Below are 120,608 nucleotides of genomic sequence, written 5' to 3'. Positions count from 1 at the left end.
TGAAACTTACTTCTTATTATCACTGATCTGATAATTCTCACAAAAATGCTGTACTTTTTATATTTTGAAAAAAAAAAAAAAATATATATATATATATATATATATATATATGAGGAACATGCGTTCTGCCTGTATTTCTCTTAAAGGATGTTTAGATGTATCGAGCACTAAAACTGCTTTAAAAAGGAGTGTGGGCAACTAACAATGCCAAGGTTTCATTCATACATATATTATTGTGTGAATATATAAATAGTTTTGGGGATAAACGTTTTGCTTAAGCTTTCTTTATTCTTCTGCAACCCCAACTATGACGGGTGTGAACAAAATTAGCGTAGATGTACGCCTCATCGCCACCAGGTGGCGCCCAGTGTTCACAAATTAGCAGGAAGAGAGCCAAGCATCAGGAAGAACACATTTTTAAGCACTTATATTTTGACACTAATACGTCACCTCAGTATAACGGATGACATAAAGTGCGCGTGTCTCGTGTGGAGCATTTTGGGCCACGTTTTAAAACTTAAATCCACGTACTTTCATTCTTTTACCCTTTTGCTTCCCTTTTTGGAATTTTTGGAGAGCGTACTACCCCTTTCGTCCAGCGGTGGGCGACGGCGAGCGAATATCGGGAAGGAAAGCTGGTGATGTCAGACGTCATTAGCATATTTCTGCGTATATGAGAGGCTTGCGCAAAAGACGCCAGCACTACTGCTGCAACCCGCCGAGTAGAGAAGTCTCATCAGTGAGCCAGCACATCGGTAAGCGCCTCTTCTCGGCTTGTTTCTCACATCTTTGTCCCCCTTATGAGATTCCAGCAGCGTTTGTGGGGAACCAAGCAGTGGGATTAATGTTGGAATTTGATGAAGACGCAGAGGAAGGATTTTTTTTTTTTTTTTTTTTTAGACAATATACAACTGGATTAGGAACGAAACGTATTTAATTGGCTTCACTTGTACATTTTATTTCGGTAAAAATCATTTGGCATGATGTAACATCAAAGCTTAATTCGTGCTTTGTCTTGCGCACTCCCTCTGATTTTCTTTGTTGTTGCTCTGTGTGCGCGTGAGCTGCACGCGCTCAGTCCCGTTATCAACCCGCTGCTTTTATCTTGTGCAGCGGACTATTTCCTGTTTATAAATCCCTTTTCGTCCCTAGCTTTCTCTGTTAAAACCAAGACAGAAAGTGAAGCTGAAGTTTTTTTGTTTCATTTAAGAGGAAGCTGAATGAAAATCTGGGCGGTGGTTCCCTCAGACTGCGACCCCGACGCCAGAAGTACGTGATTGGTGAATTTGCGGATGTTGCACAGCTGCCATCCGCGCTCAAATTGAACACCAAGCTTCTGAATTTAAATTGAATTTTAAATAAAAGGCATACATTCCCTGCTTTTCATTATACTCCCCATCAGCCCCCCCAAAGTCTACGCAGCATGGGAACTCCCATTGTTATGTAAATGCCAGACTAAGACTGGCTTCGGTGTTATTGTGCGTCCCCACCCCCTCTTGGGTGCAACATCCCGGAGCTGTGTGCGCAGGGCAGCGGGGATGCATGCCGATGAAATCGGGCTCTGCTGAGCCGCAGGCGAACAAAAGGAGGCGGTCCATTGCCGTGCACATTACAAGGAGCGAGCTGAGAAAGTGATATTTGTTGGCTGAGATTTTTTTTTTTGAGGCAACGCCCTTTTTTCCCTCCCCCTCTTCCTGATAAAAAAACAAGACCGCATGCTTTAGGCGGATTTTAAAAATGCGTCATTAATATCCAACAAGCTCCTGTTTTCCATCCCTTCAGGTTTCTTGCACGTGCTGTAAATTAACTGAATTTTTTTTTCTTTTTGCTCCTCCTCTTAGACTAACTGCAACAATGAGTGACAAGCCCGACATCTCCGAGGTGACCAGCTTCGACAAGTCCAAGCTGAAGAAGACAGAGACGCAGGAGAAGAACCCCCTGCCTACAAAAGAGAGTAAGCCCTAGCTTTGGACTCTTGATTTCTATGATTTACCGTCAGGAAAGGTTTACTAAATCTCCTTATTTTTCTTTGACAGCCATTGAACAGGAGAAGCAAGCATCATGAAGCCCCTCCCTTCCCGTCATGCACTGTACACCCCCTTCTCCTCCTGCATTGCCTTGTTTTCAGTCACTTCTTTTAGCTGTATAACTCTGTAACCGAAATTATGAATCGACGACTATAACCAAGCTGCACAGCCATGTGGACGGATGATGCCTTTGTCAGTCTCATCCCCCTACCCGGTTCCCACCTTCGTGCTCCGTTCTGTTGGCCTGTAACAGAGGAGGAGGAGGGGGCTCTGATCTGGTCCAAACGCCACCGAGACTGCCGATGCTGACCTGTAGGTTGAGGGACCGTGGGGCGTGGTCTGCGCTCCAGGAAGCTCATCATCGTCGCACCTTCACCACCACCACCTTCACCACCACCCAGCATCCCGTGTGGCTGCTTTTGCGCCAAAGCTGAGGCGTCAGGCTCTTTTTGTCTTTTTCGTCTTCTAATTTTCGGAAATGCACAACTTTGTTTGTACGCTGGCCAAAATGTAAATGCCCAAAAATTGATACTGTCACAACCTTTTTTTTTTTTTTTTTTGTATGTATACACGGATTAAAATAACGGATTCCATCTTGATCTAGGAGAAGCTCAAATGGACCTATCTTGCGGTCCGATTGTAACACACTTGGGCCCTCTTTGTTTTTTTTTTTCTGAGCGATTCAGGGAAGCGCTTGTGTCGCAACCTCCCTGAGTTGTCTCTGTTGAGGAAATTGTTTGGGTAACTGGTTCTGTGTTTGCTTTGAACTGTTAATCAAACTTCTTTTGGAGTTTTGTAAATTTCCCAGCAGTCATGTTACTCTGCCACAAACCATTGCCAGAAAATGGAAAACCGTGAAATGTTGTAATAAAAAGAATTTGTTACTAAAATGAACTCTTGACTGCTCATTCTGGCTACGTCACACACTCGAGTGCTCCCTGCATTGTCAAAATGCTTGCATGACTTTCAAATTTACTGCTGAATGATTTGCTTGAGTAAACATCTGCAAAGCCTGCCTTGTTTCCTGTGATCAAGGAAGTGGACTGCCCCAAACAGTAATGCTAAACCAAAGTTCAATCCTCAAGGGCTAGCATTTTTGCAATTGCAGAGTTATCCCTTCAACACTTGAACCAAATGTCTACAATACCTTGGTTTTGTTGAGGCCTTGCAACAAGCATTCATTTGCTTTTGGTGTTGTGGAAGTAGAGTAGGTCTCAGGAACCTGGCCTTAAACCAACTCTGCATTGAACACCTGTTGGCCTGGTCGTTATATCCTGGCCTGACCCAGAATTGCAGGGTGTCTCCTGCAGGGGATTAACTCTGCCTTTGTCCCAAATTAGCTACTTGCTACAAGGTCTAATGACATTAGCATGGTATTGCTTTAAGACAGTGGTCTCAAACTTTTAGATGTCTCTCTGCTTCAGCACACCTGGCTCCAATATTGGCTCAGTAGTGGAGCTTGATTGCATGCCAGTGTAAGACGAGGGACTCTGGCCTTCGAGGACTGCAGGTTGAGACAGCTGCTTTAAGAGGTACTCGTACATCTGAAGGGAGTTACTGGGTGTTTTAACAGGACTGAGCAAATTGTTTTGTAATGAAACTGCCAATACTATCAAGGATATGTTGGTATTGAAGTCAAAATCTCACAAATGTACATAATAGCTTCAATCCCTTCAACTACATTTGATCTGGGAAAAACCAGCTAGTCAACGAATCTTGGTGTAAGTGGATTACTGTTAAATCAGATGCTCCTAATGAGGCATTAATCTCACTGGGGGAGGGAAGAGCGGCGAGCCGTGCAGGTCAGTGGGGAAGTGGCGAAGGGACGAGGCGGCCCGCTCCACGCTCCCAGATGGGATTAGCACCTCCCCTCTCCTCAGCCTTCCAGAGAAAGTGGATTTCAAAGGGGGGAGCAGCTGATAGGGTGGAGCCGCCGCAGGGAGGTGGTGGTTGGGGGAATGGGGGGTGAGATGTGTCAGCACTGAGCCGATCCCCACGCGTGTCCTGCCTGGTAACCCATAGCAACAGCTGCTGCTGAGTCACCGCCTTGCTGGGGTTGGGCGGTCGGACGCTCGGTCTCCCCAGCAAGCATCAAATCTGTTCAGCTGGTCGCGTTTCGAACACCCGGGAGATTACAAATGTTTTGTCTATATTTAGATGCATTTGTCCATCTGGCCCCTCCAGCATTGTTTCTCCAGTGAAGGCATTTCTTTGTTACTGGCATGATTTATCAACGGTCACTGAGAGGAAGTCTCCCACTAATGCAGCTCCATTACCAGGCAGCTAATGGATGTAGCGTCTTTGTCTTTCAGCTCTTATAAGGCGGAAGCGGACACTGAAAATACTTTCTTTTGACCACAAATGTGTCATTTTGTCCTAAAGAGGGGAACTTTTTTTTCTTCTTTTTGCTGGTTATACTAAAATATTCCAACATCTGCTGGATTGAATCACTTAGAAAGGACATGCTTAGAAATATATTTTCATGTCAATATCTCAAGATACATTATTTATCTCCTTATCCTGAAGTAATGGAGCTATTTATGTTGTTAAATCTAGAAAATATTTCAAAATAAGAGCTCAGAGATGAGACAGTTAACCCCAAAGGAGGCAATTATTTCAAGATTACTAGAAATCTGGATAGCTATTTGGAAAAAAAACAACTTCTTATGTAAAAATATTGGCATAAATTATGTTTTATTCTAAGATAGCTCTATGGAAATACATTTTAAAGCAAGACTGCCTTCTTCTGTCTAAAATATAGAGATTAACAAATCGTTATCTTGAGATGTTTATCTTTGACCTGTAAGGTCAACTTTGAATTGCAACCGCTAAGCTAGCAGCAAGTTTACCTCAGACAAAAAGAAATGTTATATTGAGAAATTAAGATAATAAAACCATAATAAAGGCTATAATATTAGGTATATTAGGTAATGATTTACTTTAACATAATATAAGAAAAATAAATTTCCAAACGTGACCGGTCTAACAAGTGTTGCTACGCCAAATTAGCGAAATACTATCTTGTGAAAATACCTGATAATTCTCTAAGATATGGGGCTTTGTCTTGAGATTAAGTAGTTACGATAAATAAAGGTTCTTTCACTTGAAAATTTGAGAAATTATTGATTTTTTAAAATCTTGAGATAACTTTGTGTAAAAGCCTCTTCTGTGCATGCTTTTACACATATACTGCTATTAAGTTGTACGGGGCTAAAATAGGTAAATCTTGGGGGAAAAAAAGTGTTTTTCAAGATAACAAGACAGGATTAAAAAAGATATTAAAGCTGGAATAAACCATAAAACTCCCGGTCATTTTGACATACTGACATTTGCTTTCCTTAGCTAATGATATAAAATTACTTTGGCCATCTTGAGATAATAAAAAATAGCTCCATGGAGAGGCCTTCATCCTTAAAAACAATCCCCTGACTCTTCCTCTTGTTTTCTCCAGGACTTAGCATTCAGTTTCATTATCCATCCCTCTCTGACAAAGACAAAACGCTGCGTCTGCTGTGGATTTCCATGGCAACCGCCCTGTCGGGAGCTGCGTTTGCTGTCTGACTGCATGCTAACACCTGGGCATTAGCATTAATAATATCCTCGCCTCTCTTTGTCTGCCAGTGTGGCGTACAGAGATGCAAACAGGAAATGGATGTTTGTGCCATTATTTTGACTTCCTGTCTGAAGCATATCTCCTTGTTCTGTCTGTTGTCTATGTTTTTTCTTCTTTCTTTCTTTTCTGTGTCTGTTGCTGTCTTTGGACGTCTAGAGTGACAAAGAGAGAGGCAACTGTGCAGCATTTGTCCGTTCTTCGCCCGGCTGCTGTGTTAGAGGTCAGTAGGCCCAGCTGCTCCCCCACTGCTGCCTCCTCTTCATTTTTAGACGACATATGGTAATGTCGGGTTTAGCCCGAGACGTCTGACCATCATTCGATATGATTCTCGAAGTGGACGGGGACTTCCACTGAAATTGGAGCTGGATGTAATGTTTCAATTAAAAAAACAAAACAAAAAAAAAACGTTAGAAAAACTAACTGTCCACAGTTTTTATTGTCTAAAATAATATTTTATTTAGACCAGCAGTGCTTTGCAATACTATTCCTGGAGTTAAGCACATTTAGTTCGACGTCAATCAAAAACCTCAATTTATTTGTTGCCATTTTCATAGGATAGACCAATACAATCTGATTAGTGTGGCATGTATTTGCTTAAGCTGAGTCAACAAGTTAGCTCCAGCTTTTCAGCAAATGTCTCCATGATCAAACTCAATCATATTGGACGACAAATAACTGTAAACATCAATTTTTAAAATTTTTACCACACATTATTGAGTTAGGTCTGAACTTTCACTAGGTCTTTCTAGCACTTGAATGTGCTTTGTTTTATACTATTCTGGTGTAGCTCTGGTGGTGTGTTTAGGTGAAAGGTGAGCGTTCACCCTGGTTTTAGGTTTTCTTCATGCAACAACACAGCATGATACTGCTGATGTTAAGGATAATCGTCCTCACCTTTGGTGAACTCAAACTTTTGGTTGTTTGTATTGGATTTTATTCAAGAGTACAAGGGGTAGAAGGCATTTTTCTTTCCACTCTAACTTTGAGGAACGACTTTGTGACCAAAATCCACCAAAGTTTCTGGTTGCCGCATGAGAGAATGGTTTCACCGAGAGAATTTATGGATTTCTGAAATCAGCCGTTTACGAAATGTTTCCTGCAACAACAATAAAAAAAAAAAAAAAAAAAAAAAAAACAGGTCTGCTCAACGTTTCGCCACATTTTTTCTTTTTTTTTGTGCAAGGTATTTACAGCAACCTGTCGTTCCGCATCCGGACTTTGCAGGAAAGCAGGAACTGCTCTTTTATTTATTATCTTTATTTTTTTTTTAAACCAGCGCATTCCTGAGCAAAGAGACAAATTGCTCTAACATGAAATAAAGGTGAGAAAAAAAAAACACTCAAAGAAAGCGTTTTTTCTTTTTTATCTGTGAGAAAGCAGACAGGAAGCAGAGAGGCAGAGAGAAATCCCCTCTCTCTGCAGCTTTAAACTGGAGCGCTGACTGCATACAGTTGCATAAATAGCAATTACATCAGATCTTTGTGGGTTTAGTTGAAAGCCTGATGCACAGTTCAACATGAAGCAGCTAAACTGCAGCCTGGTTATCAGGGTGAGAACGAAGCAGGTGTGACCCCCCCAGCCCCCATGTATCAGACTGAGCTGCTCTGCCAGTCTGGCCCCAGGTGGAGCTCTGATCGATGCTGTCTGAACAACATTCCCCTCCTCCATTTGCTTCTAAATGCATTAGCCAACGCAGGAATCGATGCAGCTGCAGAGACAGCAGAGCTCATCATGTGTCAGCCTGACTCACTCTGACTTGTTGAGAGGAAAATATCAACTCTCAGGAGTGACGATGAGCAGAAGGAGACGTTTTTTTTTTTTTTTTTTTCTTTTGCTTCTGGACTGAGCTGTGGGATGTGAAGGCGGGGGTCACATGAGTGCGCGTCACCTGGTTGGACCCGCCGGGTTCAGACTGGCCACCGGAGCTGAGCGACAGGCTCGGCGTTTCCATCTCCACGCCTCTTCCTCCTCCTCCTCCTCCTCCTCCCCCACAGCAGCCGCCGATTGGGGCCTTTCTACAGCTCCTCCGCTGGAGATGCTTTAGACTTTTGCTTTCTGCCTTCACCACACAGCACACAGGACATTTCTGCAAAAAATAAATAAATATATATATATGTACGTATGTATATATATATATATATATATATTATCTGGATGGACAATTTCTTTTGGTGGTTTTATTTTCAAACACTGTCAGTGTTGTGATGTATTTTTTTTGTCACATTTAAATGAGTCTTCTACATCCTTTTAGAGAAATTTGACCCACTGTTCTTTGCAGAATTGCTTTAACTTAGCCATGTTTTGGTGTCGTTTTTAGTCAGCCGATCTCTTTCTCTCTCTCTCTCACCCAGGAAGCCATTTCTGCCCCGTCTTTTTGCAGTCGTTGAATCATTAACTCCGACTCTGTGTGTGGGAAATGGTCATCATCATGCTTCACTGGTTCCCCAAAGCCTCAGGAATGACTTTGTAAACCTTTCCAGAATGACAAATGTCAAACGACTGCTCTTCGAGATCATTTCGCCTACTTCATGTTGTCGGGCAGGTTCTCTTTCAAAACTGATTCTGAAGAGAAACTGAGCCGACCTGTCCGTAAGCTGTTTTTAATCACAAACTGCATTTTCGTTAACCATAAAATTGACATTTTGAAAATGAATTTGCTGAATGGAAACAGGCCAATTTCGAGAGAAAAAAAAATTGCGTTTTTTCGATTAAAAAAATGTGGTTTTGTTGGCCGTACTGTATCGCAAAAGTGCAACGGAAACACTTAAGAGTCACGTGATCAACAACCGGATGTTGCCACTAGCACAAACCAATAGTATGATGACGCTGCATGTTTTTAATGACTCATTGTGTGAACAAACTTATTCACGTGTGATTTTAACCGCGTTTCTTATTCATGGAAACATCGCGATTGCGATTTTTTTTTTTTACGTTAGTGAAATATCGAGAAAGTTTTGCGCATATTTCTAATGGAAACGAAGCTACAGTTAACTTGTGAGCCAACCACCAGGAATTATATAATCAGGTTCATATTTATATTCATTTTTTATGCGCTTTGCTCATTTTAAGAACCCAAGACGTGTTTCAACTCTGCTGCCAAATGTCTCCTTTTCACGAGTTCAGGGTCCAGATCAAAACTGGGAGAAGTCTGCACATTAACAGGCTAACGCGCATTACAGGCCAAGCGTGAATCTTCCTGGCACTCTTCCTGTGTTTGTGAGCCACTTACCAGCAAAAAAATTAACACAAACAACACGGAAAAGCGCATGAGCTTTGTGAAAGTCCAGGCGGACAAAGCAGCTGGACTCCCCGGCTGCAGGAATGTTGATCGTGAGCGTTAATTATCTGAGTAATCCCGGGAGAGAGCTGCTTAATTACTGCCCGTCGGTAATAACAAGCTTTGCCAAGCCGTGACCTCCTTATTCAGGCTTTCCTACTCAGCGACGTGGAGCAGGAAGACACACATTCAGGTACCCACACAGCGTTTAGATGGAGAGATTTCCAGAGGGAGGCGAGGAGAGGAAGAGAGGATTTCCTCAAAAGTCCCCAGGCGTTTTCTGATGTAAGGCTACATTTTTAGCCCTCAGTTTTTTATGGATTACCTTTTACATCTTAAAGTTGGAAGGGACAGCCACAAAAATGTAAAGAAACTCTTTTCACAGTGCTGCATGTTAGCATTGTTATGAAAAGTTGAGTGGAAGGAATAACTGGTGTAAAAAAGTTGTAGAATCCTTGTTTTAAGGATCCTATGTAATATTTTTTCCCTGAAAAACAGATTTTTGACTTTCAATTAACTGTAAATTACAGTTATGAAATTACAGCCTGGAATACATATTGTCACTCCAAAAACACAAAATGTCACCAAGAATTTTTGGTCTTGTTTCTTTGTGCTAATATCTCAGTACTCTTTAAAAAGACAAAACTGACTTACAAGTGAATTTGTAGCAAGATACAGGAACTCGTTTTAAGTCAACAATTCCTTTATATTGATGAAAAAGTAGTAGCTAAATGATGGGAAATGATTTTACTTACAACATGAGAAAAATGTCTTGTTATAATATGGTATAGTACTTTGCTTTTTCTTGGCAAGTCTTGGCAAGCATTTGAATGTTCACACCGGAATAATGTGCCATAATGTGATGGATAATTTGGGGATTTTATAATTAACTACGCCTGATTAATTAACATAATTCTATGCCTTGTTCAAATTAAGGAATTAGAATCTGATTATAAGAACACTGGGCTGAGGTGAAATTAGATTTAAATGGAACATGTTTAGTAGATTTTGTGGTTTGGTGAACTGGATGGATGGATGGATGGATGGATGGATGGATGGATGGATGGATGGATGGATGGATGGATGGATGGATGGATGGATGGATGGATGGATGGATGGATGGATGGATGGATGGATGGATGGATGGATTATTGCAGAATCAGTGATTAATAACTCCGATCTTCCGTGTGGTCTTTGAAATTTGCAGGTGAATCACCTCGGGACACATTTTCATCTCGCAGTGTTGCTGTTTCACAATTGCTGATTGATGATTTGGGTTTGGAAAGGAGCCTGTATCTTTTATTTATTTATTTTTCTTATGCTGTCCTGATTTCAGCTGCACATTCTCGTGGTGTAATTACAGAAAACTGCTGCTGCTGCTGCTGCTGCTGCTGCTTACACATTAAACCAGGAATGAAGTTTGTTTCTCAGTAGAGTTGCCAGTTTATGTCTGCGTTATCAGGGTGGAGTTGCGCTGATAAATTGCTGCCAGCGCCTGCTGCTAGTTTCTAACAGCGCCTCTCTGTTCTCCTCTGTACACGGCCTAAAGGAGCGTTTATTACTGCAAACATAAAAAAAGCACAAATTATTGTCTGTCTGACACCCTGAGGTTAGTGTAACTCATACGCTTAGTGTTACTCTGGGTTAAACTTCCCCCTTTTGTTACATCATATGAAAATGACTCAATCATAGTTTCTCAAAGTGCCATTTCACAACACCTTCTTAGGCTGTTGTTGCTTTAGTGATTCATGCTAAATGCTAAAGGAAATGTGAACAGATCTTCGAAATGTGTTTGTGTGCAAAGATTGTTGGAGTTTGGGACGACAGCTCTCGCTCTCCACTTAACCTCCTGACTCACATTTGTTTAGTATTGTGTTTGTTGGCAAGGTTGGTTGTTTTTATGGCAATGAGTCACCCAAGGACAAGGGTAGCCGGACAAGATCATCAGAAACAACTATGTGGCATAAAGCAGGGCAACGAGCGACATGAGGAGCAATTCTCCTCATGTCATCGCCTGAAGCTTTTAGCGACGGTTTCTCTACGAAGTTCAATGAAAATATGACAAAGTTGTTTACAAAGATTATCCTCTTGTTCATCAAAACTCAATTCACACCTTAGTCCTAACTCTGACCCCTGACCCAAAAACAGGGTTTCCCCTCGTGGGGACCAGGCTCCGGTCCCCACAACATAGTATATGTCAGGAAAATCGTCCCCACAAGGTATTACAAACAAACGCGCGCACACACACACACACACACACACACAGACCTGATTTTTTTTCTCCCTGAAGACTCATATGCACATTCTTACAGCAGCCAAAAGATTTTAATAGTGTGACTTTTTTTCTTACTTGTAGGGGAATGTTTTACCTCATCATATATTATATATGTGAAGCTTTTTTTAATCACATCAAGATGGTAAAATGTGTGCAATGAAATACAGCCTTTGCCTAGACAGTGTGCTGCCTGATTGAGGGGGCGCAGAGCTTTGCATTGACAGTTGCAGACGTCGAATGAGACGGGTTTATTTTTGTGACGTAAAAGCAGATTTGCTCTGGGTTAAGCATCAAGGACAACCCAGACAACAGGAACCTCCATTCACCAGTTCCTCTGGCATTCGTGGAGTTTTGTTGTGTCTCGATGAGCTCAGCACAGATTATACAACTACTAAATATGTCTTTTTTTTTGTTTGTTTTGGAGAAGAAGTTGAAAAAGTGACTTCCATGCCCTGAGGAATCTCCAAAGAGCTTTTGAATTATTCAAACCTTCATTGGGTAACCTTTGACCTTTCTGTGCTTCCCAATAGAAATCAACATAACCATGAGATTCATTACCCTTATATGGGTTCAGAAAATTAATCTAGATTTTAAAAGTTGACTCCCATCAGCTTCGACAGCGGCTAAGTTTGAAGCCTGCCTTCTCCGGCCTCCTGAATGCCCCAGCAGGCCTTTTCAGCGCCGAGCATGTGGCTCATGAAAAGGCCTTTTGTGTTCTCGGTCGCCTCAAAAGGAGAAGGACTTCACTTCCCCTCACTTAATACTGCAGCCGCTGTTTTTGGAGGCAAGCGATCCGAGTCGGGGTTTGCTCTAAACAACAAACAACACCTGTTAATTTAGACATCGACAAGAAGTCGCACTAAAAATGGTTTTCAGAGCTGGCAACGAATGGGGAAGTTTAGACGTGATTTGACAACAAGCGCTAACAGGCCGTCCGAACAGCAATGAAACATGGCAGGGACGATGCTCAGGCTGTTTAAACAGCAAACGCCTCTTGGTTTTATGGGCTACGGCCTAGAGAGCGTTAATGCTCCCTCGTTAGGGGCCTGTGGTGAACATAAATGTCAGAGGGGAAGCTGATGTGGTGTGTTGAGCTTCAGTTTCTGTTTGCCGGAGCTTGTTGCATGTCTCAGGCCAACTGTTTACTGCTTCATCATTGTAAAAAATAACTGCCGCAGACACGTTGTCCTTTGTCCTGAATCATACATAACCCCAGACTGAGTCTCTGATAGTGTGTGAGCAATACAGGTCAACTCCCAATCAATAAAGATAAGAAGACCTGATTTTCTTCAAGCCAACAAACAGGATGAGTATTCATACTCCGAGACCTATTTTATGCTTTTTCATGTTCTCACCTCAACCTCATTGTATATTATAGGTTTTTTTTTTTTTAGCTCATACTCAATGATGTTGGATGGAGAACTAGCAACAGATCCTCGGTTGGATTTAGGTTTGGATTATGACTAGGTTTGATTTAGGTGAATGGTTTCCAACTCCAGTTGTCAAGAGATGCCTTTACCAACACACCTCAACCAAATGGCTGAATTACCACCTCCAACATGTCATCAAGTTCTGATGAGGCCTGGTAATCAGCAATTTGTTAGATTCGGTTGGTATACCTAAAAGATGCAGTACAGGATCTGGGTTTCCATTATGAATGTGCGCAAGACCTTGTCGATATTCCACTAATGTCGGAAAAACACAACTTTGAAATCACGCTGTTTCCATTAGGTAAGAATCACACATGAATACGTTTTTTTCCCGTGATGTCAGTACATGCAGTACCATCGTCTTCCATGTTGCTTAAAGTCAAATCATAATATAAGGAGAACTTTACAGTAGAACAGAAGGTTTCAACTCTGGTTCACATACCAATTCAGAAGGTGGCTGTAACGCACACTAAAAGCTGTTTGCCAACCATCAGTAAAATCAAAGAAGAAGGTCTCAAAGACTAAGGTTGGACACCCTTTGACTAACCATTCCTTTGCTACTTTTGTTTGTTTTCGTCCATTTATAGAGAGAACTGCTGCCTCTCTCCATTGTCTCTTCAGTAGAACTAGATTCTTACTGCACGATGTTGGCATCATCATGTTTCATAGTGGAAATATTGTGTTTGGGGTGTGATTTTTCTGCCATATCTAGCAAGTTTTCACCTTCTTCCATGCTCTAGCTGTGGGAGACGATGACTTTTGAAGGCAATTGGCAATTGGTTGCCCTTGGTTTTGTCCTGGGATGGCCTTTTTCATACAGCCTCAGTACATTTCAAAGAAGCGGCTGCGGTTAAGTTTGAAGGGTATAAATACTGAAAAGTCTCACTTGTGGAGCCTGAGACTGATCATGAAGTTGTAGTGAAGCTGGGTTTGAAAGGTTTTCTGCTGCCTTGAGCACACCAGGAAGCGAAGGAGGTGATTGCTCTTCCTGTTTTCGGGTGCGAGTCTTTGCCTCAGCTGCACTCCCCTTTGCCAAGTGAGTATCAAAGGTGAGAGCGCTTTGTTCTGAGCTCCGGGTTAATGAATTATGGAAGTTTGAGGGCGGCAGGCCTGCTTGGTGTAGCCGCGACTTCCTGTGAAAATAAGCAATCCGCAACGGGGGGAGATGGGGGGTTCTGTGCAGAAGTTACACATGATAGCAATCACAGAATGTAAAGAGGATCCATGATTTTATGATGCGGCTTCAGTTATACTTCCTGCAATATCATTACTTCCCCACTTTGCAACACTGAGCATTTGTGAAAAGAATGCCAGATGCCCCTCCAGAGAGCCAGCTGGCCGCTGTGTCTTTTTGTCCCTTGAGGCCCCCCACTTCTCGCATAAAAGCTATGGTCAGACGTGTGCCTACATTCTCTCCCACCCCTCTCGACAATCCTCTGCCGTCTCAAGTTGGACTGGACCCTTGCCCAGATGAGTACCGACTTGCCCTCTTTGTCTGCCGATCTGGCACACGAGTGGCTCTGGCAGCTTCGGCCAGTGGGCCCAGCTCCAGGCGGCACCCACGCCCCCATTGTTCCCTCTTGCCCTCCGTTGCCCCCTAAAAGAAATCTCCCCGCGTTTACGAGTCGGCACGCCGCCAAGCCGGGCACGACCACAATCACAGCGTCGGTGCTGCGCTGTAACTGCCTCGTTTGGCCCAGCTGTGCGTTGCCGTTTGTATCGAATGGCGGCTGAATTAAGAAACGAATCCACAGCGGGCAGCAGCGTCAAACACAAGCTTTGATTCCTTGAGGATTTTTTTTTCAATTATCTATTTAAATTTAAGCCTTGGACCCACAGTGATATTTGAATAAATGACATTTAGGAAGGCATGGTCTCTTCTTTTAGAAAATGTCAGGGAGTTTCTTTCCAAAACCCGAGATTAATGTGTGACTTGGATTTGGAGTTTTCTTGCCAACTCCAAAATAAAAATCCAATATGGCCGCCTAACTTTTGTTTTTATATCATTTTTTTTTTTACTTTTGACAATATTATCTAATTAACTTGTCATACATCAAAACACAACCTCCATGAGTGAACATAATGCTACATTGTTTAAAGTACAAAATGTTATTAGCTCTTAGCTTTTACAGCTAACCTGCTAGTTTGCTCACTGAGCAAATTGACAGACAAATCCTGGCGGTTTTCTAATTTTGGAACTTGTTGTTCAACTTGAGTGAGTTTTAACGTCTGACAGATCTTTTTAGATTGTAAAAGTTGTTCTATCTTGCTGATAATTAGATAATAATTAGATAATGTTCTGTCTTCTATCTTGCAGACAATTCTGCTAGATAACTTGAACACCACTAAACTTCACCAAAGTTTGGACATAAACCGCCGTATCTGATCCCCCCACAATGTTTAAAAAAGAGAGTTTCACATCCGACCTTTTAACTTTTTAAATGTACGAATTATGAAACCAAAACCACACAAAAGACAAATAGTCGTGCTTAGCCACAAGCCACATTTAATGATTAATCATTACATGTCAGCAGGAGAGCAAAAAGAACAGTGAAATACTGGAGAGATTTAGCTTTTATTAATATGTGGGTCTGTGTGTAATAAAAACGGAGAGGTCAAACACTCCAATAAAGAAGCGGACAAACAGATACAAGGCTGATCTTCTGAAAGAGCCCTCATCGGAATGTAAATGTTTGGATTGGCCCAGAAAAGCTGGAGTCAGAGTCCATCTGTTACGCCGTCGATTAGCGTAGCGACCAGGCCTGGACAGCGCTACAGCTAGGCTGGAAACATGATTATAAACGACTGTTTCTCCAGTGGGTCCTGTTTAAGAAGGAGGCAAGATCCTTTGGGATTCGGCCGATTTCCTTCAGAATTTCATTGGAATGAAGCAAACAAGTGAGGTTTAGCTAGGAGGAGTGTGTGTTTGACACGAAAGCTCCTGCCAAACCGAGTGAATCCCACTCAGTCCTGACCAAGTTTTCGTTTTATTAAGCTGGACTTTTCCTCCAATCCCGAGAGTCGATGGAAAGTTTCAAACAAAGCAGGCATAGATCGACATAAGAAACACAGGAGGGGACATTTTAGTGGGACAAGTGGATGTGAAAGACTCCTCTTCTTTCTCCGCCTTCGTTGATCCCTCCCCCAACCCGTCAGAGGTCAGAGTGAGGTTATTTCCCAGAAACAGGCCCTCCTTTTCCAAAACAAGTTCTCACAAAAAAGAAAGAAAGAAAGAAAGAAACACAAAAGTATCCATAGTCCCAAGAGCTAAAAAAAAAAAAACCCTCAGCTGATAGATGGGATTCCTGATGCTGCAGAAAGTCTAAAGCGTGTGTTTTCACCGTTGCACCGTCTTTTGTTGCCTTCTGGGAGTGACTCACACTGCCGTTCTGCCGTCATTGTGCGGCACGCTAATGGGGCTGCAACTAAATCCTCGGAAAGTGGCAAAAACAAGTGGACAGGGATTAGATTTAATGAGCCAGAGCGTTACTGTTACCGGTGAAACAGGTTTCTACGTTGCAGCAGAAAGAACAGGAAGCCATCGAGAAATCACTCCTCACTCTGTACTCGCTGGCCATTTTATTAGGTACATCGTACCAACTTGGATGCGTCAGAATCAACTTTCATCTTCTCAGTGCAAGACAAAAGTTTGTTGATGGAAGCATCTTTGGAAATCGAACCCACATTTGTTCAACGGATCTGACTTTTGTGCGGTCGGTTCTTGATAAATGTTGTTCAGACTCAAAATAAGAAATGGTTTAAATTCTGCCAGTTTGAACTTTTGAGCAGCAATTTTCAAATTTTGCAACCAACTCTCAGCTGGATCTTGGCCTGGACTTTGACTATGCCATTATGACTAATGAGTATAGTTTTCTTTTGTGTCCTCTAAGGCCTTCATGCAGGATTAACCCACATTTAGCTTCACAAGTGTAAATACTGAAGCTATAAAAACTGATTTCTCCTTTTGAATCTTCTGCCCAGCCCTTTTAGGTTATGATTCCAACACTTTATAAAAAGGTGACTGTATCATATTAAAACAGTCCTGAAGTACATCAGAAGCTAACTGTGTTCCGTTAGGTGCCGTCCATGTTTACATGTCCATGTTGTAAAAACCTGCCTCGTATTACATGCTGTGTTTTGGCATCTGATAGCCCTTAGAAAGCGTCCAGGATCTGCTGCATTTCTCCCAGCAAATTGCCCGGATTGTGTTTCATTGCTCCGCCAGAACCCGAGCCAGCAGGCCCTCCGCTCGTTGCTGAGACACTTTTTGTTTTCTCGTCCCAATGCCTCGTGGACACATTTTATATCACAGCTACATTCTTGTAATTAAGAATGCAGCAGTAGGAGAACTGAAGCATTTCTAGCCTTTCTCTCTAACAAATAAACTACTGTGAAAATGTGTTTTACCACTTACAAATTTATTCTGTTATTTGATGTTTTTACTTGTTCCAGATCATCACAAATTTTAATGTCAGGCAAAAGTAATCTGATCTTGTTTGCGAATGCCTGATGTCAGCTGTTGCCACCGACGGAGCGGCAACCAGTTATTATGATTGGGGGGATTTAATTTTAACATTTTCTGTCAATAAATGAAATTTATTTTAAAACTGTGCTTTTCCATTTACTCAGGTTATCGTCATGAGGAGCTGGACATTAAGGTTGCTATAGTTAACTAGAACAAACAAAATAACAAAAACTGAAATCAAGAAATTGTTTTTAACTGAAATGATTAAAAACGGTAATAATGGGGAACTATGTTGTGCATTTATAAAACTAACTAAGACATATTGAAATTATAGATATAACACCCTCAGATTTTGTTTATGATTCTGTTTATTACATTTCAAATTGGTGTGAAATTATTATTTTTTCCTCACATGAGCAGTTTATGTCAACAATAATTTAATACATTTTTGAAAACTGTGTCTTCTGTTGGGGATTCATTACCTAATTGATGTACGCATAATTAATTAACCAAAGCATGAAAAAACTACTTCTAAAACTAATAAAAACTAAGCTCAAACTCAACTAATAATTACTATTAAAAGCCAGCAAACACACTCTAAAAACAAATGAAAACAGACTGAACTAGACAAAAAAATCTCGGCGACATGATGAAAAGCCCAAATGTAATCGTTCTGAGTCTAATCTGTTTTTGAGGGATTTGTGTTACTAACACAATTTGTTTTCCCAAACTGGTTGAACCTGCTGGCAGAACAAATGTCACTGCGTAATCCTGCCTTCAGCAATCAACCTCTATTCAGAGTCCACCATTGTAAAGGCAATCTTTCGTTTCTGGGCTGCGTACATGTCAGTTTGAGAGCAGCGAATGTGTCGCTGTGTGGAGAAAACACGACAAAATGAGTCGACAATTATGTCGACACTGTTTTGAGTCGGTGAAGACGCGCCGATCAAGAGTTTCAAGCATTCTGCTGCGTTAGCAGCCTGATGGGACGAGATGCTGATCCAGCCCAAGGAAAAAAAGAAAAACCTCAAGTTTTTCCCAACAATGTAGCATCTGTCTTCGTCTCCGGCATCTGATAGGAAGACAATGAGAGACTGACGGCCTTGAACATTCCTGCGCCCCCTCACAGGCCGCTCACAAGCTAGTCGCTTCGCAAGAGGGCGTGAACACCACGAGTAAAACATAAAAATAAGCTGGTTGTCATTTTTCCACGTGTGTGTCATTTCAGGCCTGCACCACATTCATTGGGTGACAGAAGTGGCTATTAGCCTGTTAGCCAGAGGGGGCGGCACGAAGTCCTGCGTGTGTGTTGATAAGTAGAACAACTTGTGCTTGTAGTAACAATGAGGCTGTGTGACAGTAATGCCAAGAAATACACACACGAAAAAAAAATATCCACAAAGCTCACTTTTGAATATTGTTTGGGAGTAATGCAGTGGAGTTTTGGTTGAAAAGAGAAGAAAATCGGGAGAAGTGTTCCCTTACAAACCAGCACCCCACAGGTGTATTTAAAAGCCTCTTTTGTAGACCCAGTCTGCCTGTATTACAACTTATGGGAGAATGATCACTTGTGATGAAACGTATCATTCGAAACAATGAAATTCTGCCAGATATTCTGGTAGATATTATCATTCTTTGACTCCATGAAGTCTCTTTAAGCTAATGCTACATAAAAATATGCTGTTGTAGCTTAATTTTTGTTTTTATAAAAAAAATAATCTTTTTTTTTCACCTTAAATAAAATCTTAATCACCATGCTGGGCAGCAGTTTACGCTTGAACAACATGTCACAGCTTTCACACAAACTGTAAGTCATTCCTCGGTTTTCGCTCGTTCTCGTCTTTAAATTGAAAACTCTTAATAGTTACACAATCTTGTTTTCTGAATAACTAAAAATGCAGGAGTTGACTTAGATTTTATTATGTACGTTCTTTTTTTTTAAAGACTCTTAGTCTTTTTAGCGCTGAAATATGATGATAAAAGTTCTTTAAATGAAACCGTGTGCCATATGTAACAGATTGATCTTTTCAGTGGCATTCTGGGTTATTTGTGAATAAAAGGTGAATAATTCAACCCCTCCCACCCCCTTCACGGCCACTGTTAAGTATGGTGGAGGAAGTGTGATGGTTCTCTTTTGAAAGCCCGTAAAAAAAGACGATGCTACCCTGATAATATAGTTTATCTAAATTAAATTAATTGCGGAACCATTTGAGCAGGTTTTATCTTCACTGCTTGTGATTCCACAGACAACCACCAGCCTGTCAAGGGAGAAATAATATCACACCACAACAAACTGATCCAATCTGACAAGATGCTGATCACGCTGAGGAGACCGTAGCCGGATTCCCGACAGGCATGCATGTCCCGTCAGGTTTTTGCTGAGTTTTCTGTGATTGGATCTTACATAACCAACGACTGACAGACCTAGTGATGGGTGTTGAGATGCCCCAATGGCGTACAAAGCAACTTTTTGACAAAACTCAACCATATATATAGTCCTTTCTCTGGCTGATGAATAAACAGTGTATTGCCATGGTTCTCCGAGTGCACTGCTTACTTGAAATGTTTATACGAACACATTAGCTTAAAGTGTTTCAACTCCAAGGTGAAATCCTAAATATTACCAACACATGCTAACAGAAACGTATTTCTCTACATTTTTGTACTTTCGCTTTGCTATGTCCACTAAGGAAGTTGTGTAGCATTTGACTTGCTTAGCAACATGCTAACTGAAAGTACTGCAAATAAAAAGTATTTATAGCAAGGCAGCCATATTGGATTTTGAGGTCGGGGTCGGAGAGTGGTTTTCTTCAAGTGGTTTTCTCTTCTTTTTTTTTTTTTTTACTTGTTTTCATTGCATAAAATGATGAACTGAAACGTCTGCAAAGATTTATTTGCTGATGTGGTTCTTGAGTTAAAATATTTAAGATGCACATTGTGTAGTAAACAAAATAGTTTGATTAGTAAAAATGATTTAAGAAATGTCTTAAGAAAAGGTTTTATGTGATTAAGTGCATGACAAACATTTATCTTGTCAACAGCTTATCCCACCTGAGCTTTGGATCTTTGAATCTCTTACCGTGAGCTTCTTCTCTGACTTGTGGGTCATAAACTTTCCACTTATAGATAACTGACCTCCTTTCTGCTTGGACTCCATGATGCTGGTTCTAAAGAAAATCCATTACACCTGACTTTATTTAGCATATTGGAGTAAAAAGACGGGGCTACTGCTATCAAATTTAAAACTAACATTTCTGTTTTCGAAAAAGACACGCTAAAGTTTGAGTTTGTGACGTGACAAAGCGTGCCTCTAGTAGAAGATTAACTTAGCGTCTGGAAACCCTCAAGCATGGGTTTCTGTTAGAAGCATTAATAAAGTTTTTATAGCACATCGTATCTTAGAGTAACGCCAATGATAAAAGCCTTATGAAACTTTTGGACACTTCAGTACCTGTCATGTCTCCCGTTTTGGCCAGGAAACTACCACATTGTACCCCCTTTCCCGCCGTTCTCCCATATTAGTATTTTCTTCTTCTTCTTCTATGGCGTTTACTGGCAGTTTACAGTCTTGGTGTATTAATGCCATCAACTGGACGGAGACATAATCCAGAAATAAATTTTTTCCTGTATCTTTAAAACGTATTATTATTTTCCCGTAAATATCCCGTAATATACTCCCCTTACCCAGGCGCTCTATGCTCTTACGCTAGTTTTACCCCCTTGGCTCTTATGTTAGCTTTACGTCACGGTAACGTAACGCTCCCTTACGATGCTCTTACGTCAGTAAGTAGCAATGGATGGTGATATTTCAGCTTGCTCCTGAGGTTAGCATAAATGCTAACTTCTCGTCTTTCTGCAGCTATCATTTCGCTAATTGGATATTTGTCTAAAATTGCAGCTTTAGGGCTGAGAACAAGTTTGGACTGTTTGGTAGACACTGGAAGGTGCTGGATTTATATCTCCAATTACAAAGTGTAAACAAAAGCAAATTAAAGTGCAGAGGCCCACTATTAGCCGTGCTCACATTTGAAACAGGAGACCAGCCTCACCCCTGCTGCTCATTGTCTGTGCGGCTCTCGGCTAAATATGTGTTTCACACTCTTTTTCAGCAACAATGACACCTTATCTTTCACAAGTGGTCAGATGCTTTTTGTGCAACGGCGCGGTGTCTGCACGAAGCTCTGAGGAATTGAAAACTGGAGGTTAAAATGTGAGTGAAAAGGTCACAGGAAAGCGGATCTGGCTCGCAGAGAAGAGTTGAGAGGCTTGTTTTTATGGGAACGCGAGAGGCAGCGGGGATGTTTTGTTTTATTTGCTTGGCCTGGGTTTGCACATTCAAAACCTCTTGTGTCAACTTCCTCTATATCCAAATGACAGTAACGCGGTTCTCTTTATGAAACTTAATTTTTCTCATGCGTTTTGTTCTTCTTTCTGGTGGAAAATCGTTGATTATTTATTTATTTATTTATTTATTTATTTATTTATTTCACATCCACCGCGTGAGCAGAAGGCAGACTTGAACACGACTCTAATTTTTAACGCCGCGTTGTCATGGAAATGTTTGCCAGGGCCAAATCTGAGCAGATGGCTTGAGAAAATCAATGGCGACGAACCAAACGAGCTGATCCGCTGATTTGCCTCAGACCCAGGGGAAAAAGAGAGAGTTTGAGCTTGGGCTTGCGTTGCACCACAGACAGTGGGTGTGCGAGTCTCCACCATGCAAGTCAGGTCAAGCGTGCTTGGACCTGCCGCGCTGGTTGGTTGGTTGCCTCCTCCTGCTCGTGGCTCAGACTTGTCAGAAATTCCCTGTAAAGGTGCGACCGTTTCTTGGATTCGGAGCCATGGCCTGAAGCTTGGAAATAAAAAGTATGCTGAAATGCTGAAAAAAAGTGCTGAAATATCCCATTTCCTGGACTTTATATACATTACCTCGCAGAAATAATCATGCATGTTGAAGTTGAGTAAAAGTGTAACACAAAGTAGCATGTTTTGGCTGTTTTGCAAATTTTTGGTAACCAAAAAACATAAATCTGAAAGGTGCGGCGTGCATTTGTGTGCAGCCTCCTCTGACTCAGCCTCCAGTCAGGCTGGTTCTCTGAGGCCTTGCAAAGCGGTCTAGATTCGATTCACGTCAAATGGGGCTAAATAACAAAATGCATGCCACACTTTTCAGCTTCTCACGCTCACTTTTGTTGTGTGTGTTGCCGATGCATTGAAGTTTTGTGATTGTAACGTGGCAAAATGTATGGGAGGGGAAAAAACAAAAAAAATCAGACAATGAATGTTTTTGCAAGAAAGTGCGGTTGCATTTTATAGCTGTTTATTTTGTTTGGACTTTATGCCCCTTTACCCCCCCCACTCCCCCTCACCCAATCTGAATGTCCTTCTTGTTTAACCTTCTTTTTGCTTTCACTGTATTCATTTGAGAGAAATGTCAATGCGGCCCCCGAGAGACGGAGAAAGCACTCAGCCAGACGGACCGCCTGCCCTCAGCGCAGCTTTCCAATATTCTCCCCCCTAATCCACTGTGCTGCATCCATGGAGGCTACCATGCTTGGAAGCAGCCAATCAGACCTCATATTATGTAATCCCTGCATTCATATAGAGAGAGAGGCGCAGAAAAATCCCGCGCGGGTCCGTGCACAAACACAGACGCACTGCTTTAAAAAAAATAAAAATAAAATCCTTCTTCAGATCGGCCCTCAAGACGTCTTTTTCCTTTTTGTTCTTTCGGCTTTCTCAAAGTCCGGCCTGTGAACGTTCCTCCTCCTCCTTCTGGCCTCCCGCTGTACATTCCTCAGACGTTAGGCTGTTCCCGGGAAGCAGATGGGGAATTACTGCTGCCACTGTTGCACTTATGTCATCGCAACTCATTGTGTGGGTATTAAAGGTGATGTTTAAGTCTCTGGGCGCTCTGAATGAAGCGTTGTGTTGCAGTCGGCGTGCGCAGCCTCTGTTGAGCGGCGGGAGGGGTTTTATAGTAGTAAAGTGGTTTAATGGATTCTTCTCGGCCCGTTTTCGTCGTTCTTTTAACTGTGTTTACTTGCGTTTCGGAGGGAGGACAGTCTCTCGCTGCGGTTTATTTGCCTACATTTTCGCTGAGGCTGCGTCAGCTCTGTTTGGTCAGATTTTTGTGGCTGCAGTCCGTGAAAAAAAAAGTGGAGAAAAAAAAAGAGAAATATGTCAGATATGTTGGCAGTGAGAGCCTGCATCCTGTGTTTTATGACCTGTATAACATGCATGGATGCTAAGCGGTGCCAGACACCAGCTGCACACGTCCACCTGCAGCAGAAACAACAACCCGCCTGCATTGTTCAATGACAAAAGTCACCACCATGAAAATGACGGCAGCAACTGATATTTTCCAAAAGTACATAAACAGCTGTCAGAGTACAAGCAGCGGAGTAAAGTAAATAAGTAGTAGATAAAATAAATTATGAAAAATCGATTGTTTACGTAGGACGTCTGGATTAAAAATTGTTTTTGAAGGTTTTGAAAGTCAGGAATGATGTTAGCAATTCTTACCTGGCCAATGGCGACTCTCACCTTGGGCAAGCCCCTCCCTCTGCCACCATTCGACCAATAAAAGTGCAAGAAATTTTGTGGACTAAAATGCAGGCTTGCAAAAAGATGGTAGCATGGGTATAAAAGCAATAAAAATGCTTAAATCTTGGTTGATAAGTGGATTTTATTTGGCAATCTGTTGTTTTTACAACCCCATTTATAATGCTGCCCTGGGCAGCCGCCCATTTGACCTGAATCAAAAATGTATTATTTAGCATAAAATTCAGTTATTCATACATGCTGATGTAAAAGATTACCTCGTTCTTTGTCACTGTCCCTCATTGTACAGTATTAACTCACCCATGGCGGGAAAAGCCAGTCATGCTATTGTCTGATTAGCGGTGTGTATGTGTGTGTGTGTGTGTGTGTGTGTGTGGGGTACTGCTGGCTGCAGACAACAGCCAACCAATGGGATGGCTCCCTGCTGTGACATCTGCTGTCCTCTTTCACTGATCTGTGGACGTTGCTGCTCATTAGCGGCCCTGGCTTAGTGTGTGTCGGTCCGTGTAACAGTGTGTGTGTCAATATCTGGATGATGAATTAACTGTCAGGTAAATGAAGAGAGTAAAAATCCATATGCATGAGACTTCCCTGTCCTCCTGCATGAAGACAATCTTTGTGAGTGGGAACAAGCTGCGCAGCGGGTGCTCTGAACGCTTTTCAAAGTCCGAGCTGCCTGATCTCCATGAGCCCACCTGGGGTCAGAGGTCTTTTCTTGCGGGGCCGGTGGAAAACAGGAGAACATTCCTCAGTTGCTCACGCGGAACTGACGTGCGCGCGCGCACACACACACACACACACACACACACACACACACACACACACACACACACACACACACACACACACACACACACACACTCGCACACACGCGCGCACACACACCATCTCGAATCCACAGCTCCCACCTCGACTTTGCTTTCCCGCGACTTGCAGCGTACGGCCATATTTGGAGAAGGATGGACCGGCTGCTATTTGCAGAGCAGGAATTTCTTAATCTGGCCTCAACTCTCCGTTCCAGTGTGATAAGATAAGGTGAGCGTCTATCCCAGATGGTAGGCAGGGAACAAAATAAACACTAGTTTCACCAAAAAAAAAAAAAAAAAGAGCTCTACTGGTATCTTTTTGCAAAAAAATAGAACATCCTAATAAAAAATTCACTCTTTGGATAAGAAATGTCTGCATACTGAAATGTTTTTTACCAACCTCTGGGAAAAAAATGACATAACTTATGGATTAAGCAAAAATCTATCAACAAAGATGTCTTTGGCATTTGAGGAAGTACGTTTGAGATCACCATCTGGGCTTTGACTAGGCCCAGAACCTCTCATTTGGGATGGATTATCATGGGTTGTTTTAGTTCCAGTTCTACTTAAGCTTTCATGTTGTTTTCAGAGATGATATGAAGTCTGGCCTTTCCTTGAATGAAAAAGTTTCCTTCCTCGCACTTCAACGGTAGTAAGAGTTGCTAGTTTGGACACATTTTAAGTGGAAATAAAGGTTTGGGTGTCCACCAGAAATTACATGTTTTTCTAAAGACAATTTTAATAATTTTTTTTAACATATTTTCATGCTAAATTTCAGGTGAACAACGACCCAGTATCCACCTCAGATTTGGACTTTTTGGTGTACAAACAGGGCAAAAGCGGCCTTCACACATGATGTCAGCTGTGAAGAATGTGGGCTGTCTATTTCCTCTGTTACACTGAAGCCATCCAGATAACCTGCCCAGTCCAAGGACAGCGTGCTGCCACACCGGTCGGGGCTTTTTCTCCCCCCGCCCGCCATTCTGTCCATTAACCGTAGGATCACTGCATTGGGCAGAGAGGGCGGCCATTGTTTCAGGCGTCTATGAGGAATGTTGTGATTATTAAGACAAGGACGTTGGTGAAAATTCTGCCACACACACGTTGCTATTCGCCCTGCAGTGTGAGCTGCTTTTGTTTGGTGGGACCCAACAGAACGCCTGCTTGGTTCTGCTTTCGATGTTGCGGTTCTGTTTGTCTCATGGCAGCAGTTCAAAAGGTTCATGGAGAGGATGTCCAGAACTCTGTTCCTGGAATGGCTCCACAGTCACCCTCTCTCCTGCCCTCACTGTCCTCTGCAGGGCCAAGAGATTTAAATTAAACATTCGTCTTGTTCTGGGTCAAATTTATGAGTTTTACTGACATATGTGACATCTTGTTGGAATCATTTTTGCTCTTTTAGATGCCTAAAGATGATGGATTAAGCTCCCAAATTCAATTGGTATCCATGGTATCAAAGTATTAAGACAAAGATTTAACTTAGTGGCAGTTTTCAAGTGCTCATTGTGCAGATGTCAGTGGATTTCTCCTGTTTATATGTTAATATAAGTAAACTGAGGTTACGGTAGAAAAATAATTAGTCAGGCACTCTGCTGTTGGACTCAAAAAGAGCGTTGCCTGATCGACAGTAGTAAAAATATTTCCAAACAGCTCAATGAATCTTTATTGTAAGCCAAAAAATAAATAAAATGCAATGGATTTTTTCAGCCATCTGACCTGCAGTGTGCAGCAACATGTGGTGGGGAGGATTTTCTGGGTTTCTCTATGCGCCATATGTTCAAAGAAGAAAGAAAAATTTTATCGGTTTTACAACTGGAACTTTCTAAAAACTTTCGGGTGCTTTTAACAAGACAGTGTAGACAATTGAAAATCAATGCAAACTGGACCCTTTGGTGCCAAATGCCCACCGATAGTAGACCGTTTGGAGCAGATTTAGCATCTTCTACAAGGATGTTGCACCGAAGCTTCCTCAGTTTGCCGGAAGTATAAACTGTAATGTTTTTGCCACTTTTCACTTGGCAGTAAAATGGTCCTGCAGTTAATGTTTTCTCTTTCAAAGAGGAAGAGGACGAAGAGGAGCTGCAGATGGAGAACCGAGAGCGACCTTTCCCCCGAGGCAAAGACTCCACACTTCTGCATTTGCTCCTGAGTAAGGAGGAAGTGGGAGAGCTGACTTCCTGCTGCTGAAACAAGTGGGCGGGGCCAAAAAAAGACCAAAAAAAAAAAATAAATAAAAAATGGAGGAAGGCGGGGCTTATCGTAGCTTCATCATTCTATACCCAGCATCCTTCTGTGAGCAAATTCAAGTTTGCAGAAAGGCAGGAAGTGCGACCCCCTCAGGCTTGATAACAGCGGGGGCGGCTATTGCTGCAAAAAGTGCGGCGGAGACAAGGACGTGTCTGTTCGACTTCCTGTTGGTTGTTTTGTCAGATGTGAGCAGCTCAGTGTGCCTTTATGTGTCAAAATGAACTGTTTGTGTTTTGAGGTCCGCACACCAACTCTACACACACACACACACACACACCCAGGCCTTCTACGGGAAGAGAGACGGCTCAAAACTGGACTCCGACGGCTTTCGGACATCGTTGAGCTTTCAGGAATTTGAGTGGCTGCTGCTGACTCCGCGTCAGTCTTGGTTTGATAAAAACCTGATGTGGAATTTTGGTCCTCATCGCCTCCTTCCTTCCTCCAACCCCCAACCCTCCACCTCTCTTTCCTGGGATGCCAAATAAGGCAACGTGTGCTGAAATCTGAGGCCTAACATTTTCAGCTGTCGCTCTCCTCATCGCACCGAAAGAATGACAGAGGAGGAAAACAACGTGAAGCTCGCAGCCCCATTCTCCTTCTCTTACTATGAAACGCGTTACATCATCTTATTATTTTCCCTCCTTCACCCCTTCTCCCTTCCCTCACCTCTCTACCCCTCTTTTGCCTTTTTCTCTTCACATGTTCGCCGTTATGTAACTCAGTCAGAGCAGCCAGATTGTGAACCTTTGCACCACATGGACGAGATGCTTCTCCCCCCTTTTTTTTATTCACCCTTGGCCACAGCTGCTTTGCTTCACAGACCGTCAGTGTAGGACTTACGCACTTCTTTTGGTTTTGTGTTGACGACGGCCTAAAATGGGCATTTGGTCGAAGAATTAAAAAAAGGCCTGCAGCAACTCTTGAGTTGCTGGGTCGAGAACCAATAAATGTTTTTGATACTTTCAACCAATCGGGTGGACGATTGGTTTGGCTTAGCTAAAACTCCGGCTCTCGGTTCTCGTCGACTGAGAGGCTGCGCAGCAACTTCCTGTTCACTGCATACTTCCTCAAAAACTGTGAGGCGGCACAGAGTTGGGTATTTTTCTTGCTTTTTAAGTTCCCCATTTGAAATGAGACAACGTGTTGGCTCAATGACAGGAAGTGAGTTGCGGTTTACCTCAAATCAGCTAAAAAGGGTCTCAGTTCAAAGCACACAGCAGGGGGGCTCAAAGAGCAAGACCTGGCCTCTGTCGTCAGTGTGTAGGAAGGACTTTAATCCCCACAATACATCTGAGTGACCACTTCCACTTCCTACCACGCTGCAAAAGTTAGCCATCTGCAGTGACGCGGTGCTGTGTCCAATTTAGTCAGACCGGAAGCTTTTTTGAGGTTTATCCAAGGCATTTCAATCAGATTTAAGTCTAAACTTTGATTAGGCCACACCAAAAACCTTAATAAAATTTTTTTTTGTACATTTTCAAGCTCAAGCCATGTGGAGGGGAAGCTGCTGGTTTGCTTTGGGTCATTGACCTGCTTCTCGTTCAGCGTGATGATTCTGAAATCCTGTCAGTTTCTGCTGTAGATGGGAGGAGAGACACATCTTCCAAACAGCTCAGTTTTTGTCCCATCAGTCCAGAGGATATATTCCCAATGAGTTTGGAGATGATCAAGACACATTTTGATAAAAGTGAAATATAAGTATATATAAGTGAAAAATAAGCATATTGTTTGGCCTACTTCGTGTTGTCAGGCAGGTTCCAGTAAAGCAATTTTTCATGTCTGAGTCAGTCTGGTGGAATTGAATAAAAAAACAACAAAAAAAACCTACATTTGGTCACTGTTAAATTATAATTTGCCATGGTTGGTTTGAATCAATGAAATAATTTTTGAAATTCTGCATTTCGTTTTGATCTGATCTGAAGTAAAGTATAAATAAAAGCAAAATCAGCAGAAATCCAGAGGCGCGCATACATGATTAAATATGTTCAGGGGTATAAGCAACCCCTTATACCAACCTTTATAGGTTAAGCAACCTGTAAAGGTTACTTAAGTTGACGTGTTCCTTGACTTGGAACATTTCCTTGCGACTTGCTACAGAGAATTGAACTTGACAGTTAAACTCAAATTTAGAAAAATATGCAAAAGTCCCTCTGAGACGTGATGGTAAACATGCGCAGACTGGTTTTACTGGTTGTTCTCTGTCGGGGTAGCTCTGAGCCAAATGTAGAAAATCATGACCAAAATAGATCAACAAGTGTTGTTGACTGACTGTACATAAGTACATAATAGTTTGACACATAATGCCAAATGATTACATGCAAGATTGCCTCTTTGGTGCTTGTGCACACGTAGCTATTGGACAGTTTTTACCCGATCCAACTGCATAAACCATTCAGAAACAAATTGGTCCGGTGATACACAAAATCACCCAACATTGTCTGGGGTCAACGAGCATAATAGCACTCAAATAAGAATGTATCTTTTTTCTCCCAATTGTGTTTTTCTACATTATTATAACCATAACCCACCGTTACTTCAGGTTTAAACCCAACAGGAAGTGACAAAAATTTGGTTTTGGGTAATTAACTCACAATATGACGATACAAGACAGGGGCCACTACCACCTGCAAAGGGCTGAGATGCACAAATACTTCGCACCCTGCTCTAAAAATACCTTATAACTTGCTTGTTGTAATAGTTCAAACACCAAACATTCTGTAATATGGAATAATATACAAACTGTGAGCCATCGTAGGAGTAACAGAGAAGCTAATATCTTCAATCTTCCGTATTGCCGCTTTTTTGGGGTAAAGCCAATCAGTGCCAAGGAAAATGATTGTGTACCTGGATTGGCTAATTTGCAAACACTATCAAATAGCATACGAAGGAGCATAATTCCAGCTTCTCAAACTGCATTTTTTTTTTTTAGATTTGTTAAAGGAAACAAACAGGCAATTTCTCTGCAGACAATTTGGCGAAAAATCTACGAATAGATGGGGCTTCCCATCGCATATGTCTCGCACCTAATTTGATCATCCATTCGTGAAAAGGGTAACGAATAAAATCCAGATGTCCCAATAAACGGCTCAATCTGAAGAATTTAAACTACGAATCCAAAGTGAACGTAAAGCAACATCTCCATCATCTATTTCCACTTTATCTCCTCTTATGGTTGAAATACGTGAGGGAAACTAGAGAAACCCGAGGTATTGCATTCCTTTATTGATTACTCAGAGACCGGAGGAGACATGTGGTCCCTCCTGCTCTCTGTTGGGCTGTTGATGTTTTTGCCACATGACCAATCAGGAATTTGTAGGAGCACACACACGAACACAAGCGTGCGTTCCCTCTTCTTTCACGGCTTCGCCTCCCTCGTCTTTTCTCACCCTCTCAGCACCTTTAACTCGACTATTGAGATTAAGGCCGAGCTTCCATCGAAGACGGCTGAAACAGAGAGCAGGCGCCGAGAGGAGAAATGGAGGATGTAAGAAGAGGGGAGGGGAGGAATGCGTTTGGTAAATTGGCAAAGAGGGGAGGGGAGTGGGCGAGACGAGGCAGCAACGTGGGGGAGCCGAGAGAGACGAGGAGCAGGAAATGAAGGACAAAGGAAAGATGGAGGGAGAGGGGGGTGGAAAACAGAAAGGTAGTGGAGTTCTAAGGAGTCCTGTCCGTGCTCACCGCAGGCCCATGAATTTTAACTGTGGGATATCTGGAATTTGGACTCAATCAGTCAGTGGAAATTACCACAGAGGCAGAGGGCTTCAAATGGAAAGTACCTCTTCACTTTCGTTCTGCTTTGGGACAATAAAAAAAAAAAAAAACAACTCATACAAACTCTGTCTTCTTCTTATAAGGCAAAAAGCGTTGCGGCCTTTTCCTTACGTCAGCTTGGCATGATATCGAACATGGACAAAGATAACCTCACACCTTAGAAGTGGGTCATAGTGGATAAAACTAGTCATTTTACAAACCTGGCACCAGTCCTCCAGACAATCTACTCTTATCTTGGTACTCATTGATAACAGGGAGCTTGTGTTGGTACACAGTCCGGTGGAAAATGCCCTTCCTTCTGCTTTGTTGTTCCTACATCAGTGTTTCAGATTGTCAAGCAAATTATTATTATCAGACAATCTCAACCCACATGAATTTACTGCTAAATAACCTTTTTTTTTTTTTTTCTAAAGTTGAGTTCAGTTTCACTTGCCAAATGTAGAAATGGGAAATGCTGAAATGCTGCTTAGAGGTCAATTTGGCCTTGTCTATTTTTATGTTTATTTTAGTTTAAAGTTAACTTCTTATCGAGTGCAATAGAAGTATGAAGTATGAGACGTTGTTTTTACCTGGAGAAATGCACCCAAATTTTGTTGTACAATGTTTCATTGCTATAGTCAAAATAAAGATTCAAGTCTATTCCAAAAAGAAAAAAAAAAAAACTCCAAATAGGGCCAAGTTGGATTGGATAGTTTTTTCATTTACTACTTTTTTCATTGACTCAGGTTATCGTGGTTTGATGCAAAAATGTGCGAATGATGAAAAACTTTTACATTTGACTATAAGGGTACAGATACTTTTGCACAGAAGCCTACATGTCTAAAAAGAAACTGCATCTGGATCTCTATTTTCTGCATCTTACCATCACTCTCCAACACACACACACACACACACAAAACACACACATACACACGCACACACACACACACGCACGCACACACACACACACACACACGCACACACCCACACACACACACACACACACACACACACACACACACACACACACACACACACACACACACAGCTGCCCCACATCGCAGCACCAACAGTAAACACAGACAGGAAATGTCCTTCAACAGTTCTCGCTTATCAGCGGCCAACATGGAACCACATCGGGAGGCTTTCGAACAACAAAACCCATATTTGAGTCTGACCTTCTCGTTGCCGTTTTTGTTTACTTCCTTCTTTTTACGTCCCCCAACTGTTTTGACCGAACTGCTTCTTCCTTTTATCAGCGCTCGGTAGAAGCTAGGCTAACGTCACTTTTGGCTTTTTCACAAACACACGTCACTGCTAAAAGCTTCATCGAAGTTTCAAGATGGAAAGCCATGTTACTGTTTCTTTGCCACGTTTAGAAAATGTGTTTGAAATCTCCTCTTAAGGCAGCGAGCATGAAATCTGTCCAACAGTAGCAACTTTATTCCAGTTTGTCTCCACAACATAGAAGGCAAACCTATTAGTTCACAAGAGCATGATGCTACTACCTAAAGCTTGTGACCATAGACGATTGTAAGAACGTAAATCGACCAAAGACGTCGAGATCGTCACCTTTCGGTTCAATCCATAATCCACCTCCATTTTCTCTTCGTTCCTGAACAAAACCCTGAGATACCTGAACATCTACACTTTGCGTCGTTTAGCAGACGGAATTTGATCATGGCTTAAGCTAAAAGATGTTTTCCTCTTGATGCTGATAGAAGAAGTGAAATCAGATTACGCTTTCGTTCCGACCTGATTGATCCCTTTGTCTCTTTGTTGACCATGCAGTGGACTGTGTCCGTCACTGAAAGCCCAGCTCTGCTTTTTTGAATTTGGTCACACAGAGCCAGATCTCCTTTAGATACTGTGTAGGACTAATGATTTCTGTAAACTCTCTCTTCTGTTTTGATTTCTAACTCTCACCAAGAGGCACGTAGACGCTGTGCTTCTTTGAGCGTAATCGATCTCACAGTTTCCTCTTGAGGACTTCATCTCTGACTCCAGTGGAGCGATAAATGTCCTGCAGATGCGTCACAACTGTGAGCCAACGGATGATGTGATTATTTACCATGCGGCTGTGCTGGTGGTGGATTTCCCACAAGGCCGAGCAGTCGTCCGGTCGCTGTGTGTGTGAAAGGTTTCATGGGAAAACAAATCAGGAGAGACACTGATAACTCAGGAGGGAACATTTAAAGAAGTGCCACTTCTTTCAGAGCTTTATGTTCTGTTTCTTATGTTTCAGATAAGTTATTCTACAGAGAGATGCACAGGAAAACAACTTGTTTAAGTTCAGACACCTCTAGCTTGCAGAAGAAGGGCGGCATCACAGCGAACATTACTAACGGTGGCTGTTTTTTTGCGTTCTAGTGTTTTGGGGGATTCTTGTTTCCTGCCCGAAGCGCAGCAGGGTTGCTAATAAGTGCGAATCTGAAAAGCTCATGACACTTCGTCTCGCCTGCCACTGCCCAAAAATAGAAAAAAAACCAAAAAAAAAACAAAGGTCTCAGACTAAACAGGTGAATTCTGCAGAAAACCCCTTCCACTCTAGTCGTCTGCGATCACTGTCAAGGTCTTACAGGTCGGGGGCGGGCGGGTGTGACGGGAGGGCAACAGCCAACCAAGCAGCCCCACGACACACACGCTCACTTCTGAACACACACACCCTGTCAGAAGCATTTAAGTAACCAACTAAGGGGTTGATTTTGCATTTGCAGCTCTAAAAACCACAGGATTTTTTTCTTCTTCTCGTTTTTGTCATGTGCGCTTTTGAAAGGCCTGCACCGTCCTGCACCTCTGAGTAGATGGCATGACAAAAAATACTGACACTTTAAAAACATTTTTTTACAGCATTTGCATTAATAAAAACATTTCAGATCTTGCTACAATAAAATTTCACATGCAAAAAAAAAAAAAAAAAAAAAAATCTCACAAACCTTGAAATCTATTATAAATGTAAATGCAACTAATAGTTTGACTATCTTTAACCAGAAGTGAGATTGGTTACCATTGTGCTTTTGAAAGGTCAGGGACGTCACTTCAAAACAGACTTTTGGACGCTTGCACATAACAGTCGGGAAGCAGCTGCAGAACCTGCTCTACACATGTTAGCTAAAAACAAAAAACAAGTTTGTCTTGTTTTAAACTGTTGAAAGAACTTTGGTTGTTTGCAGTTTCATCCAACAAAGTTCCATCTTGAACACTAAACGCATGGATTTAAATGTATAAAAATGGCCTCAGCAAATCTTTTCACTGCTCTTTTGTGCACTTGGTATGTGTGTGTGTGTGTTTGTGTGTGTGTGATTGGGAGGTCGGGGGGTTGGGTTCAGGTTGGAGCGTAGGGGCAGCTGGCAGGGACTTGCCAAGATGTCATGATTGTCAACTCATAAAGGAGCTGATCTCTTTAACAAGAAAGCTTCCCTCCTCCCCTGGATTTCTCAAGCTCAGGGCGGGGTAATGTGTTTGTGTGTGTGTGTGCGTGTGTGCATGTGTGTGTGTGTGTGTTCATGCGTACATGCCATCATATGTGGCGTGGTCTAGCAAAGAGGTGGAGACAAAGGCAGGATGTGATACAGCACTTCCTCATTCATCTCTGCTGGATCCTTGGCAGTGCAGAGAGCGCCACCTCTTGGTGAGCTGTTGCCACGGCGGCGGCATGCTGGTAAAATTCCACTCCCCGAGATAAGGAAAGCACAAGTGCAAACAGGCCACAGTGAAATTACTCAATAAGATCCAAGGAGCCTCATGAGTGTTTTTTTTTTTTTTTTTTTTGAGAATTCCGGTCATGTCTGGCTTGGATGAAATTCTGCACAGGAACGTCGCGCTTACCAGCCGAATCGGTTTGCTTTAGTTTATCATACATACATGCGGTGCTGAAGAACCCCACCCATGTCAACTGTAAAGTTCAAGGCCCTCAGGCAAACTGAGAAGTTGACAAAATCCCCTTAAAGCCTCTAAGACGTAACGATGCACATTCCCAGCCTCGGCGTGCGCTCTCTGGTCTGGAAGTGTAAACATTAACGCTGCTAAAAGCTTCCTGGAAGTGCTGACTTCCATTTGGATCTCTGAGGGCTGCTGGGTGAAGACTTGAGAGGGCCGGAGCGATTAACCAAAGAGACGCTGGACTGGTTTTCCCCCCAAGGCCCTCCGCTGGCACTGGAAGGAGCTACAGGAATTCTTAAAACAAATGTTTTAATCTAAAGTTAACACGAGTGACGTCAGTCTGTTCATGTATTTTTATTGCAAGTGTGTCCTTTTTGGCATTTAGCTCATCTATGTTACATTGCAACCTTACATGCAAATTTCCAGATTTCTCAAATATTTTTTTTCTAACATTTTTCACCACTTGAGCGCAAAGCTTAGAGTTTCGGCGTCATCAAAAAATCGTAAAATGACACGGTGAAGAAGTTGCTTTCCTAAAATGTCTCTTTTGTGATATTTGATTTCTATCAGGACTGTCATTAGCCTTGAATGTGCGATTAATTCCAGACAAACAATGAGTCATCTATGCATTAGTGTCTGGAATGTAAAAAGCAGCCGAAAAATGTGGGAAGTTGTTAGCCTATTAGCGACAGAAGCAAATTTATGGTATTTAGTCTCTTATGCAAGAGGGAAAAAGAGCTTGTTATCTGAAGAGAAATAGATTGGCCGGAGTGAGACAGTGGTCAGGGTTGCATGGGGGAGTCAAGCCTCAATGACTAAATGAGAGCTGAACATCTCGACCGCAGCCAAGGAACAGTCAGCCAGAAGCTCAACTCAAGTCTTTCCTTACTTCAAATTAAACATTTTCCTTCTAAATATGCGTTAGCTTCTTGCAAACTGTTGGTATCCACGCTCAGAATGGCTTACTTTTGCAGATATGATGTGAAATGAGGTACACGAGTTGTGTTTTTTTACCCAGAAGGCTTTTGGGTTTGGGCCAACTTAATAAAACATGAATGTTTTGCAACTCTCGATTTTTATCTTCCACTCGTTTCCATGCAGTCCTTTACCTTCATATCACTGAAAACCTACCTTTTGGCCGTCTGACTCCTCTGCTTTATATAAGATTTCATTAAACTCAAAATCTTAAGAGTTTACGTACAAGTACATGCAAACGCTTCGCGCAGAAACATCTCAGGCCACAGAGGATCCTAAACACTCAATCATCTTTCTGTTTCATCACATATTATTGCGCCACGGCCTAAGGATGTGCCTCGTCTTGTTATGAGATACCTTTTTGAATTCCTATCTTGGGGCCTGTTTTCTGCTTGTGTAAGGCAGAAAGGCAGATGCGTGTTTCTACATGCTGGATTCAACCGTTTGGTCCAAGGTTCATGTAAATGTCTCCAACATGGTCATAGTTATTCAGAGTAAATGGGGTTATGCTCGTTTCCTTAAAGGTTATGGCACATTATCTCCTTTTTTTATTGGCCACTTTATTTTAGTTGATGTCTGCACACACCCCGCAGCATGACTAATCCTACCAAGTTTTTGCTAACACAGAAGGTAAACAGAAACCTTTGAGCCAGCTGTGGGAAGAACCTGAACACACACACGTAAATCCCTTTGGAAAAGCTCTAATCTCTCAGCACATATTTTGACAAATAACAAAAAGAAAACAAGGCATCAAGGTTTTGTTGGGATACAATTACAGTTCAAACAATGAAAAACTCCTTTATGACTGTGTACTTAATCCAAATTGGTCCATTGATCATAATATCCACATAACGAAGCATTTTACCAACTCATCCTACAACAACCTTTATTGCTAAAGTGAAGTGAACCTACGGCTCCATCTAGTGGTAAATTAATGTTATATGTTTTGGGTTTTTGTTTTTACAGACACAACATGGCTGCTCCCATACAGACGTTTTCTGGAAAACGGTTCACAGGAAAAAGCAGCAAACCATGAAAAAAGCCAGGTAATATAACCGAAACATTTGTTAGTTAGTATGTAAAAAAAAAACATAGAAATGCCTCCAAAGAGATTTATAGATTTAGTTTCTAGATTTTAAGACGCAATATTCAGCACATAAACATTGAATACATTCCTGAATTCAATGTTTACCTCTAAATAATAGAAGTAAATTCAATAGAGTTACATTAAAGAGAAGAAATAACTTCAGTAGGTAATAGTCAAATGTACACATTAGCTGAATAAGGGCAGTATTAAAATGTAAATGTAAAAGAAACCCATTTTTTTTGCTGTGCTTTACAGATAAACTGAAAGTTTAAGATCTTAGCTTTTACAAACAGGAAGGCATTCAAGGTGGATATGATCCATTTCCCTGCTTGGTGCTGGGACTCTGGCAGCAGCATTTCGGTCTAATTTTTACAGACACCTATAAAGACACCGCGACAACAAATCTAACCTACTGAAAATAAAAGCATCCGCCAGTTTCTCTGTATCCTGTTATGACACGAAAAGCCAAAATGGTGGCAACACCTTGTAGGATGATGGTTAATTTTATTATATTTTGGATACCTTTTACATCCTGGCACAGTTGTGAAAAGAGATGTTGTGTTCGTCTTTAATCATAGTTAGGGGGAGGCGAGAACTGAGCCTTGTAGTATTTGTGGTTTTATGCAGATATTACTGCCCGATCTGTTGAGATGAGCTGCTATGTAACGTTTGTATTGTTTCATTCTCAGTTTCGTCTGTCTACAGATGCAATGGAAACAAAGGAATTGATCCACTGTGCTCTTCAGCTAGAGAAGTTAGCTGCAGAGCAAAGCTTTGAGAGCATCTCAACTCTGCTTGATGATCTTGATAGACGTAATGTATCTCCAGAGCAGCTGGAAATGACGGACCTAGTCAAAGTCCTTTATAAACTCCTAAAAACCTGCGGGGAGAGCAGCGTGAGGAAAATGGCGAAGAGTCTGCTGTCGAGGTGGAAGAGACAGTACGGTAATGAAAGGCGGGGAAACTCAGGAAACTCCCAAGCTGTTTCTTCAGGACTAACAGAGGATGGGGGAGTTTCCAAAGATTCAGCACAAACGGGTGGAAATAAGGAGGAGAGAGCATCAGGACAGGAACGTGAGACTCCCACAGACGAGACAACGTCTCCCTCTTCTGACTCAGTGAGAACCAAATGTGTTCAGCTCCTGCTGGCTGCCCTCCTCCACCCTGAACCTCCCGATGGAGACAAGGCAGCAGAGCTGGCGGAAAGCATTGAGCGGCACATCCACCGTCTCCACAAAGCCAACCACCTCAAATACAAAGCCTGCGTGAGGAGCAAGGTGGCCAACCTGAGGAATCCCAAAAACGGTCATCTACGCCAGGGCCTCCTGAGCTGCTCGCTGGCGCCAGAGACCTTTGCCCGAATGTCTGCGGAGGAGATGGCCAATGCTGAGCTACGCCAGCTTCGGGAGGAGTACTCATCCCGGGGTGTGAGCGAGAGGCAGCTTCCCCAAGGGTTGGAGGGTACGCCGACGCAGAAGGTTCGCTGCAAACGATGCGGAGGATCAGACTGCAGGGTGACACAAGTGTCCAGAGGTGCCCTGTTTTTGCCCGCGTGGGTGAGGCGTGGCGGCCCTGACGAGGACGCAATGACCTTTGTTACCTGCGGCGGGTGTGGCCAGCAATGGTACCACAGCGGCTGGGTGTGCCTCTGAATCCAAAAAACCACGCTGACTATCTAGTGTTGACATGGTGAGGAAGTTCATGAAAGCAGAAATCAGTTGTTTTTCTTTTAACTTCTGTATAAAGTTTTAACAAGGTTGCCTGCTTGTTTAAAAGTCCAAAAAGTGCTACTTCATCTTTGCTAAAGCAGAGTCACTGCTAACTGGAACCAAGACAGAGTCAGTCATCATATCCTTACTGATTCATTTCCTGCCTCTTCCAGGCCTAATAGCCCTTCAGTGGTTTACATACTGAACAGTGGCTGCTATTGCTAACAGCTTCCTGGTAAGCTGTGTGAATTAAAACGCCTCGAGGAAATCTTCATACCTCTTTGAACTTTCCACATTTTGTCAAATTCTTCTATGAATGGCGCCCAAAGCAATTGATTATGTAACTTATCAAAAACATGAACAAGGAAATATTTTTGTATATTACTATATGACTAGTTAAAGATATATATTTTAACTATATTTTTGTGAACATTTTCAAACAGCAGTATCGATCTACAAAAAGTTATGACAGAATTTTTTGTTTGGCTATCTGACATCCCATAGTCCAGCACGCCCTGGGTAGAGAGCCAATAATCTACTTTATTCCACATTCTTAAGTGTATTTTGTTGTGATTTGATTTGACATGATTTTGAAGAGGAAGACAATTTTTTTTGTCAATACTTCTTTGAGTCTGGACTTTGACTGGGCCATTCTAACGTGTGATCTAAACTGTTCTCCTGGAAGGGGAACCTCCGGCCCAATCTTAAGTCTTTTAGCTGGTTTTTCTTCCCAGATTGTCATGTGCTTAGCTCCACCCATTTTCCCATCATGTCTTACCAGCTTCCCCATTCCCGCATCATGATGCTGCCACAAAAACGTATGCAAATTATGTCTCTGGGTCACAGTGGTTATGCGAATGCCTTATAAAAATGGAAGCAAAAAAATCTTCTGGCCTCTCACAATTGCCCTTTCATTTGTAGCACACTGAATCCAGTGAATGAGACATGTGATATTCGAGCCCCGAGGACAATCAGGACCGACTCGTGTCAGAGAATGCGCCGCCACTCCTGCCAGTTTTGGGGTTACTCTGCCCATTATCTCTGTTTCTTTTTGAATTATCTCTCAGTTATTTTGTTGAATAAAGGATTTCATCCTTTTAGTCACTCTGGATTGTCGTGTTATTGCTCCAAGAAGCATCAAATAGGGAATGATGGCCAAGATCTTTCAAAGATAACCATGCGGAAAACTAGTAGTAATAGCATTTAACACTTTACATTGGTTTGCAGTGATTCAGCTGATATTTTCCAAACTTTTAATGTGATGTACGAGTTGCGTCTCACGTTAAAGCCTAAATACATTTCACATTTATTTAATTATTTCTCTGAATATGTTTGCAAAGCTGCTGAAACATTATTGTTTTGAAAAGTACCGACAAATTTATGAGTTGATATTTGTTGTTCTCTTGTATTTTGAAAAATGAATCAGACAAATGAGCCTCCAAGAAAACATTTTTTCCCCTCCCTTAATAAATAAAATTGACATTTAAAAACTGCTTGGGTGAATTCTTTATTTCATCATTACACATATATTTAATGATAAACATGATGCTTATTGTTTAGAAATTGGTTTCATGCATTTGGAGCATTTAAAAGTGAATAGCAGTTGTTTTACCAGCTGTAAAAAATACATATGTGTATATTGAATACTCTTTGGTGAACTTAAAGAAAAAAATTTTTTTAGAATTCATATTACTTTGAATCTAGTAGGTTTGACCCTTGAAAGTGAGGTTATATTACAACTAATTGGAAGTAAACTTAAGTGTCTTGCGCTTCTAAATTATTGTAATTTTACTTCTGCTTTTATCATAACTGTGAAAAATTACGAGACTGTTACAGATTTTTTTTCCCCCCCCCACCACAAAATGTGAACCACGCCACGCATGTATCGGATTAAGTTCCCGCATCAGGGAGGAGGCGGGCGTGACCGTCAGCGGGTCATATGAGCGTCATTAGCCGCTCCTCCGCTTCACAGCAGCGGGGACACACGGAGCACCATGTCGGCGCTGGATAACTGCGCTCTGCCGGGGTAAACGGGAGGATGTAAGCCGCTGGAAGCCTGCGATAAGCCCCATAGGAACAGGTACGTCTACTGAGGAAGAAAATGTTGTGTGTTGTTGTTTAAATGGGACACTTCCTGAAGTTTTAATCTATGAAGTCGTAAACGTGACGAGCTTTTGATGAAGTTTCCATTGTCGGACGGACTCCAGTCTCTTTATTTTTATCATTTGTGGTAAAAATATGAACTCGCAATAACATGTTAGTTTTGACGTGATAATTTGTTTGTTTTGATTTAGTTTATTTTAGCACATAATTTGAACAAAAATGAATTAGCTTTCTGTACGCACAGCCGGTCTGAAGCAAAGCAAATTATGTCTCTGATTATGTCCCGCCAGGCCAGCTGGGGGCAGCCAAGAGCACTTAGATTTTTACGCAATACAGATTTCAGACCTTGTTTTGTTTCAAGTTGCTTTTCAGAGTGAGGCAACTTTTCATAACATTTTTATTATTTGTTTAAATTATTTCTAAATGGTTGTTAAATAAATTAATGCTTATACTGTGGTGAAATTGCCATGGTAATATTTTTTTAATCCACTCTCAATTTTAAAATAAATATAAAGAAGTATTTTTAATTAATAAACAAACTAATTGCGGTTTTAATCTTACAGCTAACTTCATCACAGGTTCACTGGTTAGCCATAAAACTGTATTTTTTTCTTTATTTAAATTCATCATTCAAGAAAGAATAAAAAATTGTGGTGCTGGTGGCTCTTAAATCAACATCCACTTAGGTCCCCATTTAACTTTGGGCTGACCTGTGCAAACAAACAAACAAACAAAAAAACAAAGCTTCAAGGGATTTCCAACCTCAAATACTTACCCAAGTTATTTAAAGTGTAAGCATTAACCAGCATTCTTGCTTCCTCATAAACAGTTCAAAACAATCACATGTCGAATCAGAGGCACTTCTCTTGAAACTGCAAGCTAAGCTTTAACCTTGACTCTGGTGGGTAAATCATTACTCTGGAGTTTCTGTGGGATTAAAAATGAAACCTGACTTGTTGCATTTTGAGGGTTTAACCAGGGTTTAATTACAGTCACGCGTCCAGTTTAGTAACCGCAGTCATGTCACACAGAAGCTGCTGAAAGAAGCACATGACTCCCGAGTGGGAGTCCGTGCACTTCTGCTTCTGCTGCTGTCTCTAGAGGAAAGGACAGAAGCAGCAGCAGGTTTCAAGGCTCCAAGACAAAGAGATCATTTACCCACTGGTATTCGTTCCGCTGCCAGTTCATGTGACGCTTCGTCTTTATGGGCCTTCAGTTTATCTCTTCGGTTGGGTTATATACAGACATCTTGATGATATGCTGCCACAGTCATTACCAACTGGAAGCTTCACACTGGACCTGTTAACCCCATGTAATAACACTTTTTCCTTCCATTCAACTTTCCATTAATATAGTTGGATAAAGCACTGTGTAAAATACCAGCTGTTTTAGTAATGATCTGTTATTGCAGCCTATCCAGGGTGTCGATGAGTGTTTGTTGGACAGCTGCCAAGTTAGCAGCATAGCATATGCTAGCACCTCAAATCTGACCTTTTACACAGATTTAGTTTTTCAAAATGTCTTCAGGGTTACTTTAGATTTGGTGTATATATCTTACTATCATAATATTAGAGTTTTATGGCCTTGTTGCACTGTTATGATAAAAAACTGCTGGTTTGAATTACTTAAATGCATCTTTATGTGATAATTAAAATCTTTAAATGCTAAAGGGCAAAGGATGTTTATTTTAGTTCTTTCTTTCACATTTTTTTCTATCTGGTTTAAACTGAATTAATCATGACAAGTTATCTGCTCCTCAGCTTGCCCATTGATTTTTATCCCGTCTTTGTCCTCACCCTTTAGTAATTAAACGGTTGCATAAAACCACTTTATTAGTTTTCCGCAGTTAATGCAGGCGTTTGTAAAATGTTTCGGTTCTGATCTGTCTTTTTTTTTGTAGAGGTTTCTGCTTGAATGGTTCTGCTCAGAGGAAAGAAGTAGTTTCCCACTGCTGAGTTTTTTTTTTTTTTTTAAATACTTGTGGCACGCACAAAGATCCTGTGATCAGCATTCATGTGATGCACCACACGGATTATTTCATGCCTAACCTATTACACATAGTGTATATGTGTGGCATAGTGTAAGATCTGGACTGTTAATAGGATTATCTGGTCTGGTTGAGTGAAAGGAAACATGTAAGCAGTTAATGTAACATGGTAGACAATAAAGTCAAAGCAGTTTGTCCTAATCTAAACTTTCTGTTGAAGGTCAAACAGCATTTTATTTATTTATTTATTTATTTATTTTTTCCAGATTAAATCAGTCAGAACAAACTAAGGAGTACTTCTGCTTTGGTTTCCAAACTGCTTTCCAGCTAGGAATATCTTATTATTGATACAGAAAGAAACAAAAAAAGCAATAATGGAAGTAAAATAATAAAATAAAAGAAGTAAATAGACATGTTGTTTTAAATCAATGCATTTTAGATAATGCCTTACTTCACTGTTGTATATATAAATTCCTACATGTTCATGTAAAATACAGTTGTATGTAGTAGAGCATAACATTTGGCTATTGGGTTGTACGTGAAGGTAATTTGATGCCTTGTTCCCCTATAGGTCCAACTCCTGGTTCTGGTTCTGGTGTCTTCAGAGCTCCTATCTGGCCTCTTGGTGTCCAACCCTACTGCAGCCATGATGTCCAAGTCCGCTCTGCTGAAGGTCATCCTCCTGGGTGACGGCGGCGTTGGCAAGTCGTCCCTCATGAACCGCTACGTCACCAACAAGTTCGACTCGCACCTCTTCCACACCATAGGCGTGGAGTTCCTCAACCGAGAGCTGGAGGTGGACGGGCGGCGGGTCACCCTACAGATCTGGGACACGGCGGGACAGGAGCGCTTCCGCAGCCTCCGCACGCCCTTCTACCGTGGCTCCGACTGCTGCCTCCTCACCTTTAGTCTGGACGACGGACAGAGCTTCCAGAACCTCTCCAACTGGAAGAAGGAGTTCGCCTACTACGCCGACGTCAAGGACCCCGACAGCTTCCCGTTCGTGGTGCTGGGCAACAAACTGGACGTCCCCGAGCGCCAGGTGTCCGGGGAGGAAGCCCGCAAGTGGTGCCGGGAAAACGGAGGGCACCCGTACTTCGAAACGAGCGCCAAAGACGCGACAAATGTAGCATCGGCCTTTGAGGAGGCAGTGCGTCGCATTCTGTCGTCTGAAGATAGAGACGATCACCTGATTCAGACCGACACAGTGAACCTGCAGAAGAAGCCTCGCCCTGAGCCCAGCTGCTGTTAATCTGAGGGACTCCGGGGGTTTTGGTTGGGCCTTTTCACTGATGCTACTGTACAGTTCTGCATGCTACTATTTATGCTTAAATCTGGATCAACATTTTAATGTCAAGTTTTAGCTCAACAATTAAAACTACACTACGTTTCGTTCACATATACTGAGGTTATCTGTTTTGTTTGTATCAAGGAAGTAATAAAGACCAAAAAAACTGTGATTAAAATATGCTGATGCCTACAAAAAACAGAAGTTGAGATTATTTTGTGTTCATAGTTGCAGAAGTAGTGCTCAGATTTATGTTAACACTTGAACACCCACTGGATTTAGTTTTATTCTCTCCTAAATTAATCATTCTTGTTTTGTATTGGTGGAAAAAAACTGCATAGAACCCCAGAATTCTCATTTCTGAATAACTCATAGTGAAATTATGTTTTAAAGAATGAGATTTTTGGCTACATTAGAGCCCAATATAAAGCGAACAACTTTCATATCTCTTAAGTATGAGAGTTTTAGCTACATTATACTCCAATATGAACCGAATAACTTAAGTTTTTACTCTAAATTTGCTGTGAAGTTGACAAATTTGTAGAATAATTCAGGTAACTTGCTTTCGTTTTATTTTTGTGCAGTACCCTTTTCGTCCACATGGTTCCGCCACTGTTTTACAAATTCATGTTCAAACCAAGTTAAAATCTGTTTAAAATCGGAAGATTTAAAGCGTTATCATTGCATTATCAGAAACACACAACGTTTTAGCTCTAAATGGTAAAGCTTCATTGTAGAATTAAAAGGAACCATGAAAACAATCGGGTCTTTTAATAAGTCTGACTAATACTAAAGATTAGTCAATAAAGAGCGGTAAATATGGCAGACGTGTCTTAAATTAAATTAAACATTCGGCAATTTCCTGACTTTTATGTCACAAAACCGTCCCCGTTTTACTGCAATAGGTGTTTCCTCGTAGCTTTTTTTGATATTTTAAATAAAATCCGCTGGACATCGACAGGTAGAAACAATGATTGGTCACAGGTGGCAGCAATTAGATTAAGTGACGTCACCTCTGACGTCATTGGAAAACTGAAAAAAAAAACAACGCCAGGATTAAAAAGTAAGTTTACTTTTGCTTTAGTAGATAAAGTTTTAAACAAAAGATTTTTACTTTATTGCAGTTGATAGATTTGGTCAAGTTGAGCCACAGATTTATCGGTAGGAAAGATTGTGAAAAGCGACAGAACCAAATGACTCGTTTTGGTTTTTTTTAAGCTAAAGGGCACCGGAAGAGTTGTTTGCTTTGATAAATACCAATTATTAAATAAAAATGAAAGCAGCAGGTGTAGCTATTTCTTTAGTCTATGCTAAAAATAGAATTAGACAACTATTCAAGATAAATGTATTAATTTTTAGCAATAAAGAGGAAGCAGAAAAATAAAACGATCTCGGTAAGTCTGTAAGGTTAATTTTAAAATGGCACTTTTCGATAAAGTCATAATTATGAACTTCCATTTACTTTTTAAAGATAATTTATGTCAAATCAGCCACATTTAATATCAGTAATTCCTTCTGTAAATATAATTTTGTGGCTAAAAGTTAAAATCTGCTCAGTAGAATGTGGGAATCTGCATAACTCATACATTCTTTAATGTAAACATTTTTCTTATACTGATTTGTACTAAGAAATTTACAATATTGATTGTTTATTTTTCTTTGGAAAATTTGACATTTAATGTGTATGTACGGAGAAGTTAGTAAATATATAGAATAATTTAAAAACAATATACTTGCTGCTAGTATACAATGTAAAGTATAATGCAATCAGAATCAATAATGAAATTCATAGATGTGCAACTTTTTTGTAAAATTTTAATTTTAATTTCTAAGTAAAAAAGTGACATTAATCTGTAACCCTAATCTGTAACTAATGACCATGTAAGACTTATCTGATGCCAAACAACAACAAAAATGGATTCAATAATTAAAACGAGTTGGCGTTCATTGTATATATTTTTCTATATTATTTGTGAATTCATAAATATATTATCAGAAATGTTATTTAATTTAATAATAAGCCTCTGACTACCTTTGTCTCCCGCTAATTTAAGGTTATAAGATGTATCCATTGAATCCAAAAGTGTTTACACTGTGAAACAGAGTTAAAGTAGCTGCCCTATATTTAATTCATATTTAGATTCTTGTAAGTCGGGCTTTTGCTTTTCTTTTTGCGGTGAACCTTAGACACATTTTGTAGCTCCCGACTGTTTTGACTTTGTTAACTTTCTGTAAAAGTCACAAATCGAAGAAAGAGGCAAAATACTCAGTCGTCACGATAATAAAAAATATCGGTTTTACTAGAGAAGGTTACAAAAATCACCATATAGGAGTCATAGAACTATTTTCAACTTAAAAAAAAAGGAAAAAAAAAAAAGAAAAACCCAGAATGAAACACCTACAGGGACTACAATGCCATCAAAGTACAATGGAGTTTTTCTTTAGAAAAGAGCAGGGGCAGAGAGAGGGGAGGGAGGAAGGGGGCAAAACACCGCCTACCATAGTTGTCAGTACAAATGACTACACATCACCTGAAAAAACTGCGAAGACACAGTCATGTCTCCTTCATGCAAATAACGAGGAAACAACAACACCCTGACACGCATCGTCGGCTTATAGGAAATTGAAGTTTTGCCTTTTACATCAACCTGGCGGCAAAGCACGGATATTTATTCAACATAACACACATGGCAATATAGTCCTTTTTTTTTATACAGAATAGACAGCTGCGCACATGGACGATACTGACATGCTTCATCTCATCAAAATTCATAAAATTTCTCTTGTCTACTTTTTTCTTTTTTTTTTAAGGGTTAACTAATCGGTCATGATTAATATAGAATATAGGCCATGATTATTGAAACACATCTGGTTATAAAATTAATGTATGAAAATTCCTGACTTGTTTTATTCAGTGTAAACATCCAAAACAGTCTTTGTGGCTTGTATGAGAGGCATGGCATTCAAAAGAAAAAGGAGAAAAGAGAAAAGAAAAGAAAATAGTGACTTTAGTCACGCATTTGGCTAAAAATAAGCACAAACATGTTCCATAAAATACTTAACCACGAGAACCCAGCTGCCTAAAATGGATAAAGAGAATAATAATAATAAAAAATAATAATTCCCATATTTTTTCTTCACATTTTAAGATGTATACGTCACAATCACCTCAAATCCATCATATAATCATGACTGAACTGTGTCCCTCTCACGACATATCATTGAAGATGTTACATTACAATTAGTATATCAAATGCAGAACTAGTATTCGAGTGCTAAACACATTTCTCAAAGGGTACGTTTACATATATTTTGTTAAAGAAAAATAATAATAAAAAAAGAGCATGTCAGAAATAAAACATGGATTGTGTTCTCCCCGTTTTGGGGGCGTGGGAAAGGGTGTGGATCGATCTTTTTTTTTTTTTTTTTTTTTTTTTTGGCGGGGTGATTCTGCTATTTACAGGTGAATTTAGTTCCCTGAAAGGAGGAACCGGTGGGTTGAGTTCACACAGGATAAGATCAGTAATCAGGTCGGAGTTTAAATGGTGAATGTTTTGGAAATAAAACACGAGTCGGATTTGGTTTGATACCTGAGGTGTGTGTCTTTTTGTTTTTTAAGACCTGGATGTGCAGCGCCCTCCACATTTAGAGACAGCCTTGCTAAGGTTGTAAAGAAATAAAAAATAAAACTCTTTAGTCGCAGGAAATTAGAAAAAGTCCATTTGAGCACCATTCATTCACTGCGTAGATGTAAAAAAATAAAAATAAAATTGCAAAATCATTGACCCGACAATTATCTCTAACGTTTCTAATAAAATAAATGAAAAAATAAAATAAAATTAAACTTAACTTCACTTTAAAGTGTCCAACATTTTTCCCACGCAGTCAAAAACTAACTTAAAATAAAAATTTACCTTCTGAATGATAAACTGAACATGTAGTATTTTCATAACATAAACAAAATAGTCTAGAAAAGGGCAAAAATAAAAACATAAAAATGGGTTTTGCATGCTTGCCTTAAAAAGGGCATCAAATTCTCTATTTTTAGGAGTCAATTAAACATTTCTTATTTAATGTTTAATAACACAGTGCCAAAAAGCAAGTGTCTGTTTGCTTCTCTGTTGGTGGACCGCAAACAAAAATGACACAAAGTGCCTAAAATGACCTACGACCCTCAGTTTGGTCTCCGTCCCATTTTGTCAAATGGGATTTGATAAAGATTCCTGTTTGCATTGGCTAAATTAGTCCTGAAATCGCCTAAACTTACCCACACGTACAGCCAAAGTAATAACTAAAAACGGCATCCCCATGGCATGATGCTGCCACCACCATACTACATAATAATAATAATAATAATAATAATAATAATAATAATAACATTTTTTGACATTTTAACCACTTGTGCCAGTAATTGTGGAGGGCGCCGCCTTTGACTTTTATTTCAGCTGGTGATGAATGTAACAAAAAAAAAAACCTCAAACGGTCCTAAAAAGAGACATTTGGCGAGCCTCCTTGCATTCTTTCACGGCCAGATGAGAGGACTGGTTCCATATTTATGACCTCTCAGCAAGAAAACTTAATCTTAATCCAGGACATGGAAGCAGATAAACTGTTAACGGATCCTATAAGAAAAGTAGCGCTTAAATATACTTACTCAAATGCACAGAAATCCTTGAGATACCACATGGTTTTTCATTCTTTTAGGGGTTTATTCCTGGAGGGGGGAAAGAAAGGGCTTGTCTTGCTCAAGAGATTTTATTCTCCCCCATTTTAATTTATTTTTAAATAGTGCAACAATGTTCGGAGCAATAGCAATAAAACGTCAAAGTGGTGGGGAAAGAAAAACTAAAAGAAGAAAAGAATCTATGAGCCCAAACTCAAAAAGATCATAACAATACCTGGCATACTTTTCAGAGTATTTAAAAAAAAAAAAGAACATTCACACACATTCGCACAATATATTCATATTCATATATATATATATATGCATATAAAACACCAAAAAACAGAGGAACTTGGTTGCTGTGGTGCTTCCCAGTGGCTGAAGCACACAGTGAACATTGTTTTTCGATTTTTATTCTGTTTTTTCTTTTTTCTTTTTTTGTTGTCGTTAGGAGCTATGTGTCGAGAGGCTGTGCTGGCTCAGGGCGCGAGGCCATCACAGCCGGGCCACGTTCACGAGCCGCCGCCCAAAAAGCACAGGGAGGGAGGAAGAGGAGGAGGCGCTTTGAAAACCAATGTACCGTACCTGAGCTCGACCCCTGATGGGGCGAGCCTTCACCGCTCTGAATCAGCCGCCTCCGTCCGGGGCCTGGCCGCTCTCCTCCCGACCCTCCAGCCTCTTCCCCTACCGGTGGTGAGAGCGCGCTGGCGCCTCGGAGCGGAAAGCGCTTCTGGGTAAACGGAAGAGGATGGAGAATCAGGAGACCGGGGGGCTGTCGAACATGACCGAGGTGGTTTTGTTTTGTCGGGGGGAGGAGGAAGAGGGAGTTTGGGAGTGATGGACGCTAGGTGTTGTGGGATGGGTTTAAGATTTGGGGGAGAAGATGAGCAATGGCAAGAGAGGACGCTTTGTCCTTATGAGTAGGAGGAGGAGTTCTGGCCGTCCTTGGAGCGCGCCTCGGCCTCTAGGTCCTGGTCATCCTTGGTCTTGATGTCCTGGTAGTCGTGCGTGGAGGCGGCGGTCTTCAGGTACGCCCAGTTAGCCGCTAAAATCATCAGGTAGTGGATCTGAGAGCACAGAGGGGGAAAAAAAAGTCGTTTTACATTTGACAACTCAAAAGTGCATTTTGGTCTCCATTAAAATGACTGTAGTTTGTTAAATAAAAGTATCGTTTGTAGGAAATGTGGGAAAGTTCAAGGTGTCTGAATATTTTTACGCATTTAACTAAATTAAAAACAACTACATTTTGTTGTAATTTTGTTTTAAACTTTTACTTTCTCTTATTGTCACCTTTCTAAAACAGCTTCAAGCCTCTCACAATAAATTCTCCTCCTCAATCAAAGAGTCCGATAATAAGTAACCTACTGATGTAACTACACTGTGTTTCAGGCAACGTCCTCACTGAGAGGCAAGGAATGAAGACTCTACAAAGATATCCCGATAAATCTTTTCGTAGAAATATCACCGCTTCAAGCGCTGACCTGATGTTTTTCAGGTAAGAAAAACTTTATTTTTTTCATTGTGTTTGCTTCTTGCATGTCCTGTCATCATAAAGCACCTGCCGATATCCGTGGATTTTCCTCCTACACTAAACACTAAAAAGAATTGGTTTGTTTGACAGGAAACATTAATATCATGTCATAAATAAGACCTAGCTAAAAAGCTAAGGCATGTTTATATCTTAGTGTCTGAGCCAAATGAACAAGAATGTCCTGGACTTAAAGGTACTAAAATATCTATTTGTTCTCCCTAATTATGTTGAGTGTCATTAGTAACTATAGTAAATACATTTATTAGGCTAAAGAAAAAAGCTATCCAAAACAACCTGATTAGATGTGAAAATGTAATTACCCTCCTCCTTAAATTAAGAGCTAAATAAGATTAACCACCTTTCTTAGTTTAATGACTCCCATGAATCCCATCCAAAGCTTATTACTGCACCTATAAAATCAAGAAATTTCTTGATTTTATAAACAGGAAGTGGGCCAAATGATCTAAAGAAAATAAAAGCAATAGCTATGAATTAAACGTCCTAATCTGAACAAAACTAATTCTAAGCAGCCACAGTGAGAACCATTATCCACTTACGGCTGAAGAAATATGTTAATGCTGCCAGGCCATTTTCATGACACTGTTTCTTTAAAAGATCAAAAAGCAAAAAGACATGCAGGTGACCCAGTGAAACGTGTGTTGAGATGTTTCATGACTTTTTTTTTTTTTTTTGCATCTCCATTTCCCTGGATGCAAAACACAAAAGTCCACCTCCACAGTGGAGTAAAACACAGACGCTCACACACACGCACACACACACACACACACACACACACACACACACAAACACGCTCACATAACAGGCTGCGGGGCAGGATTTCAGCTGATAGTACAACACATTTACGTGAGAGGCGCGGTTGCCACGGCAACAGATAAGCATGGCCATGGCAACGTGCATATTTTGAGCGGTGGGTTATCAGAGCAGCTCACCAGAGCGATGACGGTGGCTCCGGCACCGGCCAACGCCACGATGTAGAGGTGGTAGGACAGGTAGAACTAAGAGGGTGGGGGGTAAAAAAAAGAGTTTTAGGCAAGTTACACAAGAATAAACTGAAAAAAAGTGAAAAAAAAAAATCACCCACTCACCTCGCTGGTGCTGCAAATATCTGTCAGTGTGGTTCCACAAGCCTTCCCTGGTGTTGCGTTCAAGGGAATAACGCCTGCAGGATCAAAGAGACGAAACGTCACCAAACGACAAGAAGCTTTTTTTTTTTTGATTGAAAGTATTATGAATGAGGCTCAGAGAAAGATTAAAAGAAACAGGGCTGCTGCTGGAAAAATATGGGTCATCATTCTGAATGAATTTCCACCTCATTTCATCATAAAGGCTGAAAAATATCATTTATCAACGCTTTCTTGTTTCAGTCACAAAGAACTATGATCACTCTTCAGTTTTAGCAACTGCTGACAATAATTTGTCGCCTCCCACTACGTAATTGGGGTTAATATTATGAAGCATATCCTTATCCTACTTCATGGTTTGGCCAGCTGTCTTTCAGATATGGGTCAAATACTGTACATTGTTCCATCAAACGGTGAACCGTAGCACTACAAGATTGGATTCTCTGTACTTAAACTGCATTTTTTTCTTTTCTTTTCGTTTTTTTTTTACCATCCTGCTGGTTTGAAAATCAGAGGCTTTCACTTCAGATGCTTCTCGCTGAGCTCCTTGATCAAAGGGAGTCGCTCTTCATCATCTTTGAAGAAACGTAGCCGTGCATGTTTTGCATTCGCTCTCTGAAGCTGCAAATGCAATATTCAGAAAGGAGATGGGTATAACATCCCGTGCTGCTCGAGAGTATTCCTTCCCCTGAACTTTTCACAGATGCTATTTTATGGGTCAAAACAAAATGGCGCTGTGTTGACGATTTTCAACTCTTTAACCACCGGATATTGTATCTTTTGACTCATCGTTCGTTGTAAAATAATTTAAGCTCAGTCAAATTGGATGGGGAGTGTTTGTTTTTTTTTTAGCACCAAAACGGAGTGTTTGAGGCTAGCACTAGCATGTTTTGCTGTGGAGAAGGTGTCATCAAGGGGATGCGCAGTGTTAGCCTTCCTCCACATATTGTGTTTTGCAAGTTGGCTAAAAGGTTTGCACATGTTTGCAGTGCCCTTTATATGGTGCAAACAATGCTTTCTTTCTACAGTGGCTCCTCCAGAAATATTAAAAATCTTCCTATTTACTTCTCTGATTATCGCTTTCCTTGACTGCCTTGTTATTGTCGGAGGGCGGCCATATTTGCAGCCGTTCCATTCTCAGATGATGGGTTGACGATACTGGTTTTTTGTTAGTTGAATACGTTGGCAAGGTTCTGAGAGCCGAAGTTTAGGAGGTTAAAGCTACAAAGGCAGGATATTCAGTCTTAAATGGAAGCATTGTCCCTTTGTTTTTATTTCAAAAGAGTGCTTTCGTAACCCCGCTACCCCTCGGGTTTGGCTCCAGCCCACTTGATACTACGTAACTGTAATGAAAATCTGTCATCTTTAATTAGATCAAAAGGGCAAACCTCAGCTGGAGCATTAAGATTCTCTTAACCCCTTTATTTCATCCTGAAAGTCAGTTTTTACCTTCGAAATCTTGACAAAGACATGCAAATAAGCAACAAAAAAACTCCGTCAGGATGCAATCGAGGCATAAAAAGACTCTTGAATTCGCAGCTCTGCCCTCCTCCAAATGCCACCCTGGGGTGACCACCCATAACAACCAACCCTTCCAGAGAACCAGAGTGAGAATGAAAGCCTCAGTGACTCACCGTACTGCCTGACATCCACACAGATGGAGTCAGGATACGTGATGTTGGAGTCTGGAGATCTCATGGCGGCGCAGGTGTTCCACATGTTAAAGAAGAGGAAAACCGGGATCGCCGTGAAGCAGAAGATGGCGATAAACACCAGAGCGAAGATGTAGGTCAGGAACATGAACTGAACCGAAGGAAGGAAGAGGAGGCAGAAGATGGGATATTATTATTACGTTGTGATGCACTGAAGAATTAGGCTCATGATATTTACTTAAAGTCCTCACCATCCAACCACCCGTGCATCACATTTTGCTTCCATGCTAATGTAACTGGACATCTGCAGTAATTAACTTAATCAGACAAGGAAGGACAAACTGTGCCAAAGAAGCCCTGAAGGCTGAAGCGTGAATCAAGAATCTAGCTTAAGAGTGCACGATTAGAAACATCTCCACATCTTTGTGCCACCATAGCGACTTTGTATTCTAAAGAACAAAATGGAAGCAGCTACGTCTCATTTATTGGCTTTAACATACAAAGGCAGTGATGCAGCGTCCACAGATGGTCGTCTTAAAGTCACTCTGCAGCTCCTTCTTGATGGTGCTGGTGGTGTAGAAGCCCTCGCCCAGCAGGAGGATGGCGTAGACGAAGAAGAAGGAGGCAATGCCGTAGATGATGTACTGAAAGATCTGGATCCTGGACGCGGGAAACAAACGATAGCGCCAAGTTTATTTCTGCTTTGCACAAGTTTTAAGTCTTTGCTGATTGATATTATTATTGGTTATGCGGGTCTGGATGTTTGGGTACATGAAACATCATTTTTCAAAGCGGATTGTCTAAACAGGAAGTGAATACCATAAGGATGATGGACTTGTGTAAATCAGACAATAACAGGAAATTGTCAGTGGATCAGATGGATGAACTGAGAATATTTATGACAAAGATCATCTATGCAGGAAATGGGGATGATCTCCATGGAAGGAAAACGAAAAAAAAAAAAATTCTGCTACAGGATTATGGATTAGATTCTTGGTGTTAAAAGAAGGAAAAACCCAAAGCTGAGGGAAGAGGATGCATAGGACTCACACAGCGGCGAGGGTGGCGTGGTCACTGGTGATCCTGGAGAAGTGGTTCTCCAGCATGGTCAGGGTGCCGGTCAGCGCCACGTGGCCGCAGCCGCAGAACAGGGCCACGCCCGAGAAGCAGAGGATGGTGGCCACCAGCGAGGCGTAGGGTACCCCGCCCAGACACTTGATGCAGCACTCGAAGCATCCTGCAGAGGGAAACGAAGAGTGAGGTTGTTTCCACTTTTCCTGTTGCATTTAGCTACGAGAAAGCTCACAGCTAAGAAAGCATTAAAGAGGATCTGAGAACAAAGAATTTAGGTCAGATATGAAAGAAGGCAGATGGGGGCTGGGGGGTGGAGAAGAAGAAGCTCCACTGCAGCCATGTTTTTATAAGAAAGAACAAAGAGAGCAGGCTGACATCCCATAGTGACTTGCTTAGCTCTGCTGACGACACTCGCTGCAAAACTCAATGGCCTTTTTTATCCTCTGCATCAGGCATGTTGAGCATCTTTCACAGCGAGTTGGAGTGCTGAATTTTGCACCACCTACAAAAACTCTCTGTGTAACATTTTTTTTTTCTTTTCTCTTCAAGAATGCCTCATAATCTGAGCTAGAGTGATCAAATGCATGAACCACGCTCTGGTTTTCAGGTAAAAACAAAAACCAGAGCGTGGATGTTCTTCTTTTTTAAATCTTTTTATTTTTTAGATTGAAGTAAATGTGTGAATTTGCCAGTAGATCTTCCCAAAGGTTGATGAAAAATGAAAAAAAAAACCTCTCTTCTGTTTTGCGATGCTGAATAAGTACATTTAGTTTTCAGCTTCCTGCGTGAGGTCTACAGGTGCTGCAGATGCATCCTGCTCTAGAATCCCACCCCCTCCAAAAAAAGCTGGAACAAAAGGCACCGAATTACAAGAGCTGCATGTTATACAACATGATAAAAATAACTCCTGTGGCAAAGCAGGAAGTTACTCTGGGAGTAAAAAAGACAAAATGAACCGTCTTGTGTGGCTGCGTTGCTGTTTCCATGACAGCCTGCTCCAGTTGGCACCACTAGCTGATGTTCACAAGTCGGCACGGCTTTTGGTGCCGACTGAACCCACCGCGCGTCCTCTGTGTGGCTCTCCACGCACATTATGATCTGTTCTGACACGCTCCCCCCAATCGCCAGCGAATAACGCACTCGGTGGCAGTCGTGGCTCTTCGTGATGTCTACTCTACGCGACAGCTCGTCTCGTGAAAACATTGTGGTCATGCGCATGCGATGTTACGTTTCTTATAAATCCGCCATACCTGTAGAAGTTTCATTTTGTGTGTTTTATTTCTCAGAAGTTTACGGTAAATAAAAAAATAAAATAAAATAAAATAAAATAAGAAAAATCTAGTTATTTCCATGCAGTGTCCAGAAAGAGGTGTTGTTCTGCTTGTTGCCTAACACAGCTTTGGTCAGCATTCATGTGTTTTTTTTTTTTTTTTTTAGGACATACTCCGTGCAGTTTTCTAATGAAGTATTAAAATATTAAAAAGGTAGATTAGCTATAGGTACAAAATATCCCACGGGAGTCCAAATTTGTAGTCAAACAGTATTTGTAGTAAGTGACGCTAAATGGGAATGTCTTGTTTACAGTATGGTAACGATATTGGAAACAGCAAAAGTCATTTATGTTAACATGTTTGATTAACATAGCAGCTTAATTGAATAAAATTTACTGTAAACTTCTGAGAAATAAAACACACAAAATGAAACTTCTACAGGTATGACGGATTTATAAGAAATCTGCTGAGTAAGCAGTATGTGACGCAACATCGATGTGCGCATGCGCATTACCACAAGGTATGCTGGATTTACGGGTATGACAAACAGTCAGACCCGCTGATGGCTTTTATCAGCGTGGACCTTCATCGGTTCACTGACATCTGATGACAGAAGCGTGAAAAAAAATAAATAAAAGTACAACTTCAAGATTAGCTTTCAGCATCAAACGCAACAGAAATCGTCAGAGAAAGTCTGGATTTAAATGTTGAGCCGCGGTAGAGTTTACAGCCTGCAGGCGGTTGCTATTGATGGGTTTAAAAGAGCCAGTTGATTTAAGCATCCCCAAGGGAAACAATAGCAATCTATAACAACACTATACAAACTAAATGGAGATTTTTTTTTTCCACAGTTATTTTCACCCCTGCTAAAGACGGTAATTTGAATAAATGTATTAAATAGGGAATAAAATCTCTCTAATATTACTGATACTACAAATATTGAATATTAGAATTTTTTTTAATATTTTTTTTTACTTTAGTTGCTGATCTAAGACTTCCTGTTACTCCAGGGGGGAAATATTACGTCAATAATATTTCAATAATATGGTCAATTTACTACTTTATTTGTTTTTTCTAAAACAAAAAGTTGTTCCGGCTTCCACAGTGTAAGCGTAGTTTACATCAAACAGTTTTGATAAATTTTTTCCACATCCAGATAAGAAGTCTGGTCAAAGTTGATTCAAGAAGTTTGGGTCATGATAAAAGCTCATCCTTAAATCTGAAGAAGCATCATCTTCCTCCTGCCTTACGTAACCCAGCGGAGGCCCTTTACATAACAGACCCAAATCCTATTAATGTTAATGAAGGAAGCGCGCTGGTGTAGGAGTCCAGCTGATGAAGCTGGACGGCTGGACCGAGAAGTGGGCCGCGGCCTCTCTGGCTCACCGGTCAGCACAGTGACGGGTCCTCAATTCTGCTCTGAAACATCACCCCTCATCGAGTAAAATTTGAGTGTTTTATTTCGAAACAAGACGAAAACAAAAGGAAATCCTTCCTTTTGAATGCAAATGAAGAATTTCCAACTTTATCTTCCATCGTGGATGCGAGTAATCTGACAAGATGGGAGCCTTTTTGGGACAAATCCCACGCCTTCGTGGGAGCTATTTAAGGGCTTTATTGTTTCTGCTTTTAGCTCCGTCTTCTCTCCCCTGGTTCCACGCTGCTTCATGGATGAATTCACAGGTTCCTCTTGAACGACGGAGCTGACTCTCCCCTCTATCCGGTCCCTCCACCCCCCCGGCTACGACTGCCAGCCTCAGTTTAAAAGTGCGCTAATGGGAAGCAGACCGGCCGGAATGGTCAGCTCCAGCCGGCCCTAATGGAAATCAATGGGCTATTCATTAGAGCAGAATTTAGGTGACACACCAAGGCTGGCCTATCTGCCTTGTTTTATACCTCGCTGCCTCTGTCTTCGCTCTACTGTCTCCTTTTCTTTGAAATATGGCTGCTTGTTGCCGTCGTGCTCTATTAAGCCAGCTGGAGTTAATCACAAAGGCACTATGTTACACTCCTGTTATGTTATGGTGTCATAGATCATTTTAAATAACTTTTGGCGGGTCCCCACCGAAGGATTTCACCTTTCTGTTCACGTTAGGAGGCAGAACGGCCCAGAATTTGACAGCCGATAAGCGAAATTAGAGAGTATTGGGACAGTTTTCCCGCTTAAATGCCGACCTCAATTTGTGGCTGACAGCTAAGCGAAACTGTTCTTGCTTTCATCGCCTTTGCATGGGCAGCTCCGAAACAAAAGGGCGATAAAATGAGAAAGAAAACCATGAAAGAAGAGGGAACGTGCAGAACGACTGGGAACAAGTGAGAAGAAGGAGGTGAGAGGGGAAAAAGGCAGAGCGAGAGAAGGATGGGGAAAGCGTTTTCTTGGCCCAGGGGCCGGCGAACGACAGTTGCCATAGCAACGTGTTACCCACGACCCACTTCAGTCCCTCGCAGACGCTTCACTCCGCCTTCACGCGCGAGCACAACCCAAAGATTGGCGTGAAGCGGCAGCTGAAGCTGAAGCTGCGGAGTGGCGGACGGTTCGTCTATTCATGTTTTCTGATCTGATTCAAATCGAAATTATGTGAATGGAGAAAACATGAAACTTAAAAATATCAGCTTATGTCTCAGACTCAATCCTTTAGGTATCCTAGTTACATTTTACACCTTTAGTTTTAATTTTAATACCATTTTGGTATTAAAATTATTTATATATATATATATATATATATATATATATATATATATATATATATATATATATATATATATATATATATATATTCAGCTGAATGGATGTTTACAGTAAATATTTTTAGCAGTATGTTTGCACATAATATGTTTTTACAGTTACTTTCTGATCATGTGGGGTCGACTTGTTCTTGGGTCAAGTATTTGGAACCATATTGTTTTTTTTGTTGTTGCCAGATCTTTGTTTTTAAATTTAATTTGGTTCATAATGACAAAACCTGTCACAAGAATCAGCCTGCTTTCAGATTCCTGAGATTGAATGTGAGTCCTCTTTCCAACTTACTAATCATTTATGATAATAAATTCATAATTTTTCTATTTCTCATTGTAAATAGATCATAAAAGCTTTAATTCCTGCTTCCTTTTCTAAATAATAGACAGCTCTCTTTCCTGATTCTTCATCTTCATCCTTGTTTTTTCCCCACGTTCCCATTTTTCCGCCTTTATATTTAAATCTGTGCCTTCCTATTAGACTGGTGAGCGTACTCAGGCGCTGTGACTGAATAAATAATGCCTCGCAGGCCGGAGATGCGCTTGCAAACAGAACCTGTCACCGATTGCTGACATCTTTTGTGATTACGCTTCGCATTCTGTCAATCACCCGACACCCACGGTATGAAATAATCCCTCAAATGCATGTCGCCTTACAAACTTCATTGTCAGAGGAATTGAATTTGGAGCATTTGTTAGAAAAAAAATGGCTTCCAAGTAAGTAGATGCACAGGAAAAAAAAAAAGAAAAACTGGGTAAATAGTGTTATCAAGGCGCGGTGTCTGGATAATATTGGCTGAATAATGTGCTGTTTTTTCTGGCTACACAGATTTCATTGTTGTAATGCCTGCAAATCCTAAATACAGGATAAACTCAAACGATGAGGCGATTATTTCCACAGTTATGACTCTTCCTACTATCGCTCCAGTTAACATTGCAGTTCTTTGCTTTTATTTTAAAATATAAAACATTAAAGTTCAACTTAAATTTATGTAGGAAGGAGGGATAATGAATGGGGAAAAAATGACGTACATGGGGCACAAGAAGTAAAAGAAGAAGAAAATGTACAAACATTTTTCTATATTTTCCTAGACCTAGAAAATACTGGAAGCAAATCTCCAAGGTTTAGGGACGGCAGAGGAATCCCGTTTAAATATCTTCCTCCAATCCAGATATGCAGCGCGATTATCTCCAACTGTTAGTGTGCGCAGTACCTCTGCCAGAAATAACAGCCTTAATAAAGCTTTCTGAATATTTCAGTGACCGATCTGGTCCCCTCCCAGACGCCCCCGCCGCCTGCGGCTCCATTCAGATCTCAGAAACACTGTATTCATTACGGCAATATCCTCAGAGTGCATCATGGGTAGATCCCCGCGAGGGAAGAGGAGGACCTCGGAGTGGGAAACAGAGAACAAAAGGTGTGGGATAAATGGCTGCGTCACATCGAGATGAAAACAAGGTCCCATCTGCTTCACAGAGGCCGACCGCAGACACAACAACACAAAATCATTGACACGAGCTCTGGAGATTTCACTTTAGGTCAGGGATAAACGTCCGTCTCAGACTTAATGACCATCACATAGAAAGGAGCAAAAAAAAAAATTAAGATAAATATACCAGAAATATATATATTTTTAACAAATGTTCACATCTGAACAGAGTTGTGTACATTTTGAGAGGCACTTTAGATTATAATACAAGATGCTTTCTTACGTGGCGATTGCTTTCTCTCACAGTGTGACATCATCTCTGCTTCTAAAATAAATAACTATTGAGAACTAATGACAGGAAGATCAGAAAGAAAATCGGTAATCAGCCACAAATTTCCCATTTGTTGATTTTTCAGAATTTCTCTTTAACCCTAAAAGGTTCAGTAGATAATTAGCTTCTTTTAACGCAGTATTTTGGACAAACTGTGTGCATTTCAGCTAGATGGAGTCCTATATTTCATATGTTAAGCCATAGAAATGAAGAAAATAAACAGGATTACAAATTCTGTAATATATATATATATATATATATATATATATATATATATATATATATATATATATATATATATATATATATATATATTACAGAATATATATATATATATATATATATATATATATATATATATATATATATATATATATATATATATATATATATATATATTCTGAAGATGTCACAAACCTGTCAAAGCGGTTTTCCAAACACATAATGTTGGGAATGTTTTCAATAATGGTGGCTGAGGCTTAAGAGAATATACCCATCACTGTTCTCAAAATGTTGTTGTTTTTCATTCTTCTTTTTTTTTTTTTGTTCTATTTTGTGGCAACACGAAACTGACCCTAATCTGCTGTTTGTGAGAAACCCGCTGCTGTTTATGCAGCGTTATGCAGGTCACAGGGCCAGCATGTGGCCAGGCGTAACTGAGATTGATGGCCGGAATGTGCCTTTAAATCCCGTTCGCGGATCTCTGCGTGGGGATCAATACACTTATGCTGCAGATTAGAGAAATATTTCTTGCTAATGCTGTTTTACATCTAAATTAGCACACATTTGTGTGTTTTAATAGACTGGAAAACCCACTGAATCAAGCAATTACCATCCTGCCTAGATCACAGAGTCCCTTTCTTCAGTTAAATGAGTCAATTAATTGAACTGAAAACTATGTATGGCACTAATACTGTTAAAAACAACTCATTACCAGTGGCAAAAACTAGATAAAATATCAGAAATATTAGAAAACAAGCACCTGGCTTGAAAACCATTTGCTTATAAAAACCTTGCAATACAATCCCAAGTACAAAGCAAAGAGCAGAGGCAACACTTTTAGTCCCACCAAAATGTAAAATGGCCCCTCTGGCTACAAGTGCTGTGCCTTAGTGGTTACACAACCAACTTGGCTAATGTCACTTTTTCTCCAAGAAGTCAAAGAAGTCATCTCTTTCTTCCGCCCCTCCTCCCAGTTCTCCCGATGAGATTATGGAGATTCGGTTTCCAGCTGCAGATGAGCACTTTGTATGTGAGAGTGTGTGTGTTTGTGTGTGTTTGTGTGTGGCCCAAACCACAATGTGAGTGTGTGCACAAAGTCTGTTGTTTGGCAGCACAAAGCCGCTCCCTGCGGAGGCTTCCTTATGATTACAGAAACACAGCAGTGCTCCGAAATCTAGAAAAAAAAAATGTAGAAAATGCTTCTGGTTTGTGTTCAGGAGATTGTGATTTCTGTTGTGTATTGGCAATATGTATATTTCCAATGCATAGTCCTGCAACGTTTCCACATTGATTTAAGTACATACTTGTAAACAAAGTGACATTGAAGATTACATAAGTCGTCTAATGGAGGTTAGACCGGTTTGTACACAAACAGACTTGGTGATTGGCATCGTTTAACTCATAGTCCTCTACTTTAGGTCAATGCGAATCTCCAACTTATTCTGGGGGATCCTACGGCCTTCATTGGCAAACTTAGTCTTTTTTTTATCAGGGCTACCAGGAAGCTACCTGATCGAACTGTTTTGCAGCTGTCCAATCACCTCCCTGAGATGATTGATCTTTTGAAGGCTGAGTCTAGCCACTCTATAGAGAAAGCTTGTTGGAGTCACTTGTATCCAGAGTCTTGTTCTTTCAGTCATAATCCAGAATGTACACAGTTGGATGCATCAACAGCTTTGCTTTGTAGCTCAGCTCTTTCATCGTCACAATAAATTGTGATAGCAGTCGCTAAATTACTGCAGACCAGGCGACCCGATGTGTTTATCCATCTCCCATTCAATGACCAAGGCACTACAGCATATTTCAACACCAGTCAGTAGGCCTTGTTGACTCCACATTGCTGAATGGTCTCAGATTGGCTCACCTGAAACCTATTTTTCTGTATTTATATTCTACTTTGGCTAAGACAGCAAAATGGGGCAAAACCAAACAAAACAAAGAAATACAGCACCGTAATATTCAGAGCACACTACACATCCCGCACAGTGACTCATCAACGTCCATTTCAGCCAGTGATGTCAAGTGTTAATCAGCATCAGGCATTTTATGGGCTCTGGGTGAGAGCAGCAGATTGGGCATCAGTAGGTGATGGAAGACGGCCAGATGAGGCTGGCACTAGTCAGGAACAAGACCTGCTGGGCCAACCTGCCACTTGCTGCTATTCATATACCAATGGTAGACTCCACTGCAGCGTAATCTCGCACACGTTAGAGATGCCATTCTTATGGCAGGCGAGAAGTGTGAGCTTCCTGTAGTCTGATCGCAGTGGTTGCATGTCAAACTCCTGAAATGTGTTTGGTTTACAGGCTGAATGGGCGAGTTTGGTTTGATGTAAGGCTGCAGCTGTTTGCCAGTCTGCCTGGATCAGATGTGAAAAGTCTGTTTTTACCCGTCGGTTTCAGTGTTGGACACCATTCCTTGTGATTAGCTTAATTTTCCATTACAGGTTTTATATATATATATATTTTTAATTATTATATAAAAAAGAGTAATGTTAAACAGGGCTGCAGGGTTCTGCACTGGTTGGCACTGTTGCCTAGCAGCAAGAAGGTCCTTGTTTCCAAATCAAGGCTCTTTCTCCGTTTATCCATCCAGTTCTATCTATTCATCCATTCATTCATCCATATTTTCCATGTAATGCCTGACAACAGTGGAAATATTGCCATGAATTTATTGTAAATGTTTATTTATATTCAGCATTTTGAGTAAAAAGACTAAAAATGGAGCAAAAACTCTAAAAATGTCAAGAGTTTGACATTAAAACCATATGAACAGAAGCAGTTCAGATGGTGAACTGTTCTAAACGTATAAAAGTTTTAAACCTTTTTAAACCTTTCACCAAAGAGCATTCAACTTTATTCAGCTCAAGTACAAAACACTGCATTGTTTCACCCTCGCTACTTCTGTCAAACGTAATTGGGACCCAGATTGATGGAAAGGGCAGTAGGTAAGAGACAGCTGCTAAAAGTAGTTGTTCTAAGCTGCATTTGAGATAAATACGGTCAATCATGACACCTGAGATGAATCCAAAGGCGGTTCAGATAGAAGTGAGATCTGCTATGTTGCTGCAAATCCTTTTCTCTGCTCACGCAAACAGAAAAATGATGGCGCTGAGAGGACAGGAAGAGCTAAATACAAACACAGCGGCATACCACACGGCTCTCCACACATGTTTGCGCAAAAATAAGCCTGTTTTTTTTTTTTTTTTTCCTTTTCGGTGCAAGAGAAGCACTCCCAGAGACATTCCCCTCAACCACTCCTGGTCACTGACACGTAAACAAATGCAAGCGCACATACCGACGGTAAACCTACACAAACACACGCGTGTCCAGATGGAGGCTGACAGCATGCTCTGGGCAAATGGCTTCAAAACGAGGAACACATGAGCCTCTCTCTGTGTGACGGCTTTCACATGCTTCCACAGCCTCACACACCTCCGGGGCGAGGGGGGGAGAGAGCGGAGAGACGGGTGAGGGTGATGATGGCGGGACTGGGTAGGAGCAATGCGAGAAACAAAGGAGGGATGGTAAAAATTAGGCCTGCAACTAATTAATCTTTCATTTATTCTGACGATTAGTTGTTTCATTGGATAAAACAAACTGGCTAATTCTGCAGATTTTTCATTTCTGCGTCTGACGTACAATAATAACCATACACTAAAAGATGCAAATAAATAATTAAATTCCTTTTTTAAATGAAAAGATAAACATTTTATTGCCTAAAATAACAGCATTCCTTTTAGAGAATGCGTGGTTATATCTAGCAAAGGATGCAGCTAAGGAAATAGTTTTAACATCAACATGTGAAAAGCTTTCTGCTTGACTTGGGCATCAATACAGTGTAGCGCTGATTGACTAATCAACAATTGGAAAGCAGAAGGTGCTTAAAAATATGTATTTTTTATGTAATTTGATCTAGATGGAGTTAAAACTGTCACTTGAGGAGTACTTGGTAGAAAATATTTATAAACTAAGATTTGTTTAAGTCTGAAATGCAAAATTAATACTTTTCTTAGATGTTTTTGACTTGTCTACTCATCCAAGAGTTCTATGAATGGCCTTGTTTTAGTCTGCATACTCCAGTTGACGATTAATCGATTATTTCAATTATTAATTTATTGCGATTAATCCAATTAATCATTTCAGCCGTAATAAGAATATCATATCACAACCATATTGTTAGAGAATTCAACTCAACGAAAACATTTGTTTTCATCCTCTATTTGCAAGGAAAATGTGTTATGCGTTTGCAGCGATTTCACTGATGGCAAAGGGAAATTTGGTTTTCCAAGTATCAACAAAATTTCAGCTTGTGAAGGTGAATCATTTCTACAGTAAGGTCGGGAAGGCCGGGGAAGGAAACCCGGCATTGCCCAAATGTCAGCAGCCACCAGGGAGAGAGGGACGGCTCCTCTCTATGATCATCAAATGGGAGCTGGCCTTTAGATTCTGGCCCTCAGCCCATGCCCAGCTGGACACTCACTGACCTTTTTTTTTTTTTTTGTCTGATAATGCTGATATGTATATACACTGCTCAAAAAAAATAAAGGGAACACTCAAATAACACATCCTAGATCTGAATGAATGAAATATTCTCATTGAATACTTTGTTCTGTACAAAGTTGAATGTGCTGACAACAAAATCACACAAAAATCATCAATGGAAATCAAATTTATTAACCAATGGAGGCCTGGATTTGGAGCCACACACAAAATTAAAGTGAAATGTTCCCTTTATTTTTTTGAGCAGTATATAAAAAAACTGATTTCAGAGGTGACAAACCTCCACACTGAAATCTTTGAAAGGTTTTATCCCACTCTGTAGTGTTCATACTGATTATTTCATCTCTAAGGCAGATGGAGTTTACACTCAGATTCACAAAACTAAACTAACCTCCGAGAATTACTTTTTGCTAATTTCTCTGGTGCAAGTTAAACTCACTTCATTGAAAAATGTCATATACATCCTGTCCCTTTTTAGAGGATTCACTTCATGTTTATTTTATACTGCAAATTAGATTCAAAACCCTTAGAAATGTGCTTTTGCTATAGGTTTCCACTGGTTTTCCATTTCTATGGGATAAAAAATGAATAATGAGATGCCGGACTACTACAGTCAGCTGGCAAAAAAGGTATTTAAAACAGTAGTTTTCTTGTTATTATAGTTAATGTTACTATAACTCTAATATTTTATGTTTAAATTATTTTAATAGCAGCTGAAAGCTGTCCCGTTTGATGCCGTATCATTGTATTTTTATATCGTCAGAATCTCATCGCAAACTCAACAAATCCTTTTATCAAAACCATTTGTAAAATTCAGCAATAAAACCACTGTTATTCTGCTGAGCAGATGGAGCTGAAAGAATGAAAACAGCTGAAGCCGACATCGAGTTGGTACGGCACATCTGACATAAAAGGAAAAATGGATGCCGATATAGTTTTGCGAATGGGGTTCAAAAATAGCCTGAATTTACTAAAAATACCCGCAGAAACAGCCTGGAAACAAGAAACATCTGCAGTCCAAACTGAAAGTGCGTCCAAACATGTTTCACTTAAAGGCTTCCAGGCCCAGCTCCTCTCCGTCTGCCAACACTGCACCTAAAAACATCTTACAGGAATAAAGCTCTTCAAAGCTCTCGCTGAATATCCCTGACATTATTAAAGATAACAAATAAACCCACAGCTCTGATTTTAAGCATAACCCCAGTAGCGGATTCTGCTGCTCCAAACAGAAAATGCAACAAAACATGCAACCTTCCAGACGATGATGTAATGTGTTACGGTTCTGATCCGAGCATCATAACGAAGGGACGGCGGCGTTATGTAAGAGCAGGCTCTAACAGGCCGCTCAGTTACTGCAAATTTAAGCACCCTGCTTCAGGAAATCGTGTTTAAAGCAAAGTAAAATCATGACGGTGTGTGAGTTGTCCAATCAAATAGAGTCAGACTAATTAAAGCAGGCAATTATGAGAGCTGATGATGCCTCATTATCACACAGTACCCCTGTGTGCCAGCAGATTACAGATTACAGCATGAAATCAGGCACAACAATCAATCTATACCCACTGACACTGTTCCTCTGTACAGGCTATAATCCGTAAAGTTTTTACTAATCTATAACAGTTTTTTTTTTATTATTATTATTCTGTGTTCATCGTAGAATCATTGAGTTTCGACCGAGACAATTTATAAAGCTGTGAGCTGCACTGACAGGAAGCTACAACACAGATGCTAACTTTAGCATAGCCATAGCGACTTTTTGCACCAGAAGGCCTTCATCATGACATTAGTTTGACTTGATATAATATTTTATCCCACAAACTGCATGAAACTGTGAGATCATGCAGTATTCATGATCCTGCTGCCGTGGTGATTATCTATTTATTTAGTCACCTCTCGAGACTTGCTTTTCTTCAAGTGGGTGGATTATTTTTGCTAGTTTAGAACACTGTAAGCTTTTTGAAAATGACTGCTTGTTTATTAATTTATGGTCAGCTTGAATCTCTAGATGGTTAAGCTGACTGTATTTCTTTTTGTCCTTTTTTAGATTCCTGACTGTAGACCAGAGGTTCCCAAACTGTGGGGCGCGCCCCCTACGGGGGGCGCCGTGTCATTGCAGGGGGGGCTCGGGAAGCCGTCTGGATGAAAAAAAAAAAAAAAAAAACATGAACACTGTATGCGCTGGGTTTTAACCTTAGAATGGCCAACTCTCTGTTATTCCTATGTCAATTTGATTCAGTAGAGGCTTCCACACTTCCCATATTTGTGTCCTCTGTCACTTTTATCAGCAGTTGTTTAATCCGTTGTTAACATGTTGTAACCTGTTTTTCCAAGCCGCCTTTAAACGCAACATGAGCTCTACGATGCCCGCGCTGGGTTTCCACCTGTGAAGGAGACCTGCTGCTGCTGGGCGGAGCTACGTAGGTTTGTGTTAGAATCATGACGGCAAACCAGCAAAACACAAAGAACTTTTCACAGTTTTTCCCTCCAAACTAACCGACTGAGTTGAGTAAAGCTGCTGGATGCAGGTAATGTTAGCTAAAAGATGACTAGCTAATATCAATACAGAACCTTAAGTTTAACAAGTACCTTGTAGGCTACCGATGTTGGTGTCTATTTTCAGCTACGTACATTCATTTTGCCCCCCAAAAAGTCGATTCCCCCCCCCGTCACACGCGTCGTTTCAACCAGACAGCCATTTGTAATCCATAGGGGGGGCGCAGAAAATGTTTGGAAACCACTGCTGTAGACAATGATTGGACAGTGACTACTGTCAAATATACAATTTCTTGTTTCCAGTTGGAACTGAACTCTGTGAAGTTAGCAATTGGGTTTGAGAATTTTTTTTTTTTTAAGTGTGATGTGGGCAAACATTCCTATGTGATGCCACTGGGTAGTTTCTGTGAAGTAAAGACACAGGACCAGAGTCAAGAATCAAAGCACAAACATGGCCACCTTTTAAGATTTAGATGGATACAGAATTTGGTTCACTGTATATTTTTAGAAGTTAAAGTTGCAAACTTGGTTATTTTTCGGCCTTGTTACTAGTTCAATTCTGTGATCCAAAGAGAGGAAGTCATCCAAAAGAGCTAAACAGATATTGATGCCAGATCGAACAGATATTGTGCTCAATCTGCTGAGAAAAGAAAAGGTACACGCAGAACTATGTCCAGACACCCGGTCCGACTTATAGAACAGAGACGGAACAAACAAAACCTAATCAAAGTAAGGCTTGTTTCATCATTTTCTTTATGGTTGTCTTGCAGTGGATGACAACCATTTGGATGGATAAATGGATGGAACATTTATCCATCCAAATCCTAATTCAGAGCAAGAAAGAGATACTAGATGTGCGCAAAACTTCTATCCTGGTAATGTCAGGAAAGAAAACACAATTTCACACAATTTTGCGGTGTTTTCGTTAAATATGGAATGCAATTAAAATCACATCTGAGTAAGTTTGTTAGCACAGTTAATCATCATAAAACATGCCACACCATCATCCTCCTTCTACTTCCTGTCATCTTCTTTGCAGTTTCTGCCAGCAGCATTGTCTGGTTGTCAGTCACGTGACTCTGTGGTGTGAAAAAAGTGTTTCCATTGTGGTTTTGCGGAATATACGGATTTCAATACGGCTGAAAAACCACCTCAGCCTAGCGACTGGATTGAGCTTCGCGATTCACTTTGACACAAAATACTGTGTTTTTCTTTTTGATATTGTGAGAGCTCAATATATATTTACTTGCATGAATCTTGCCTAATTTCTCATGCATATCGAGTTGCACCACTCCGTCTGTGGGCTGTGCAGAATATATACCCAGCAGCTCTTCATTATGCATCTGGAAGTAGTTGCTGCTCTCTGGCACTTGCCTGCACAAGCTCCTTAAGTGACAGCTCTCGCCTTCTTGGCCCCCACTGCAAATCTCCAGCTTCTTAACGAATGCTGCAAGCTTGGTCGTAGTCCAGATGTCAAATGACTGCACCAACAACATGCAACCTTCGAAAATCTCTCACAGTCTTTTTCTCATTTTTGCATTTGAACACACCTGGGGGCACAGCAGAAGCCAACCTGGGTGAAATAAACTCCCTGCTTCCATGGAAAAACTGTGATTAAGGAATTGAAAGGCCTAATAGTTAGCTTACCATTGTCCTCCTGCTCTGCTATCTTCAGGGGCTTTTCAACAGGCTCACCTCCACTGTCAAATGAAGTTGCATGATTGCAGGCTGTTATTGGACTGTAGTTGGTGCATCGCTGCTTTGCCTCAGGAGAGGATGATGTATCCTCTCCTGAGGATACATCATCCTCAGGAGAGGATGATGTATCACTGCTGAGGGACACCCAACTCGCCTGCACCTTACGTCACAGACAAGACTGTGACCCAGCAGTATGACTGGGCCAAGAGCCAAACCCTGCAGCATGAACCTCACATATTTTCACAGATCTTAATATTGACCACCGATATCAGCAGACGTTAGCGACCACAGTCTACGAATACCTGAAATCGGTGAATGCTTGAGAACTGCTCTAGAAATGCTTATTTCTACCTATTTTACAGTTCAAACACCAAATATACCTTGATATGAATTAATGCGAGCAGTGGAAACCGTCCGCATAAGATAATACCTACAGTTTTCCTTACTGCTTTTCATTAGCCAATCTATTTAAGAAACAAGACGTATAAAGTACATGGCAACATGGCATGCCATATGTTGCAAATATAATTGTAATATTGGTTTGTTCAACATTTATATGTCACACAGTGTATTTTGAAAGAAATTATTGTTCTTTGTTATATTTTAAAGCAAGGGATCCCCATATCTGATACAGGTGATATTGGCCAACATGCTACATGTCTGAGGCTCATATCTTCATTGCCATATCGAGATTATTGTCAAAAATGCAGCCCTATCCAACCAATTTTCCATGTATCTCACAAGCCAGAATGGACATGTGGGAACTAAGACACACCCAAGCACACCATGTTCCAGTTGCAAGTTGGAAAACCAGTTTCATTGCACACACTTGCTGACCACAGTGATAATCGTCAATGTATTCAAACATTAAAGGAAAAATGTTCATCAAGTAAGGTGAAGAGAACTAGCAGAAGTGCTAACAAATAGAGATTCTAATGTGTTTCTTAAGTAAGCAGCCATGTTGGATTGGTGAGAAACATCCAGCTTTCCACCTCTGAATTTTGATGGATAATATCCACCAGCAGAAGTGCTTTGTTATTATAGATTGATCAGAAGTCAAAATCAGACCAATTCTACAGTCAGCTGGTCCAAATAGGGATAAAAAAAAATGGAAAGAAACTAAAATTTAAAAAATTATGTTTAAGAGACTGATTATATGAAAATAACTTTCTAAAAAAGATAAATACACCAATATGTGACGGAAATGAGGGTATAAATTGATGGAAGAGATGTTTTGTTTTACTTAAAACAAAACTGTGATTAAGTGGAGTAAAAAATGAAGATAATTCACTTTTTGTGCAGGGTGTGAACAAAACCTTAGTAAACTGAGAATAATGGAAGGAAATTGGGTTAAATCGCCACCTTCAGGCCTGGCATGGTTACTACAACATTTTTTTTTCTTTCTGTAGGCATTAATGTTTTTATGGTGATGTTTTCATAAAGAACAAATAAAAAAAATGCTGTTTGTCTCTGACCAGCAATCTGCAAGCATGAAATGTGACTTTAGCTCACCAAAACAAACTCCATCCCCCAGGCCTGCATCCTCTTGAATCCGGCCTTGGCTGTGCACTTATACATTTTTAGACTTACTTTAACCACAGTAAAGAGTTTTTTTTTAACTATAAAGCCACAATAGGCTTCCAAACAAATCAGTCACATCCACTCTGCGTGGCCTTGAATCCGCCAACGCACAAAGACACGCCTACACACCGCACCGTGTAACAGGAGCAACAGTTTGGGTGTGATTTTCAATGTTAATGCAATTTATGAAAAAACAAAACAGGATCATATTTGGACTTTTGTGCACACGTGCAATGACCTATTTCATGAATATGAAACATTAACTGAGCGGATCAGGGGCTTCATTAACATGCATGTCTATGGGGGCTTGCAAATGATCGACACAGCCGACACTCTGCGCCAAGAGCGCCGCTGCTCCTTTTATTTTTCCAGCGACTGCAACTGATCCTTGCTGTCGCGCAAAAAAAAAGAAAAGAAAAGAAAGAAAGAAACATCTTCTGTTGCAGCGTGCCGCATCAATCACGCCGCTGACAGATCAACCCCAGAGCCCCCCGCCGATAATCATGGAAGCGGCTGCAGGAGGCGGGAGGATCCACCTGGAGGAGAACAATGCCGCCGCGCACGGAGCGCAGCGCAGCGCCGCGCACGGCAGCGGCGCCGCCTCTGCCTTTATCAGCCGCTCATTAGGCACAAAATAAGCTCATGATGGTGCAGCAGCGCAAAAGCAAATTAGCATTAACGCACGCTCCGTAAAACCCCCCGCTCGACCATTCTGAATACCTTCCTCTGCCCAACACAAACCCATCAATCCACCCTCCACCTCTCGCTCCTCGGTCCGCCCCAGAATCGCGCAACAAACGTGAAAAATACCTGTAAACACCGCGAGGATTATCTTCTATTTCTACCCGCCAGCACTGGCACTTAAATGCCCCGAAATGATAACAAAACCCCGGCGCAATTGTGTCGCCGTAGCAAGTAGGTTAAACCGCTCAGGGCTGGCGCAGACGCAAAGAAAAAAACAAAACAAAACAAAAAAAAAAAAAAAACGGAGGTGAGGGAGAAAAGGCGCAGATGACAGCGCGTACCTTTGCTCTCCTGCCCCTCGTCCTGGGTCTCCTCGGCGTTGGACTCCATGGCCGGCTTTGTCCCATCCATTATTTCACGCGGAATGTGGCCTCCTGGTGCTCGCGCTCAAACCTTCACAGCGTTAACAGTGGAGCCCGTCCTGGTGACTTGATTCTCCCTCACACACTCCCCCTCTCTTTCTCTCCTCCCTGTTTCAGCTTAGTTCTCTCTCTCTCTCTCTCTCTCTCTCTCTGTCTCTCTCTCCCTCTCTCTCTCTCATGCACACACACTCTCTCTCTTTCTCTCATGCACACACACACTCTCTCTCTCTTTCTCTTTATCTATGTATATTAACAATCCAGCTTCAGAATGCAAAGGCGATGACAGACAGGATTTATTTCACCCATGCAGATTAGTTCCCCCACCCAAAAGATGATTGCAGATTAGCCTCCAAATGCACCTTGATGATTATGCTTCATTTCCACTTAATAAATAAATAAATAAATAATAATAATAAAAAACGGCTTTCCGTCAGCAGCTGCATGCCCGCCTGCAGCTGATTGCTCTTATTATTTCATCCTCATTCAACATGGAAGGACAGGATGTTCAGGGTATGCAAATATGCAAACTCACGGGTAACCAGGCATGAATACTCTGGACTGCACAGAGCCACACATGCAGAAGAAGGCGCTCGCCGCCCCCTCTCCATCTGGTGAGAAACTGAGAGTACAGCAGGAAGGGATGCAATGTGCAGGGGAAAAAAAAAGAGAAGTGCAAAGACTGGCGACGGCTGAGTTTGTGTAAGCTCAACTCTCTGAAAGTTGCTGTTCTCCAGCTCCCATTGTGCAAACCGCTGCCACTTAAGTTGATTTCAGCTTTGATTGGATTATTCTGCGACCAATCAGAGCTCCTGAGCCGGTGAAACGGCCATGTGCCCTGCTTCACTTAAGAGAGGGTTCCTTTGTTTGTCTCCGAGGTTCGCCCGCCGATTGGCCTGCGACGCAATCCAATAAAAACCCAAAGCAAGGTGAGGGAATGTGGCCTTGAAGTGGTCAAAAGTGGGTGTGGCGTGTTTACAGAATGAAATAAAGGATTAAAGGGAAAGGGAGATGGTGTGCGTGCGTGCGTGCGTGCGTGCGTGCGTGCGTGCGTGCGTGTGTGTGTGTGTGTGTGTATATATGTGTGGGTCAGTTTCCATCACTCACCCTGTTTTCTAATACAAACATATCCTCAAACAATGGCACACCATCTGTCCTGAATCCTCTTAAATGAGGTTTTAATGCGGGCTCACGTGGTTCTGTTTCAGACAAAGCTCAGCCCACCGATGAGTCCAGGAAATCCCCCCCACCACCACCTTTCCCTCTCCTACACACACAAACACACACACACACACACGCACACACACACACACACACACACACCAAACTGCAGACAGTGGTGGTCACACCGGCACCCCCCCCCCCATCAACCCTAACCCCTCTCCCCAAGACACTTTCACCCGGGAAAACATCAGACGCATGAATAGTTAACGTGACATATATGACATTTAGCGGCTCCGTTTACCCCTGGGGGCAGAAATCAACACCCACTCCACTCCATATGTCTGTGAATCGAGGGGAGCGTCTCCTTTTGCACCAGCTTTTCTACTTCAAAGCTGTAGGGAAATACAATACGCCGAATAACGACCAACTCTCAACCAACCACGAAATAAGTGGGGAAAAATGCTAACCAGCACCGATAAGTACAATGTAGCGCTCCAGCTACTTACATTAGCTTTGTCTTGTTTTTAACGTGAGATTTTTCTGCTGTCCTTTTAAAGTCAAGCCTTAAAGCAAGCAGGTCAAGTTAAAGATGTAAACATAGAGGTTAAACTTCATGCTTTTTGTAAATGCTGGTGAGAAATCCGCCCCTCCTTGTTTCACTTTTGTTTTGTCCTTCAGCGTTGTAGCTGAACTGTTGATTCTTTTAACATTTCAATAATTTTTGTCCCCTGGCTGAATGCGTTTTAAGGAAAAACACAGCTTTTGTTGCCCGTTTGTAGTTCTAGTTCAGCATCCGTGGATTTTTCTGCAGAACTTAACTCTAACTCAAATTCATTTTTGCAAGTCCCATATCATGACAGCACCACCACCGTGCATGAAAGTGTTTTCTGGTTCAAAACCCCCACATTTGAGCCTAGAAAAATTTTTTTTTCTTTGCATGCAAATAGCTCACGTTCTGTCTTCTGTCACCAAAAATAGAATATGCGAACTCCTAATAGGCTGTGAACTGAACTCAAAAAAAGATGGTGGCTTTAAGGAGGATATTAAGAAAAGCATAGTGAACTGCAACGATTTAGCTATCTGTATTTCAAGCTGATTAAATATTAATTTCTAACTGTGTAAATCAAACTATTGTCAGTTTCCCATCACTGAGGGTAATGTGATGACTACAAGACAGAAGCAGAAAAATGCTTTCTAAACCAATAACCCGGACAACATGATGCAGTCGGAGGTGTTGCACTTAAAAATCAAATTTTCTCATACGTTACAATTTAAAACTACTCTGCTAAAAGTAAGGAAATTGTCCAGGAATTAGTTCATTATATTAATAAAATCTGTAGTGACAAAGATGGAAACAACGTAGGGAGTTGGAAAAGCTTTGCTTCTAGTCCCCTTTTATTACAGAACCCCCATAATCCCTCACTGGGTCACACAGATTAAGGACTTGTCCAGAAGATGAGATACAGAGCTCACTGGCACTCTTTTCCACCACGTTGTGTCACACACACAAACACACACACCCACACACACACTCTGATCAGTCCTTGGACTTTAGCCCAACACTCTAACTATGCTGTACTGGCAGAATGCTGGTTGCTTATTCGTTTTTCTACCGTTTCTGTGGTTCCTTTTTTAATATTTCTGTTGCGTCGGTTTATAGATCAACTCACTGTGGTTAGCAGACTGTCCAGCTGCCGCGTTATTGACAGTAACGTTGCTACGATACAGAAAGTTAAAATTCATAGCTCTCTCTACCTTTAAATCCACTCTGAAGATGTATAGGTAATTAACATAAAGGTTCCAAAAAAGTTTTAAAATAACTTTTTATTGCAGCAGATGTAAAATACATCAAACGCAACAATTCCCAATAAAAAATTGGATTTTTAAAAATTGGTACACCATAATTTTCTGTTTCCATGGATTACAATATGCTGGATTTCAAAATGGGAAAGACAGGAAAACGTGTTTTGATCTTCTTAAGTCAGAAAATTACTACTGTTTGCTAAATTTGCCAATTTCTACAATTGTTTTTAAGAGAGTAGCATTTTGAGGACATTATGCCAGAGGAAATAAATATTTAATTGCATTAAATAAGAAACGCAATTAAAATCACGCGTGAATAAATTTGTTCAGGCGATAAGTCATTAAAAAACATGCTGTGCCTCCATCTTCCTACCGCTTCCTGTCTTCTTCTTCGTGGTTTGCGCTGAAAAACCAAAAAACCTGAGTTTTCTTAAAATTGTCTTGTCACCATTGAGATAATTTATTTCCATAATTCTAATTTCTGCAACACAACTAATGATTAGGCTTTTTGCTAAAAAATGAGTGAATGTAAAGAAAATATTTCCAGCTCACAATTGAGGACATTGAAGGACCTGCATTGCTGTAGGCTAGTTTCTCTTTAAAACGTCCTGCAACATTGTAATAGTGTTGCAATCAGGTAGTTTTTGCAATTAAATACTAGATAAAAATCTGCTGAACATTTAGGCATGTTTTGGCCTAAAATGAACAAATAAATAAAGAAATGATTCTAAAAACACCCACTGGAAAAGAGAAGACCAAAGACTGGATAGAGGAACAGTCAAGGATCTCTTCTAGGCACAAACGTTGTAGAAGACGTTAAAATATCAAACAAATCGAAACTCTAAACAACTTAAAAGTAAGTCGATCTCTTCTTATTATCCAGATGGTTCACTAAAACCCCAAAACATCACCAAAATCGGCCTTTTGTGCCCCCTGGGTTCAGTACATATCTGCCCTAAATTGCACAGCAATCCATCCACACAGATAATCTTGACCAAAGATGCTAGCAGAATGACCCTTGTGCCGTGCTCTGCTTCATGAATGTATTGGTGGCAGTGATTTATCTTAGAGTCTTATTGGGACAAAATTAAAACCAGTTGAAGACTCTTCCTGGCCTGTTTGGACCGTAAACAGCCCGCCTGTTTGTTGGAGCATGTGGGCAAATGCCATTGTTTTGAATGCACACACATTTGGAAAGTCTCGTGCTCGGCAATGACCCCGCGCCACCAGTTGGGTTGCACTGAATCGCGCGTCACCAAGGGCACGCTTAGCGAGTTTTTGAACTTAAGAGGGAATTTCATCACACACTGCGATCCAGAAACGTTCTTATCTGCGACTCTGAAAACTCCATTCAATATTTCAGAGAAAAGTCATTTCTGACTGAGAAACAACTTCAGGCTCTCCGTGTTGCTGTGCAAGAACATCTGAGAAAAATTATTTCAAGGACAGACTGCTGTGCAGGTTTACATCTGATGATTCAAAAGTGAAAGAAATGTGAAAAAAAAAACGTGTTTTATATCTTAATTTCCAGCTTTATTATTGCGATTTATCGCTCCCTTAATTTCATAATAAATGTCAAGCAATGTAAAATACAGCTAAAAATGTCAAATCACGTTTCAGCAAAAGCTTGTTTAAGATTTAATGAATTATTATTTCCAGATTTCCACCTAAGCTCTCTAACCCACTCTCCCAATCGGTAACGGATTACATACATCACTTCCTGCTTCTGTTGCGTCTCCCCAGCCTCGCTGCAGGCATCGTGTTGACCTTTAAACCGTCTTCCTGACACGATGCTCAAGTCCATTATGTGTCTTACTTGTCGGGTTATTCAGCTATGAGGTCAGAGATGGAAGCTTTTGGCTCCAGAGTCAGATTAGGCTGCAGTGAGGTCGAACTTTGAAGAGAGAGGCTGCTGGCCTCTTCGTGACCCGCAGTGTTTATTCAGCCATCCTCTGGGAGAAACGTGTCTGCAGCTGCCTTCTGGGTTGATCTTAATTAGATGAGACTAAAGGAGTGCCAATGTTTTTTTTTTTTCTTTTTTATCGCGCTTCAACTTATCGCTCCGTCGGTGTCACGCTGCAAATGACTGTAAAAATAAAGCTGTAACATCATGTTTTGCTGTAATTTTAGCATTAAATTTGAAGATGTAAACAACATGAGGATGTTTCTGGTAGCTGAAGTGTTAATTTTGATGGAGATTGTTGATAATGTCTCCCACTATCATTGCTGAAATAAGATTATTTAGGGAAAGCAGGCGCCCAAACCAATTCTACGTAAAAAATATAACGTTGTCTTCATTATATTATGAATTACATGTTATCAATAATCAGCTGAGTTCAATTTTACAATCTGCATCACGCCCAGTGGAGTACGGTGTGATAACTTTTTAATCTTTGTTTAGTGATCAAAGTATATTAAGTTCAACTGATAGTTGGCAGTAGCTTTATGTTGTTTTGTTTTCTCTTGTGGTGAAGTATCTTAAATAAATTCATCAATTGATATTCAAATTTAAAATGTTGTTGTTTCCTCGTAATTCAATTAAAAAAATAAAAAATAAAAAAAAGGACCAAAAGGCATAAATATTGGAATATTTCTTTTGGAGGAACTGAATATTTAATAGTGTGTCCTTATAATTATTTTTTTTTTCAACCAACAAGGCTGAATGGTTTCTCTTAATATTTCTTATTAAATTTTATGGACGCTCCGCGAAAGTGTGCGTGAACATGCAAAAGAAAACAAAACAAACAACAAAAACACTATCATCATCTCTGATTATAATTTAATTTTTGACATTTCCCATACTTCCCGCTTCCCTTAAGAGACTGAACTTTGCTCGTCCTGCACTCACTTTTTTATTATTTATTTGCCAATTGATAAATGCACGTCTGGATATCTAGATTAATCTGCGGCCATGACGACGATGATGATGATGACCCACTTTCATCCCCCTCCCTATCCCCTCAGCTATCGGTCGCCAAGGAGACGCTTCCCTCTCATCCCATCAGACGCTGACAAAGGTTAATCCATCTCAAAACACACACACACACACACACACACACACACACACACACACACACACACACACACACACACATTGACAACACATAATGTAAAGATTCCCGGATTATACAAACACTTAAAGATTCAGGTCAGGCTTGTTATGATGTGGAGTTTTTTTTAAATTTTTTTTACAGAAACTCCTCTTTCTCCACTGTTTAATCGAAACTAGAAGTTTAAATGCAAAAATCATGCAAACCACGAAGTCGTCCTGCTCTGCCACACCTGTGATCAGGATTTGCACGCGGAGTTTCTTTTTCATTTCCGCATCTTCGCCGAACGCCCACCGCTCTCTCCTGGAAGGAGGATCAACTCATACATACAATTATTTTCTGACTGCAGTCAGCACGCACACACACACAAACATAAAAACGCGCATGTGCTGCCTCCTACACCCCCAACCACCAACCCCCCCTAACAATTTCTATCCAACAAGCCGCTAATCCTGCTGGCCCAGATTCGGCCTGCGGTCTGCTCTGTTGCACGAATTCCTGCCGCTGCCATCCAAAAACACACACATTTTTATTTATTCATTTATTTATTTATTTATTTTATTTTATTTTTTTTGCTTCAGACTTGTCTGCTTACGTCACGCGACTCCATGCAGGAGTCACGTGACGCCTGGAGCTGCTGCACCTGTGACCTACTGTACAGAGATGCAGCAGCGTGGGATAAGAGCGTGAGTCACTGTGGAGGAAATGCATCTTCATCTCCACCACCGTGTTCATCATCATCATCATCATCATCATCATCCCCCCCCCTCTCTCTCTACTGCCTGTGGGTCATACTATATTTATGTGATGTCTATTTTTTGCGCGCGTGGGCTTGTGAGAGAAGATGCATGACTGTTCGCGTGTGCCCAGATTTGAAATAACGCCCACCCTCCGAGCGCTTTTGCATCTCTGCGTTGCCTCGGCAACAAGTCTATTTGGGAAAAAAAAAGGTTGGTAGGGGATGAGGGGTGGAGGGTGGGGGTGGGGGTCTGACACATCTGATGGTCTGAGTTTGATATTTTTCGCCAAAAAAAAAGAAAAAAGAATGGAAACGAGAATTATATGGACCATCATATATGGACCGTCTGTTTTCCGCGAAATTATTTCACAACATAAATGTTTTATGATATTTAGCAAAAAAGTTATTTTGTTTTATCTCCAATTATACCTGCAGGCTTATATTTCCAGATGGCCTTTATCAAGTTGCGCCTCAATTCTGCGTAGTTTTTGTCCTAATTCCGGCTGGATATCTAATAGCTCTTCTTGGCGGTAACGGCTGAGTTTACCTAAATTAGATGCTTTCCTGACACTAGATAAATTAAAAGTTGGTTTGAGGTCAAAGTAACTCCAACTGCTCATTTGTTAGCCTGGTTTTCCATTCCCAAAACCAGTTGTTGTGTGTGTTTTTTTTCTGGATCATTTTCCTGTTTTAATACCTGGTTTTGTCCAAGTTTTAGTCGTATATGTGGACAAAATGAGCCAGTATGAATATTTAGTTGATTTTGTGCACTCATGCGGTGGTAAAACAGCTTCATAGCATAATGCTACCACCACCATGCTTAACAGTTGGGTCAGAGTCCTTATGCTATTCGCTTTCGATCAGTTATTGCAGATATTTCCATCTAACGTGACTCCAAATACTTCATTGAAAATGTGCCCATTTTTGTATTTTTCCAAAGAGCTTACTGAAAATATAAATCATAATGATAAAGAAGACTGTAAATGCTAAGTTCTGTGATTTCCATATAAATGCATATTAAGGTGTGTTTGGTGGTTAAACTTTTAAAATAGGCAGTGATAAGAGTTTTTACTATTCATGGGGCTGCTTAATATTTACAACATCTGAATCCAGGTACTCGTTTCAAACTTGGGCACCCAATTCTTGTTTTAAATGAACTGCAGTTGTAGAATAGTATGGCATTCTTTCACCATTTCACCCTTAAGAACATAATACGTATCTGAAGATATGGGATTAGAAGCTCCAGACAATAAAAGGGTTAACAGGCATTAAGTGCGTTTTCCAGAAAGCAAAAAAATACCTAAGCTTCAGGTTTCGCTCTTTTAAAGGTTCTGTAAAAGTGATTAAATCCAGTCATAAAACAGGAAGATTATGCACAGATGCTGCAAATGTTGGTGCAGGAGAGGAAATCTTAACTTTGGCACGAGAAGAGAGAATAAGGCCTGCAGATGTGGAAGCATAAAATGAGAGAAAAGAATAAAAACCATGATTGATGCCCAAAATAGTACATAGTTGTCAGAAATCCCAATAAAGCTGTCAGCTGAAAAACCAGCAGAGGAGTCACAGTTTCATGACTCTCTCAGTACTTTTTAATGTATTTTTTTTTATCTTCTAATCAACCCGTCAGTAGGTATCACTACTCAGTTTATCTGGCTCTGCCCTCAGGTGGGTTTTAGAGCAGCAGGACGTCAGAAAAACATATTATTATGGATATATTGTGATTAAATTGGCTACAGTGAGTCCACTTTTTTCAGTTTTTTTCTCCATCAAAATTTCCTCACTACTCCTTATGAATTGTAGCATCTAGTCCACTAGAACTACACTGTATATACTCAATAAATCCTTTGAAACAGGTATTTTCCATCACAAAATAAGAGCTAAAGTGGTGCCAGTTAGCAAAAACAACAAAAAAAAGAAACCGTGCAAACACATTAATTTAGATTTTGCTCGATCGATTTTCTAAAATTCATTGATTATCTTCGGAATTATTTAAAATTTGGAGTTATTATTTTGTGTTTTAACTTGAGGGCTTGATGGCTTTATAGAGAAATACGAGTCACTCAATGACCGTCAACGTCTTTAGCATTAGTAGATGAAAAATTGACATAATTCATCCTTCTTTTCTGTAGTTTAGAGGTACATTTGTGATTGGTCAGAAAGTAATTAAAACAGTCGTTTTAAAAAAGTTAATTAATAGCACTTAAGTAGCATCCGAAAAATAACCTCTGGTGTTCCACAAGGCTTGGTAATGGTGTCTTAGTTATTTATAGTTTATGTAAATATTCAGTTTAACAAGTTAAAGTATTGCTTTTACTAATGATTTTATTCAGAGCAGGATGTGAAAAAAAAATACTATTAACTAGAGAAAATGAAAAAGAAAAGAAATTGAAGTTGGCATCAGCTGCAAACCCAAAACACTAACAATAAAAACAGATATACAGCTTTGCTAAGACTCTACTGCTGCTGCACAAATGCTTGTCTTTTTTTTTTTTTTATCAGATCAGATCAGCAGATTGTTCCACTTTCTCCGTTTCTCCAGCTGAATGATCAAATTTTCCTTCAGCGTGTAGCGAGTCATTAAAAGAGAAGCTCTTTTTGAAGTCTGTCTGCTGACAGCCGCTACATCCAGTATCTCCCAGTGCAAATCCGCTGGTGAGGATGCAAGAGGAGACGGCTTTCCCTCCCCACCGCGACGCATAAAGCGGAGCAGAGACGAGCCGCGGCGAAATGAGAGAGCACAAAGAGCGAATTCACGGAGGAGGACACGCGGAGGGGGTGTCGGAAAGAATAACGATGAAGGCAACAAGCAGGGGGATGATGAGAGGAACAGACGAAAGACAAGATGATTATGACAGGCGAGCCGCGGTTTGGGAGTTGCAACGGGCCAAAAGAGGAAGAAGTTCAGGGCAGCTTCCAGCAGGAAAACGGCCCCCAAAGTTCTCCGTGGCAGTAAATCATGTCGCCGGGCTACATCATGTCTGTTCTCGAATTCGCACCAGCCTGAAGGCCATAAAAGGGCCCGCTGCCTTATTGGAAACAGATGCTGTGGCCGTTACAGGGGTCAGGAATGGGACCGAGCTGGATGCTTTTGGTGTGATTTTTGGTTTCGAGTTAGGGAAAACAAACATGATGTTTCCTGAAACAATTACGGAAAAAAGAAAATGCTGTTAATGCACCGTATGTTTGTTGTATCATCTGAATCAGGGGTGCAAAGTGCGGCCTATGGGCTCATAGTGGACCTCGGGGTGGTTTTGTGCGGTCGTTGAGGCTTGTTAAAATAGAAAATACTTGGGTTCAATGAAGTGTTTGTATTTTATTCAGCATGATTTTTACTTCAGTTTTTTAAAATATCAAGCGACTTCAAATGTGGCCGTTCACTAAATTTGGCTAGCATTAGCTGCTAGCACCACACGTTGAAACTTGTTACCATCATTTTTACAACTCTCCATTTAATGTTCCTTTAGATTTTTCTAATTTAAAATCAAATATTGATTACTAAGCTTCAACAATTTAAAAACATAGTGTTAGCAACTTAATAACTTATCCAACATGGCGGTGATAATGTGATGCCTACCTGATTTTTTTTCTTCCTTCACTCCATTAACATTAAAGTCTTTCTGTCACATTTAAGAGAACATGTTTTGACGTTAACACCAACAATTTGGTGTCAAAGCAAAACAATGTTCATATTTAATACCAAATACAACAGGCTTGGATTTACAGGGACCGGAATGTAAATATTCCTCTGTTTATTTCGCTCGACTTTGTGTTTTTATGGTCAACAGTTAATCACATGCACCAAAGAGTAATTCATAAATGCCAAAGAATAACCTTCATAAGTATGACGCGGTGCTTGTACTCAAATAACACGGGTTATAAATCCAGCGAAAATGAAGTTACGTTCATTTTGACTTTGATGGATGTTTAAAAGCTACATTTTCGTAGAAATATTGAATAAGGCTTGCATACAATTTTTCTGCCCCCAGTTTTCTAATAAAAAACCAAACATTTTTAAGTACCTAGTACAGTTTAGCCAAGATGGTGTCCAGAACCGTTGATTTTGGAAAGTGCACACATGCTTTTTACCTGTCAGTCATCTTGCTTGTTACGAGCTCATGCAGTCTGTTTAATCCACAAAGAGTGAGCTGATCACTCCCTCCTAATCCAATCAACATCAGCCCTCACGTGAATACCTGACATGGGGATGATGATGGAATGAATCTGAGCTGTTAGGTAATCTCAAATTTCACCTCGTAATCCAAGAAATTCACCAAAATTAGTGGCATTTTTGTAAATATTCCCACATCACTTGTGAGATTTTATTCTTGCAGCCGGCTTCACTTCCAGCTGGGGAATATATTTCCATTTTTCCTACACAAAAGCTTTTAACTGTGTGAGATTATTGATTTATTTTTGCTTAATCTGGATCTGCAAATGACCGAAAATTGTGTTTTAAAGTATAATTCAGATTATAATTAGTATTCTGGAGCCTATTTGCTCTGTGTTATTGCTAATAAATACATTTTTATACACTGATATTCCCTGTGACTTCACCTTTAATTCTGATTTTACATCAGTTATGGGACGTTCTGCTTCTTTAAGGAATTATCTCCTGACTTAATCAGTAAAATAACATTTCCATCTTCCTCCTCTGCATTGTGCACACCAATTATTATATTGTTAGACTTCTAAGCAGCTGCTTGTGGAGCCTATGGCTGCTATAATGTGAAACTTCCTTTTTTCTAACAACAAAGAATCCCTAGGGCAGTGTGTTTGTGCTCTTTTTTGTTTTATATTGTACAAAAATGCAGTAATATTCCATATAATATCTGATTTGGAGGGGATGCCCCTATTTCTGCATGCTAATGGAGCCTGGAATGTTTATTCCCAAGCTTAGGAAGTGACACAAACACACACAAGCACACGCAGACACTGCGGGCTACACGCAGTTTCTCTGCGGAACATACAAAATAATCTCATCCGCAGCCCTCGCTTTGACCCCATTCTGAGATAACGCACACAGATAAAGTGTGTCAATGTTGAAAACCGATAAATGCATCTAGAAAAATGTCAACAAATTTTTTTTTGCACAAACACCACAGGAGTAAGGTGTGAAAACGGATCAGATTGGACACGCTTTGCACGTTTGGCGCACAACCCGTGAAGACTCCCGCACATGATGACCTGCATAAATATGAAGCTGAGTTAGTTCACTTACCCATGTCCGCCGCTCCCGTGGAAACTTTCCCTGAGACAAAAAGTGCCTGAGATGCTGTCCCACAGGTTGTCGCGGCGCACGCAAACAACTGGACGTCCCGTTCAGGGAATCAGGGGAGGAGGAGGAGGTGTGACGTCACCGCCAGAGACTAGACATAGACCCAAACACGGAGACAAGAGTCCTGCTCCGGATTTACACGTCTCATCAAATACAGTAAGCCGTTAAATGCGGAAAAATATACAATTTTATTTAAGGATTTACAGTTGCACATGCGCACTAATGCGCAGATGTTGAACTGAATTTTATTTCACTGTAAATGTTGACTCCTCATTTTTAACAGCGGACCATATTTCATTTAGTTGATGAAATATGTCCTATTTGATGTTTGTTGTGAATGGCGTATGCTCGCAAATGAACGATGTTATTAGTCCAATTTTGCTCAACCTTTTTCAGCGAAAAAGTACGACGCTGCTATTGTGAATTGGCAAAAAAAAAAAGAAAAAAAAAAAGGTACATTTCAGCCGAAAAAAAACTCGGAACTTTTGAGATTAATCTCAGAAATGTTCTAAAAACAAAAGGAAAAAAAAATCTTGGATATTTCAGAGAAAAACTCAAGAAACTTCGAGATAAGAACACACTGAAAAAATATAAATGTTTCTGAGTTTTAAATATTTTTTTATTTTTATTTCTGAGTTTCAATGTTCACCTTTTGTTTTCAGTCATGAAACCGCTGTGAAGCAGCAACTACCTTTCATAAATGAAAACATTTATCATGTTAATGACGGAATGGAAAATGGAATCTAGAAATAAAAAAAATATTTACTTGATACCATTTCTCTCTCTTTTTTTTTACATGAATCCAGATCAGAAAAACCTTGCAGTTCACCTTTTTCATCTAAAAATGAAAAAGGTGAAATTGTTTCAATATTTAGACATAAAACACTTTATTATTCACTAAATTTCTGTCAAAATACAAAAACAAAACAAAATACATGTCAGAAGACACATGGCTGCAAAGAGGCAGAGATGATAACTGGAGCTCCTGTGTGAAGGTCACAGCTTCAGCGGGATGACGGGCCAGTACTTGGGCTGCTTCAGGTCGCAGTTCCTGTCGAACGCCAGCTGCATGGCCGCCTCCATGGCCATGATCTTGGCCGCGTCTTGGCCATACAGCTTCTTCATCTCAGCTGCCCGCCTCTCGCCCGGCCGCTCGGCAGGGGGCGCGGCGCTGCTGCGGCGGCCAACGGCGCGCAGGTCCTGGTCGGCTGGGACGTAGCTGTCCTGCTGCTCTGCCTCCAGCTCCTGCTGCCTCCCTGTAATGTATCGTCATTACTTCAGCCTTCATCTAAAGGAGTTGGAAGTTGACCTGTAACGTGGACGTACTCAGCTCCTCTCTGTGTCTCTCCGTGTGGGCAAAGTACTGCCGCAGCTCCTCGCTGATCTCCATGTTGCTGACGTCGCACTCGATGTCGCTGTCCGAGCTGCTTTTGTCTTCCGCGTGGTCGTCGTTGCTGCTGCTGCTGCGATCGCTCCCGCTGGCCTGCCAGTCGGCGTAGCGGCGCTGCTGTGCCGGGCCGTAAGCAGCCTCCCAGGCCTTCCTGTAGGCTCCCCGGTGCCTCCGGCGCCAGGCCATGGCCTGCCGGTAGTGCTGCCAGTAGCGGCTGTAGATGGGGCTGGAGAACCAGGACATCACATCGCTGACGTCCTCCTGCAGAGAAACAAGAATTCTTATTTCTCCATTTACAACTCAATTAGGACGATTTAGTCAGGAGCTGCCTGGCTGCAGCTTTTTGTAGACTGCAACTGGTTTTAAGTTTTGGTCAGACATGAGTAGAGTGTCTTACAGTAATCCAGACGAGACTAAACAAAAGCATATTATTTCAAATAAAATGTGCAGTTTTGAAACTTAGTAAGGAGGAAAAGAAATATAGAACTGGATATAATCTGCATAACAATGACGGGAGATGTCCTTAAAAGATTGCAGGATGAGACCAAGAAGGAGCAGATGGATCAAAAACACTAGTCAAAACAGATCCCTGTGGAAACCAGACTGGATGGGATTAGGATCTGTAAGTTGATGCAGTGTGAGGGCAACCAGAGCACAACAGAGGCTGGTATTCTGTCCTGTTTAATCTTGGACTGACTCATAGATCAGGTCTGAGTGTCATAATTGAAAAATAATGAACTTGAAAATACACGCAGCATTCAAACAAAACTTTATAAACATCCGATTTTGAAAACTATGCAAGAAAATCAGACTTTCTGCTAACAAAAGTGACTAAAGATGTGTGTGTACAAAAACACTTGTATTGCAAATTTACTGAAAAATCTATTTTTTCTTCACACTCAGGCAGGAATAAACAGAGAAACTGTTTTCTCGTTTTTTCTGGGTATAAAGAGCCATTTCAGGCCGTTTGGTCCTTTAACAACCCAATTTCTCTTATCTGCTCAGAATTATTGTGTGGAAATGTGGATAGTTTATTGTAGTTTATATGCTCATACTTGAGTATAAATGCAATTAGCACAGAATCTCTTCCATGAACTGTATTGTATCTTTCTTCTTCTTCTTCTTCTGTTGTCCTAAATGTTGCTTTTTATTTCTGTAACGCTTTTCAATTTTTGATTCGTGTGATTCTGCAAAGACTTGAGTATTTATTTAGCTCTCTGTGTTGTTTATGCTGTCATAATTTCTAAGTGCTGCGTTTTGCAGGAATAAAGCTGCAGAAACCCGAAGAGACTAAACAGGAAACCGTAAAGTACTACCAGGTGTCAGTAATTGACGCTAATTTAGCTCTCCTACCATGACTGACTGGACGCAGCTCTAACTCCAGTCCCTCCGCAGGTCTTCTTCTGTGTGGACAGAGATAAAATACTGTAAGTAAATTTAACACTTTATTGTAACGCTACGTCCTGTTCGACGTCTTGTGCGTCACGGTCTGCAGCGATAACAAGACGTCAGCACGGCGCCGCTCTTCATATCATAAACGTATTCAATAAACACAATATTTTCATCTAAAGTTAACTCAGAACATCAAATGTTTACCTTTTACTGTTAGCGGCTCATGGTGCCGCCACATTGAAAATTTCCCAGCAGCCTTTGAGCGAAAGGAAAGTAACCCACGGTTACCTGGCGTCCCCTTGCGGACATACTGCGAAGGTGTTTAATAGTAAGAAATAGTGCAACATTTAGGCCTATATAATGTTTGTTATAGAACTGGTTTAATGTTTGGTAATATTGACCGCCTCTTATGCTATTAAATCAATCATTTAGATTACCAAAACTCTCTTATTCATATGCTTCACCAGAGATTTTATTTGAAAGCTCCTAAAATAAAAAAATATGATTTCAAGATTGTAGTTTAAAAATGAAAATAAAGTTAAAGAAAATTGGCCTCCTTATAGATTCCTTTCTCTTCCTTAACAATAAGATGTTTCAGATCATTAATCATATTTTAATCACAGAGAAAACCTAAATTATTATTTAATTTATCAAGGGAAAATATCTAAAAGTGAAAATGTAACTGCCCTTTAAACCTAATAACTTTACTTTAGCAATGTTGTTTTCAAGTGTTAAACTCCTTGCAACAACATCTCAGCTTTCACTTAGGATAAAGTTACTTTGGATTACTTATTTCCCTATTAAATAAAACCATCTGAAAATTTAGCAGTTGCTCAGTTTATCTTTAAATGTCTGTGTGTGGCGTGGATGCTAAATTTGTCATTGTTGCTTAAATCAAGCAGTTTAAGGTAAATATAGGGGAAAACAAAGTTAAATTTTCCTCTTTTAAACATTTGCATTTGATATTTGACGGATGTCTTCATATTTTGCTAACAGGATACAAACAGAGCAGCTTTGCTCAGCGTCTGAGTGCTGTAAGACTCGTTCTACTGTATATGTGGGTCATACTTTGGCTTCAGGCTTCAAAGCTTTCAGAGGAAGTGAAGAGAGGCTTGCGTCTTCTCTGAACATGTTTTTTCCCTTCACGTAGGAATGTGTGTTTGTGTTGACAGTATAAAAAGGCAGAGCTTAATAAATGGAAAAGCAGGGTTTTGCTTTGATTTTTATGTTACTGCTTGTAGCATGAGTAACAAATGCGCTCAAATCCTATTTCTGGTGAATACAAATAATTAATAATAATGTATTTTGGGGCGGTGACTCGTATGATATTCAAAGTTTAGCTCTAAACAAGTTTTCTGTTGCTTTAATCTTCCCAATAACCCACATTTTTGTGGATGAAACCTCATTCTGGACTTAATTTCAGTTTGATTCTTTGTTTTATCCTGATAAGATTCATGAAGTAGTGCCAGCCACGTGCTACTGTTCTTATCTAACTTTACTAGTACAGATTAGTACAGGTTAAAAGCCGCAGTACCCAAACCAAAGATTAAAACAGCAGATATTTTAAAGTATTTGCTTTTCACATTGCATTGCTTACCATCAGTTTCTTTTCATTCCTCATTCTGAATCAGTTTCATAATTCTGCTATGTTAGCGCGTGTAGCTCGACGCAGCTGTAAAAGGTTGTATATTGTTGTGTGCCATCCATGTTTTTCCTATAAGTTGAAGCGTGGGAACCCCAAACCTAGTCTGTTCACACCTCTGCATTGTAGTGTGAAACCACAACCTTCCTAGCTCACCACCTTGACCGCTCTAAGCATCTTCACCAGTCAGAGCTACGATATGAACAGCGTCGGCAGTCTCTGTGCTGCTCTGAGCCTTCAGGGTTCCACATCCCATAAATCTATGGCTGTTTCCGTTTTCACAAATCACTCTGCGTCTAAATCTTGCTTACAGTCCAGCTGAGGAACATACAAAAAAAGTGAAATATTTCTCTTTTTTTCCCCCCTCTTTTTTTTCTTTTACATAAAACAATAAAACATAAATGGTAAAATCCCCAAACTACACAAATGGTTTCTGAATGTAGTTTCAGGTTCGCACTTTGCAGTCAATCATTTTCACGTTACGTAAACAGCCGTGACTGTGGGCAGGATGTATAGGAAGGTGTTAAACTGGCAGCTGACTCGTGCAACACATTTCTCCACTAGTAGGTGGAGAAATAACATGCAAACTTCATGTAAAGCTCAAGTGAAGTGATGAATGCTCAGAAAACAGCGGTCAGCCCACTAACTGAAAGATAAATTACAGAGTAAGCCCCTGATGTAATAAGCTATGAGTTAAACCATGCTGGTTTTAGTTCCAGTTTTGATAATGTTGATATAACGTTTCCCTTTCCTTGTTGGGAGCTGTATGTTTATTTTAAGCCTCAGCTTCTGTAAAAGAGAACATTTCTGGTCAGCTTTGACTATAACTTGACCTTAGGAAACATAACTGAAGGTGTTCATCAGGGATAACTCCTTGCTCCTCTTTAATTCCCTTTTTATTATCCATTTTATTCAGAAACTATGACCTAAGATAATACAAAAAAAACTGTTTTCAGATAATTAATTCATTTACAAAGGAATAAAACCTGTCAACATACAGCAGACCCTGTGTGAAAATCACTCCCTTCTGACACCATGTATTACCTGTGATTATTTGTATATTTACAGGCCACAACTGCTGAATCAAGAAATGGCTTAAAAATAACTTGTTTGACAGCAAGAAATTGGCTAAAATAGGTGAAAACATGACATCATCTAAAGACATTTAAGAACAAATGAGAAATGCACTGCTCAAAAAATAAAGGGAACACTCAAATAACACATCCTAGATCTGAATGAATGAAATATTCTCATTGAATACTTTGTTCTGTACAAAGTTGAATGTGCTGACAACAAAATCACACAAAAATAATCAATGGAAATCAAATTTATTAACCAATGGAGGCCTGGATTTGGAGCCACACACAAAATTAAAGTGAAATGTTCCCTTTATTTTTTTGAGCAGTATATTAAGTCAGGAAAGTGTTATGAATCTATTTGTAATGCTTTGAGACTCCAAAGAAGTAGAGGAAAAGCAATTATCCTAAAAAAATTACGACTTTCTCCCTCTTCCTTCCTTTTTCATTCTAAAAACCCTCCATCTAAATGACCCATTACTCAAAGAAGAGCAGGAGCTTTATTTATAGTCGCTGAGTAACTTAGAAAGTAGCAGTTTTGTTTTACTTCCTATTCAGCGGTGGTCAAAATGAGCTGATATGAATTCATTTTTGCCGTGTCGACCTTCGCCCTCCTGCTTGCATACGTTCTGAAGAGTCGACTGACTGCAGAAGTGTTCAGTACTTTTGACCATCATGGATCTGGACAAACTGTGGCTTGTCATGCTGCTGCCTCTTTGTTTTTGTTTGGAGCCTGAAGGTACAAGAAAGAAGCTTTTACATATAACCTCTACGCACAAGTCTGTCTTTTCTTCATATTTCACCTGTTTTTCTTCGTATTTTAACTATTCATTATTTTGTTGACAAGTTGTTGTGCCAGATTTACTCTATTAATTCAAGTTTTATGCTAATCATTAATCTTCTCGTTAATGGAGGCAATAATTACTTATTTTAAGACACTGTACAAACATGACATGCAAAAAATTATTTCCACCCTCCACTTAAAGTTAGTAGTGATCCACTTGTATTTTTCTTTGCTTTGATGCATCTCTAGCAGATGACGGCAGCTTTTCTCTGCTCAGAGTGATCAGTTGCATGGTGGCAGTCAGTGCTGCGGCTGGATTTACTGTCGTAGCCGCAGTGACACTTGGACTCACCCTGAGAAAAACACGCTGCAGGTGATTGTCAGCAAAATCGTTATCGGGTTTAAAACTGTAAGATATAAAATAAAAGGTGGACCGCAAGTCGTTTTTGACTCATTTGGAGTGGAAATCAACATACAGAATTGATAATTTGGTACCTAGTCAATGGGCGTAGGAGATAAAGTGAGACATTTTAAAATGTTATTTAAGGGTGCAATCAATTTTGTGTGCAGACAAGAATCTTTGTGACCTTGACGCTGATTTTATCGGTTTAACTCTGATTCTTTCTTTTTGTTTCCAGATGCTGCAGACAGTCTGAAAGTCTTGAACTAGACGTAAGTGAAGCTTCTTCTTTAAACTCTACATTTACTCCGAGATGCTTCACTCGGAGATGTGCTGAATATTTCCTTTTCTGTTTTTGTATGTGTGTAGAGCGGCAGCAGAAACTTGCATTTCAGTTCAGATCACTTAAATTTCTGAATAAATATCACATTTTTGGAAGCTTAACACAACGGCGTGTTAAGAATATTCACACCTTTTGAGCTTTTTCACATTTTGTGTTGCGAGAACCAAAACGTTTCATGTATTTTATTAGATATGCATGTCGTAGACCAACACAAAGTGGCGCCTTATTGTATTGGGGAAGAAAAATACAGCACAACTCTACCAGTGTTTAACATCAAAACTGGTGTTTTAATGTTAAACACTGTTTTGCAACATTTTCCGATGGTTTATTGTATTAAAATGCATTTGTTTGGTGTGAAAGTGTAAAAAATTAAAAAGAGATGTTGACACTTTTGCAAAGTGGTGCATGCTCGTCTGCCACTGAAACAATCAACCTGAAACGTCTCAAACTATTTAAATTTGTGACGTTTTCACACCGTGGATGAGACGCAAGACATGAGACTAAAAACCACAAATCTTCTTGAACAGCTCAATGTGTGCTGAAGATGAATTTTAAAAACTTGTGCTGATTGGAAAAGCTGTAAATCTGCCGTAGGTGGTTTTTAGTCACCTGTTGTCGATGTTTGAGGCCAAACGAAGTTTCAGGAGGTCAGTGGTGGCAGACAGGATGAGGGTGTAGAGTGACCTAAATAAAACCTGGGTTTCAGTTTGACTGCGGCTTCCTGATCACACTTACAGTGCGTCGAGTGTCTCTCTGCCCAGCGTTAAGATGCAGCTCACCGCTTTGTGTTTTCAAAGGTTGACCCTTTTGTTGGATTTTTAAAAATAATTTGTGGACGTTTCTTAGCTGGAGCTTTTGTTGTCTTTAACAGGGTAAAAATGAAGGGGAGTACGCCAGCCTTCAGCAGCCTGAGGGAGATTTCTACCAGACTACATATCGGGTGAACCATCCGCATGTCGGCGCTCTGGGGAGGAAAAGTAATAAGGCCTGTTTAGAAACTGAACAACAAACGGAGGACGTCTATGAAAACCTGTAAAACAAAACAAATATTCTGTGATGAAAGAAAACTTCCAAAAAATCTGCTGATCTGGGAGCATCTACCTGAGGATTTTACCTGTACAAGCATTTATAAATTACAATATTTAGTTTTTATTATCTTAACTGTATAAAGCTTCAATTTCTGCAGTGGTTTGTGATATGAGGCATATGGGTGGTTTCCCAGGGCAGCAGGAGAAAGAGGGCGCACAAGCATCACATTCATTCTTAACCAACTTTTCTGTTGCTTTTATTTGTGCTGCAAATGGTTTAGTATTTTTAGCTGCTTTCAGCAAGATCGCATTTTAATGTCCCAGAATTTAGATCATTTTCTCTATTTTAGGTTGTTTGTTACTAGGAGCTCCATACATGAAGCACAACGGACTTAAAACACACCATAAATAACTTAATAACTTATTATACTTTGTTTTACCCAACATATGCTTTGTGTTTTATGCTAAAAGAATTTTTTGTGTGCTGGATTTTTGGCAATATACTTGTACCTAAATAAAAAATCATAGTAGTATTGATACTGCAAATATCCTCACCTTTCAGTGTCATACAGGAGTGGAAAAAATAAATGAATTAATGCTGACCAAGATGCAGCTGATTTAAATCACTTCCCTCCTGAGATTCTTATTTAAGAAGTGAGACTGGAGCAGGGAACGATCATGGATCCCAACAGAAAGCAAATTTGAATTGTTGCAGTCATTCAATTTGTTTTTGTTGTTAAAAATAGCAAAATAAGTTGACAGTAGGAGAGTTTACTTTGTAAAATTAACACTAAAAAGTCTAGTTAGTCCAACTATCTTCTCTTTTGTCAATCTGAGGTTTATCTATAAACGATGCTGAGCTTCAGGTCTCAGACAGGAACCCTGATGTATGTATCCCACGTTCTTCAGGTCTTTTTTAAAAATAAATTTAATTTTTGATATTTTTTCTGTGCATTTGGATGCTTTTATACCTTTGAGGTGAAAGTTGAACTAAAGGTGATGTCTGCTTCCTTCTAAAGAGGCGTTTGCGGCTTGTATCTTTATAAAGTTAAAGAATCTGCGGTTTAGCTGCTGAGGTAAACTGCAGAGCGCCATGTAAACCATTCACGGTAAACAAGGAGCAGCAGAATCAGCTGCTATTATTGAAGCCTTGACCAGCATGAGTAGATACAGTCTGTGGTTTATTCTCCTGCTGCCGTTCAACTTTTTGTTCCAACGACAAAGGTATGTACAAGAACTGCTTGTATAGAATGTTTTTCTCATTTCTCTTGAATATTCTTTGTTTAAAACACCTATGAAATGCGTATAATATTTGCAAATTCTAGTTTAGTAGTTGCTTTTTGACACTTTGGTTTATTACAGCGGGTAATCTGGAGCCGGTGGTGAAAACAATCAGAAATGATGAAGATTTGACTCCAGTTTGCAGCAATTCCACACAGAATCCAATCGGATATATTGTCTGTAGGATCAGACCAGTGAGGAGCAGAGAAGAAGAATGTCATCTAATATACCAAGTGATGAGAGGCTTTGAGCAGGGATGTGACTCCAGGTTTTCATTCATGTTAATAAATAAGACTCTGTCTTATTTATTAAAAAATAATAAATAAATAAATAAGATTTTTCTCCGTCTGAAAAATTTAACACCAGAAAATAGTGGAAGCTACAGCTGTGAGTGCTCACGTCCTGGTGGAACATTTACTCTACAGCTCAACTTCACTGTGGAAGGTAAGGAAGAGATTTATTAGCTTTGAACAAACAATATCAGTTTATGTCTAGCATGAAAAAATTTTACCATGATGACAGTGCAGTGTACAATGATTAGCTGTTTACATGGTCAAACTTCAGAGCAACAGCACCATAAATTAGTGTCTACTTCTAGCATATAGACATAGTTCTAGGTTTATTATTGCACTTTTACATCTAACATCTGCTGTTTGCTCCCATGTTCATCTTTTAAAAATTGCTTTCTTTATACCTAACATCTCATTAGAACAATTTATCTGTGACTGTTCCCGTTTCTAAGGTGATGCAGACACCAGCAGTCCTGGAGAAGCAGATTTATCCGGAGGTTTTATTCCTGTTACTGGAGTCTGGAATCATTCTGGGAGTTATCTACTGCAACATCCATCATCGGTAAGATGCTACTATGACAACACGATTTATAATTACTGGAATAATTTGAGTTGAGCTGAATTATTTTCTTTATGTTGAGAAACAATGCTACATGTAGCTTTAGCTTTTAATATGAACATTAAACCAATTAAAACTGATGACATCGTTTATATTTTAGATTTCTGTTATTTTTACAGAAGAAAATGCTGGAAGCCTCGATGTGGCATGAAACAAACAGTACAATATTATACAAGGTAAACACTCTATGAACTTTAGTATTTGTCTCTTTGCAGTCTTGGTGTCACAACAGTTTCCCATTAAATTTGTTTTTAACAGGAAGCAGTGGAGGCTGAGCCGTACCTCAAACAGGAAGAGACGAGGATTTGCTCTAATGTCAGTGGCCTGTTGATAATATATAAATAAACGAAATGTGGGCAGTGATGGTGTTCTCTTAATAAATGAAGCCACTGTTTCAAAAATGTTTCATTGACTTCCTTTTAAAGGGGCGTTTTCAGCTTGTATCTTCAGAGAGTTAAAGAATCTGCGGTTTAGCTGCTGAGGTAAACTGCAGAGCGCCATGTAAACCATTGGCAGTAAACAAGCAGCAGCAACAGCAGCAGAATCTGCTGCTGTTATTGAAGCCTTGACCAGCATGAGTAGATACAGTCTGTGGTTTATTCTCCTGCTGCCGTTCACTTTTTGTTCCAACGACAAAGGTATGTACAAAAAATGCTTTTATAGAATGTTTTTTTTTTTTTTTCATTTCTCTTGAATATTCTCAGTTTAAAATAGTTATAAATAACAGACTCTAGTTTAATAGTTGATTTTTTTTTTTTTTTTTTTTTTTTTTTTGCCATTGTTGTTACAGTAGATAATCTGGAGCCGGTGGTGAAAACCATCAGAAAAGATGAAGATTTGACTCCAGTTTGCAGCAATTCCACACAGAATCCAATCACATTAGCTATCTGTAGGATCAGACCAGTGAGAAGCAGAGAAGAAGAATGTCATCTTATCTATCGAATGATGAGAGGCTTTGAGCAGGGATGTGACTCCAGGTTTTCACTCATGTTAATAAATCAGACAATATTTTTCCGTCTGAACAATTTAACACTAGAAAATAGTGGAAGCTACAGCTGTGAGTGCTCACGTCGTGATGGAACATTTACTCTACAGCTCAACATCACTGTAGAAGGTAAGGAAATCATTTAGCTTTGAAAAACTAATGAATCAATATAAGTTTAATTCTAACATGATAAAGAATTACCAGTGAAATGACAGTGAACGGTGATGAGATGTTTAAGTGGTCAAACTTCGTGGGGTCTGGTGTGTTTCCAGACATAATTAAAAAAATAATTTTAGTTAGAAAACTAAACCCTTTCAGATGCATTTTTGAGATTTGTTTTTTAATATAAAATCACCATTTTTTTTCCCTATATGTGGTTCTTTGTTGGGTATTAATATTTCTCAATGACCTAATTTTGAATTTCCTGGATTAAAAAAAAGAACCAGGGTTTTATGTATTTTGAAAATATCTACAGATTTTTTAGTGTTGTTCTATTTGTATTTACGTCTTAATTTTTTTTGTAAATGAAATGTGAGGATCAGTTTTTTTTGTGTGTGTGTGTGTGTGTGTGTGTGTGCGTGTGTGTGTGTGTGTGTTTTTTTATTGATATTAATGTATTAAATGCATGATCCTCTGCATTAAAAAACATTGGAATGGAGCGAATGTACTTAATTTTCCTTATGAGGCTTTGAGCTTAAAATTCTTCTCTAACTGGATACAAATCTGTTTACAGTTTTTTAAAAAAGAAAGAAGATCAAAACAAAAATATTAACAGATGAGTTCGATTTTTGATTTAACATGTCATCATATGTGGTAACAGTTTCCTCAGTATGCCTCAAAGCTGCAGTGTTTTGTATTGTTTTGTCACAAAGGCCTTTCAAGCCCTTACTTCAAAGTAATCCACTACTTTGCATCATATTATTTAATTTCCAATAAAGTATATCATAAGTTGTTTTAAATGAGACGATGAAAGAAGAAGTTAGAATGGTAGAAATACTTTACCGAGACAATACTTAAGCAATGCATTATGATTTCCAAAAGGTTGTTCACATATTTAATCCCTTTGACAATTATGTTTTTTAGATGATGAAGACACCATTCCTCCTTCAGAAACAACTTTCCCTTCAACTCTAATCATCGTACTTATAGTTTTTGTGTTGATTGTTGTCATTCTGCTGGGAATCATTTCTGCATGTTGCTGCAGGAATAAACACAACAGGTAGGAGATCCATCTGGTTCTGTTCAGAAGTATAATTGTCATGTTAGTATAAGGGAATATCATGCATTTGAAATTAGGATTTATAGGTATAGAAGGTCTATTTTTGACCTTCTCTCCTCCTAAACACAAGTGAAAGAAACTTGGAACTTTATTTCTTGAAAATACTTGTAATACTGAAAGTGTCCAAGTCTGGGTTTAAAACTCAGCTCAGTTCGGTCTCTGTATGCTGACAGTTTTTGTTGATAAACTTGTTGTGTCCTACTTGTGCTTCTGCATTTAGATTATCTGGCAAAGATTCTTTCTAATGGTTTTGATGCAGCTCTCTGGACCAAAACGTTTTTGTGTCAGCATCAGTGTTTATATCCCCACTGGGATGAGCTGCTTTGGAGAGTACCACAGGGCTCTGTTCTAGGACCCTTGTGGTACCGCCCAGTAAAATAACTTCCATTTTGTTTTAATGGATGGACAGGATTTGAATGTTGATCCAGATTCATTATTGTTGTTCTCTATGCTTTTTCTTGTTGCTTTACCCGCTGCTTCTCAGAGATATATGATAAATATTTTTTTCTTTCATTCTTATGCAGATGACTGTCAGGTTAATTTTCCACTAAAATGCATTTCTGAACACTTTGTCCTGTTGTCCAGTAGATTTTGTATTTCTAAGTTATTTTTGGCATGGACAAAAATATAACTCATTAGGGACAGCTTGTAATTTTATTATTTACATGTCTTGTTTGCAGAAGAAATCAACTAAAACTCCTGACTTGGAATAAACTGAACAGCACAGCATTGTACAAGGTAAAACACTGAATGAACTGATATGTGTGTCTTCTTTTAGTCTTGGTCTCACAATAGTTTTTCTTTTTCATTTGTTGTTAACAGGAAGCAGCGGTGGCTGAGCCGTACCTTAAACAGGAAGTGACAAGGTTTTATTCTAAAGTCAAAGTGACCTGTTGTCAAACCATAAACTAATGAAAGATTTCATACAAACTGAGAGGATTTCTTCTCCTGCATGTGATCAATGTTTACACTGTGCTTAAGTGTAAGCACTTATTTTTATTTTATTTTTTTGCCACCAATTAGCAATTAGCAATCGTTTCTGACCTAAGTAGACAGAAAAAAAATGTTTCTTATAAAGTGAATGTTGCTACTCGTTAGCAAGGCTGAACTGACTCATTTATTTTTGGCAACTGATAATATCTTGATTTATGCAACACACACCCACATGTTACATAAATCAAAAATATAATAAAACTTTCCGTATCACTGATTTTTCTTGCCATTTTTCTTTTGATTGACCACTTTGTTAGCTTCACCACAAGGGCAGCTATGGAAAATGTTATGCACTTCCCTTTTCAGTGGGTCTATAACTAGATCTTCCTTTTGTGAGAACAAACACTTTGTCTGGCTCTGAGGTTTTGACTGCTGTTGCTGTAGACGAGTGCAAAGGGGCACGAGCCTGATCAGTACGGCTCAGTTTGGTTGGTCGCTGCTGCAGAGGATACACAGATGAACTCGTCTGGCTCTGCTTTTGTTAAAGGTGAGACGATGTTTCATCTTTAACGCTGTTCATCTTAACTTGTCTCTGTTGGAAATTAGCTTTATGGTCATTTCTAATTGTTTAGTAAAGGTAAATGTGCTTCTCGTCTTTGCTTACAGGAAAGAGCTGCAGCGTCTTTGTGGTTCATCGTAGGTAGTTTAAGCAGTATGTGGAGATGCACTTTGTGGTTTGTTTTACTTCTGCGGCTGACACTTTGCTCCAATGACAAAGGTAAAGCAAACACACAAAAAGTACTATATTATACCCTGAATTACAGAATTACAAAATAATCCATCTTTATTTCTTATGTTTGACAAAACCAAACAATGTTTTGTTTCCCTCATTTTCAAGCAATATGTGTTAAAAACACCAATAAATGCTGTTAAATAGCTGCTCTTTTCCAATTTTTATTACAGTAGATAATCTGGAGCCGGTGGTGAAAACCATCAGAAAAGATGAAGATTTGACTCCAGTTTGCAGCAATTCCACACAGAATCCAATCACATTAGTTGTCTGTAGGATCAGACCAGTGAGGAGCAGAGAAGAAGAATGTCATCTTATCTATCGAATGATGAGAGGCTTTGAGCAGGGATGTGACTCCAGGTTTTCACTCACGTTAATAAATCAGACAACGTTTCTCCGTCTGAACAATTTAACACTAGAAAATAGTGGAAGCTACAGCTGTGAGTGCTCACGTCGTGATGGAACATTTACTCTACAGCTCAACATCACTGTAGAAGGTAAGGAAAAGATTTATCTTGTTTAAAAACAATACGTTTTCTTCTACGATAAAGCAGATTTACCACAATGAAAATAATAAAATAAATGCAGAGCAAAAGTCTATATTCTTGTTAAAGTATTAAGCCTTCTTGAACTATTTCAGGATGAGAAGCACAGCTTCAAATGTCACAGTTTGCTTTGGGATTTTAAGTGAAAGTCACCCTCATTTGAATAATGGAAATGTGTAAATTGGAAACTAACCCATTTTTAGCTTACACTGCCCATCATCCTGAACTGGGTGAATATGGCAGTGGCAGCATCATGCTTCTCTTCCTGGAAGGTAACACAGAACTATCCCACTATGAAATCTGTAAGAAGCTACAGAAGAGTTCAGTTTAGGGTTGGTGGTTCATGCTTTCACAGAACATCAATCCAAATCAAGCAGAAAAACAATAAAGTGGTTTAAAGCATAGACATGTAGTAAAATGGCCCAGTCAAAGTCTATCCCATCTGACTGAGCTATTTTGCAAAGAGAACCAGAATTAAAATTTCAGTTTCTAGATGTAGCAGGTCAGTAGAAACACAAGGTCGATCAACAAGTTTTAACTCGGAGGTGCTGAAACAAATCCAGCCACTTTTTAGAAAGTTTTTAAAACCATGTAGTCTTTTTCTTGTTCTTAATGATTATGCACTTGTTTGCATCATCTAAGGTCCCAATAAAGTGCATTGCTGTGCTTCAAATGTGTCAAAATGATTAAAATGTTAAAAGGATAGAAATGATAGATGTTGACATCTTTGACGATATGTATTTATTTTTTTTAGATGACGAAGACACCATCCCTCCTTCAGAAACAACTTTCCCTATAGCTCTAATTACTTTATTTGGAGTTTGTGGATTGATCATCATCATTCTATTGGGAGTCATTTCTGGATGTATCTGCAGGAACAAATACCACAGGTAGATGAGCATGGTTTTTCTCAAAGGTTCATCCGTCATGTTAATATTGATTACTGTACATTTTGAAATTATAGGGCAGCAGTTCCCCTATTTTTCATCTTCCCTCCTCCAAGATAACAGTGCAAAGAAACTAGTGAGTCCGACTGTTAGCTGAGGAGACGAACAGTACTGGAAATGTCCCAGTTCTTGCCATAGTTCTGACCTAACAATCTTCTTCAGATATTTTTATGGTTTTGGTTCAAACCTTTGGATTTCTGGTTGGTTTTCTGCATCACTATGGAGATAAAGATTTTATCTCCAGTGCTGCTGATCTGCCTTCAGGGATACCACATGGCTCCGTTCTTGGGACCTTGTGATTCCTTACAGTGAGGTCCGGTCCATTCTGTCTACATGAAACCTTCAAAGTCTAATCTATGCTTTCATAACTTTGCCTTTTTCATTGAGGCGTCCCGTAGCATTGAGGTAGAGCGGGCGCCTCATAAACAGAGGGTATAGTCGTTGACACAACCGTTTTTAGTTTGATTCCCGACCTTGAGACCTTTGCTGCATGTCGTCCCCCTTCGCTCTCTCTGCCTGGTGACCATCAATAAAGGTCTCTAGTGCCATAAAAATCATTTTCAAAAACATATTTCCTTTCATCTTTATGCAGATAACATCAGGTTAATTTACCACTAAAAGTACATCACTCAGTGCCTTTTCCAACTTTTCCTTTATTGCATGGTTGAAATTCGAAGATACATGGCTTTGAATTGTCAGAATTTTAATAAGAATAAGACTTAAGTCATGTCGTTTTGCCAGACGACACCGGAAGTATCTCTGGTCTTGCTTTATTTCTCTAATCTAGTTTGAGTAAATCATTATTTCATTATTAAACTTAATAGTCGGATAACCAGCATTTGAAAATCCTGCTTTTTTTTTTCAGTTGTAAAGCTTATCAAAACAAAATCTTGAAGTGTTCTATAGTTTTTGATTTCTGTAAGGGAGTACCACAAAGCTTCATTCTCAAACTGTTTTTTTTTTGTCTGATCGTTGTCTCTTAGTGATATTATCTTTAAACATAATATTCCCTCTAATTTTTATGCAGATGATAGCCAGGTTTATTATCCACTCAGACATATTATCCTCTTTCCAACCTTTTCTTGACTTCCTGACGGACATAAATCCACACACTCAGTTTAAGATTCTCCTTTTAAGCATCCTTAATATTTAGCTTAAATCTTTCTAGAATTATGCACCCTTTAATTTGCTAAAGTCGTGAGATCAGTTTCTTCAACCTGCTCAAGATCAGCGAATGAAACTCAAAGGTGAAACTTTTTTCAGCTGCAGGTTCAAAACTGTGGACGGCTTTTCTGTTGCCTTTTAAGTGGGCGCATTTATTTACTCTTCAGAAACACACAGTTACTGTCGACTTTCTACCCAGTGTGTTATTTGTTTGTACCATATCAAAGGTTATCTTGTTTATGGCAACAACTATATTCCTATTATTACACTAACGGTCTTGAAAACGGCCTCTCAATGCTTTTAGCTCGGTCTAGGTGATCTAGTTTTATAAATTAAAATGAAGTCATGCAAAATAGTAAGGCATCATTTACCAGTATATTGTTTTAATCTATCTGCTCATAATGCAGATGAAGTCAAATTGATGATTGCGGTTTTATGCAGTTTATGGGAAGGCAGGATGTTCATGTTTGACACATGGCACACTTCTCAATGACGGCAAAGCAAACACACTTTACCCTCTTAAGCAGGCGTCCTGCTTCAGCAGCATGTAAGGTAAGGAGGGGAAAGTTTGAACAAACCGCAGGACCAAGAACACCCAAAAAAAAAAAAAAATGCCCAAGATGTTGATCTGAGTACAGAACACAGAGAAGATTTGTTGAGGTTTATTTGTCTCCACAAACACATCCACGCTTGTACAGAAGTTAATATTTTGACTGGAAATTGCCAAATGTACAATTTGTGATGAATGACTTTTGTTTGTCAATTAGAAGAAGAAGAAGATGTGAAGTGACCATAACTCCTCATCCAAACACGGTACATTACATTGTAAATAATGACACCTAATGCAGTTTTTTTCATTTCTTACTTTACTCTGGATATTTTTTTAAAATTTTTTTTACAATCTCGTTTGCTCTCTTGCAGGAAGTGCAGGACATTGAGCCGTACAGCGTCTACAGAGAGAATGAACTTTATTTAACGTCCGTAATTCACACCAGCCTGTCTACAAATAATCTGATTGTGATTGGGATGGATAATCCAAGCTCAGGGAGACCTCTATAGACTATTTTATGTTTTAATTTGTGTTTTTCTATGGAGCACTGTAACTGTCTATATTTTAACATCTGTGTATTTTGTTTAAAACTTATTTTCTAAATATCGTTAAGCGTTTTTCCATGTTAAAGTAAAGAGAAGACCAGAATAATGTCGCATTTAAAACAAGAACCATGTTCTCTTTTTCCCCCACAGTCTTCTCAACTCAACATGCTGTAATGTAACGGGTGAGGGGTGAGTTTGGGTGTTTCGGGTCGTTTGAACATCGACCACTCAGTCAGGCAGCAGCAGGTGGAAGCGAAGCGTTAAGGCTGACCAACAAATTCTTTCTTCCTGTATGAACTTCCTGTTTTCAGCCGCACAGGCCGCATGGCCTTGTCGCCTGCTGGTGTGAAACTGGAGGTGTAACCCTTCCACACGTCAACTGCAGTGTGCAAATTTTTGCGCAAAGATTACTCTGCAAACAACACCACACTGACTTTATTGCATAAACATGTTAACTTCTGGTCTCTCTTCTTAACTAACTTTACTCTCCTGTTATTTATTTGTATTGGTTGCAATAAGGAAACTGAAAAGATGTAAATATGTAAGAAAAAATAGAATTATATTAAAATGTTTTTTTTTTTTTATTTACCGTATGCGCTTATGTGTGTGCATTGCATTAAACTTTTTCTTTTTCTTTTAAATGTCATTCAAACATAGATTTAGAATATTCTTCCAATATGGACCTACTTTAAATGCTCACTACAGTCTGTTCTATCATCTGTAAGCTGGTGATAATTGATCTATTTTTGTTGTATTTACAAGAGTGAGGATTTGATTCTAAGATACTGTAAAAAAAAAAAAAAGTCAGAGTTGAAGCTGGAGTCTTTAGAGGAAGAGTCCAAGTCAAGCTGAAAGTCTTCTGTGCAACTAGAGTCTTTAAGAATCAGGGGGAAAGTAGATTATTTGAGCAAATGATTAATGCTTAATAATGAATGTTTCTGGAGAGCATGTGTTCTTAAAAGGAGCACTAGGTTAGTTTGTTTAAAGTCGACCGTCTTGTAGCGTTTACAGTAAGCAGACCACAGACCACAGTTTGGACTGAGATGTGCATATATTTTCCTGTTAAAGGTTGTCTTGATGTGGACATCATGCTGTAATGCAACAATTAGTTTGAGAACATATGAAGAGTAATTACATCATGTTTGGTCTCAAGATGAAACTTAAGTTTCAACCAAAAAAATCTGATCTTCAAATGGTAATGTTTAGGCCACAACAGAAAGATACTAAAACTAAATATTTTGTGTATTGGACACTTTTTTTTTTTTTTAATCAGGACGGGACAAGATTTCCAAATATTTGCACAGATATGCAGATTCTTTTGTAAAATTTTGCAGTTTTGTGTATAACCGACAGTGTCATCTGCATACATGTTGATATTGTCTGGGAATAACTAGAAAATCATCAACAAAAGGTGTAAAGACAACTGGTCCAAAAAGGGGGCCTTGTGGGACCCCTAGAGGGCAAGAGAGAGTATAAAAGACAGTTTTGTGAATTGGTTGGAAATGCTGTTAGATTTTTCTCAGTGTATTACTTGTAAAATTAATGATAGGACAAGTTTAAATGTATTTGAATTATGTTGTTTGGAAATACCTGAAACTGTCAATTTCAGTTTATAGTTTCATGTTGGTAATTATTGTGAGGTGAAAAGAAACTTAAAGTATCTCACTTCTATGTGCTCCAATACCTTTCTTGTGACGTTTTACCTGTTGATCAATTCAATTAGGTTCAAAAGTGCTTTATTGATCCCAAAGGGGGAAATTAAATTGATGTTTAGTAAAAAGTAATGGTAACACTTTATTTGAAGGTGGGTGAATAAGACTGTCATGACACTTTCATAAACATGACATAACACCTGTCATGAACATGAATAAGCCTTCATGAATATTTATGACTGTTGTCATAAAGCGTCATTCGGTAAATTATGACACTTTTAATACAAAGTTGACATTATTCAAAATGTCTTTGTTATGACAACTTGACATTAACCAATAAATCATTACTGTTTAAACTTTACCTTTAATAACATAAAGTTACCTAATTTTTAAAGTGCAATCAGTAATACTTTTATAACAAATTTATATCAGTAATGATTTCTTGGTTAATGTCAAGTTGTCATAACAAAGACATTTTGAATAATGTCAACTTTGTATTAAAAGTGTCATAATTTACCGAATGACGCTTTATGTCAACAGTCATAAATATTCATGAAGGATTATTCATGTTCACAACATGTGTTTATGACGGTGTCATGTCAGTCTTATTCACCCCCCTTCAAATAAAGTGTTACCAAAGTAATCAGGTGAAAACAGTTCGGTGTCAAACTTGGTGGAACAACTCAACAAAGCAGCCATAGTCCTGTAGTTACACTTCCGTTTCTGTTTGAATTGGTGGTTTATGTTGCGACAGCCCAACACAATGAACATACAAAAAAATCACTGTTGCTTGGACATCATGATCTCTGTGGAAATATTTAAGCTGCATTTTTTGCTACTTATTCCATCGTCTCTCTCTCTTTTGGACAGTGAAGGTAACATAAAGATAACTTTTATTTACATTTATTCTTTTTACATTTTAATGTAAATGCCATAAAAACAAGTCAGGATTTTGGACATTCATTGGTTTTTCTTTATTTTACAACAACCTTCAGAGATTTTTCAGAGTCATTGATGGCAGCTTTGGTCATTCTCAATGTTCTCTCATTAAGCTTCATGATTTAATCACCTGATATGGTTTAAAATGAAATTATTCCTTGTTGAGACTTATTTTAGAATGGCTCGTCCCCTTAATTTGTTTCATGTGGAAGTTGTGTTCAGAGTTGGAGTTGGTATTTTTATGGATCTTCAAATCAATGTGTATTTCATATTTTTATTACAAAGTCCCACATTTGTTTCTTAACAGTCTAAATGTGTGCAGTATGGAAAATGTAGGTAAAATAATTGAGAAAAAAAAACAATGAGTAAGTATAAACTTCTGACTTTCTTTATTCTGGCATTTACTAAATACATTTTTTTCATTAATCCTCAAATATTTAATAAAGGCTATGCATCTCACATATTTGTATATCAAAAACAAAAACAAGACTTATTCATTGTTCTTGATTGCCTGCAGTGACTCTTGTTAAAACAGTCGGGAAAGAATCTGATTTTACTCCAATCTGCACCAATGAAACATCAAATATCATCATAATGATCGTGTGTAAGATCAGAACAAAGAGGAACAATGGAGAGCAGTGCAGTCTGCTGTATAAGGACGGAGGTGACTTTGTTCATGAGTGTGACTCCAGGTTCTCACTGAAAACCAGGAATCAAACTGTGTTTCTACACCTGACCAGTTTAACAGCAGCTGATAGTGGGAACTACTCCTGTCAGTGTGCTAATCTTGATGGACCATATTTTCTCCATCTCAGAATCACAGTTAATGGTGAGCACATTTTATGTTGCTTGAATCAAACTTATATGAACTATATATTCTCTAACAATGTTTGTTTTATTTCCAAAAGAGTCGTTTCCTAATGATAATCCAGCAGATGAGGTTTGGAGCCAGTCTGCAGGAGTGACTCTTCCTTCTGCTTTGACTGCTGCAGTTCTCTTAGTTATCATAGTTTCAGTTATTCTGGGATTTATTCACAGAAGACGTCCACATCGGTGAGAAACTAATGCAACATTCATAGTTTGTTCATTTACCCAAATTCAAGTTTCATTGCCGAAGCTGCAGATTTTAAATTTCACTCACGGTCTTCATCTGTGTCTTCAACATGTTTGTTCCATTATCTTAAATCGAAATAGTTGTTTCTTTGAACATGTTTTCCTAAGCTCTGCCTCCAGATGTTATTTTAAACTTTCACACTAATCTGGAGTTCAATTCATATTTAAAGCGCCTGTTTAAGATCTGAAACATCCGGATCGTCTGTACATGGACCAGCTGCCGCTGTAGTGAGTAGATATCTGTATTTTATAAGTTACTATTTTCAGATTGTCACAAAGAAATACAGGAAGAACATGTTTTCCTTTAATTCTGTAATAAAACTGTCCCAAAACTTTACTTCTAACTTTTTTTTGCAGACCATTTTAGATGTTACATCCATTCATATGTATGGCTCGTATTAATATGAGCCATACAGGCAGACAAGCAGTACCACAAAGTAACATTACAAACACTAGATGGCACAATACCTACCTAAATATAATACTTAGTGAGTGAATTAACATAAACAATAGTCAGAAACTTCCCTCCTAACCAGCTGCAGATCATTTCCTGTGAAAATTAACTGGAACTGGAAGAAGTTTCTGATTAATTCTGGTTCAATAAACAGATTATTTCAACTCCAGTAAAGGAATAGTGATAAATCCAAATATATATTACATGTACTTTACAAAATGATCACAAGATGGCACTGTTGCGCTTAGCGTGAGAATCTCTAAATCTAGGAACCAAACTGTGCAAACACACTGATCTTCTCTGCATTTAAACTGAGAGAAACAACAGTTCAAATGTAAAGAAGACAAAAAATCGATAAGAACTGAATCATTTAATGTGTTACTGTTAAAGCCTGTCTTTTATTAAAGAGATTTAAGAGTTCTTGAAACTTCTCCCAGTGAAACATCAAATGATGTTTCACTTGACGTAGGCTGTTTGCGTGAAGATTTTTACTATAATTTTTTGTTTTTTTATTGTTTAGGATGAAGATGCCTCAGATAAACTGTACTCAAGCCTCCAACAACAAACCAGAGACATTTACCAAACTGTCTCCTCGGGTCGCCATCAGTATAAAACTGAAACCAAAGTCACTGATGAGCTGGAAAACAAGGAAATGACCAGAAATTGTAACATTTATGAAAACATTTTGAACTGAAAATCTGTCTTGATAAATACAACTGAATTTCCTCGTCATGTTGTGCTGTGATAGACCAACATGCAGCATGTTGAAGGTCAGTGTTATCACCCAGTGATGATAATGACCTGCTTGTTTATTACCATACTGACAAAATATGGTGGTATTATATGAAATCACAACTGTTCTGTTTGTTTTGCATGTTGATCTTAATACAAAAAATATTTTTATTTTTTTGTCATTTAACAATTTTTTTTTATTTCTACTTGATTATGCTTTTATGTCATGTTTCTAACACATCTGATGTTTTTCATATGTTCCCTTGATTTTCCTATAAATGGCTCTAAATTTTTACAAATGATATATAAATAAATCTACTTGACCTCTGAAAATGATGGACACTGTTTCTACAATATAGCACAATAATTCATAACAGGATCTGATTTCTGTGTTTAGTTTTGTTGTCTTTATAATTTGATTCTGGCTGTCGCTGAAAAATAACAACCCTTAATACCCAGTTATTAAGATGTTAAGAATTAGGAGCAGTAATTTAAGCAGTAAATAATAATAATAATGATATATCTTATTTAATAGGTGTCTTCCAGAGCACCTGGTATAGAATAGTAGTGAAAAATTAAAAGCAATTAAAAAAAAATTAAAGAGCAGTTATATGGAGATTTGACAGAGATGAGGAGAAAGTTAATGCTCTTAGAACGATATGCATGAGCCCTAACATCACACACTTTTAAAATTGCAAATTGCAAAATTAATCAAAATTTACTATGACCTTAGTCATTATGACCTGAATTATGAGACTTAAAAATGTAACCATAAACAAACTGGAAGACGACATTTAGCCACTTGTTTCTGGCGGCACATAAAACTTTGGTAAACCTTCATTAATTGTTGCATTTTTCTGCCTGGTTGCGAACATGTTTGTGTGAAAGTGTTGAATAAAGAAGCAATGAGGAACCTAACCTACATAAAGCATGACCTTTATTCTTTTTACTGCTCACATTCAAATTATAAAAGTGTGAAGACCACAAAGCAAACATGACATTTAGATCTCCTAACCCCATATTGTTGAAAAAAAAAAAAACAAGCAGGAAGTCCTGCCTAACATCATAACATACTGATAAAGCTTTAATCTAAGATGTTAGAGTACAGAAAAATACAATAATGGTTAATACCAATAGTAGTTCATTGTTATGCTTTTAAGCAAACTAACATTACAAACTGTCATTTGAATTGTGCAGAGATAATTCCTGTTTGTGTGGTCTGTTGTTTCAAAGACAGGCCGTCATGCAGGCGCATTTCCTTTTGAAAAAAAAAAAAAGAAAGTCACATCCTTTTGTGCCGTTGTGAGAGATGAGAATTTGTGGTTTGTGTCGCCCAAAAAGATTTAAAGGACAGTTCAGGCGCCCTCAGTTCAGTGCAGCAGCAGATTTTTCTGCAATAAGCAGGTTAGATGGATGCAGTGAGATTCAGCCTTTTACTGCTTCTGCCATGTTTTGGCTGCTGTCTGGACTCTGAAGGTAACGTAAAAATCTAATTTTCTTTTAATTCAATTTTGAAGTTTTTTTTTTTTAAATCAATCAGAGGCCTTCACTTTCTCTTTAACTGTACTTTGATCTGATTTACTTTAAATTCCACTGTTTCATAAATCAGACTATCTCTCATTCATTGTTCTTGATTGCCTGCAGTGACTCTTGTTAAAACAGTCGGGAAAGAATCTGATTTTACTCCAATCTGCACCAATGAAACATCAAATATCATCATAATGATCGTGTGTTGGATCAGAACAGAGAGGAACAATGGAGAGGAGTGCAGTCTGCTGTATAGGGATGGAGGTGACTTTGTTCATGAGTGTGACTCCAGGTTCTCACTGAAAACCAGGAATCAAACTGTGTTTCTGCACCTGACCAGTTTAACAGCAGCTGATAGTGGGAACTACTCCTGTCAGTGTTCTAATCTTAATGGAACGTATTTTCTCCATCTCAGAATCACAGTTAATGGTGAGCACACTTCCACATTTGTTCCATCAAACTTATAGAAACTTAATATTCTCTAACAATGATTTTTTTATTTCCAATAGCATCGAATCCCCATGAGAATCTATCGGATGACGTTTGGAGCCAGTCTGCAGTGACTCGTCTTTCTGCTTTGACTGCTGCCGTTCTCTTAGTTATCACAGTTTCAGTTATTCTGGGATTTATTCACAGAAGACGTCCACATCGGTGAGAAACTAATGCAACATTTCTTCTTTTATTTACACTTAGGCTTCTCAGCATAAGCTATATTTAGAAAAAGAAAAAAAAAGTACCTTTTCGGTAAAAAAATAAAAATAATAAAATAAATCAGGCCAGCTTTACACTGTTTTGTTTCCCAACAGAGAGCAACCAGAGCCGCGCATTCATCATGTAGAGGAGGTAATTTATATTTTAAAAATTGATGCATTTTATTTTATTTACACATGCACATTTTTAAGCTTTATTCTTCCACGTTTTGTCCTGCAGGACGTGACTGAAATCGAGCCGTACAGCTCCTACACTCAGAAGGAAAATTCGCTTTATTCAACAGGCATATTGCACAGCTGTCAAATTAATTCTGACTATGCAAATATTATCTCCTGATTATCTCCTGAATGAACAAATTTACCATCACAATTCTTTCGTATTTCAGATACTTTCCTTCTGATTTATTTATGTTCGATGGGTCTTGCCATATTCGGTTTATTTCTCGTGTTCATTAATGTTGTCATATTTTGTTTTTAGTTTCTTGTGTTAGTTTTTTGTGAATTTGGGTTTAGTTCTCTGAGATCACTGTTGATCATTTTCACTTGGCTTGTTGTTTCTCTGAGTTTTAGTTTATCTTCCTGGACTCTCCCTCTGTTCATCTGCCTTCTCTCTGCCTCAGCTGTCATTTTCCACCCCTGCCTCTTTGTAAAGACATGTTCATGTGTTCATATAACATATGTATATGTATGTACATCCTTTAACATGTTTCCAGAAACCTCGGCAGCATGTCATTTTTGCATAAACGTCCAAAAACAAATAAGCAAACACAAAGGAAAGTTGTCAGTTTTGGTCATTTGGAAAAAATAAATAAATCTCCATAACGCTCAACACAATTTTAACAGCGTTTTCATTGTATTTCTTCCTCTTCGTTAATATTTGTATTGTGTAAAAATAGCTTGGGGTAAACATTTAACGTTGCTTGTTTTTATTTAGTGTAGAAAAACACATTGAAAACTTTTTTGAACTGATCAATGCCACATGAATTTAGAAAAAAAACATTAAGAATCAGTCTTGGTTAGACCATGATCAGCCTTAACCACCTTTAAGCCACATTTAGACATCAGTTGACGACTTGATGGGACATGTTTTCATCTTTCACTTTTTAACCACGTTGTTTAGACAACAACACAACAACTGGAGCATGGTGTCTTTTCTCTGCCATTTCAAAAAGGGTTTGCAAAATTTTGCAAGTTTGTTACATAACTCTTATGGCTACTTGACAAAACCTCCGCATTATAAACGTCTTTTAAGTTTTTTTCTTAAAAAACAAAACACTTAATGTTGGAACACTAAGTAAATCAAATTTCAAAAAATCTGTCCTCTTCCCATCATACTTCCTGAACTGGTGGTTTGTTTCTGTCTCACCTTCATGTGTCCTAAAATAATCATCTTGCTCATATTTCCTCGTGGATACTTTTATTATTGTATAATTTAATAGTTCTATGAAGAAAAATAACACCTATTTAGAAATATCTATAACATAAAGATGGAAAATAAAAATACTTCTATTGTACTGCGAGTTTATTTTACTCTACAGGACTCGTAACTTTCTCTCTTTACGGCTCACATTCTAGATTATAAATATGTGAAGACCACAAAGCAAACATGACATTTAGATCTTCAGTTTTGCTAACCACCTATTTTGCAGAAAACAAGGCAGGAAGTCCCATCAGCCATGACAACATGCCGTCATGCCACCGGTTCTGTTGTGATCTAAGAGGCGACAATACATTAAAATAAATTTCTTTAATTTTTTATATAAGTAATAACTTGAATTTTAAGCGAACTTTTGACCCTTTATGACGTTCAAACTGTAACGATGCGATGGGCAGAGATAATCCTGGTTTGTGTTCTGTTGTTTCACAGTGAAGCCGTCATGTAGATGAGTTTCCCTTTCAGAAAAAGTCTCACATCCTCTTGAACCACTTTGAGAGATGACAATTTGTGGTTTGAGTCGCCCAATAAACGTTCAGAGGACAGTTGAGACGGCCTCTGTTCAGTGCAGCAGCAGATGTTGCATCGATAAGCAGGTGAGATGGATGCAGTGAAATTAAGCCTTTTACTGCTTCTGCTGTGTTTTACGTGTTGCCTGGACTCTGAAGGTAACGTTGATATTGAATATTCTTTGAAATGTATTACATCTGTTTTCATATTTAAAAGATTCCATTCTTACAGCAATCAGACTATATCTCATTCATTGTTTTTACCTGTTTGCAGAGACTCTTGTTAAAACAGTCGGAAAAGGATCTGATTTTACTCCAATCTGCACCAATGAAACATCAAATATCATCATGATGATTGTGTGTTGGATCAGAACAAAGAGGAGCAATGGAGAGCAGTGCAGTCTGCTGTATAGGGATGGAGGTGACTTTGTTCATGAGTGTGACTCCAGGTTCTCACTGAAAACCAGGAATCAAACTGTGTTTCTGCACCTGACCAGTTTAACAGCAGCTGATAGTGGGAACTACTCCTGTCAGTGTGCTAATCTTGATGGACCATATTTTCTCCATCTCAGCATCACAGTTAATGGTGAGCCACTTTTATATTTATTGTATTAAACTTATGTTTGATGTATAATATAACTTTTTTTTAATTCTCCCTACAAGACCCACTTCCTAATAATAATTCATCAGATGACGTTCGGAGCCAGTCTGCAGTGACTCGTCTTTCTGCTTTGACTGCTGCAGTTCTCTTAGTTATCACAGTTTCAGTCATTCTGGTGTTTATTTACAGAAGACGTCCACATCGGTGAGAAACTAATTCAATATTCATAGCTTCTTCCTTTACCCAAATATAAGCTTCACAGCTAAAACAACTCATTTTAATTTTGACACATGATATTTATGTGCATCTTGAGTGTAACTGTTATATTGTATCCAAGTTGTTATTTCTTTGGATACTTTTGTCTAAACTTTACCTCCAAAAAATTATACAAAACTTTTACACTAATCTGGAATTCCTTTCATATTAAAGAGCCTGTTTAAGATCTGAAACATCTGGATCATCTGTGCATAGATCTGCTGCGGCCCTAGTGAGTAAATATACTTATTCTTATGTCACAGAGCAGAACAAGTTTGTTTCTTCTGGATTTTGCTTCCCATTTTAGAGATTACAAACTTATAGGATGTAGATCAGGAGTGTCAAACGTACGGCCCGCGGGCCGGAACCGGCCCGCCGAACGATTTAGTCCGGCCCGGGGGCTAAGTGCATTATCATTATTCATGAAAAAACATATACTTCGTTTAATTGAAAATCTGCAGTTCCTTTACTGTCCACGAGGGGCGCTGTGTTTTATTCAGAGCACACAACATGATGCAACACTGCAATTTTATTTTGGCCCTGGCAACCTCATATTTCTCGTGCATGCTAACATACATACATGTTGCAAGTTTTTCTATATGTATACATTTTATGCATCAACAAATGTACTTAATAAAATGTCTGTTTAAAACAGCTGACACTTAAGATTTCAAATGTGTGAAGCCAGATAATTTGTTCAAATTGCTTCCCAGATGTTGAAAATTGATTTTAAATCTTTTCTTAATTTTTGTCTGTTGTATATTGTGATGCAGGACAGTGTTTTTAAGTTCCAAAAACTGTGAATAAATGTTTTGCAGCATTGTACAATCACTGAGATCAGTTCTTATGCATAATGCACTTAAATAAATGCTTAACTGAGTAAAAGTATTGTTGAAATTGCAGATACCTTTCTTAAAAACTGAGATTATTCATAATATATTTTGTAAAAGTGAAATTCGTTTAATATAAAAATCAACAACAAGTCCACTTTTATTGGTTCTATTTAATCTTGCAATGAGTTTACTTGTGTGGCCCCCTGCAGATCAGATTAAGCTGTATGCGGCCCCTAAACCAAAATGAGTTTGACACCCCTGATCTAGATACTGCACTTGGAGAAAATAGCCGCAAGATGGCACTGTTGTGCTCAGAGGACCTCCACCTGCAGTGATCAAACTGTCAGTAAAACAGTACTATTCATGCAAACATATATTTTTGTTAAAAATATAAGAAAATGTTGCAGCGCAAATAGAAAGACTTCAATCAGCTGCTGCATTTGAATGAACAGTTTTAACAGTTCTTGAAATTGTTCTGTTTATTTTATTGTTTAGGGTGAAGACAACACAGATGAACTGTACACGGGTCTCCAGCGGCCAACAGCAGACATCTACCAGACTGTTTCTTCAGGTCACCATCAGCACCAGCACCAAAACAAACTCGGTTAATAACATCATAACCGACAACCTGGAAAATCTGGAAAGGAACAGGATTTGTAAAATCTATGAAAATTTCTGAACCAATAATCTGTTGACATGAATAAAGTTTGATAAACGTTTGGCTTTCTATGTTTTACTGAGCGAGACTAATTACCACACTATTTCAGTTCTTAGGTCAACATCGACATCGGTTTGTGTGGACAGAATCTGGTTACTGAAGAATGACAGCTTAAGCTTTTCACCTGATTTTTCCCAGTAAAAAAAAACCTTTTTTAAAATTATATTAAAGAATTGAGCTGACCTTTGAACTCGTCCCATCATCAATTTTGTTTTTGTCATGTTCACATTTTTAGTAATTTTTATTGAACACAATATTTCTGGCAGGATGTAAGTATGGAAAAACTACTGCAACAAACTTCAATGTGCGGTTAAGAATCTGTTAACTCCTTACATTAAGAGAGATCAGCCTCTTGCAGCTGCTGATGGAAATTTGTTGCATTTTTCTGTCTGGTCACATGTTTGTGTGAAAATGTTGCATTAAGAAGCAACGGGGGATGTAACCTACATCAACCTGTACCAGGACGCTTTCTTCTCTTACATCTCACAGTCAAGCTTCAAAATATATGAAGACAACAAAGCAGACATGACAGCTAGATTTGATCTAGTCTTATTAAGTCCCTGCAGTTACAGGAAACGAGGCAGGAAGTCCTGCCTACCAGAATATGCATGGTTAGGTTTGCATCTAGCTGTGTTATTGTCTGATACAAGGGGCTGCAGTACAGAAAAGCACATTTTCTGCTAGGTAATATAAAAATAAGAGTTGACTGTTTTGGTTTTAAGCAAACTTTGGACCCAACAGGATTACTAAATAGAGATGCAAACATACCTGCAGATTGTGTGTTCTCTTGTTTCAAAGAGCAGCGGTCAAAGGAGGCGCGTTTCCTTTTCGGAAAAAGTGACACGTCCTCATGAACCACTTTGAAAGTCAAGAATTTGTGGTTTGAGTCGCCCAATAAACGTTCAGAGGACAGTTGAGACGGCCTCTGTTCAGTGCAGCAGCAGATGTTGCATCGATAAGCAGGTGAGATGGATGCTATGAGATTCAGCCTTTTACTGCTTCTGCTGCGTTTTACGTGTTGCCTGGACTCTGAAGGTAACGCTAATGTTTAATTTTCTTTGAAATGTATTACATCTGTTTTAATTTTTAAAAGATTCCACTCTTACAGCAATCAGACTATCTCTCATTCATTGTCTTTAACTGCTTGCAGTGACTCTTGTGAAAACAATCAGAAAAGAATCTGATTTTACTCCAATCTGCACCAATGAAACATCAAATATCATCATAGCGATCATTTGTAAGATCAGAAGAGAGAGGAACAATGGAGAGCAGTGCAGTCTGCTGTATAGGGATGGAGGTGACTTTGTTCATGAGTGTGGCTCCAGGTTCTCACTGAAAACCAGGAATCAAACTGTGTTTCTGCACCTGACCAGTTTAACAGCAGCTGATAGTGGGAACTACTCCTGTCAGTGTGCTAATCTTGATGGAACTTATGTTCTCCATCTCAGCATCACAGTTAATGGTGAGCCACTTTTATATTCATTGTATTAAACTTATGTTTGATATATAATATAATCATTTTTTTAAATTCTCCCTACAAGACCCACTTCCAAATAATAATTCATCAGATGACGTTCGGAGCCAGTCTGCAGTGACTCGTCTTTCTGCTTTGACTGCTGCAGTTCTCTTAGTTATCACAGTTTCAGTCATTCTGGTGTTTATTTACAGAAGACGTCCACATCGGTGAGAAACTAATTCAATATTCATAGCTTCTTCCTTTACCCAAATATAAGCTTCACAGCTAAAACAACTCATTTTAATTTTGACACATGATATTTATGTGCATCTTGAGTGTAACTGTTATATTGTATCCAAGTTGTTATTTCTTTGGATACTTTTGTCTAAACTTTACCTCCAAAAAATTATACAAAACTTTTACACTAATCTGGAATTCCTTTCATATTAAAGAGCCTGTTTAAGATCTGAAACATCTGGATCATCTGCTGCGGCCCTAGTGAGTAAATATACTTATTCTTATGTCACAGAGCAGAACAAGTTTGTTTCTTCTGGATTTTGCTGCCCATTCTAGAGATTACAAATTTATAGGATCTAGATACTGCACTTGCAAAAAATAGCCGCAAGATGGCACTGTTGTGCTCAGAGGACCTCCAGCTGCAGTAATCAAACTGTCAGTAAAGCAGTCCTATTCATGCAAATATATTTTTGTTAAAAATATAAGAAAATGTTGCGGTGCAAACAAAAAGACTTCAGTCAGCTGCTGCATTTTAATGAACAGTTTTAACAGTTCTTGAAATTGTTCTGTTTATTTTATTGTTTAGGGTGAAGACAACACAGATGAACTGTACACGGGTCTCCAGCGGCCAACAGCAGACATCTACCAGACTGTTTCTTCAGGTCACCATCAGCATGAAACTAAAACAAACTCGGTTAATAACATCATAACCGACGACCTGGAAAATCTGGAAAGGAACAGGATTTATAAAATCTATGAACATTTCTGAACCAATAATCTGTTGAGATGAATAAAGTTTGACAAACGTTTGGCTGAATTTCCTTTCTATGTTTTACTGAGTGAGACTAATTACGACACTATTTCAGTTCTTAGGTCAACATCAACATCGGTTTGTGTGGACAGAATCTGGTTACTGAAGAATGACAGCTTAAGCTTTTCACCTGATTTTTCCCAGTAAAAAATCCCTTTTTTAAAAATTATATTAAAGAATGAGCTGACCTTTGAACTCGGCCCATCATCAATTTTGTTTTTGTTACGTTCACATTTTTAGTAATTGGGGGAGGGGGGGGGTTATTGGACGCAATATTTCTGGCAGGATGTAAGTATGGAAAAAGTACTGCAACAAACTTCAATGTGTGGTTAAGAATCTGTTAACTCCTTACATCAGTGTCTTGCAGCTGATGATGGAAATTTGTTGCATTTTTCTGTCTGGTCACATGTTTGTGTGAAAATGTTGCATTAAGAAGCGACAGGGGACGTAACCTACATCAACCTGTATCAGGACGCTTTCTTCTCTTACAGCTCACAGTCGAGCTTCAAAATATATGAAGACAACAAAGCAGACATGACAGCTAGATTTGATCTAGTCTTATTAAGTCCCTGCAGTTACAGGAAACGAGGCAGGAAGTCCTGCCTACCAGAATATGCATGGTTAGGTTTGCATCTAGCTGTGTTATTGTCTGATACAAGGGGCTGCAGCACAGAAAAGCACATTTCTGCTAGGTAATATAAAAATAAGAGTTGACTGTTTTGGTTTTAAGCAAACTTTGGACCCAACAGGATTACTAAATAGAGATGCAAACATACCTGCAGATTGTGTGTTCTCTTGTTTCAAAGAGCAGCGGTCAAAGGAGGCGCGTTTCCTTTTCGGAAAAAGTGACACGTCCTCATGAACCACTTTGAAAGTCAAGAATTTGTGGTTTGAGTCGCCCAAACTGTACAGACAGTTCAGACGGGCTCAGTTCGGTGCAGCAGCAGACGTTGCAGACACAGGGTAATTAGATGGATGCAATGAGAATCAGCTTTTTACTGCTTCTGCCATGTTTCGTGTGGCCTTTGGACGGCAAAGGTAACGTTGATGTTGTTGTATTTTGACTCGTCTTGTACTATCAAATTCCAGTTTCTGATTTTTTGTCAGTCGACTATTACAGCATTGAAACTATTTCTCATTAATAGAACTTTACTGTTTGCAGTGACTCTTGTGAAATCAACTGGGAAAGGATCTGATTTCACTCCAATCTGCACCAATAAAACATCAAATACCATCATAATGATCATTTGTAAGATCAGAACGGAGAGGAACAATGGAGAGCAGTGCAGTCTGCGGTATAAAAACGGAGGTGACTTTGTTCATGAGTGTGGCTCCAGGTTTTCACTGAAAACCAGGAATCAAACTGTGTTTCTACACCTGACCAGTTTAACAGCTGCTGATAGTGGGAACTACTCCTGTCATTGTGTTAATCTAGATGGAACACATTTTCTCCATCTCAGAATCATAGTTAATGGTGAGCACACTTTATATTGCTTGTGTCAAACTTTTAGTAGCTATATATTGTATAACAATGTTTGTTTTACTTCCAAAAGAGACAAATCCCGATGATAATTCATCAGATGAAGTTTGGAGCCAATCTGGAGTGATTCTTCTTTCTGCTGCAGTTCTCCTGGTTATCAAAGTTTCAATCATTCTGGTATTTATCCACAGAAGACGTCCACATCGGTGAGAAACTGATTCAATAGAGTTTATTATTTTACTTAGACTTTGGCTTCTCAACTAAAATAATTCATTTTTAATATCATTTCTAGCCTTTCTCTGCTTCTTCAACACAATTATGCCATTGTCTTAAATAAAAACTGACGTTTCTTTGAACGTTTGATCAATGCTACATTTTGATGATTATACTTTGACACTAATTCTGAATTCTTGCATCTGTTTAAGATCGAAAACATTTGAATCATCTGTACATGGATCAGCTGCCGCTATAGTGAGTAAATATAATTTACTATTTTAAAATTTACACCATTGTTTTTGCCAAGTGGCATAAAAAAACGCAAGAACAGGCATTCTTTTTTATTCTCTATTTTCTAATCTACTTTGCAGACCACTTTAGAAATTACAAGCGTGTGGCATACAGCCATTTATTTGTTTTTCCATCTTCCATTTATCTTTCCATCCTTTCAGTTTTGGTTTTTGATCTGAGTCGTATGTTCAGGTTCCCAGGTCGACATCGGAAAGATCTGAGAGACAGAAAAATACATCTTATCAGTCTGCTGCATCATGAAGTGGTTTCCTTTTGCTGTTTAACTTTTGTCATAGAGAGTTTGTTCCATCTGATTGCTGCTGAGAATTTTTTTATCAGTGTTTTTAAAATCAGATTTGTACAGGAATGATTTCTGTCTCTTTAAACAACGAGGTAAAGCCCAGATGATGAGTTAAAATTGCAGATCATATAGATAACAATGGGAATTTGACATTGTGGAGTTTGATAATAGATCTAAGTTGCAAAGTACAAAGAGAAAATCAGAGCCCTGTGGCACACCACTCAGAACAGGAAGATAAACATAGATGTTTAAAGAAATAAGACCAGATATCATTATTGTAATGTTTAGGAAATATAAATAATTTTGGTAATTCTAAAATAAGACGTTTGACCTGATTTAATTTCAGACGGTGAGAAAAAGAGGTGTATGTGTTTTTCACACACATTTCTGGTTTCATCTGTCTATAAAACATTTTGAATAAATAAAAGTTTTACATGGCAGTTGAATCCTCAGAGATAAATAAAGTCTGTGTGTCTGTTTGATGAATTAACTTAAACCACAGGCAGAACAAATCCTTTACTGTCACCGGGGAAGATTTATGATTAATTTTGGTTCAACAATTTGACTGTTTCAGCTCCAAGAACAGAATGAACTACTGTAAATTCATTTAAATAACAGAAGGATTCATGTACTATAGAAAATAACCACAAGATGGCACTGTTGCACTAATACAGAGAACCATAGATGGAGGAAAAAACGCTACTGAGAAGAAACTGTTGCAAATGTGAATTAGAGAAATAAAAAATAAAAAAATAAAAAAATAAATAGTACATTATTGTCAATTTATGCCTTTTAGTAATTAGATTTACCAGTAGAAAGATTTTCACTAAGGAGCGACGTAAATTGATGTCTGACTTGATTGAGGGTATTTTGCTTCAAAATTGTTTTTAATGTTTTTTATTTTTATTATTGTTTAGGATGATGATAACTTGAATGAGCTGTACGTAAATCTCCAGAGGCCATCCAGAGACCTCTATCAAACCGTCTCCTCAGGTCACCGTCAGCATGCAGCTAACAGAAACTCGGCCAACAAGAAAGAAACCGGTGACCTGGAAAATCTGGAAAGGAACAGGAATATTTATGAAAACTAATAATCTGTCAGGATAAATACAGTCTGATTTACATCAGGCTGAATTTTCTTATGTTTTACTGCATTAATTAAGCTAACATAACGTTTGTAAATTTACCTCTTTGTGCGGACAGAATCTGTTACATTCTCACGTCTTATCAACTGTGTTATGAACAGAAGGTACTATTTCTATTTTTGCAAAGCTGTTAAAACACTATTAATGCACTTCCTGCAGGGGTCAGGAAGTATGTATAAATTGTACTTATTATTTATGGATTTGTATATTATGTTTTTCATTTGTCTTGCTTGAAAGTGTATGATTTATATGACATCACTGATGCGTAGTGGTGTCCAGATGTTTTTGTCATGATGGCCAAAATCATCCGAGTGAAAAGGACTCACAGCCAAAAATAAATTTTAAGAAAATGTATAAGAATTCATTTGTTTTTGTCTTACTTTTGTCTTTTAATGAAACATTAAGGCAGTCTTGTTTTTTCTTTTTTGTTAAATGGGAGTCTATAAATCTTTGACATCTACACTTAGCAACAAGAAGACGTCAGCAATTGCTGTATTTATCCACGGCTAAACAATGGTGGAGAGTGGCAGGAACAAGAGAATTTAGAAAATATTGTTCTTTAGCAATATTGTTCTTTAGCAGTGTCACTGTCTTCTTTAATTGTGATTAAAGGCAGAGCAAATTCATTCAGAGGGGCGCTAATAGCCCTTAGCCTTCACCTTCAGTCTATGTTCCACAGACTAAAGTTAAACTCTGGTTTAGCTCCGTAGCTTCCTGATCACCAGAGATATTCAGGAACTGTTTTCTCTTTTAAAACAGGACTGAACATGTGACTAAATTACAGCAGAGTAGTCAAAGACACTTAGAGGAAGCAGTTAAGCTAATTGAGGAATATGCTAACTTATCAACAGGTCAGCTTACCCAGAGGCCTCACACCACCAGATTATTCAAAAAGTCAACCTGTTGCCATCACTTTCTCTGACTGAGGTGACAAAACATATTTAGTTGTCCTGTGGTACACCGATATTTGCAAAGATTGGTTTTTGATTCCTTGTGAGTTAAACGCTGCTGACTTTACAACTCAAGAAAGCAAAACTGAAAACACAAATGAAGGACCTACCTTGCAGAATGACACAGTTTATCACGTCAACCTGCAGCCTTCACAATGATGTCAAATCTAATCACCGTAGAATGATGCTGAACTAGAAAACACATTTTGTTGCAGATGACTGATGCCACACAAAAAATAGGCCAACAGAACAGTTGAAAGTCATACTTGGTTAGACCATGATCAGCCATAACCACGTTTAGGCCACATTTAGAAATCAGTTGACGTCTTTATGGGGACATCTTTTTATGTTTCCCTTGTCGACCACATTGTTTAGACACAATGCAAAGTTGTCTTTTCAAAGTTGTTTAATTAAATTATTATGCTTTCTTGAACAAGCACCACATTATGAATGCCTTCCAAATTTTTTCTTTCAGTTGATAAAACGCCAAATTCATCAAACATTCCAGAAACTTGTCTTCTTTTACTCAAATTATCCTAAATTGTGGAAATCTGTCCTCTTTCCAACATATTTGCTGAATTGCTGCTTTTGTTTTCATGTCTTGGCTTTTTGATTGTCTATCTTGACTTTGCTCTGGTGTACCTTTAATCTGATATGAGATTCATTAATGGTGTATGAATGAATGAATGAAATTTTTTTATTCGAACATGATACAAATATAAAAATAAAATAGTGCACAGTAACAAGAAGTGCATAAGAAAGAAGAGAAAATACAGATTTTTTTGTTTCAGTTAACATATCATGCTCAAAATGGGGTAGGAAGTAGTGAGAACTTATAAACTCCTACCCCCTAAACACTTGAAACTTTAGAGTCCTACTGTCATTAAAAAAATCACAATCAAAGTGGCAGTCAGAAGTAACAGTTACTAATATTTACCTATACATTTTCCCATTTTATGCTGGTTTGTCTTTCTAAACCCTTACACCAAGTTATCTGCAATACACACCTTATTGCTTTCTGTCACCCATATGTGTATCTATTGAAAATTACCTCTTTGTACTTTCTTTTGAATTGTGTTAAACTATTGCTTTGTTTGAAATCTTCATGTAACTTGTTCCATAACTTTACACCTTTAATTGAAATACAGAAGCTTTTTCTTGTTGTTCTAAAATTGCGGATCTTGAAGTTTGAGTGACCCCTTAAGTTATACCCCCCTTCTCTTTCAGAAAACGTGCTCTGTATGTGCTCAGGTAACAACTTTTTAGATACTTTGAACATAAACTGAGCCATTTTAAATTCTACAAGCTCGTCAAA

At 39.4% G+C, this 120,608-nt stretch overlaps 13 protein-coding genes across 19 annotated transcripts; 11 read left to right on the top strand and 2 right to left on the bottom strand.

The window, feature by feature from the left end:
• Nucleotides 1–597: 597 nt before the first annotated feature.
• LOC106924958 (thymosin beta-12) lies at nt 598–2,921 on the top strand. The gene is made up of 3 exons (XM_014998937.2): nt 598–755; nt 1,842–1,954; nt 2,037–2,921. The coding sequence occupies exons 2-3, from the start codon at nt 1,855–1,857 to the stop codon at nt 2,063–2,065; spliced, it is 129 nt and encodes a 42-aa protein (XP_014854423.1). The 5' UTR covers nt 598–755; nt 1,842–1,854; the 3' UTR covers nt 2,066–2,921.
• Nucleotides 2,922–36,265: 33,344 nt separating this feature from the next.
• tceanc (transcription elongation factor A N-terminal and central domain containing) lies at nt 36,266–39,600 on the top strand. 3 transcript variants are annotated; one of them, XM_014998936.2, is made up of 3 exons: nt 36,266–36,357; nt 37,088–38,087; nt 39,029–39,600. In XM_014998936.2, exon 2 carries the CDS (start codon nt 37,109–37,111, stop codon nt 38,048–38,050), a length of 942 nt encoding a protein of 313 aa, XP_014854422.2. In that variant the 5' UTR covers nt 36,266–36,357; nt 37,088–37,108; the 3' UTR covers nt 38,051–38,087; nt 39,029–39,600. The 3 variants fall into 3 exon arrangements, with proteins under 3 accessions (XP_014854422.2, XP_014854421.2, XP_014854420.2); XM_014998935.2 differs by having other exon boundaries at nt 37,104–39,600; XM_014998934.2 differs by having other exon boundaries at nt 37,088–39,600.
• Nucleotides 39,601–40,033: 433 nt separating this feature from the next.
• On the top strand, nt 40,034–43,689 carry LOC106924960 (ras-related protein Rab-9A-like). Its single transcript, XM_014998942.2, has 2 exons — nt 40,034–40,187; nt 42,769–43,689. Exon 2 carries the CDS (start codon nt 42,844–42,846, stop codon nt 43,447–43,449), a length of 606 nt encoding a protein of 201 aa, XP_014854428.1. The 5' UTR covers nt 40,034–40,187; nt 42,769–42,843; the 3' UTR covers nt 43,450–43,689.
• A 2,069-nt stretch (nt 43,690–45,758) lies between these two features.
• LOC106924959 (neuronal membrane glycoprotein M6-b-like) lies at nt 45,759–83,031 on the bottom strand. 2 transcript variants are annotated; one of them, XM_014998941.2, is made up of 7 exons: nt 82,889–83,031; nt 53,524–53,710; nt 52,974–53,133; nt 52,456–52,624; nt 50,786–50,859; nt 50,630–50,695; nt 45,759–49,215 (listed from the first exon to the last, which is right to left on the bottom strand). In XM_014998941.2, the coding sequence occupies exons 1-7, from the start codon at nt 82,890–82,892 to the stop codon at nt 49,063–49,065; spliced, it is 813 nt and encodes a 270-aa protein (XP_014854427.1). In that variant the 5' UTR covers nt 82,893–83,031; the 3' UTR covers nt 45,759–49,062. The 2 variants fall into 2 exon arrangements, with proteins under 2 accessions (XP_014854427.1, XP_014854426.1); XM_014998940.2 differs by lacking the exon at nt 82,889–83,031 and adding an exon at nt 70,837–71,381.
• A 511-nt stretch (nt 83,032–83,542) lies between these two features.
• gemin8 (gem (nuclear organelle) associated protein 8) lies at nt 83,543–87,524 on the bottom strand. Of its 2 annotated transcripts, none has more exons than XM_088014215.1 (4): nt 87,325–87,524; nt 85,689–85,738; nt 84,272–84,596; nt 83,543–84,201 (listed from the first exon to the last, which is right to left on the bottom strand). In XM_088014215.1, the coding sequence occupies exons 2-4, from the start codon at nt 85,689–85,691 to the stop codon at nt 83,942–83,944; spliced, it is 588 nt and encodes a 195-aa protein (XP_087870341.1). In that variant the 5' UTR covers nt 85,692–85,738; nt 87,325–87,524; the 3' UTR covers nt 83,543–83,941. The 2 variants fall into 2 exon arrangements, with proteins under 2 accessions (XP_087870341.1, XP_014854430.2); XM_014998944.2 differs by lacking the exon at nt 87,325–87,524 and adding an exon at nt 85,932–86,008.
• Nucleotides 87,525–88,968: 1,444 nt separating this feature from the next.
• LOC148160754 (uncharacterized) lies at nt 88,969–91,546 on the top strand. Its single transcript, XM_088014224.1, has 4 exons — nt 88,969–89,184; nt 89,482–89,602; nt 89,868–89,901; nt 90,844–91,546. Exons 1-4 carry the CDS (start codon nt 89,121–89,123, stop codon nt 91,006–91,008), a joined length of 384 nt encoding a protein of 127 aa, XP_087870350.1. The 5' UTR covers nt 88,969–89,120; the 3' UTR covers nt 91,009–91,546.
• A 306-nt stretch (nt 91,547–91,852) lies between these two features.
• Nucleotides 91,853–93,591, top strand: LOC148160753 (uncharacterized). Its single transcript, XM_088008151.1, has 5 exons — nt 91,853–91,909; nt 92,326–92,601; nt 93,024–93,133; nt 93,291–93,366; nt 93,449–93,591. The coding sequence occupies exons 1-5, from the start codon at nt 91,853–91,855 to the stop codon at nt 93,533–93,535; spliced, it is 606 nt and encodes a 201-aa protein (XP_087864277.1). The 3' UTR covers nt 93,536–93,591.
• A 2,808-nt stretch (nt 93,592–96,399) lies between these two features.
• LOC106924962 (uncharacterized) lies at nt 96,400–101,511 on the top strand. The gene is made up of 6 exons (XM_088014193.1): nt 96,400–96,934; nt 97,054–97,165; nt 97,351–97,674; nt 98,477–98,612; nt 100,604–100,646; nt 100,755–101,511. The coding sequence occupies exons 2-6, from the start codon at nt 97,102–97,104 to the stop codon at nt 100,890–100,892; spliced, it is 705 nt and encodes a 234-aa protein (XP_087870319.1). The 5' UTR covers nt 96,400–96,934; nt 97,054–97,101; the 3' UTR covers nt 100,893–101,511.
• A 109-nt stretch (nt 101,512–101,620) lies between these two features.
• LOC106924964 (uncharacterized) lies at nt 101,621–106,736 on the top strand. Of its 2 annotated transcripts, XM_088014176.1 has the most exons (5): nt 101,621–103,455; nt 104,037–104,348; nt 104,428–104,572; nt 104,803–104,860; nt 105,607–106,736. In XM_088014176.1, the coding sequence occupies exons 1-5, from the start codon at nt 103,323–103,325 to the stop codon at nt 105,778–105,780; spliced, it is 822 nt and encodes a 273-aa protein (XP_087870302.1). In that variant the 5' UTR covers nt 101,621–103,322; the 3' UTR covers nt 105,781–106,736. The 2 variants fall into 2 exon arrangements, with proteins under 2 accessions (XP_087870302.1, XP_087870305.1); XM_088014179.1 differs by lacking the exon at nt 101,621–103,455 and having other exon boundaries at nt 103,504–104,348.
• Nucleotides 106,737–106,849: 113 nt separating this feature from the next.
• On the top strand, nt 106,850–108,889 carry LOC106924965 (uncharacterized). Its single transcript, XM_088014203.1, has 5 exons — nt 106,850–107,294; nt 107,463–107,774; nt 107,855–107,996; nt 108,152–108,188; nt 108,276–108,889. Exons 1-5 carry the CDS (start codon nt 107,228–107,230, stop codon nt 108,390–108,392), a joined length of 675 nt encoding a protein of 224 aa, XP_087870329.1. The 5' UTR covers nt 106,850–107,227; the 3' UTR covers nt 108,393–108,889.
• A 982-nt stretch (nt 108,890–109,871) lies between these two features.
• On the top strand, nt 109,872–114,908 carry LOC148160752 (uncharacterized). Its single transcript, XM_088014200.1, has 6 exons — nt 109,872–110,158; nt 110,274–110,585; nt 110,663–110,804; nt 111,030–111,087; nt 112,184–113,441; nt 114,686–114,908. Exons 1-5 carry the CDS (start codon nt 110,092–110,094, stop codon nt 112,295–112,297), a joined length of 693 nt encoding a protein of 230 aa, XP_087870326.1. The 5' UTR covers nt 109,872–110,091; the 3' UTR covers nt 112,298–113,441; nt 114,686–114,908.
• LOC148160751 (uncharacterized) lies at nt 113,303–114,908 on the top strand. 2 transcript variants are annotated; one of them, XM_088014184.1, is made up of 5 exons: nt 113,303–113,441; nt 113,557–113,868; nt 113,948–114,089; nt 114,315–114,360; nt 114,686–114,908. In XM_088014184.1, the coding sequence occupies exons 1-5, from the start codon at nt 113,375–113,377 to the stop codon at nt 114,866–114,868; spliced, it is 750 nt and encodes a 249-aa protein (XP_087870310.1). In that variant the 5' UTR covers nt 113,303–113,374; the 3' UTR covers nt 114,869–114,908. The 2 variants fall into 2 exon arrangements, with proteins under 2 accessions (XP_087870310.1, XP_087870315.1); XM_088014189.1 differs by lacking the exon at nt 114,315–114,360.
• Nucleotides 114,909–115,559: 651 nt separating this feature from the next.
• LOC106932148 (uncharacterized) lies at nt 115,560–118,705 on the top strand. Its single transcript, XM_088014167.1, has 5 exons — nt 115,560–115,948; nt 116,073–116,384; nt 116,464–116,596; nt 116,816–116,861; nt 118,116–118,705. The coding sequence occupies exons 1-5, from the start codon at nt 115,882–115,884 to the stop codon at nt 118,287–118,289; spliced, it is 732 nt and encodes a 243-aa protein (XP_087870293.1). The 5' UTR covers nt 115,560–115,881; the 3' UTR covers nt 118,290–118,705.
• Nucleotides 118,706–120,608: the final 1,903 nt, after the last annotated feature.

Source organism: Poecilia mexicana, unplaced genomic scaffold (genome assembly GCF_051168715.1).
Source record: "Poecilia mexicana isolate PSO_F unplaced genomic scaffold, ASM5116871v1 scaffold_2, whole genome shotgun sequence".
NCBI lineage: Eukaryota > Metazoa > Chordata > Actinopteri > Cyprinodontiformes > Poeciliidae > Poecilia > Poecilia mexicana.
This window is presented reverse-complemented; position numbering and strand designations above follow the sequence as displayed.

Excerpts from the sequence above, each read along its gene's own strand:
- LOC106924958 (XM_014998937.2), top strand. The coding sequence starts at position 1,855 with ATGAGTGACAAGCCCGACATCTCCGAGGTGACCAGCTTCGACAAGTCC. Across the intron at positions 1,955-2,036 it reads CCCCCTGCCTACAAAAGAGA|CCATTGAACAGGAGAAGCAA; the intron begins GTAAGCCCTAGC and ends TTTCTTTGACAG.
- tceanc (XM_014998935.2), top strand. The coding sequence starts at position 37,109 with ATGGAAACAAAGGAATTGATCCACTGTGCTCTTCAGCTAGAGAAGTTA.
- LOC106924960 (XM_014998942.2), top strand. The coding sequence starts at position 42,844 with ATGATGTCCAAGTCCGCTCTGCTGAAGGTCATCCTCCTGGGTGACGGC.
- LOC106924959 (XM_014998940.2), bottom strand. The coding sequence starts at position 70,906 with ATGGATGGGACAAAGCCGGCCATGGAGTCCAACGCCGAGGAGACCCAG. Across the intron at positions 53,134-53,523 it reads CACGCCACCCTCGCCGCTGT|GATCCAGATCTTTCAGTACA; the intron begins GTGAGTCCTATG and ends TCCCGCGTCCAG. Across the intron at positions 52,625-52,973 it reads GACGCTGCATCACTGCCTTT|TTCATGTTCCTGACCTACAT; the intron begins GTATGTTAAAGC and ends CCTTCGGTTCAG.
- gemin8 (XM_088014215.1), bottom strand. Across the intron at positions 84,202-84,271 it reads GAGACACAGAGAGGAGCTGA|GGAGGCAGCAGGAGCTGGAG; the intron begins GTACGTCCACGT and ends GATACATTACAG.
- LOC148160754 (XM_088014224.1), top strand. The coding sequence starts at position 89,121 with ATGGATCTGGACAAACTGTGGCTTGTCATGCTGCTGCCTCTTTGTTTT. Across the intron at positions 89,185-89,481 it reads TTTTTGTTTGGAGCCTGAAG|ATGACGGCAGCTTTTCTCTG; the intron begins GTACAAGAAAGA and ends CATCTCTAGCAG. Across the intron at positions 89,603-89,867 it reads CTGAGAAAAACACGCTGCAG|ATGCTGCAGACAGTCTGAAA; the intron begins GTGATTGTCAGC and ends TTTTGTTTCCAG.
- LOC148160753 (XM_088008151.1), top strand. The coding sequence starts at position 91,853 with ATGCTGAGCTTCAGGTCTCAGACAGGAACCCTGATGTATGTATCCCAC. Across the intron at positions 91,910-92,325 it reads ATGTATCCCACGTTCTTCAG|TTTAGTAGTTGCTTTTTGAC; the intron begins GTCTTTTTTAAA and ends TGCAAATTCTAG. Across the intron at positions 93,367-93,448 it reads ACAGTACAATATTATACAAG|GAAGCAGTGGAGGCTGAGCC; the intron begins GTAAACACTCTA and ends TGTTTTTAACAG.
- LOC106924962 (XM_088014193.1), top strand. The coding sequence starts at position 97,102 with ATGTGGAGATGCACTTTGTGGTTTGTTTTACTTCTGCGGCTGACACTT. Across the intron at positions 98,613-100,603 it reads TGCAGGAACAAATACCACAG|AAGAAGAAGATGTGAAGTGA; the intron begins GTAGATGAGCAT and ends GTCAATTAGAAG. Across the intron at positions 100,647-100,754 it reads TAACTCCTCATCCAAACACG|GAAGTGCAGGACATTGAGCC; the intron begins GTACATTACATT and ends GCTCTCTTGCAG.
- LOC106924964 (XM_088014176.1), top strand. The coding sequence starts at position 103,323 with ATGTTGCGACAGCCCAACACAATGAACATACAAAAAAATCACTGTTGC. Across the intron at positions 104,349-104,427 it reads TCTCAGAATCACAGTTAATG|AGTCGTTTCCTAATGATAAT; the intron begins GTGAGCACATTT and ends TATTTCCAAAAG. Across the intron at positions 104,573-104,802 it reads CACAGAAGACGTCCACATCG|CGCCTGTTTAAGATCTGAAA; the intron begins GTGAGAAACTAA and ends TCATATTTAAAG.
- LOC106924965 (XM_088014203.1), top strand. The coding sequence starts at position 107,228 with ATGGATGCAGTGAGATTCAGCCTTTTACTGCTTCTGCCATGTTTTGGC. Across the intron at positions 107,295-107,462 it reads CTGCTGTCTGGACTCTGAAG|TGACTCTTGTTAAAACAGTC; the intron begins GTAACGTAAAAA and ends GATTGCCTGCAG. Across the intron at positions 107,997-108,151 it reads CACAGAAGACGTCCACATCG|AGAGCAACCAGAGCCGCGCA; the intron begins GTGAGAAACTAA and ends GTTTCCCAACAG.
- LOC148160752 (XM_088014200.1), top strand. The coding sequence starts at position 110,092 with ATGGATGCAGTGAAATTAAGCCTTTTACTGCTTCTGCTGTGTTTTACG. Across the intron at positions 110,159-110,273 it reads GTGTTGCCTGGACTCTGAAG|AGACTCTTGTTAAAACAGTC; the intron begins GTAACGTTGATA and ends ACCTGTTTGCAG. Across the intron at positions 110,586-110,662 it reads TCTCAGCATCACAGTTAATG|ACCCACTTCCTAATAATAAT; the intron begins GTGAGCCACTTT and ends TCTCCCTACAAG.
- LOC148160751 (XM_088014184.1), top strand. The coding sequence starts at position 113,375 with ATGGATGCTATGAGATTCAGCCTTTTACTGCTTCTGCTGCGTTTTACG. Across the intron at positions 113,869-113,947 it reads TCTCAGCATCACAGTTAATG|ACCCACTTCCAAATAATAAT; the intron begins GTGAGCCACTTT and ends TCTCCCTACAAG. Across the intron at positions 114,361-114,685 it reads GATCATCTGCTGCGGCCCTA|GGTGAAGACAACACAGATGA; the intron begins GTGAGTAAATAT and ends TTTATTGTTTAG.
- LOC106932148 (XM_088014167.1), top strand. The coding sequence starts at position 115,882 with ATGGATGCAATGAGAATCAGCTTTTTACTGCTTCTGCCATGTTTCGTG. Across the intron at positions 115,949-116,072 it reads GTGGCCTTTGGACGGCAAAG|TGACTCTTGTGAAATCAACT; the intron begins GTAACGTTGATG and ends TACTGTTTGCAG. Across the intron at positions 116,862-118,115 it reads ATGGATCAGCTGCCGCTATA|GATGATGATAACTTGAATGA; the intron begins GTGAGTAAATAT and ends ATTATTGTTTAG.